We start from the raw sequence: 144179 nt of genomic DNA on the forward strand, positions 1-144179 counted from the left end.
GGGGCCTGGCCAAGACTCCTTGTCCCAAATTTCTATGGTGCGTTCCATACCTACAGCACTAATGGGTGCAGATCCTCAGCCGCTCCCTTTGGAAACTGGCTACCTAAATCTTCTTGTCTTTCCAACTGGTTTAAAAATTTGAAGCTCGTTAAAAGAAACAAGCAGAGAAGGAGAACTGGCACACTGCTCTAGCAAAGGCTCATCTCTGAGGAGCAAGCTTATCACTGCTGCTGCTTCCATCGAGCTCCAGCATAACCTCTATTTATTTACCCATGGCTCTCCACGACCCACAGAGACCTCAAGTGGCCAAAGAATCTAGTTGCATATACACAGAGACCACAGACTTGCTGAGAAAGGTTCAGGAGAAGAATGGGGCATCTGAGCTTAAGAAAATTTGGGCCATTCACAGCCCAGCAAGAAGTTTTCTCTCCGTCTCTTTACTGAACATTGTTGCTTTTTATTCTTCCTTTCCCTGTTTGGATTATAAGCCTAGTAAAAACAAGCCAAAAAAATACCAACAGAAAAGAAACTAAATGTTCCCTGAAAGACTGAATGTACCCTGTACTGAAAGTGCCCCTACAGAGTGTGTGACAAAGCCCCTCAACACGACTGGAGCCTGTGCTTAGACAAGAGACATCATAGTAAGTTTGTGCAAGTTCTACTTCCTGGAGGTTACCCTTTCTCTCCTTTTCCCAGATTAAAAAAAACACCAAACAACAAACAAACAAACAAAACACACCAAAACTAATTTACTTTATATTTGTTTGGCTTTTCCTTTTTTTTCCCCCTGAATCCCTGCTGTGAGGTTATCAGCAACACAATGTGGAATGGAAGAGAGCCTGAAAAAGCTGAAAATCATTTGCTATTGTCAGCACCACGGGGAAATGTCTTTCAGAGAGCTGAAAAAAAACATTTCAAAGCTAACCCTTGCTGAAAGCTGCCATCAGTTGCTCCTTTTTACACCTTCCCCTCTGATAATGAGGGATTGTGGCTTGGGAGCTCTGCAGCGAGCCCAGAAGCCCCAGAGGTTCTGGTAGGTGTCATCCCAAGCTGATAATGCTGTCAGAAGCCTGCCAGTACCTTTTGGGAATCAACTTACTAAATCTTGTATTAAGCAAGTTGATTCAGAGGGAGTTTCTCTCATACCAGAGGCTAAGAGGGTGAGGAATTACAGGATAAGTGTTGTCTGCAGACGTAAGAGGTGAAGGACAGTTACTGCTTTTGTGAGCCAGGCTTACAGGTTTCCTGAGCTTCAACTGTTAAACACCATGGCAGGGAGCAGTCCCAAACCTCACTGCTCCCTGCAGTGCTATTCCAAAAGACACCTTCTCTTTCCTACTCCCAAGCAATTCCTATCACAGTCTGCACAAGAGCTGAGAGCATGCTCTGGGGTTGTGCTCATGCCTCCAGGTCTGCAGCTTCCCATGGGATTGTCTTATTTATACACATGATCAGCCCCTCCTGCTTGGAACAACTAACTCTTCAAGTTTTCAAATTCCTAGAAGGCACAAGAAGGAAAAGTCCTGGGACAGAGACTATGAACACCTGAAGGGAGAGGCCAGGCTGAAGGCACGAAGAAATCTTGCCACAGAGCAGAGGAGAAACACCAGGAGACACCAAGGACATGGCTAGGTCAGCTCTCAGTCTTCCTGCTGCTATGAGTTTGCCACTATCAAAGGAAGCATGTGCAATGGGATACAGACAGGGATTGTTATAGAAAACCTGTATTAAACCTGCCAAGAGACCAGTGTTTTTGCATTGGGGTTCAGGCACCCACTTGAACCATCAGCTCTTGCTGAAATATTAAATCACGACAAATTTCCCCCCGAGACACATTTCTTTTCCTTCTCCTAGCATCCCACTGCTGCCTGTGGAGGTTCAATACCCAACTCAAATTCAGCTGCCAGAATTCTGGGGAGAATCATATATGAGTTTCTTCCTGAGCAGCAGAATATGCAAAGCCTATTTTCCTTCAGCAACCACAAGTGTGGATTCTCTAGGTGAGCACCCCCAAGTGTGAATTCCCTAGCTGAGCACCAATACTGAGGACGCCTCTGGCCAATTTCACTAAAGCTCACCTTCAGGTTCAAAGATTAGAGGAGTTTCAGCTCAAACCACAGGAAGACAAGCAAGGAAAAAGGTATATCCCAAAAGCATTTCCACACAGAAAAGTTTCCCCAGCTCAAACCAACACCTCCACAGTAGATAAACAATAACTGTGTTAGACAGAGCAAAGATTGTTTCACTGCACTTCAAAAGTCCTCCCCGGGAGACCAGCACTCCCCAGGGTTCTACACAGTGCCTTTTCATACACATTTGAAAAATAACATCAAGATAAACTCTTCCAGCTGGCTTTGTCTTTCCAACTCAGGTTTAAAAGCTGTGCAGATTATACAGCACTGACGTTGTTGCAGTTACTGGTGCATGAGGAAATTCCACTTTTAAAACACAAAGTTTGTTTGTCATTACTTTTGGTCCAGCACAAGTACTGGGAGTGTAGCTAGGATAGACATCACCCATGGGTGTTCCCCTTCCTGACAGTGGCACGTCTCTGAAAATGCCTTCTTCCTATTGTCATCATCTGCAAGTCAGGACAAAAACCCATATAGCTGCTCTAGCTCTATGGATATCAAAGAGACAGCTCTATTAAACCCAAAGGACAATTGTCCTCTCTGTATTTCAGATCAGTCTAAAATTGCTACAGGGGACAATTAATCTTCAAAATCAATTTTTTTGTCAGTAGGCTAAATTTCAACTGTCTCAGGAATGGTGATGCTGGTCTGGTAATTACTGTCTGATGAAGCAACCTCCAAATTCACTGCCCAAGAGAACACATTTTATTAATAACTTTTGTCACAAACCACAGGTTCCTTTTTTGACTTTGAGAAAACAAGTTACTTTATTTACTGTGTTAAGAACCTCAAGTTGTCAGGAGTCAGAAAATTTGCTTTAGGTTTTCATTGCATTGAGAGACAGAGAGTAGATCTTCTTTCCAGGAAGGCAAAGCAAAACCCCCAGTTTCTTCTAGAAGAAAAACAATAAAAATGGTATTTTTCCTTCCTTTGCATGTGTGGCCTTTTCCTTCATGCCCCACTCCCCAGTAATCTTGGCTCCCCTACATCTCCCTCCAGTTATTTATCCCCACAGTTGCTTGTTGTCTAGCTGCTGTATTTGGTTTCCAGGCTCACTGCTTGCCATCACTCAGAGGGTTCCCAGAAGATCCTTGGATTCCACAGAAGCAACAATTCTTTCCATATGCTCAAGGTGAGGCTGCCGCAGGACTGTGCATCCTGCAAGTGCCAAGCTTGGCTCCATACAGCAAGGATATTTCAGGATTTTATCTAATGACACTGTCAAATACCTAAATTACTGCAGAAGCAGGACTGATCTAGGATTGCTCTCTTTCTGAGGGACACCTAAGGCTCCCCCTTGAATCACTTCCCTTGGTCCTGGGAGCTCAGTTCATCAAAGAGGCAGCACAGCTTGAGCACCAGGGCCTGGAGAGCACAGTCTTATCAGACCAAATTTGTGTAGCCAGCACACTCTCCTGGCACAGTGGAGGCATGGCTGCATCTCAGTGAGCAGACAGAATAAACCCGAGGTTTTCAGCTTGCTAACCACCTACACTTTGGATGCAGAGAACTGCTACACTAGTGCAGTGGATGCTGCCTGGAGAGCGTCTGGGTCCCCTCAAGCCATGGAAGCTGATATCAGCCTGAACCAGGCACATTCCACACACACTGCATTTCCTGGTGAGGAGTCCAAAGTGTCTCAATATACTGATCTTTTAAATCATACTTCTGGAATCCCAGATTTCCCCAGGAGAGGTCTGGCGGTGGCAATGCATTTCATATACCTTGCTCAGCACCAGGCACCTCCTGCTGGTACCCTCAACCCATCAACACTGCACTTCCATTTAACTGGAATGTGATCCCAACTCTCCAGAGTCCCACTCTTCTATTTTCTGCTACAACTGTCCCTCACAGTAGAGGGATCTCTGGTGTTTCAGGAAATTGGGCTCTGCAGGAGCTACTTTTTACTAGCAAAGGGATACTAATGAATTGAATTGCCCATAAGTCCCTGCATGCTCTTTATTTCCAGCTCACCCAGCTTAAGCTCATTTGATTTGAAAGATAATCCAATAAGCATCAATTAATAAAATGAACTCTGCAAGGATTGGATTTTCCTAGTGCATGAGACAGCAAGTTTAAGGGACAGGCCAAAAGGGAAATAGAGTTGAAAGTTCTGTTATAAAAAAGGCATTTCTGTTAAATCCTGGACATTTTCATTTGTACAAATAAAGGTTCAAAGAATTCCTGCCCTGCAGAAGGTCAGGCCAGCACTGCCTGTGGGTGATTAGATCCCTCCCAGGCACTGAAACTGGCATTGCACAGGTCCTGAGAAACCGAGTTTGCCCAGGCCTGCAGGACCAGCCATGAGAAGCAGGAATGGTGCTGCAGAAGTGTTACAAGCAAGGCAGACATGCCAGGTCCCAGCTCACTATTGCAAGCTCTGCTGTCCCCCGATTCACTCTGAGTCCTGTCCAGTCCACATAGGCTGGAGCATCTCTATCATGGAAGGACAGAGTGGTTTTCCTAAGGAATGTGATACCTTGGAGTTTTGATGTTTTGATTTTTTTAATTTTTGTAGATCTTAGAAGTAGTTATGTAGTAAATGTAGATTTTAGAGTAGCAGCATATTATCCCTTTACCCTTAACCCTAAATTCCACAGCCTGTTTAGTCTCTTTTTCAAGGTAGAATTGTAGAAGAACACCCTAACCCTACGGAACAAGATACAGCCGTAGACCCAACAACCTTCAGGCCTAGAGTTCTGGAAGGTCTCCAAGGACATTACGTGCTCTGAGGAAGATGAAGAAGAGGGGGTCCCAAAACGCCCCCAGACCCAATTTCCAAGAGGCATGGCGGGAGTAGAATCTGGGTGGTGGCAGGACAGGGATTGGACCAAAATCATTATAAAAACTGTGGACATCTGTATTTCGGGAGCACGCGCGCGCGCTGAGGGTATTCCAGAAAGCCTGGGGGCTCATTAAAGCTTTTGTATCCTTATCTTATCTCCTACCTAATTTGGCTTGGAGTCTTTTTTTCCCCACAGCCATTTAGGCAACAAATGAAACAAAGAGAAAGAAGACCACAGAGGAGAAAAGAATATGCACATCATGCTTGGAAGTGAGTACAGCAGTGTCTAGAAGACCTATAACAGTGTTCCTTTGCATCATGTAATGTTTGTATTGCTATTTGTATTAGCTGATCACAGCTGGGAGAATTCATTCTCTGTTATTGAAGACCAAATTGAGCTTTGATAAAAGCTCTCTGCTGTCCAAAGATGCTGTTGAGTGGTTAGCATTAAATTAAGCTCTTTCATTTTTAACTACAGAACCATTCTCTTACACAAGCAGTGTACTTGTGAGACAGCTCACCTGTACCTGTCTAAAGGCAAAACACATTGCAAGGACTCTCCCAAGCTGCAGGAGTATTTTTGGAACGGGTAGCTTACAAGCACTGAAATGGGAGTGATCCCTTTAGTGACCCCAAATACATTCTCAAGCACAAAGCATACTTTGACACTTCAACTCATATATCATGAAAACAACATGTATGTCAAGGAAAAAAAAAAAGGAATGATAATCTTTGTTACAAGGAAATCCCATTAACCAACAGTCTGGGGTTGCTGCAAGACTGAGCTCAGCCCATGAAAAATTAAAGGCAACAGAGACCTCTAATGCATCACGTATCAGGAGAACCATTAAGTAATCAGTCAGCATCCAGTTTTATAGGGTATTTTGGGCATAATTCAATCTCCATTCATTTTAGATCATTTCCTTAATGAAGTAATGCACTGGACATAAATATTTCAATGCAACTTTCCAATGCTCTTTAAGTAGCAAGCAGCCTTCAGTAACACAGAACCCAATTAAGCTGTAAAGGATAAAGACTGACAGGAAAAAAAAAACCCTAGATGTAAAAATACTGATGTGCTTAGGTCCATGGGATTCAGGCATATAAATACAGCTGTGCTTCTGAAGCCTTTAAAGAAAATAAATGAGCTCAGTTCAGCAGAAAAAGCTGGGGTTAGTAAGATGCTATTCTATAGCTAGGCTCCTCTCCTGTGCATGTGCACCTCAAGCAACTTGGGGTAAAGATTGCTTAAGGATTCTGTTTCAGGTTTGTACAGCACCAAGGCATTGGGATGTAGATAATTCCTGCAAGGGAACTTCCTAATATCCTACACAGCAGTGATGCCTTTTCTGCCTTCACGCGCAGCAGAAATGGAATGATTTAGCAAGAAGTTTTCCTTAAGTGCTTTTTCTTGTCTTTCACAGCACTAAGTGGTAGTTTAGCTACAGAACATCTCTCTTCCACAGGTTATGGTGGCTCAGTAAGACACTTAAAATACTTGCCAGGTAGTGACTGCAGCAGCTTGGCTGCAGGGCCTGGGGCAGTGCTCTGTACCAGCCCATACCCCATCCAGATACTCCTGCACTGCAGAAGCCACCCACACCTGTCCCCTTTGGAAGATGGGCTGAAAGGTCAAGTTTTCAGACAGGTTGCTTGACACATGGGTATCCAGTACAGCTTTGTAGAGGTGCTACACACAAAGGCACTGAAAGCTTCTTTGGAAATCACCAGCCTCAGTTTTCTCTGGGATTCACACCATAGAATGACAATATTCTCCAAAACTCAAAGCACTGCAAACCCGAGAAAACCATTTACTGTATTTGAACTGCAGGTTGAAGTATTTCACACAAAAGTTACAAAAAACATGGGAGAGGTAAGCTAGGAATTAATTTTAGCATGAAAGAGTCAATTTTTAATCCTCTAAAGAGTAAAGCAAAACTCTCACAACAAAAGCAGAGAAAAGTTCAAATCCGTCAGAAGGATGGGAACAAGTGTCTTTCTAAGTGTGAAAAGGCCTTTTCCCAGGAGAGCAAGCTGGGAAGGGCTGGTGATAAAAGGGAGAGTCACTTGCTTTGGGGCATTAAGATGCTCATAGGAGAAAGTGGTGGAGACTCTGGCTCCAGGCTGGAGCTGGGTGTGGGTGGTTGTGTTATTCATCAAGCAGAACTCCCTGTTCTTTGGGGAGTTTTGACTTTGTCTTTACGTAATGCTTTAAAACTTGTCTGGCTTTTTTTTTTTTTTTTTTAATAATGTCCTAAAAGCTGATGTGTTGGATTGCTAGCAAATAGCATTCCTGTGGCTGCCACCCCTAGTCTGAGGTTGTGGCAACACTAATCACAGCTCAGCATGCAATGAGCTTGCCCTGGGCCTGAGTCAAGAGTCCAGGGAAAAATACTGTCCTGATACTCCTTTGATTATAATGCGTACTGGCAAATTAGCATTATCTCTGTTCTTTAAATTCTGCTATTTCCTAAGTTTTTGAGTGCCACATATTCAACATTATTAAAATCCATGATTTTGGCACACAATTACTATAATGAAATAAATATAAGATATGCAATACCGTAAACAAGAAAACTGCCCAAATACTACCCTTCAAGCAAGCAATAGTTTAGGTGGCAATGGCTATTACCAACTACATTGCCCAAGATATATAAAAAGCTTTTTAAAAATACAGGTCTTCAAAGATTGCTGGTCAGCCCAACAGAGGCATCCTGTGTGCTGTCAGTCTCCAGCTGCAGTATGCTGAAAGGAGCAAGGCAGAACTGGAGCTCTCAAACTGCGATCTGTTTGCAAACAATCCGATAGAGCTATAGAATGAATAACTGACCCCATCCAGATGTGTAAAGGGATGCTCAGGCCAGGGTGTGTTCTGATTTCTGGAGGGTTTCAAATGGCTTCATCCAATACAGCCCACTTGCACCTCTTTTACCTCGAGGACTTGGCAGAACTAAAGCACCATCGATACAGCTGTCTTGGGTTTGATTCCTCTCTCTGTACACCTCACAGGTAGGAGTTTGGCTGCATTTGCCTGTGCTCCAGAGGCCTGATCGGTCCACACAGGAAACACATGGCGAGAGGGGAGAGCACAGCTACCATGCTCTCCCTGCTGCGGAGTGTCAGCACCCAAAAATGCAGCCCCCTCGGAGCAGACGCAGCGCCACCAGTGAGCGGCTGTACAGTCTTTCCTTTCTAGAACCAACCACTAGAGAGAGCCCTGGGATAGAACGTGCTGCTGGAGCATCCTGAGCCCAGGCAAGCACTCGGATGAGCATGGGAGCAAAAGCAATCACTTAAAAGGAAAGTAAAGGATTTTTCTGCCTTCCTGACTTTTTATTTTTTCTCCCTAACATTATTATAATTTGTCTTTATTAATCCAAGTTAATTTTCAAGCCTTTGTTTTTAATTTGCTCTTCATTTCTTAAGGGATAGCTGGATTTTTAGGTAAATCTCCATGTTTTTCTCCCATCTCTTGTCAAGGATACTTGGGACAAAAAAAATTGTGACCAGAAAGAATTGGATTTCACACTGTGGCTGGCACTAAAACTGAATTCACTCTTGTGAGGAACATGAAAATGTTGATCATACACTCAGTAAGCATGGGATAGAGGTATCAACACATTTCTATGGGAGTTGGGAGCCCTTTCATAGTGCAGGTGTATCAGTGTAAGCTGTGAGGGAGTTTTATCTGAAAGCCAAAGGAGTTCAGTGGCACACAATATTTGAACGTTTGCCTTGCTGACGGGCTGAGCAGGAAAGCTCCAGCCCTGAGCTGTACTCACACAGCCAAACTACTCTGGGACTGAGTCAAAATCTGCACAGGGCAATGCTTTATTCACCTTAAGGTCACAGAGCAATTAACACAAACTTCAGCATATCCTGACTTCAAGCAGATATCTTCCCAAGACCAGCTACCCACAGATAAAAAAAAGCCACACTTTCTTGGCTTACCTGCTTCTGATGGGGGCCACCCCTGTCAGTTAGGACCCACAAGGGTCTCTTCTCAGCTAGATGTAGAAGACAGAGAACAGAAGGGATCAGCTGTTTCACTGTTCTTGTGGATGAGGTAAACTGGCACTGTCTTACATCTTTGCACAGCTGATTTAACTCCTTTTGTTTGCGGAGGAGCAAGCACCAAGGCAACTTGGCCTTCCATTGCTGTTGGAACATTCCAGTTTTCTCTAGCTAAGAGAGACCTGCCCACCCCAGTTGCCTGTGCTGCTGCTACTCGTCCCTCTTATGTCCTAAAGTTGTCAATAAGACACAGCTGCACTCAGGTCTGCAGATCTACAGTCATGACCAGACTTCAAGCAGCTGTGCCCCAGCTGCTGCAATAATGCATCCCACTTCTCCTGTGAGATGCTCTGCACCAACTCGCACAGGTTCCTTGTGGCAACAGTGGCAGTTCTGTCTGTGCACAGGACACACTTCCTATGGGTGAGGACTTTTCGAGTAGGACAAGCTGGCTGGGTTTGCTATCAGACCAGAGAATTCACCAAAAAACAGTTGTTCTTGATGTCTCCCTTTTTCTTTGGAGAGGGGACTGCAAGCAATCCCTTCCTCCAGACCTGCCTGCACACTATGGGAGGGATGTTCCTGGACATTAACATGCACCTTCAGGCTGGCCTTCAGTGTTTCATCAGTTGTGAGTAATTAACAAGTAATTAAAAATACTCAAGTGAAGTGCTTAAGTGGGGTTTATGTGTCCCCTGACAGGCTGAGCAGAACTTTTTGGGACAGCGAGCAGTGTGGCAGCGCAGCCAGTGCCAGTGGTGGGAATAAGCCCTGAGTAACTGGACATCATCCTCTCCCCAAACACCACCTTCTCTTGGTAAACCTCCAACTGTTGTACCAGCAACTGTTAACTACAAATCAGCTCTTTTCCAGCCTTGCTGGGACAAAACTCACATTCCACAAGTAACCTCTGTTTTCATGCACATGCATGGCAATGTCATCACCCTCTGGACACAGCCTGCACCTGAGGAGTATGAAGAGTCGAGGAAGGCAGCAGCGTAGAGCACTCTTGGGTAAGAATCTCTCCCAGCTCTTTGTTTATCCCAAGACTAGGATGCCGATGCACTCCTGCACTGCACTCCTGGGCATAAACCCTACTAGTGAGATGCACACGTGTTCCCCGACTCATAATTCAGTCTGCATATGTCAACCGTGTTTTCAGTAAAATATGAAAATGAGACACCATCCAAGTCTAAAATAGCCAGGAAAAAGGTTGTCCTGTGACGTGGCATTACGCTGTTTATACATAAATAGAAATCATGTGTAGCATGATTTCTAGCCCCCAGCACCAGCCAGGGGCTTGCTGTGCCTGTGTTTGAAGCCTGGCCTCAAAAGGCCACGAGGTGAGTCACCAAGGTGGAGCTAGAATGTCCATTTTGGGGGACAAGGGCAGGACAGGGCAGTTCTTACTAAGGCACAAGCAGTGGTAGGGGAAAGCAGACTTTGTGAAAATCGAGGTGTCACTACTCAGCTGCTGCTTACCAGCAGTAACATGAAACAGGAGCAGGTTTTGGCGGAGCTGCTTGGGTGCTTGTCTGGGGCTCTCTGGGGTCAGGGAAGCACAGATATTCAACAAATAGCCAGCTGCCAGACTCAAGTTCTGTGCTTGTTTTAAACTTGTTTTGCAGCCTGATCCCAGGTCTCATTTACTAAATCTAATTTTTGCCATCAACTGTGTCAGGAATTCTGACCAGGGTGAGTCAGAGTAAAATTGATGGGCTCAGAGTTCAAGGATCACTGTCTCTGCAAGAACAAATCATGATGATGGACACGTACATCTGAGATGTACATGACCTGAGACAACTGATTGGTGCCAGGAGCTGTCACTTGTTTGTCAGCAGGATGGTGCAAAGAATTGAGATACAGGGGCTAGTTTTGCTCAATATTGAAATTGAGACAGAATAGTTTCAGGAATAAACCAGGATTTCACATGGCAGAGGGGATGTTCTCCAACTCTAGGCCTACTGTAACACACCAGGTCTCTGGGAAATGAATGGGAAATAGTACATACATATGTACTACAGCATGTGTACTACAGTAATTTGTACCTCAGATACCTTACCTGGTTTAGGCTCTGGGTCACTCTGCAGCCATGATTTGCCTCCTGAACAAGAGGAGCATCAGTTCCAGGTAAGCCACCGACCATCAACTGCTCCCAGAGCAATGCATGAGTCAGCAAACCACAGCTCAGTTTGGCCCTGGCTGTCCACAAAAAGTTGTTTATTCACCAGCTGTGTGAGCATACCTAGCCCTGCAGTTCCTTCCACTGGTAGCCCATAGCTCAGGTTCAGCCCTCCCAAATCATGAGTAACACAAGAGTCTTTGTGGGCAAGAGCCCCTGGTTACACCGCATGGACCTGGATGGAAGATGAGAATCTTGACATGCACATGGGCAGGAGAATGCAGCTGCCACCTGCAACGCTTACCTTGAAGTGTAGGACAAAGCAGCCAAGTGGGCAGTCAGGCTGATGGGTATCTAGCAATGGTGACCTTTTGCCATCTCCACTGGCTTATCTTTTTCACAGATGGAAGATACCTGGGAAACCTTGATCTATCACCAACGGCACAATGGATCCACCCAAAATGGCCACCCACACCCACACAGTCTGAGAGCAGTGTGCAACTTGGAAACTCAGAGATCAGTGTCTTCTGCTACAGAAAAAGTCCCCAGGGGCTCCTCAGTGTTCTTTCTGTGGCTCTGACATCCAGTTCCCTGTGTGCACACTGCTGCAGCAGGTGAACAATGCTTCTCAGGGCTCCAGCTGGACCCCCTCCCACCACAGCCTCATGCTTCAACAAGTGCCAAGGCTGGCATGAAAGAAACCTTTCAAAGAAAACAGACCAACCCAGTCACTCCAGACAAGAGGCTGCAATAGGTTCTAAGTTGGCAGAGCTGTTGGCACTCCTCAGCGCCCTGTTTTTACAACACGGCTGCTGCACTGCCAGCCACGTCTGTTTTGCCGATTCCTACTACCACTCACTGCTAAGACCTAAAGGACTTCGAGATGGAACTGGTGGGAGATAAAGATGATGTAAAGACATTTGAAAGCACTGGGGTAGTGCTGTGACATGGACCTAATCTAGCCCAAAACAGCTGGAGTCAGCGCATTTACCCCTGCAACCCAAACTTCTAGGCCATGGAGGAACAGCCTGGCGCAGCCCTTGTTGGGGTGCCAAAGGGCTCTCTGTCCCCTCTGCAAGTGAGTAAATAAATATTTAACAAAGGTTTACAGTTTGGGTCCAAAATCCAGAGTTTGTATTTTGTAACCTCTCCTTTATTTTAGCATGTTCAGTGACAAACTGAGTTTGTGACATGACAGTGCCTTCAGATCACGTTTGAGCTGCTTGTGGCTGCATCCTCAGCCGATGCCTGTGAAGACAGCAGTCAGTCACAAGGTGTTTGCCATGTTTCCTTCTTGCCTTCCATTCCACCACTGTAGGTACAAGTTGTTTGTGGGAATCTTCAAGCAAGCTTTTTGCAAACTTAAAAGCTATGTTAATTAAATAGGAAAAAGCATCCTACCCTTACAAATAATTATACTGCTTTATTTTTCAGTATCACAGTCTCAGGAAATGACACAGTCCAGATCCCTTCCAAGATATTATATAGCCTTTTTTCCATCTGTCTGTCCATAAAATAATCAAATTAAATACAAATTTGTTTGTTTGCTACATCTATTACAGTGGAAGAACGTAATTATTGGTAGAAGCAGCTGAGCTTCAGAACAAAGCGTGGAACAAAGTGTTGTTTTCTCCTGCTTTTGTGTAACCCACTTCAGTGTTTCCAGAAAAGCACATGGAGGGACAGAAGGATGTGGTGGGTAACAAAATACAGCGGTTTATTGAACAAAATGGGGCAAGGCAATGTTCCCTTTACATTCAATGAGAATTCAGGAATATGAAGCAAAACATGCTATACACACGCACACACAGACATGATACTTTGGTTAAATGTCATTCAGAAGTTCTATGTCAAACCTGATAAAATTATAGAGTGAACAGTCAAAAATAAAAACAAGAATAGGCTTGCATAGATGGATTATTGTCAGTGCGCAATTTATATTTAAGGATTAGCTGTTACAACCCAGGGTACACTTGCAGCTCTGAGGAATTTAAGCCTTCTAGCTAATCCACCTCATCGCATGGCTAATATTTAGATTCAACAGACTGAAAGTTTACCCTGAAGAGCTAAATGAGACAACTGCAGTTATTTCTCTGAGGCAATTAACTATATTGCAGTGCACAGATGCAGCTGGAGACAGACCACGGAGTCTACTTAGAGTGAACACTGATACAGTGGAACTTGTTTACCATGAAGTAGAAAATACTCATTTGTGTGTGTCACTGTCCTCTCTGGAACTCTCCTGGAAGAGCCCAAACTGCACAGCTAAGCTTTGCCCTGTGCTACTGATGGGGAGGAGGTGGCTGATATACCTCCAGCCCAGATGCGGAGGTTAGGGCAGCTTTCTCAACACAAAACACATGTCCCACAGCCTGTTCTGGGCACAGCAGTCCAAGGGGCATACGTGTGCAGCAGAGCCAGTGCCTCCACAGCAGTGCTGCACAGCCACAAATGTGCTACAGCACATTTAAGGAGTACAGCAAACTGGGATCTCTATAGGTTTATGCCTGTCCTCTGCAACAAACATAAGTCAAGCTGCCTGTGGTATACTTCATATGAGGGACACCACTGTGCCTCAGCCCTGTGTCCCACACCCACCTCCCAAAGCAACTGCAAAACTAAGCCCTGAACATCTTGGGAGAGTGGGGCAAAACCAACTGTCCATCATCTGGAGATGGATACAGAGCAGAGTAAACCTCAAAGCAGCACCCTCCCTGGCATCACTGCCAGGAGCTGGATAGCACTGAGCTCAGCTGCCCATCAGTCCCTGCTATGAGCTGTGCTTTGGTTCCCATTGCATCTCATACAGTCTTGCAGTGACAGTGCTGCTGTGAGGGACAGAAGGAGCCATCTGCTCAGGGGGACAGACCCCCAGGAGATCGTGCTGTGCAAGAAGAAACGAGTATCATGGACTGGCTGTGCTAACTTACAAGAGTGTAAACTAAGTAGGGGAATCCTCACACTGTCTCCAAGTGCTCCCCTTTATATATATAAATTAGCAATCCACAGTTAGCTTGTATACAGGATAATATGAATTAAAATAAAAACCTTGATAATAAAAATATATAATATACACATTGATCCACAGCAATAAACTGAATGAAAATACTAGAATGTAACAGTGGGTGTAATTTGGCACAAAATAAACACAAAAATGTCTAGGACTGTAAAAATAACAATCCATTTTTTTCCCATAAGCAGAGAATGTAATCAATTCTGATTCAAATCCTGACAGGTGGGAATGCAGAGATATAAAAATACTGTACATACAAGATCCCTTTTATAGAGTGAAGCAGACTGCAGCATCTGTAACTTCTATCCTTCCTCCCCAAGAGGAGAAATTCAACGATGAGATTTCATTTATCCCCTAAGAGCTGATATTTTCTCACCCCACCAAGTTCAAAACCATTAAGTTCTTTTAAAAAAAAAGATGAAATTAACCTGTTGGATCTATCCACGTGACAACAACTGCTTCTTGCTGCAGGAAGCTGTACAGTCCAGATTAAGACAGTGTTTCATAGCTAGGCGACTCAGATCAGCCTGCTGAAGATATCGAGTATCCCTGCGGGTAAGGCACGATCCCTCCGCTTCACCCAACCCCTCTTCGGCAGACATTGTGCTTTGGACGGAGGCAAGGAGGTGGTGAGAGCTCTTGTGCCTGAGATGTGCCAGCTACGAAGATTAGGAAGTACCAGGATTTCATGGAGATGAATTTTCCATGTGGTGCCTGATACCTTGTTAATGCACAGAGTGAGAAAGGTATACAAGACCTGAACAATCCGGGCAGGGGTCCCAGCAGGGACTCCTACATCCTACTAAATCTGGAGCAAACCCATAGGCAAAGCTACTAAAACTTGGCAAGAGAAAATAAGGAAAAAACAGAGATACTGGAACACTTTTCTGTCATAGGAAGGAAATGTCGCTCTGTTTCTTTATAAAAAATCAGCTTCATTGTGCCTCTTTCCAGGGACCCATGTACCAGGTGCTGATTTTGCATCTCACCTACACCAGCTGCACCTTCTTGGCTCTCAGCAGAACAGTGGCTGCTGAGACCCAAGAGGAATTGGCTCCTTGTTTAACCATGATCTTAACTCTTTTTGACTTCAGTGGGACCATGGAATTCCCTTCCAAAAGGGGTCACTAAACACATAAGTCCTGTTGCAACCTTTGCCTCAAGAAGTCTCTAACCTGTATGACTGTATCAGAACCCCAATGTATATCAGATGAACAACTGTTCTGTTTATACCCCATTCACCATCTGCTTTCCTCAGCTACCATTTCTATCATTTCTCTCTCTCTACAGGTGTCAGCCCCTTCTAACAAAACCTTAGGGCCCCCCTTTCCACAAGGGCAATGGAAAAATAAGACAGGAGAAACACTTAAAAGGGACAGCACATGAATAAAGGTAGAGAGTAAGAATAAAAAGATATGGATGAAGGGAGGATACAGAGCAAAACAGCCCATAAAGCATTCAGCACTTCCTAAAGGCATCCAAGGAAGCAGTAGATGCTCCTTCCCTTGGGCTCTTTGTCTTTTGGTGCCATGGCTGGAGAGTTTGAGTGGCCCAAGGAGGCCGTTAAGAAGAGCCTGCAGCTCCACAGAGCAGGCACTGAGGTGTTCTTCAGACTCTACCCAGCTTCCAAACTAAATCAACCAGAGTTTTCTTTCACATCATTTCTACTCACTCCCATTGAAGTCAACAACTTGGATACTACCAAGCATCCCTTCTGAATTAACAGGTTTTTCAGGGGCTCAGAGTCTTCATGACTTTTCTAATTAGGGTAAGACAAGAGTTACATCAGCCAACTGCAGTGCAAGAGAGTCCATCATAGCCAGCTAGAGAGGCCCACAGAGGGCTGAATTCCTGGTTGGCAATTTCCCTTTACCTTTTGCAAGGGGTCACCCGTTTTCCACAAGCACAGCAAGTACAAAGCTCAACCACTTCCTGATTTGGCAGGACTTTTCCCCATCCAGTTGTCACAAGTGCACCAGGTGACACAAGTAGCAGTGCCTGTTTGTAGGAAGTGTTAATTCATAAAACTGTACCAGGCATTCATTCCAAAACAATAATTACTCTGATGGCAGTGGAAGGAAAAAGCCCACAGGAAAAAAAGAAATGGAATTTTCAGCAGCAGAAATTTTGACTGTTATATGAAATACAAAATAAATTTTTATAAAATAAAATCTCGGTAGATGAGTTTGCCACACTGGGCCAAGTTATAAAATAAACAAAAAAAAAAAAAGGAAAAACAGGATCTATGTTGTTATTTTTCTGGATCCTTTTAAACAATGTTATCACTTCTGAATGAACACAGACAGAACGAGAAGAGAAAACAAGGCAAGGACAGTAAAATCTAGCTGCTGGCTGGGATATTTCCTGAGAAGCAGCAGCAAGCAAGCAAGACCTTGCAAGTCACTTAAGAACTCAAGAAGGCGAGTAAGCTCTCAGTCTGGAAGCAAGGGTATGCAGGGAGCAGGATGCTGCTGATGCACAAAGTCCTATGTGACAAGGTTTTTGGATAGTGTCTACCTGGTCTATTGAGGTCATGTGGTTCTTCATAGATACTGAACTGCTGCCAACAGGCCAGTGGGGGTAAGAGATGGAAGTTTCTCAAGCTGTTGGTCAAGGGAAGACATGGGTTTGTGCTGTGGCATTAAACTTGCCCCTCCAACTTATGCAAAAAAAACCCTGGCCTGTCTTTCTAGAGATTTGGCCCAGTGACTATCCTACCAAGGACAACGGCCAAGGTTAAAGCCTTACAGCTGCCTTAGGACTTGAATTGTGCACTAGAGAAACAGTAGACAGCCATGCTCTCTTCCAGTTTCTTATGGGTCCAGAGAGCTGTCAAGGCTCTCTCCCCAGGCAGATCAGTGGTGAGGGCAAGTAAAGTCACAGCTCTGTCTCCCTTCCTCTGCAGAGTCAGCAGCAGAACTGCAGCTGCTGGCAGACAACAAAGAGCATGACAGGACAAGACTCAGTGCTGGGCCCTAAGGAGGATGGGCTGTAGGGGCAAGGCAGCCAAACTCACTGCTCTCTACTGGACTGGCACATGAACAACCCGCCTGTACCAGCTGAACAGACTCCAAAGCCAGTGTCCAAATGTTCAACTTTGTAGTTTAAAAATACACCAGAAAATAAAAGCAAAAAAATTATTAAAAAGACAAAAGAATTGAAATGAGAGGAGGCCAAAATAAAAGGCTGTGCAAGAGAAAAATGATTTTCAAAGAGAGGAAAGCCATCAAAGTGGAAGAGAGGAAGCACTGCATGGACAAATCTATATAGACAACAAACCTGTGAACCCTGCTAAGCCCTAGAGAGCAATAATTTTTTTATTCCTGACTGGAGTCTGCCTGAGGTGCTGAATGGAGCACTGTAGAAGGAAGGCGGTCAGCACAGGCATGGTGTGGACCATTCAAAACCAGCTCAAGTTATCTGTAACTGCAGATTTTAAATTCAATGCCCATGTGGCCCTCTTTCAGCCCCATGTTTCCAAGACATATGCAGGTTCAGTATACAAGCTAGTGTACTCAAGTGCATCAGCAACCAAGGTAGGAGTTACAGAAGACCCTACTTGGCTTAGGTGAAATTCCTTGGCTTCTACCACACTGAAGCTCAAAGTAGGTGACCACAGAGGTCCATTCAGACATATATGAGTTCCCAAACCAAAACTCACAGCTTCCTGAACTCCCTAGCATGCACACAAGGTCTAATCTCAGTTGAAACTGTCTTCCTTTTAACTGTTCTATCCTATATCTGGAGCTAAATGCCTAGTTACACACTCTATCCAGATTTTTGGAAACCCTAGAAAGAAATACAGCAGTTAAATTCTGTTCCATAGGCAATTTCTTTGTCACCAGTCCCAGAGTCAGGCCTTTGCTGGTGTACGTTTGAAGATGCACTCTCCTTCCTAGTATGACTGTCAGGTTAGGTCAGTTGTCTTATCCAACACAGGAACAAACACATTTCCTGTTACAACTCTTTTTGCTAAGCCATCTTAATACAGAAAGGACTTGTACTTCTGATGTTTCACTGCATTGCCATAACCCAACTCACTTCTTCAATTTTTTCTCCATTGTACATGCATCTCAATCTGTCCTATTTGTCAAAGCTCCAGCCAAAGATTAAAAATAAAAATAGAAGGAAAGCCTCAAAAGGATGTATGAAGGAGCTGTTAAGCCAGCTGGTTGATTTGCACAGCTCAGTGGCAGCTAGATTATACTGCACTGCTTCAGTCATCACACATGAGTAAGAAACTGAAACAAGTAATTTTCCTTAATATGATGACACTTAAAGAGATGATCCTGGAAGTGGAGAGTGGGCCTCCCATCGGGTCAGGAATCAAGGAAGTTGCCTGGCAATTCCAGTAACATTTGCTACAGAAGAGTCAGTACAAAAGCAAAGGCTAGCACAGTTTACTGCTTCCTACGGGAACCTGGAAAACAAAACAAAGAAAACTCTGTGAGGCTACATCCTGGTGAAGAAACTACTACCTGCAGTTCTATTTTACTTGTCCTGCTGTTGTATTGTACTTGTCCTGCCATCTTGTCCATCTGTCTGACTTCCCAGGGACTGGTAAAGTCAAAGGCCAAAATGGGAACCATATGTTTCATTTCCCAAGCAAAAGGAAGGATAGATCACAAGACAGGCAAACATTCATATTTCTTCTAGGGAGTGAATGGTGCTGCAGCCCCACTTCAGTCTCTTACTAAAGAAAACTGAATGAACACTGGGCTTACAGACTCATCTAAGCGCCATTAATTTTGCAGCTTACTTGATAGAAACAGAACACAACTTTCCCAAACTTTTAAATTTCAGAAAGGAAAGTGTCCACATGTAAGTCACAATAGTGGAGGCTCAACGAAACCTGAGAGACTGAGTTAAACTCTGACTGCCCTTTTCCTTCCCCAGAGACTCTACAGAAAAGTCTGAATGCCAATTGTGTGAGTTAAAAATCTCCAGGGGTGACCTTAACCACACTGCTCTGTGCCCAGTGATTTCAGGAAACAAGCCAACAAAGCAGTGCTGAGATGCCACAGGAACAAAATAAGCCTGCCCTCAGAACAGGCTGCTGTCTCATCATGCCATCCACCTGCCAGCCAGGTGATAATGCGAGATTGTCTTGTATTGGATTGTTTTGATACTAGTGAGTCACCTAAAATCCATCATGTCATTGTCTTAGTGGCATTTCTCCATCATTTGCTGCCTGGATTTACAGTCATTCATCATTAAGAGATCATGGAGCACATGCAGACAACAGTTTGATAAACTCCAGGCAAATCAATTGAGCTTTTTAGTCTCAGCCTGCAATGTGCTCAGCAAATACAGCCCAAACACTGACCAGCATTACCCCTGCCTGCTGGGGTAGTAATACCCATTGCTCTTTTCTATTAGCATCACTTTCCAATACTCTTTCCTGCAGGCTACTTGTTTGAGGAAAGCAGCTCACAACAACCCAAGTGCTGGGGCAGCCCTGGGATTGATTGATCTTACCTTTAGGAGAGTGTTCAGGTTTGGGTATCTGGCGCAAGGGGCTGGGCTGGCTTGTGTAATACCTAGAGTGTTCAAAGTCGTCCAGGAGAGGCTGTGACCTGCCAAGCACAGGGTAAAAGGAGTGATGGGAAATAGCTCAAAGGCATAACAGTGTGTCAAAAACAACATCTCAGCTGTCTGGTCTGTTGCTGTCAGTTTGATGCAAATTGTGCCGGGTCCACATTTCCCTCCTGCAGAGCAGCTCCTCTGAGCACAGCCCCTTACTGTTTCTGCAGTGAGAAATGCACAGCATTTACTGCTTCTCCTGGACCTCTTTCATTTAATAAAGGTTTCAAGTTGTCAGGAAATGAAGAATTTCCATCATAAAGACTGATGCAAACCTCACTCAAAAGAGTAATATTCTGAAGTGTTTAATGCTTGCCCAGTTTTAGCCCCACAGTATTTTAATACGATCTCTCTTCAATCTCCACCTGCACACCTTATTTACTGTTTCTTTTGCAAATTCAACAAGAATTTCTAAGCTCCTTCCTGGAACAAAAATCAAAGGCACTGGGGTCACTTCCAGGGCCCAGTCCCTCATGAGGGGCATTGAGACAGAGTATCAAGAGATTTAGAAGAAACAATGGGCTACAGCATGTTCCCAGTTTGGGATCAGGCACCCCAAAGCACTGCACTTGCTTGCAGGGGGTATCCACATGCAGCAGTGGGAGCTTTGTACAGGGCTTAACTGGAAGCAAAGATAGATCCAACAGAGCAGCTGTGCAAATGATGGCGATTACTCCTTCCTGCCCAGAGATGGCATTTGTTTTCACATCCCTAGAAGCCCTGTAACCCTCTCAGTGTTTCTCTGCCATTTAACAAATGTCATTGCACAGGCTCATCAATCTCTGTCAGTACAAGGCATGGAGACCAATATGGACAAATGCCATGAGCAGAGTGAGTGATGCATGTCACCAAACACCTCATGAGCTCTGTGCCCTCCCATCTCTTTTCAGTGCTAAAACCTCTACTCTCCACCAATTCCCTCGTGGGTGGGTCAGGCTGGTCATCCCACAACTTCTCCTTAAGATTCAGCTTCTCAGCAGCTTCCCACTTGCATTTCCCCATTTTTGCCAGCCAGTTCAAGCTCACCTTGAAGACCTGTCGCTTCTGTGTCGCTGAGTTTCAGGCCCTTCTCTTGACCTTGAGCGCGTGGACTCGCCTGCATCAGGCTGATGGGAAGGAAGGAGATCTGTTCATCTGTGTGCCTTGCAAGAAACTCACCAGTGCACTGAGGCTGACACAGTCCTTTCGTGCTTGGTTTGTACACACGATTAACTACAGCCAGACATGCAAATGGCAGTACTAGGACTAGTTTCCAGTAAACAAAACTAAGCCTCGCTGAGTCAAACTCAATTTTTGCACTAAATATGTGACAGCTCTGGGGGACTGTCCTGAAGCTGGGGTCAAACATAGTGTGTAATGACTGTGTACATGGCTGGGCTGAGCACGAGGGACCAGCTGCACACAGCTGTGCTCCTGCAACCACTTAAACATAGTAAGGAGGCTGCAAACATAAGAGCTACCTCCATCTGGCCCCAAGATTAATACAACATCCCCTTTAGCACCTTACCAGTGCAGACCATGAAATCTGTTTCCTATCCTCTCCCATGTTGGTTAGCCAAGCCTTTCTGGTATCACTCATGCAAAAACTTAGGCACAATAGACTCTGTACTTTCATTACACAGCTAATTTTATTATGAGGCAGAGTGACAACCGAAGTATCTGCATTGCCCTTATACAAACAGAACCAACTACTGCTTTTACTGCTACAGTCAGGATTCCAGCAGAGGGAAGGTCCTGCACCAGGAGGACTGAGAGTGCTTCAGGAAGGCCACAAAGTGCTGTGACACCTAGTGACAATCTCCCAGGCCAGATGCCAAAAGCATCTAACCAAGGAGGTGGTTTCAAAAGGCTTGGGAAGCAGTTGAATAATAGACAGCAAGACCCTTTGGGAATGGGAATAACATTATAGTACCTTATCTGTGGTGCCTCCTGAAGCTTGACATACCTTCCAATCTTGATCATGCCTCCTCTTTTCAAAGGAAGACTTTTCTCTCTCTTTCCTTAAAGCCTTTTTCTCCTCAGCCATCAAGAGTCGAGCAATTTCCTAGAAGGAAAAATACAGACAGTGCCTCAGACACTTTCATTGTTCTTGTGGGTTTGAATAACTTTTCCATGGACAGCTGCTAAATGGGAAGGGTGCAAATCCAGGATTTCACCTATCCGTGATCAGAAAGGAAGTGACAGGGCAAAATTAAGATAGACATCATGCAGCATGCCCAGCAGATCCCTGATTCGCCAGAACTGTGTTTGCAGAGCGTTTCTGCCCCCTATTCCTTTTCCTTAATGAGGGAGGTGGTTCATCTCACAGCATCTTGCATAGTCTCCCCTGGGGCTCAGAAAAGAAATGCTAGTACAGAACCATGAACTAACTTCCTTTGTCATGGCTGCAATAGGCAGTGGAACCCTCTGCTTGGCTGGCCTGAGCATATACATGAAACTCAGGTAGGAGCAAACCCACTAGAGCTCCAAGCTTCCCCTACAAGGAGAGAAATTAACAACTAGAGGATGAGAGGGAACAAGTGGTGTTTGGCAGCTTCCACAAGTAAAGGAATTCCACAAATATTTTACTTGTTGCTCACCTCATCTTGGGCTACTTGAGCTGCCTTCTGATCTGCCTCATTAGCCTGGGAAAAAAAAGATGGGGGAAGAAAAAAAAGAGACAAAAGAGTAACATCTCTGAATTAGTCATACTCATTAGTCTACTGGCAGGGCAAGTAGGTGCCCATACAAATACACAACCATCCTCTCCACGTATAGTTAACTACCTCAATACTTACAAACCAACACCAAACTGTCAGTTCAGCTTTTCAGCTGAATTTTGTCCTCATGTATCTGCTAAGGAACACTACAATGGATTTCCCACTCTGCTGCCCTCTCTTCTCAAAGATGGGCACTTCTGGGGTAGCCACACTGACTATAAGCCATCTTCACCTGCCTGGAAACATTCATTTAATATCACTCTGCTTCAAAAATTTAATTTTGGGGTGTTTATTTAAAAAATACATCTTTATTGGCTGTCACTCCATATGTGTGTATGGAAGACAAAGATAATTACCAGAAAGCACAGTAGCATTTTGGGTCTTAAAAGTCACTCTCATATATAAAAGCTTTACAAATTAAAGTTGTCATTGCTACCTACCTTAGTTCCTTCAAGTCGACTAATGCATCCCCTCTACTTACCAGGAGCTCTTCCTCCTGCAGCTTCCGAGCAATCTCTGCATCAGACAACTCCTGTTCCATTCGGGGTGCATCATACATGGCTTGTTTCATCCCCCTCAAATTAGTGCCTACAGAATTGCGAGAGAAAACAATCAACTCAACCATTCTCCACATGCTTTGATAAGGAGATATCCACATACTCTTCAGCTCCCCCTCAAGAGAACGAGAGACCACGACGACGTTGTACCTGCCATACAGATGGTTTGAGAGCACCTTTTGCTGAGGCACAGCACACACCTTAGGAAGGTTTCTCTGTGCACACAAAAATACCTGATACACCATGCCTTATAACAAATGCAACTATATGGCAGAAGAGACCATGTCCCTTGAAGTCTTTGATGACAGTGAGGCTAGCAAAGGAATTGTCACACTCTGCATTGATACAGATATACTGGCAAAACTGGGCAGCAGAGAGCAGCCCAACATCTGTTATGAGCATAGTCTGAACACACTGCTGGAGCAGCATGGGCTGCAAAGGTTGCCTGAGACAGGCTCACATGAGATTTCAGACTATGTCTTCCTTGGGATGACCAATGAATTCTAGAATTCAACAAGAAAACAGCCAAGTAAGCACACTTCATATAATATTCAGTTCTTGCTTTGAGTATAGAGTTTTGTTATTTTAAAGATAAACCTGATTAACATCTTCCACTTCCCCAAGGAAGGTTTTCATATTATGAGGAGGAAGAATAATTGTCCCAGTATCTCCAGAGACAGACACCCATTATCATCCTCACCTTATCTGTGGGAAGATCAGCTAGATGGCTTTAAGCATAAGTTTCCTCACGTTGTTACAGACAAGTCTCCTACTTTCACTAGGTCACCCCTACTTCCAGTGGTTTTAAAAGCAGAAAGATGGTTCTGGATCTCTAAAGCCCCCATTCCCCAAGTATTATTGAACAAGAACTATACAGGTACAAATTTCCCAGAAAACTCCACTTGTACAGAATTTGGCTAGAACCCCATTTTACAAACAGTTGGACACCCAGTGCCACTACTGAACTTTGCCCAAATTGAATTAAGTTGTCAGCAGGGTTTTCAATAAGAAGTGGATGAAAATTTCTGGTTTTTTTAGTGCTTTAGTAAAGTGTTTTCACTTAATAGTTCTGCATCTCAACAAAATACAACAACATAATCCTAACATTTGGGGTCTTGTTAGGTTTTTTTTTTTCCTTCTGTGCAACCAAACCACTGCACAAAATCATGAAAACAAAAGCTGGTGGTTGGTTACTTGGTTGATTTGGGTTTTTTCTAGGGGTGGAGGAGGGAGGAGGATTTTTTTCTTAAAACACAGGATACCAAGGGAACCATTCCCAACAATACCTTCTTACTCATCCTCTCCAATGCCATGGAACATCAGGACATAAACAGAGCAAGAACGTTTATGGATAATAAGAATCCCACTAAATCAGGGAGAAACCTGGACAGGATTAACTGTGTACACACTGCAGGTAGATATTGGAGACAAGCATCTTCAAAGGAAGCAAAATATACTTCAGATACCAGTATGGGGCACACACATACACTTTCTCCATCACTTGGTTACCTGAGTCTCGCTGGTAGCCTCCAGCCTTCCCCTGGGTCACAGCATGTGGGGAGGGGGAATGTGTCCTGTGTCCTGCCCTTCTGCAGTCTCTTGCCTCACCCCTTCTATGATCATCTCTAAATTCAGCATCATGGAGCTTCTCATCATGTGCCATCCTGTGTGACGAGAGACCCTGATGGCGAGATTTGTGTTTTTCAGGGCGCACCACCTGGCTGCTGCCCTGATGCCAGGTTTCCTGCTCAGCCTCCAGTTCCAACTCAAGAAGGGGAAGGTGCTTTTCTCTGTCTTGCCTTGGTGGCTTTCTCCTGTGCTGTGCCTCATCTGCAAATCTGCGCTCTGACTCCAGGTCAAGACTGAGAGGTCTCCTACCCTTCTCCCGGCCAGCTGTCCTCCTCTCCCGGAGCTCCCAGCTATGGCTGTGATCATAGGCACCATGGTCAGCCTCTCTTTCCAGATCAAGGCTAGGATGTCTCCGTGACCTTTCCTGGCTGGCTGTTTTTTGCTCCTGCTGATGGCCACTGCCGGTCTCTCTCAGGTAAGGAGACCTCCGACGATCCTCCGAGGTGGAGTGCCTGTGTTTGGAGGCACTGTCGGTCAAAGGTGAGGGAGGTCCTCTGTGCTCTCTCTGGTGGTGCCTGTGCCTGTCATGACTGTGTGCCCTGTGAGGCTCAGAAAACTGCTCTCTGAGGTCACGCCAGGGGTGCTCTGAGCAATGGGGGGACAAACAATGAGCGGGTTAGTGGTGCAGGGGTTAATGGTAGTTCTGAGGCCAGACTCGCAGCAGGCAGATGAGGGTGCTTGATATAAGAAGCCGAAAACGCAGGCAAAGCCTGATGGGATCAGAAAAAATAAGAAGGACAGACAATGCTTGCAGGCTACAACAGGAGGCAGAGTGAAATGGCAGCAGGGCAGCACAGGAGGCAACAAGGCTGGAGCAGAAAGCACAGATCCAGCCTGAAAGTATCTGAGCACCTCCTAGACAAGGACAAGCCAATATAGAGACAAATGACTTTTAACGATGCAACTGGGGCTGACAAACAGCCAAGAGAGCAGTTCATATCCTGATGACACATCACTGCTGCAGGATCCTGAAACCACCTGAGAAAGATTTGCAGAGAAGGGCACAAGATGCAGGTAGGGTTGGGAGGCAAGAGGGGGTGTAATGCCAGGAGGGACCAAGCAGAGGGGTCAGGTTGGATCCCGGTTTATAAGCACTGGTGCCCTGCCCTGGCTTCAGGCACAGTTTTTTTATTCGTTTCACCTAATGAGGGGAAGACCCATATAAAGCAGAAAAGGAGATGAGAGATAGGATTTTTTTTCTTTAAAAGCAAGAACAGGATGATGGATAGCTGCCGCATCCAAACATCTTCCACCACAGACAATCATATATATCTCTTGCAGACCCAGAAGTTTCAGGTCCTGTACTTCTATACTAAGTAAACATTTCAGCTCTGAATACAGAGAAGGTTATGGAAATTTAAGGGTAGTATAAGATTTCACAAAACACAGGCTCCTGACCTCAGCAATGTAGCTAGAAAAGCCGCTTACTTGGCAGTTTGGTGGGGTTGTTTCCTCTGTGCTTTCCAGAAAACAGGTAGAAATTTTCTTTGCTCTTAGTTACAGTAATAAACTTGAAACAGGTAGGAGGATGCAAGTCTACCTCTTTACAATCTACTAATTCATTTATTTTCCAATCAACCAATTTGCTAAGAAAAATTATTGCACTGAGTGAACTATTATCTCTCTACAGCAACTTTTCAAAATGAGAAAAGAGGCCTTAAAGCAGATAAACTCCCACCCAAAAAACAGACTAAAATCCTGCAGCAGCACTTTCCTCAACTGCCAAGATGTTTCTTTTATAGTATCTAAAAATATTTAAAATAGATTTCACTGCACATGAACTACATTCTGTTTTAATAAACAGCTCTACAGCCCTTACAATCCTTCTAGATTTCAGGGGAAGAAAAAACAAACCCCACACCAAAACTAAATGTTTCCTTCAAGTCATTCTACTCAGAAAAAACTTTTTCAGAGCCAGTAAAAATACAGCCTACAGAAAATCCACCTTGAAAACAAATCTGTATGACTTTTATCCAGAACAGGTGTATTTTTAGAAGTCCAAAAACTGTAACAGGAACTGCTGCGGTTGTTTTTTAACTGGTTGGTTTTTTTCCGTGCAGCGTTAGATCATTCATATGATTTACAAAAAAACAAATATCCAATAAAACAATCTGACTTACTGAACAACAGAGAACAGAGCCTGAAAGCAAGTTTTTGAACAATACTAACAAAGGTCTAAGAATTAATTCAATTTTGTCATTAAGGAAAGCTCAATAAATACAGCAGCAGAGAGCAGAAAACACAAAAGAGCAAGGTATGGCTACACTGGGAAAGGACTGCTGCAGGTAACACAATCATGCCAGACAACCCAAGCAAAAGACTAGTTTTTGGGGTATCTCAGGGTATATAACTCATCAGCAGGTGCTGGGTCCTGCAGCTTCCCAAGGGGTTGTGTAAACACTCTCTAGATCCTGCTGTTACTCTCTCGAGTAGCAAGTGACTGAGTGAATACAAAAATGTTTTTCATGGCACAGACACTTCTGGGAGGAACTCTGCCTTTTTTTCATGTTTAGTTTTCCACTTTTAAAGAGCTCAGATTGCTTTGGAGCAATAGCCCACGTGACTTCTGGATGTGGATAAATTTTTGTCAGCTGATTTGTCATAAAAATCCATCCTGTCTTACCATCTCTGTGTGGCAACAGTATTACCTACATTGTATTTTTTCAGAGACTTGTCCCATTTAATTCTGAAAACCTGAAGTGTGGGTTGGCCATAAGAATCCAAGATGCTTTTTTTCCCCAGCTCTGTACATGTAGCAGGTCTTGTGGTCCTGAAGTTTCCATATGGTTACTGCTTTGCACTTACTGCTTTGTATGTCCTTGTCTATCTTTGAATGTCTTCCAAATTGAAACTAACTTGTGTAAGTTCAAATGCAAGACTTGAAAACTGCCAATGGCATTAATGTTAAAATGAGAAGTAAGAGGTTTGATCTTCATCTTCACAATCTGTTAATCAATAGCAACCCATCCTTCCCACCACATTTTTGAAGGAAGAACACAGGAACCACCACCAGCACACAGCAAAGCCATCCCCAGATTGCTCCATAATTAAACACACCCCGATTGTCTCCTCACAGTTTAAAGAAGGTCTGTATTCAATCACAAAAGCTGACCAAGAGAAAGCACTGTGGTTCATATAATTTCCACAATGTACAGTCCCAGATGATAATCACAGCAGAGACACTCTGTGGAGATGACCTTGTTCTTCAGTAAGTCATTCAAATCGGTTGTGCTAATTTTACTGCTTGGATACGTACCTGCAAGGAGCTATTTTTGAAACGTGGTTCCATGAAGCAGCATTTATTCCTTTATGTGGCTGTGCCAGCATCACAAATGAGCACACAGAACTGTTTCTCTTCAAATGCAAGCATGGAATTGCATCGACATTCCTCCCCCACACACTGGGTTTTACACAGCAGTAACTGTGGAATATCAGCTACTGTCTTTTTCCACAAGCCCTTTTAAAACATACATGCATGGCTGTACTTGCACATGCACACACCACACACCCTACCCCTGTCCTCCAAGCCCTTTTCTAGGACAACAAAAATTATAAAACTGTCCTCTTTTTTTTTTTTTTAATTAAATATTTCCTAATTATAGAATACAATGATTCTGACCCTTGAAACTGATATAATGCTACAGCGCTCAATACAGGACTGTAGGATAAGAGTAAGTTCCTAGATGGAGTTGCCAGATCACCAGGTTCACCCTATACTGCCATGATCTTTTATCTAGTAGAAACCTACCTCCATTTTCTGCATAATAGCTCTCCTCATAGCCCTGGGACTCTGGGTAGTGCTTCTTGCGCCTCTTTTCTTCCTGCAGTTCTCTCTGTTGTAGGAGACGCGCAATGTCCTGCAGAGATGGAAGAAAACAGACACAAAATCACCACTAAAAATACCTCCAGATTCTTTTATTCAAATTCTTTATTTAATTATTAAAATCTCAATAATTTAATTTTTCAGACATGACAACAGCAGTTAATCAAATTCAACCTGTAAGTGGCATAGGGCTTTCAACTTCATGGACCCAGGCCCACCATGGAAATTCCAACCCCATGGCAGACTCACAAGTTCCTGTTCTCCCTGCACACAAGCCTGCAAAGCCCTAATGGCCAAAGCAGGGCAAAAGGGACTTTGTGTGCAACCTCAAGCTTTCAGCTAGGATTTGGAAGTCAGAGAAGTGCACACCCACTTACAGGAGTGGGCTGGATCTGCCCCCTGCACTCTGCCAGGGAAAAAAACCCAGAGGCTAAGGCTGTCTCCAGTTGAAGGCACTTCTGATTGGAAGGAGTTTCCAGAATAAGTCATGAACTCATTTCACACCAGTGGTAATTTGCAGGAACTGTAGGATGCCAGCCACGGAAATGTATCAGTTTGACAGACAGAGAGTGAAGGAAAAGAAAATCGAAGGGACATTAGGAAGAGTGAGCCAGGCACAAGGCAAGAGCTCAGTGGGGACTGCAGCCGTTTGTCTTCTGTCACGGTTTTGGTAGATACTCCAAAGAGACGAGCACTCCATTTTCCTAATTGGTTTTCCTTCGAGATGACTAATGGATCAACAAGGCCTAGGAACCGCAAACAGTCCCCTGGCGTTTGCTCATCTGGGGTCCAGAAGCTTGCAAATCAGTGGAGCCAGTCTGAAGCCAGGAAGCAAAGCTGGCAGATACCACCATGGCATGCTAGCCCTTTGGATGCTATTCATTTAAGCCTTCCTAATCCTCAGAACCTTTACAGAGCCATGCATGTAAAGCGGACACTGCAGGCAGGAAAGGCATCACTGAAATGCAAACTAAGAGTCAACACTCTCCAGAGCAAAGCCTGCACTGGAAGATATTGAATGGCTGTTCAAGTACAAACTATTATTTCAGGATTCAGGTAAGATCTGCTCCATAACCAGCTTTTTGGAGGACCTGGGGATGCCACAGACTCTTTAGGAAAAAAAAAAAAACAGCCAAACCAAAACCTCTTTCTCCTGACAAGGTTAACCTCTTCTAGCAAGTACAGTAAATCTATAAATATATACGCTTAAGCACATTATCTCCAGGACTGACACAGCTCAGGACTTGCAAATCCACACAAACCACTTCTTGCAAAAGGGATTCATAAGCAGGCAGGCTTAGACCTTCATTTGAAAACCCTGCAGTCTAGACAAGATCTGCCTCAGTCCACAGCTACATTTCAGCCACACTTGGGAACTTCCCATGTACCAACATGAAGAGAAAGAATATTTATGAGTTCTCATTGCTTTAATCCACAGTCATCTGAAGACTGCTCCCAACAGCACAAGATGGTCAGCAGGCTGACAAGTTGCCAGGACCTGTTGTCAGACCACTGACACCCCTGCTCTCTGCATAAAGCAGCAAGGAGAGCTGTAATTCCCAAAACTTACATTAGTTTTGCGTCTCCTTCACCTTTCTGATAAAAATAAGACATATTTGTCACCTTTACAGTACAAATTCTTTGACCTAAGTGTTCCTCTCACCCTGTTACCACAAGTTCCCCTAGGAAGCCAAGCCCTTCCACATATGTCTGGGCAGCCTTTCAGTACTTGCTTGGAATTAGTGGTTCAAGAATAAAATTAAGCCTTGCACAGGTAAACTGATGCATCTGTCAGGTAAGGACAGATTCTTACTTCAGGCTCTTTCAGGAAACACAGCTTTGTGTTTCCAAGCTCTTCCTATACAGAAAATGCCACCATCTTAAGACTACTCAGACTTCTCAGGAAACCATCTGTAATCAAGAAAGGGGGCACACTCAAGGCTCACACAGATGTTCCTCTACTCTGTGGGCTTCCTGAAAACCCAGTTTGACAGGCTTACCCAATAAGGTGATCAACAAGCCAAATCCTTTGAATACCATCAACAAACCACACTGCCCACTCTCAACAGCAGAAGAGAAATATTCTGAAATCACAAAAGGAATCTGCTAGCAAGAAACTACAACAGGGTGTTCAGGCTGTGAAAGACTAAACTGAAGAAGTGAGAAGCCAGAAGTGGATGGCTGGGCTAAGAGTCCTGAAATCTTTGCAAGAAAGACAAAGAAATCATGACCCAGGATTCTCCCAAAAGTAGTACCTATCTTCTTGCATTTGAGAAAGCAAGCAGGTCTCAGAGTGCATAAACAATTACAGCTTCCTACATCAGGGCAATGAACACCTCAACAAGACCCACCTACTACTTGCCCTCTTCATTAGCAAAGCCACTGGCACCAACAATCCTTGTGACCCTTGAGTGTGAGGACTGTGACTGTATCTTATTCCTGTAACAGGACTCCCTAAAAATTACTCTGCATACAGAGATCTGTGAGGATTGCCACCATGCAAGCCAACTCCTGTGGCTACTGGCCAAGATATGCCTGACCTGAAAGGACTGCTACAAATAGCCCTGCCATCCCTGCAGCTTTAAAGGTTACCTCATCTTTTTCCTCTTGCCTGCGGCGCTCCTCTGCTTCAAACGCGAGCTTTACTTGGATTTCCTGAGCGATCTCACAGTCCTGTCGTTCCCTAGAAGGTAAGGAGACAAGGATTATAGGCAGCTGAAGCCACAGGCATCCCTCAGCCTGGAGAAAGGGATAAAAGAGCTAAAAAAAAAAAAAAAAATCCATCTGATTTACACAAAAGAATTATTACTCAGTGTTAGTGCAGAGCCTATGAATCCTCACCAAGGACCAGGACTCCCTGTACCTACTGCTAACCAAATTTAGAAACTACTTTCCAGAACCATTAAAGAGTATAAAGTAAAAGAAAACAGATTCATTGGCAGTTTGCTAAGAAAGGAGGTAGGCACCACAAAATAAGGCAGGCCAAGGTAGCACCTAGGAGTCTGCAAACAGTTTAATTCGGCTGAGTTTCTGTATGTGTGGTATCAAAGGAGGGGTTCAGGGGTACAGTTAACACAGGTGTACCTGGGAAGTGGTTTTCAAGTGAAAGCCAAGAAGAAAAAAGTGCAGGAATGCAGTACATAGGCCAAGTGGAGGCTGGAGGTGGCAGCTCAGTAACGATGAGAAATGCAGCTGAGGTGGGATGAGACACAAAAGCAGAACCACTGCCAAGAGGCGAGGGAGCAACATGCGTCAGAATGAGGGGGGAGGGAGCCGTGGCCACCCTGCCAGTGCGGATGCAGGAACACAATATTGCATTAACTGGGGAAAGAGATACCAGAGTAAATGAGACAGGAGAGTTCCAGCTGTGCAGACAGACCTAAAAGGCTGTATTTCAGGGGTATCACACCAAAAGCATCTGCATGAACAGTGCAGTATGTTCTGATGTTCAGCAAACAGGCTGGAATGATGGCCAAAGATTCCTTAGGGCAACTCAGAAAAGGGTTGGGGGATTTGAGAAGAAAGATTAAAAGCTCTGTCTTTCAGCACTGTTGAAATTGAGCTAAAGAGCAGCTCCAAACAGGTCAGAAAAATCAATCCCTGCAACTGCAACTACTGAAAGGCAAGGCACAGAAGGAGACAAGAATGAGAACAGCAACCAGCAGAGCCTGCTTTATTACAATACAGTCTTTTGAAGAGCACACTGGCAATGATCAGATAGATGATGGGAAGACTACCAAGAGCATATTATGGAAGGCAAGCAAATAATTCAAGAGAAGGAGGTTGTGCTGTGTCAAAGTTGTGCTGTGTGGGATGGAGCAACTAGTTCTAGTTTGAGCAAGGATCTGGGCAGAAATGACCTAATGAACTTGGAGGTAAAGGACTGCAGGAGAGTCTAGAACATGAGCAGAGGAAATTAAAATAGTTTCAAGTGCAGACAAGCACTTTAGGTTCAAAAACCAAGAAACGTGGCATGGCTGGAGCAGTCAGTGGGACCACAGAGCCTTCTTTTACAGAAAGTGAGGAATGAGAGAAGCGGAAAAGGTGGATATGTGGCTTAGGGTGGGGAAGAAGGATATTGCAACAAGAGGGTTGAGAGGATAAATGTCACCAAGAAACAACTCATCTGTCATAAGGAACAAAAAGATACATGCAGTAGGAGTAGTAGCTTCTTTATTTCCATCAACTGCTCCTTGGAAGCAGACCTGCAATTGGGCTGGAACTATGAACAGGTCAAACATCTCAGGACAGCGGTTTCTTTCATCCAGGTAATGAAACCTGGTATTTTTTGCATGTGCCTGTGTGTGTTTCATTTGACTCTGGGGGTAGACCCGTTCAAAGGCACAAGAGTTCACACAGCAGCAACTCTAGTTCTCGAGCCTGCCTTTATATAAAGGGACCTTGGCAAACCTGGCACCCAGCAAAGAACCACAGTCCCCAGCAAAACAATAGATGAATAAGCAAATCCTAGGGGGCAGGCTGCCAGTAGGCCTGATAGTGAATCCCTTATGACCTCAGTCTCTGAGGACGTGAATCCAGGTAGAAAATAAGTTAGAAAGGTCAGACACATCAAGGCATTGCACGTCTCCAGTTCCCCTGGCACCTGTGAGCAGAGCTAAAGTGTCAAGTTCATCAGCACAAACTGACTTGCTAAATACTTAAAATACATCTTATTACAGACAAACAGGACAGAGAAACAGCTAATCATCTTTCAGAGCCAAGGCAGCAAGGTCATTGCCTCTCCATTTGCAGCAAAGAACACTAGAAGTAATGCTAATGCGGAAGCATTTTCTTATTCCTTATGACATACATCTTGGAATACATTGTATCAATTTCTTAGAACTGAACAGTAACAGAGGATTAAGTTTTGGGGTTAATTGCTCAGAGGTAAGTAAATACTGAGACTTGATTAGTTAATCAACATAAGCTAGTGTTTTAACTTGAGTGAGCATAAGAAAATAGTTAAACAACTTTGACAGCTCTTCTTGTCCTCCTGTTTCTTTAGGGTGAGTTCAAGTGACCATCAGACTCTGGATATCAGCCAGAGCAACATAAACATCGTCCTTCCTGAACATCCCACCTGTATCCCCTTCCTTCCTGGGTTGCAAGAGTGTTAAAAATCTAGAGAAAACTCTACATCAGTTTATTAAAAAAAAGAGGAAAAAAAACCCCAAAACTCTGTGTGATTTACACTGATTGTAGCTACTAGCTGTTGCCAGATGAGAAAAAAAAAAGGAAATGTTTAAGGGAATTGTTCAAAGGAACTAGCTTGTATTAATACAACAGAATCATCAGCACAGAGAGCAAAACAGGGAAAGGACACATTTTCACACTATTTTATTTTAGTCATCTTGCTACTACACTCAGCAGTGTGCAGGCTGCTCAGTTAGATGTGAGAGATGCTTTTAAAGAAGCATGAAAATAAGGTTTATGCTTCCCTGAATTCTTAAAAAGAAAAATGCTCTTCTATTCTCTCATTTATCTTCACAAAATCTTTGAGAGAATTTAGGATTTGACAGACAGAAGAAAGCCCACAAATTTGAAGAGCTTTTTTATGTTTCCTGTTTATAAAGACTCCCTAGTTCTGCTCCCCTACTTCTCCCATCACCTCGCAATGTCAAACTGATCTACACAATACACAAAGCATCAACAGCGAGGATTATTTTGTTGCCAGAATATGCTACTCTTGGACAAGGAGGAGCGGGAACATACAAAGAATTGAGGAAGAAAAAGATCCAATTACAAAAGGATGCCTCCATCTTCTTTTACTTTTCTTGTAGAAGAGTTCATGTTTCCAGCAGCAGAACTGCTGCTGACACAACATTTTGCATCAGCAGTTCTGCCTGTGCCTTGGCTCACAAAGTTCGTAAATCCCATTTTACAGAGTCCTACAAGAAGAAAATAATTTGCAGCTCACAGAAAGTAACAAATAGGAATCACCTCTGCCATACAAAATTAATTTTTATGTTGCCATTTACACTCACATCTCTAATTGGTAATAAAGACAAAGCTATTGGAAAAAAAACACAGACTTGAGAGATACATATGTATCTAACCAGAGCTGCCTCAGTGTGCTGGGAACATTGAAAACAATGGCTGATCTATTACGCCCCAGCTTCAAAGCTTTTATGAACCACGGTTTTGAAGCCAGTCCTGTATCCTGCACATCTGCAACACAGAGCTCTCCTGCTCCATCGCTGTCCCTGCCAGAGGAGCCACCCAGGCTTTGTGATCCACCACCATATGTACCTGGTGGGTGGCATCCCACAGCACAACACAAGCCTGGAGGCAGCACAGCTGCTGGGAGATGCATCCTGCCTTGCAGGCCCTGCATTTGCAGTGACCCCCATCCTGCCATCTCTCACCAGAAGGATCTGGCTGAGATCTGTCACACAAATCATTTGTTACATCTCATGTATTACAAGTCCACCCAGGATTGGAAAGTACAGTTTGTTTTGTGTTGCGCTGCCACGTTCCATTTCCACACCACCTCCACAGCTGAGAGTAATGGCACACAAGCCAAACCACGGGTCACAGGGTTCGATGTGCTGTGTGGGCACCAAGCAAACCTGCAGAGCAAACTGCATCACTCATTAAACACCTTCCCACAGCTGCTACAGAAGTCAGTGACTGCAAAAGAAGGCCTGTCCCCAACACCTATCCCCACCAAGTGACCCTGAGGCAGCAGTTTCCCCTTCCAGGTCACTTCGCACTGACTATCCACAAGCACAGCATGGGCTTTCAGCTTTCAGTGCAGCAGGACACCAAGGAGCATCATACCCAGCTCCTCCAAAGCACTCACCAGGCATCAGTGCAAGCACACCAATATCTGCAATTTACACAAGAGAGAGACTGCACTGTAATATTCTATTTTTATGGCATGGTTCCCTCTTTCTCAGACTTTAGCCAGGCACAAGGGCAACACAAGTGGTCAAGTTACTCCATTTTGCCAACAAGCAGTACAATGGGAAGGCCCCTTCTCATGGACAGGCAACAGAATACAAGCCAGGATGGGCCCCAGGACCATCACTTCCACCCCATTCTCATTACCCTGTGCCAGAGCCTATATTTTTACAGCAACAGACAGCCAAAGAGAAAAGGAAACAAAAGCAAAATCTGAACCCTTTGTACTGTCAAATCAAAGCAGCTGATTTCAGTGCGCTGACCAAATGGAACTAGCACTCCCATTTCAACAGCTTCATCACAAACTCACAAGTCTTTTTGGTGTTTCTGGATTTGAGCACGTGCTTTCTTATCCTCCTCTTCTTGCAGTTGCTTGGCCATCTGCAAGTCATGTTGCACCAGACGATTACGCTGAACATTTGTAGCCAAGTGATGCTCAACTGGAAACAAACACAGACAAGAATCCTCAAATCAGGCTGCAGAACTTCACTGTGAGAACAAGATACACCAAGTGGGAGGGAGATTCCAGGACAGAGAGGAAGACGGATCTTGGCAGGGGAACACCAGGCAATATCATTAAAGGTGGGAAAGTCCTGAACTGAAATTACACTAACAGCTTGGGACTGCCTTGTTTTAGCACTGCGGGGGCTGTATACGTGTCTCTGTTACCAAAATAAGATCTGCGTATCTTAACACATGCAGGTTTATAGAGAATGTTTTTTAGGATTTGAATTTCATTTTCTGACCATGGGAAATCACCTTAAGTGAATGAAGTGGGTCTGGAAAGGACCACCAGAGGCCAGTGAGGATGAGCTGAACCTAAAACACTTCTGATGGATGCTTCCCTAATTTGTTCTCAAGAACTTCTAGAGAAGGAAACTCCTCTCACTCCCAGCATAATTGGTTCCAAAAATCTCACTACCTTTATATTTAGCAACAGAGCAACTGAGTACTACAGTGAGTCCTTTACCATACATGGATATTGCCTGTAAGAAAAAATGGCTATGTGAGCTGCAGCAGAGAGTCGTCTTTAATTCAGTGATCTCAGGTTCCAGGGCACATGCAGCTGCACCCCCAGTGGAGGAGCTGGAATGTCATTTCCACCCAGTACTGGTAGACACCAAATTAGTGAGAAGCTGATTAGAGAGGCCATCACACCTGAAACTGCAATGTAAACATACTCAAAATAACAGATACGCATATAAAAAATAATTTAAAAAAAGGCACCAGTCATTTAGAAGTTCCCAGCTGCACTTCTTTTTCTCCTTTTTAAACCCTTCTAGGGTACAGCTGCCCTACCTCAAAATGTCTGAAAAGGAACCCTCCTTTCAAAAGGCAGACACAGGCAATTCTGAAATATGTAAACAAACAGACCTGATTGTACTACAGGTCAGCCTACAAAACTTGAAGCTTCCAAAATTGCTAGTCATTTCTAAAAACTTTGCACAGCAACAAAACCTCAAGTGCACTCCTACATACAACTTTATCACAAATAGCATAAACAAACTCAACTCTAAAGGTGAGCACAAAATTGAAACATGAAATGCAACTATCTCTAGGGTACAATGTGAGCTGGAGCAGAAGGCAGTGTAGTGTTACAGGATAGCCAAGACAGCAATAATAAACTGTATTCCATTAAAAAGAATAAAAATTGAATAAACACAGAAAGCATTTCTCTTAGTAAAATCAAATAAAGTCAGGTATCTGTTGGGACAAGTTTGTTTCAGTTTGTTCTAAACATCATTGCCACTTACTCTCTTGTTCCTGTAAGTTATGGGCCAAGGTATGATCTTCTAGAATAGCGAAGTCTCGACACACTGAACAGGGAAACAAAGTAAAGAGAATTAGTATCAGAAAAAAAAAATCCAAAAACGCATCAAAAGAGCTATAGGAGCAAGGGGAACATACATACAGACTTCTGACACACTTTCTGGACTTGTGTTTTTCCCCCCTCCTGCACTCATGTCTATTTTTGAATGCACGCACTTTTTTGTCCCTGTTGGCGTAAAAAGCCTTCTTCACTCTCCCCTCCAAGAACAGAACTGCCCGTGTCACCCTTGGATCAGATCTAGTGTACAAACCTGTATTCCATTCAAATTCATACCCATGCTGACTGTGTTCAACTTAAAACAAGGGCAAGCGTTTGTAATTACTGTGACTTTCTTTGCCAGATTAAGGAGTCTGGGAACAGTATTTTCACGGCACAAAGGGTACATGTACACTGCCACCCCTCCTGAGCTGAGCAGACTGAGCTCCATGGCTCTCCCTGCACGGCATTTCTACCAGTTCAGGCATCATTTTAAAAATGTTTCTTGTAAGCTTCAATGACTTTCTAAGTGCAGACACCGTATTTGTACCTAGGACCCAGATATGGGATCAACCACAATGCTACGGGCAGTAATAAGTACAGCTTCTTAAAAAGATGTTGAAAATGACCTAGAGACAAGAAAAATAGGAAAAGGACAAACTCCCTTTGGCGCCAGTCTGAAAGCAGTAGATTTTTGCCAATGCCTATCACTTCCACACTTGAACTTTTAAAAAGGAATGTTCTACCCACACTGCAGAAAAACACCAGTGTGTATTTTTAACTTATGATAGGTAGGGGGGCAACAAAACTCAAGTCACATACTGGGGCAGGGACAGAGACACAGCATCTGGTTCAGCCTTTTGGTGCTAGGTACACATCAGCTCCTCTGTCAGCCAAGGACAACCTGTGCCCCCAAACTGCAGGATGGGGTCCCATTTCGCACAGGGTTTCTTCCTGCTTTAAGGCAGCGGCACTGAAAAAATTTATACTGGAGGAGTCTGTCACTTGTTTTTCCCCTCAATATGACAAGCTAAGAAGCTTAACAGGACTTGAGAGGGGAATATCTCCCACTTGGAACACAGGTCACAAACCAGGATTAGAAGGTGCTTCTGAAGCCGCAGCGGGAAGTACAAACCCCTGCTTCTGTGCTCCATGGGCAAACCTCTGGGGAAGACCAAGGTTTCTCTTCAGCAGAGCACAGGCACAGTCTAGAAGATAAAATAACCCCAAAACCCCCAGAATGTATCAAAAGTACAAGGGGAATTTACGAGGATTCTGTTTAAGACAGAGTTTAGAGATAGAAAAGAGAAAATATTTCCATTACTGCAAAGGGTGGAAAAAACAAGGAAATGAGAAGGTAGCCACATTTTCCTGAACCACAAGCCTTCCCTCTTCTCACACACAAATATGTTCTGGTAGAAAAGCATTAAGACACTCCTCTGCACCCAGGCTTCTTCACAAAATATCATGAAGACTTTCGACTTGTGTGTACTAAGAGGTCAGATAAATGTTTTATCATATTCAATGGAATTTTTTGTTGAGTCTTTCTTTATTGAAGGGTGTTTTAGAGATGACAAGAGCTCCTAACAGCCAGAGTAGCGCTCCAGGGAAGAACAGTGACAAGCAGCATGGTGGAGATGAGGACAAAGATTACTGTTATATGATCCCAAAGTAGCTCACTTTAAGCATGTACAATTCTAGATTGTGTAATTAAGGTTTTGGTTTTGCCTCTTTTTTTTATTGCACTCTCTTTTAAAAAAGGAAAGACTATATGAAACACTAAATAGCACTGAAATGCTTCCAAGTGGGCGTTTGTGTACAAAGAAAGAAACATTGCCTTTCAGCAGATCTGGAGAAGCCACAGCTGTGTTGCAGGCAGTAGCTCTATTCAGGTGACAAACCCAGGGTGCTTGGCAGTCACAAACATATTTTTATGGGATAGGGCAAGGGAATCTTGGCCACAGAGACTTGATTTCTGTGGTCCCTAATACTACTTCAGCTTCCTAGAATGACTGTGGAACAACCACCTTCTGCTTACAAGAAGCATCATCTGGCCTACTGGAAAGGGATATCCAACCCGAAGGTTTGAGAACTACTATCAGATTGGAGTTAAGCAGACACTTCAACACAGAGCCACAGTCTGCCCAAATCTAGGGTTGTGCTATTACCATTAGGTATTCAGGAAGCAGCACTTGCTCTTGACTGTCAAAAAAAAAAAAAGAAAAAGAAAAATAACAAGAGAGAATGGGAGGGAAGTGTTATTTTTAACTGCAACAGGTCTCTGAGCAAGTCCACTGCACAGCTGCCCAAACAGCTGTACAATCAAGACAAGGTAGGTAGCACAGGAACAAGGATGAACATTTCAGAGCTATATTTTCTTTTGCATAAGGATCACTGCTGTAAAAAATACTTATAGAACTGCATCCTAGCCCTTTCTCAACTCCCTTCTGCACAGGCTTACACATTACCTTGATACCCTGTGGTATTCGAGAGCTCTGCCTTGTAATTCATGCTGCTGCTTGTGCTTGCAGACCTTTGCTCCATCCTCCCCAGAAAGGCACACGTGCACAGGAGTTCACGGTTTCTTTTTTAGTTTTTTTTTTTTTTTACTCCATTGTACCCACACCCATACACACACTCTGTTTGTTTGGGAAAGGCCATGTTGACAGAAACATGTCTAGAAAGTGGGAGGGCCGTGGTAGGACACTGCTGCTTGTCTTTTGACAAGTTTTGCACCAACCTCAGGAAAGTCTGATCTCTTCAGTGAGGTTTATTCTTACAATACAGCAAGGATTGTTTAACCCTTTTGGATTGATGGGCCACTAGAAACTTCCTAAAAAAAGCATGGACTCAAAATAATAGGGCCAAGTCCATATACTGTTGTGTTGCATAGATGGGCCTGCTTCTTCTAGCTGTTACTCCAGAGATCTGCTGAAAGTAGTCCATGGGTGTCCAAACAAAGAAGCAAAACAAACTCCTCAGATCCTCGATTCTTACAGAGTACAGCTGAAAGTTGCTGGATGTCAAGAGATGTAAAGCAGGGACCAAGGTTCCTGTTTAGGTTGTTTTGGAGCTCAGTGCCTGGGCCAGGAAGCACACACAGCCTCGGGTACCACCTTCCCTGGTGCAACTCCCAGCTCCTGACCCAAAGCCACCCAGTTCAGATCCAGTGCCAACGTAACCACACAGCATTCAGACCTGAGGCCATGTCCAGCCACCACCTGTCCTGTCTCCACACAGTGACAAAGCAAGTGGGGACAATGCCCTGGGATGAGCCCCCAAGTTGTAGGGCTTAGACATTATTACAGGGGTTGGTGTTTAAAACAGCAATATTAACCCATCAAGATCCAGTACAGGGAGAGAGGAAAGTTGGACAGTTATCAGTGATATGCATGCTGGAATGTCCCAAGTGTCTGGGTTCCCCAATGCCCCTATTTCACAGAGGACACAGTAAGGAGCAGACTGGTGGGGCAGCAGCAAGCCTTGAGTTTGCTCACACATTTTGGTTTTATTATGTACTGCTGAAGAAGCCACTTGGCTGCACACACACTCCCATTAAGCCACTCTTACAAACCCAAACAGACGGCTCAAGCACACAGCGCTCTCTTTGTGCTGCTGTAGCTGCTGGCAGGGCAGACAGCAAAAGAAGACCTTTCGTCACTGTCAGAAATTTGGCTGGGCTGGCTGACTCCAGCTCATCTGAGCACATTATTCCCAAGTCCCATCAGCCTGAGAACAATGTGCAAAGGAAGATGAGAACATCCCATTACGAACACAATGAAGCGATGCCAAACAGCCAAGTGGCAAGAGATGGGGGACACCTGCAACTCCCTAGCAAATCTGGGGGTGAAGGCAGTGCAGAGCACTCCCTCAAGACTAGACTCAGCACCCATGGCACCAAGTCAAGCATGACGGCAGCTGCAAGTGAGGCCAAGGAAACCAACACTCCTGTCCTTGAAGATGCACATCCAACAACGAGGCAACTATGAAATAATTGGAGATGTGGACCGGCCAGGCATGGTCTGAAATGAATTTCACCAGCACTAGTCCTCATCCCCTGCCCAGTCTCAGTGTGGTACCAGCACACTCATTACTAAGTATTATGTGCACTGGGTTTGTGCTCAGAAATAGGATGGTCCCAATGACAGAGTCTCACAATTCCTCCTCTCCAAGAGGCTTCATACTGAGGGAAAAGAAATCCATTTCATTACTCCCTAACTGTATGCCTACAAAATGAAAGGTAAGATTAAAGTTACCTTCACTGTTGCAAATCAACTTGACTTCCCATCCCTGGGACCTGGCTGGAAGCCATCAGGCAGTCAAACAAGCAGCAGGGGTGCAATCAGAGCAGCTACAATTGGCAAGTCCAATGAAGCATGAAACATTCACAACAGGTTTATCATAGTCTGATACAGCCAATCAGCCTTGGCACAGCAGGGAGTAGACCTGGAATACCCGCTTCTGGCACAGCTGTCCATAAAAGAAATGCCAGCCCAGAAATCCCAGCTGCTGCTACAACCAGAAGAGGCGCCAGCAGAGGAGGATGAGGGCAGAAGCATCATCCTTTGCAACAGTGGTGGAATCCAAAATTCATGCGGTGGCATGGAAGAGGGAGCTCACTTGCTTGAGGGATCCTCAAGAGCCTCTCTGCAAACTCCAAGCAAAGGTCTTCTCCTCTGGTAGTGCACCCCAAAAATACACCTTTCCATGCACCAGTGCATCTGAGGCTCTTGCAAGCTTGGCTGCAAGCCCTGCCTTTATCACAAAGATAAGGAAGTCCCTAGGTACAAAACTTGGTAAAATTACATAAAATAACCTTGTCCTTTTTATATTCTGCCACCTGCCTCACTAGCTTTCTCCAGCATTACCTCAACTCCATACCTCAGCTTTTTAAACAACAAACTGCTTCAAACAGAGTAAGGTAACCACAATAGAGGAGCAAAGACAGCTTTTTTCTTAGTGATACTCAGGTGTGTGACAAAGAGGTAGGTAACACCCAGGAATGGGTGGTGTGGAACATGCACTATCTCGACAAGAGGTTAAACCCCACTGCCTTCTCAAGCAAGGCTCACAGCAAAACACTCCCCTCAGTTCTGCCTGAAGTCTTAGACCATGTTTTGACATCCACTACAGGGCCCAAGGGCCCCCTTTGGTTCACGTGGCCCATAAAACATGCTCTGGGACATCAGCCAGTTCAATGACCCAGGGACCACAGATGTATGTTCCAAGCATTTCCTTTTGGGTCTTAAAAACACCTCTTGCTCCCCACTCCCTCCACTCCCAAGATTTTCCTGTCAGCATCGTGTGCTGGATAATTCACAAAATAAACTAGAAGGTGTGAGTCATGCTTAGTTTAGAGCATCTGCATTTTTTGAATCCTGATCTGAAGGTCAGGAGGGAGAGAAAAGAAAAAAGTAACAGGAAAACAACAGTTTCCTCACTAAAAAGATCACTCTTTAGGGCCTACAGAGCTGATAAATTATGTTGCAAGCAGCAAATTCAGCTTTTTACAAGCCAGCAGTCTCAGGAGTATGTTGTGTTATGAAGATTCCTGCAGATTAGAAGGTAAACTGGGACCTCTTAGAGACTCTTACCAGCAGGGACTGGCCAGGCCACTCCAAGCCAGGCAGCCTCCTTGAAACAATGCCAACATGACCAAGCAGCCACCCAGGTGGAGGCGAGGGGCTACCCTGAGGGAAGATTCCAAATAAAACATGCAACTGGGGCATTCCCTGCCCAGAAGCAGCAAAGCTGCTCTCTGAGATACACATCCCGACCTCGGCGTTTCCTGTTTCTGCCCTGCCTCTCCCGTTGCACCAGGAGACACCCGAGCTCCTGCTACCACACATGGGTGCTGACAGAGGCTGGCCAGGACACGTCTCCTCTGCTGCAGTTACACAGATGACATTCCTAGGACCTTATTCACCAGGCCACATCAGCGCCAAGGACATCAGAAAACTCACACAGGGAGAAGATGGATCCCAGACAGAGGGCAGGTCTGGGCAGCCTGAGAAAGGGAGCGATTTCTGCTTCTCAGCTACAGCACCAGAGCATCACACATAGCTGGGAGCTATTGAGGCAGCACAAGGAGACTGGATGACCCCATGGGGAACCAAACTGAGGGGTCTTGGCCCAATTCTTAAAAGTGTAAACACATAGAATTAAAAAAATAAATCACCAAACCACCATGGGTTTTTTTACTAGCAGCTTTGGCCTGGAAGCTAAGAACAGCTTGGGATTTGGGAAGGAGGTTATCCTCTCTCATCTAAGCTAAATGCTTTGAGGTCAAGGCCGTGAGATTTTTGTGCTCTGTCTACACTGTTCTCCAACAACAAGCTCTCACCTGCCCAACAATGCTTCAAAAAGGAAGATTGTATGCATTTAGGAAACAAATCCTCAGAATTTGATTCGTTTTATTTAACCTGCCTTGAAATAGAAATCATCAGGATACAAAAAATACCTTCTCTGAGGCTGCTAATTTGGCATTCTCACTTCTGCACACTGTACCACAGAGCAGTCCTCAAACAGAGAGCATCTGCTGGACACCTCAAAACAGGAGGTGATGTGCTTGCACAGTATAAACAGGAAGATGGAAATACTCAAGATAGTGAAAAAATACCACAAGGCACCTCAAAAGGTTATCCTAGGGCACGCCCCAGCCACAAAAATTGATAAAATTTATCATTCTACTTTTATAGAGAAGGCTGACATCTTTTTCATCACTGGATAATTCCACCCTACCAGCTTTCATCCGCAATGTTTCCAAATAAGAGCAACTCTTCTTATTCTCAAAGCTTAAAAACATAATCACAGAATCACAGAATTAACCAGATTGGAAAAGACCTCCAAAATCATAAAGTTCAACCCTTGATCCAACACTGCTATGGTTACTAGACCATGGCACTAAGTGACACATCCCGTCTCATTTCAAAAACCTCCAGGGATGGTGAATCCACCACCTCCCTGGGCAGCCCATTCCAATGTCTGATTTCTATCTCTGTAAAAAATTTCTTCCTCATATTAACCTTAACCTCCCCTGGCATAGTTTAAGACTGTGCCCTCTTGTCCTACTGGTGGTTGCCTGGGAGAAGGGACTGACGCCCACCTGGCTGCAACCTCCTTTCAGGTGGTTGTAAAGAGCAATAAAGTACCACACAAGCCTCCTCTTCTCCCACCTCCCTCAGCCGCTCCTCATAAGACTTGTGCTCCAGATCCTTCACCAGCTTTGCCGCACTTCTCTGGACACTCCAGCACCTCAACTGTCCTTCTTGTAGTGAGGGGTCCAAAGCTGAGGTATGGCCTCACCAATGCCGAGTACAGAGGGACAGTCACTGCCCTGGTCCCACTAACCACACTACTGCTGATACAAGCCAGGATACCATTTGCCTTCTTGGCCACCTGGGCACCCCTTGGCTCATATTTAGCTAGCTGCCAACCAGCACCCCCAGGTCCTTTTCAGCTGGGCAGGTTTCCAGCCACTCTGCCCCAAGGCTTTGTTCAAGACTGGACATACAGGCATACCTTAAAATGGCATTGAGCCCTAAGGAGTACTAGCACCCATGCTTTGAAAATTTGTCCTTCTCAGCCATGTCTTGTTGGGTTCCCAGATACAGAGTACTCTGATTCACAAGAACTCTCCAATACCCCTAAGTCCTATAGCCAACATTCCTCCTACAGCTTCTGTTTTCTACTCCAGAGGCCCAACACATACAGTACACTTTGCCACTTTAAAGCAGAGAGCAGACAGGTAAGACAATATATGTTAATGTCTGCAAGTCATTACCTGCCAAGCTCAGAACACTCATCCCTGTAGAAATTTCATGTCCCAGTGTCCATCACCCTGCACAGGACTGCCTACACACAAAAGATCACCAGTGAGCTCAGCCACTGTACTGTGGACCCACCAGTAACACCCAGGTGGGCAGGTACAAAAACCTCAAGGTAGATATACTTGTCAGGGATGGCTTGGCTAATTTGACACCACAGCCAAATAGTAGACTGCAGGTAAACACTTCACTCAACATCCAAGATGAACTGGATCTGTGTATGGAAAAAGTTAATCTCAACCATCAATGAGAACTAAAGTTGCTTTTGTAGTTCATTCTCTCCAGCATTTCACACAGCTTCAGTTGACTCAGCTAATACCACATGTGCAAAATGATCAACCAACAACAGAGACAGGGAGAAGCTTTCCTAGAAGTCAGTTTTAACCACTGCCTCCCAACCATGGACCACAGCAAAACAAACAACGCTTGCCTCCAACAGCTGTGTTTTATCCTCACTTTGCCCAAAGGCAAACTACCACATGTTATAAGTTACTTTTTCTCTGGAATTTTGAAGATGGCAAAAATACCTGCAGGACAAAGAAATATAGCAAGAGATTTTTACTGCAGTGCTGGGTACCCATTTCCAGTACTGGGTGCACCCCTGAATCATACAAAGAGCACACTGCTGTTTGAAAACCGTGCTTTTTGTACCCTTTGATATCAGTTGTTGAATATTCATTTTACTGTCCGCTTGTTGCCTTAAAAGGTAATTTCTCTGCTTTGGAAGTGGGTGTTATCTTTTGGCTGGTTGTAACATACCTCCCCTGGGCTCGTACAGGGGGGTCTTGCATCATCCCCACATTGTAAGGCATGGAGGGTCTCTCTGTGTATCCACATGGCACAGAGGAATACATTTTTATTCATAATTTGTTCCCTGTTCCCGGCCGCGAAAGATTCCCTGGTGAGAGGTCCAGATAGGACCCTTCACCTTACAGTCTCCACGGTATGCCTATAAGTTAGTAAATATACAGAAATAGTTCTTTTGTTAGTACCCTCTGTTCATTTTAATTTGCTTGGAATAAAATCAGTTCCTCAATTTTTCACACCACACACATCATTGGAGAGCAGGGCAGGAATTGCCTCCACCAAGAGAGGTAAAAATCCCTGGCTCTCACAGACATCCCCATGAACACCACTGTAGCTGTAAATCATGCCTTCAGCTGTGCCCCATGGATTGTACAACACTGTCTTTTTCTGGAGGATTTTTTTTGTTTCTTTTGCAGGATGATAGGACATGATGGCAGTTTTAGCTTTAAGCCCAACACCACTCATTTTTAAATTGGTTTAAGGGGGGGAGGAGGGGAAAGAAAAAGTTTTCTTTCATGCACAACTCAAAACCAACCACCCACTCAGAAAACTGCCCGGGCATGGAGCTTGCATCTCAAGAGATGAGCACTACATACAGTCACCCCACACCCATCTCCAACAATGATCAGTGTATTTTGCTTTGACTTGTTTAATTCAGCTTCTGTTTCAGCATTTTAGGCATTTTTACACTACCTAACTCTCAGAATGACACACTGAATTTCCCAGATAGGCAAAACTTCCGTTCTCTGATAAATGCACGCCTAAACTCCTTGTTCAGTTCAATAGTTTCTTCACAGAGAGCTAGCAGGTCCACTTTGTGGTTCAGGGCGGCTTTCAGGAGACATGGCACTCTGGGTCACATATTTCACCAGCATTTCTAAACCCTCAGTTTCAGTCTGTGGTGAATAACACCACAGCAGCTCTGGAGAAGCAGGCAGGCAGACGGGAGTGAAGATAATGCAAAGTGTCAGCTCTCCCAGGCTTCTCTTCCAGCTTAATCCTAAAAGATAATGTAGCAAAATACAAGGGAGACAGGACACAGAACAGGAGCTCTCAATACCCCTCAGGTACAACTTAATGCCCTGACTCAGTTTAGTGACTGCTTACAAAAGGCTGACTGATGGAAACCTCACACCAACACAGAGGGTGCCAAATGCCAAAAAAAGGTTCAAGTTCCTCTCAAAACCCCACAGTGTGGTTTTACACAACAGTGACCTGCATTTGCATGGAGGAACAAGAACCTCTGGAGAAAAAAAGCAAAAGAAAGCCTCCCTCAAAGACACCACTTTATTTTCAGCCTTTGGGTGACTAGAGCCAACCCTGACACCGTTCTGAGGCTTGTCACTGAAGCAGAGCTGCAGCTGGAAGGACAGACCGCAGTATCAGTGCACAAATGAACAAGCCAGATGAGATACCAAGAGAAGCAAAGCTCATGCAGGATGGGCCTCTGGGCAGCCTCCCAACCTTGCTGGAAACCCAGCCAGCTGCCACATTGGAAGCAGAAGGCACCTGAACTGATCTTGCAATCAGCTCCAATTCTTGCAGAGATTCCTAATCAGCTTTCTTTTCCCTAGAAAGGTGGCTGCTGGGATTTTAAGGAAGGACTCCTGTCTGTCACATGTTCAGTTGCTGGCAGCACTGCAAATCTGCTCTGCAAGAACAACTTTTCTCTACACAATCAACTGAGGATGCTCTACTTCGTTTCGAGACCCCTTTTCTTTGCTCCACCAGCTCCTCACGGGAACTCCCTCCTCTCCCCCACTACTTCCTGTGTTTAAGTTCTCCAGGTTTATTAGTCAGCTCTGGGGAACACAAAATACCAAAGCTGGCCCCAGATCAGTCAGAGCTCCACATCCATCTACAAAAGAGTCAGAAATCAGTAACACTGCAGCACTAACAATACAAGTCTACTTTCCTGTCACAGCCTTGTGTTGGCACATGACCATTAGGGCAACTACAGATTTAAAACAGTGGAATATGAAGGCAAGAATAAGTCCCTGGCATCTGAGGCCAGATGGACAGGGAGGCAGAGCTCCCAATGTAAACTGCTTTGTGGCATCTGAGCCCACAGATCACATGCATTGCAAAGTGTGAGGAAGAAGCAGGCTGGTAGCCTTTTCTCCTCTCCAAGAGCACCAAATCAGCCCCAGGTCAGCGAAAGTAAAGTTTTTTGCTTTGGGAACTATATTACCCTGAGGTGATATTGCATACTCGTGGCCTCTTAAAAAGAGAAGAAAAAAATAATAATAATAAACCAAATTAAAATCAGGACAAAACAAGTTCACCTTTACACAGCCAGAGCTGATGCTGTGGGCAATGCCCACCACCTGGAGAACTAGGTACTACTGAGCACTGAGCTGGAGACAAACCTGCTTTTTCCACCTTATTTCAGGTATGTGCAGAATCCAGGGAGGGCTGTGCAGCCCTAGCCAAGGACACAGTCCTTCCAGCACTGCAAATAAGGCCAGGAGAGCCCAGCCTCTCTTCCCAACACCGACTTCCTTCGGAAACCTGGCGCCGGCCAGATCGCCTGCAGGAGAGCACAGTCCTGTGAACAGCAATGCTCTCTGCCAGCCACAAAAACAGCCCACACCCTGGCAGCTTGGAAAATTCCCAGGCCTTTTCCCTGCTGTCCTCCACACTTCACCCCAGCCCCCAGCAGCGCTACCAAAGGCTCCAGAAGGCACTGGTGAATTTAGGACATAAATCCTCCCCATCACACCAGCTGTCACTCCGATAATAAAGCTAACATCAGAAGAGAGGGAGAAGGCATCTATTTACATCAGGATGCCACAAGTCACGTTTGCCATATCCGAAACAGACATATATGATAAGCTCAGGTGCTTTTGCAGTGCAAAGCCTTTCTGCTGTGCAGAGATGGGGAAGCTTTTCATCCACACCAGGGAAAGTTGCTCCAACCCAATCCAGCACTACCCCAACACATGTGTCAGGTGAGGGGCTACAGTTCCTCTGCAAAGAATGTTCCCAGTCGGGGCACACTCCAGCCTCTGGTCCCACCTGGATGTAAAGAGCCAGTGCTACACATATCATAACTTTTGGAGAGGTTTCTGTTGGAAGAAATTAAAACCCTCACTGCCAGTAAATATCCCTGTTTGCACTAACTTCTTTCCTCCTTTACATCCCATTACTTCTCAGGTCACTCCTGTCAATCTGTGTCTCAGTGCTTTCGGATATTTGCTCATTTACAACCTTTTCCCCTTTGTCATCACTTCTGAACAACTCGTACTGAGCCCACATAAAATTTCCTCTTAGAGCTGATTCCTCCAGCCACCAAGTTCTGGTTCAGCAAAAGGGCTTGGAAGTGAGTGAACGAAAATGCACACAGGAACTCCGTTTTACTGCACGCAGTTTGATACACCTCCTTTGAAAAGAGAAGTGAAGAAGTGTAACTCACTTACAAACCCACTTTGACTTTCTATCCTGAAGAGCACTTACCGCAGGGCAGAGCTACCAAGAGCAGACAGACCAAACCCCTACCAACCCAGGCCTGAGATAGAAAGACCTCACTATTTTTATTTGGCTGAAGGAGCATTGTGGCGGTGGCACTGTGGGATGGTGTGCAATTAAAATAATCATCAGTTGAGCTTCTGGAGCCTGACACAAAATCCTTGGGCAGAGGCAGCATGGCTGTGGCAGGCTCTGTGCAGGCTTTCATCTACACCTTTCTCCCCAGGGAAAGTAACACTTCTGGCAAGCTTAACTCACAGGGTGCCTGGGGTTACAGGGTAAATTTTACGAGCACCCAGACTTAAAATGATCTCCTTTGTTCAAGGTAAAGTTCACAACAGCCCTGCATTGCATCTCATACATACAGAATGGTGCTGCACTCTCCTGCTCTCTTTCCAGTCCTGCTAGAAGTGTCTCCAGCCATGGCTGCACAGCACTCACTCAGCCAGCTGTGTGATACCTTTTTAAATACTGAGAAAGAAAACAGCAGGAAGGCTCCAATTTCTGTTTTTTCGAAAGGAACTATAAATGAAGTGTCAAGGGACTTCCACAAAGTCCTGTATGCGTACCATGGAAAAGCCAGCACTGTAAGGTGAACAGAGAGTTCAGTGACACACGGGAGCCTGCAGGGAGACAATAGCTTTCCTGGAGGAAATGTCCAGCAAATATGCCCTTTACTCCCTGCAATGCAATCCACAGCAGCAGAATGGCAACTATATCACCTTTCTGGAGAACGACAAAAGGACAAACCAGCAGGGAGTGCCATGCCAGAAAATGGACCTAAAGTTTTAAGGTAGTTTTACCAACACACCAGCTTTCTTCCTCACTCCTTCAGCCTTCAAACCAGCACAAAGCAGGAAGAGCAGCAAGCAAGTGAGAAGCCAGCCATCTGGGGACACTCTGGGAAAGGGAACAAAGAAGCAGGCAGGGAACTTGTTGCTTTTTCCCATAAATCACCACATTCATGTGAACTGGATGACTCTGCACAAGAAAAAGAAACCTTATTTCAGCAAAACAGAAGTTTCACACATCCCCAACGCATAGCCCATTGTTTCTCCAAGCAGGCTTTTCCTTGTGCCAAAGGGAGCGCAATTGGCCTCTCCTGCTCCTTGCAGCAGCCATCTCCAACTCCTGCCTGGCACGTCCGCACCCTTTGGCCTTCCATGGCCACAGAAAATTAAAGATTAAACAGAGTCCCGCGGTCACCACAAACACACCACTCAGCTGGGATCACTACTCAGAGACCAGGAATGGGTGATGGATGATGCCCCAGTAGTACCACAAATGAGAGAAAAACCCCCACCTTGTATCCCCAGGAATTGGTGCAAAACAGGCTGTGCCTTCTCTTATCCCAGTCCAAAAATTTGTCAGGAGTTAAGAAAACATCTCTGCAAAAAGCATCAACAGGAGTCTGGAAGTTCTGCTCTGTCAAAGACTGCTTTTTGAGCAATCTTTTTGCCTCAGTATAGCCTCCACAGAAGCTTGCAGAAGACAACTGCTAAGGATTTAGGGATGGGAGGAGGCAGACCTGCTTGCTCAGTTGCCTTTCAGAGCCAAGAGCATGAAATATGCTAATGCTGCCCATCTCTGCCAAGCACTGCTGACCCAGAACCACCAAATGCATAATAAAATTTTCACCCAGCTTTAACCAGAAGTGAAATGAGTAGCAGAGCCTCAGCTACTGAATTCATGCATGCTGGAAAAACAGACTTCCTATTATCCAGAATAGTGGACATAAACCAGTGACCTGCATCTATGTTCCATCACTCTCCTCTTCCCCATTGCCCTCAAGCCATCCAGCTTGCCTGAATTTTTCAGAGCCCTTCTACAAGGAAGTCACAAAAGCAGAAAATCATGATTGTGCAAGGAAAAATCCCAGCTGGAGCCAAAGGGCATGGGGCAGGTGGCTTCACAATGACCTGGCTGACCCTCAGCTGCTCTCAAAATTGTTGCCCTGATTATACTAATCCAGTTAAAGGCCAATGCTTCCTTCACATGAATACAGCTGACAGCTCATCCCTCAAAACCATTCCCTGAAAAACCCTTAAGCAGAATCCCTCCTCATCAGACACCGTGCCAGCCATCAACACTTCCTGAACACCCTTCCACTTTTGACAGACATCAAATTTCTTTTGTCCACTGTCGTGTTGCTGAGCACAGACAGGCACCAAAGGCCTCAACATAAGCCAATAAGCTCAGTCTGTTCCATGAGAGCCTGACATGTTGCACTTGAGGGCTGATCCCCCTCCTCAGTCACTTGGAATGTCAGCAGCCAGGAGGTTTTTATTGCAGGAGTCTCAGCACAGGTCATGTTAAGCTGCAGAGGTCAGCAGGAAGGTCTGTAGTTGGGATGAAGAGAGACCAATGCTAACAGCAAACTTTTATTAAAGACAGCCAGGCAGGCTGCCTGCCCCGGAGAATGCCTTGCCAAGACAGAAAATATTCCAACCCTTCCTGTTTCCCCAAGGTCACAGTGAGAGCTGTATCTTTTACTACCACGTTTGGGAAACTGGCCTCTCGGGCAGCAGACTACAACCACCAGCATTTGAATGTACAGCTCTAGAGCTCCCAAAAGTCAAATCAGATGCTTAAAACAAAGATTAGAAACCATAGTAGGAGCATTATTGCCATGTCTCTCCAAGCACAGGTGTCACAATCAGCCTTTGTCAAGGCTGGAGCTCCAGACAGCAGCATGGCAGGGCCAGTTCTAATGACTGGCACAGATGTATTGCCTTTTATGTCTTTATAGCACTACTAAAAATAAAGTTCAATAAAAACACTTTAGCCACTGCAAATTTCCAGAGCACATTTTCCAGAGCTTCACACTGTTGGGGCAGAGTTCAGGGTCCTCCCCCCCCCATTTCTCCCCTCACAAAGGATTCAAACTGGCAGGAAGATTAGAAGCTCCTGGTGAGGATGCCAAACCCTGGGTTTTTCCTGCTGCTGCTAACAACTGATGGCTCTCAGAGATTGCAACGGATGAAGGTGGATGAAGGTCTAAGCCTCAGTCGTAGCAGACAGGTATCTCCTTCATGAAGCCATTGTCACAAACTTCAGCCCTTTGGAAAGGCAACAACAGCAGACATGACCACAGGTACATCCTCCAAAGGGGGCCAAGGTTGGCACAACTCCAAAAGACCTCCTCAGAAACATCTCCTGTGCAGCTCTGCTTGCCTGCATGCAGCCATGAATGCCACTCAGGTCCAAGAGCTCATTTACAACAAGCAGCCAATAAGAAGGTGTAGCCCTTCCCAAATGTAGCTGCTAGTAATGCATCAGATCACAAGAAATGTGAGACAGAGATCAACTAGAGTCCAAGATAGTTTCTTGTATTGGCTTTAGAAGTAAGCAATTAAAGTAATGTTTCTAGGAATTTTTTTATCACCAAAAGGCTCACAAATAAGACCTCTGGTAAAAAAGATCTATACACAGAGATGACCAATCTCTTGAGGCAGGTCAGAAGAGCAAACAGCAAAGGGTACTCTGGGTAAAGCAAAACTCTCTACGTCAGAGACACTCAGGAGGTGAACAGAAATGCAGGCAGAGAAATTCAGGCCACAGATTGCAACTACCACCAAAACCTTCAGCAAATAACTTACAAGAGCTTTACTGACCACAGTGGTCAGAACATCCACTTTACCACTCATGGAAAAATGGTTCTGTAACACCGGGCTGCAGCAGCAAGGTCTAGTTTATAGTAGGAAAAATGTGCTTTGAGAGTGTATTTTACACCCATAGACCCCTGTCCACAAAATAAACTGAACCAGCTGAAGCAGTTTTCACCAGCAAAATGCCATCTATATCAGGCCTTCAGCTGGTACAAATGCTTTCAGAGATAAGAAAGGAAAGTAAACATAAGAACCAAGACTTCCTGCAGCACCTAGCTACAGCTATCGGATTTTCACTACCATCGTTGCACTGAAATGATCTCACTTTTTTAGAAGAGTTTTTTGAGACCACTCCAGAAGAGGATGATGATGCTATTTTGCAGCAGTCCCAGCTACCTGTGGACAGGGAGAACCTGGACACAATACCTCCACTCCTGAAGGAGAGCTGGTGAAGAACAAAGTACTCAAACTGAAACGACGTTCTTCATTGTTAATGAATTACTAAGCTGACCTTTACCCCAAAAGAAGAAAGGGAATGTTCTTTGTCCAGAAGGATCAAGAATGATTTCTCTATCAGGAGCAATAAATATCTCCCTAGGTGTGGAAGGCAATGCATTTCTTTCCTTGGTTGGCATTAACCCAGAGCATGAAAAGACCTAATCCAAAGCATAGCTCAGTTTCAACACTTTCCAAAATAAAAACAACTGATGCCATTGAACCTCGTGACACATGCCTGAGACTTTGCAGAACATGGCTCAAACCTCCTCTACTTTGCACGCTGGAGCTGCTCTGGGATTCTACTTTAATCCCATTGCTATCATGTAACAACAAATTGTTGTAACAGGACACTCTTGAAGCTTAATCCACGCTATACCATAGGTGCAAATTTACCATGGACTAGTTGAGTTATATTGCAACCCTGTAAACATACTTCCATTCCTCATGTAGGCCACCTTAGCTTGGTCCACTTGGTTCACTTCAAAAATTAATAAAGACAAATCAAATCAAGGCTACCTAAATTCTGAATATGAACATCTACACAGGGATTTAATTCACTTTAATCAACCCACAGGAAAGGTTAACTGGATTCATTTTCTTGAGTAACCATGTGTGGACAGACCCTTAAGATGAGATGTTGATCACACTAAAATGACCAATAACAACTTTGCTAATGACTTAATAGGGACAACATTAACCCCTAAAACTTCAACTTTCCTTCCAGTAGCACTGAGTAAAGCACTGAAGGAAGACAAGAGGTCAAATGGAGCACACAGCTGCCTGCACAGACATATGTTTTCTACTCTTGACCAGCTGAATCATCAAATTCCAACTTGCCATTTTGTAAGAATTGAAATTAGGAAAAAAAAAATTTAAAAAAAAATACCAGTGGCAAGGGAAAAAAGTTCAAAGAATTTCGTTTTTTTTTAGGCAGGCACACAGTGCTCTCTATTACCAGAGCGTAAGTCCAAATTAACTTGATTATAACAGTGCTTCTACTGGTTTATATCACAAATCACTGTCAGAAAGAACAAACTATCTCGTACAAAGCTTTTTAAACTCCAAGCAGCTCCAGGGCACGTTTAATTGAGCTCAAAGGCACATGTGTGAGGCAGACACACTGCTAACAGGGAAGCCAAGGCCAGCCTAGCCCAAAGGAAGGTGAATCCGTGCTCTGAGCACAGGCCAAGCCAGCGGGACCCCCCGAAAGAGGGGGGCACTCCCTGCCCTGTGCTCTGGCAGGCACGGGGGGGTCTGCAGGGCGGGGTAGGAGCTACAGAGCTCAATGCAGGGCAATCTTCAATAAAAAACAGTGGGCTTAAGTATTTATAACCGGGAACTCAACATCACCAGTCTCTCTCAAATTTGTGGATATTCACAGTTCTGCTCCCATTTTTCCAACGCCCCGAGCGGAACCTCCAAACACAGCCGAGCCATAACTGCGAGGGACATCTCCGCAGGTCCGTCCCCCGCAGGGTGTCCCGGCTGTCTCGGCCCCGCGGGAGCGCAGCCCGGTGCCCCCATCCCGGCTGTCCGGGCGCGGCGGGGGGAGCGCGGCAGAGGCGCCGGTGGCGGCCTCGGCGCAGACAAAGGGCTGCGCCCTCCCCCAGCGCCGCTCCTCGCCTGCTCCCGGAGAAAAGCGGCACTCCCAACCCGCCCCCCGCCGCTCACCCCGGGAGGGGAGAGTCGGGAGCGGGGCCACGCTTTCAGTCCGGCGAGCGCTGCTGCCCCCGCCCCGGCCCCCGCTTTCCCTCCGCTCCCGCGACCCGCCCGGAGCTCCGGACATCCCGCCCGGGGCACCGGGACGTTCCCGCAAGCCCCGGGCAGCCCCGCGCAGCGGCCGGAGCGCCCCCGTCCCCTCCCGCTGACCCGGCGCCTCGGCACCACCCCGGCCCTGGGAAATTATCAAACAATAACACTGGGGGGAAAACAAAACAAACAAACAAAACCCCCAAACGTTTCTCCCTTAGTTTTTGCCCCAATTTCCCCCAAACCGCCCCGTCCCGTCTAGCGCCCCTGTGTCCCCCGGAGTGACCCGCACCTTCCTTGACTCCGGGCAGCTTGGAGTGGTCGATGCCGATGCCGGCCATGGCCTCGCCCCCGCCCGGCGAGGGCGGCGGAGCCCGCGCACCCCGCACCGCCAAGTTGTGAGCGGATGGAGCCGGCGCGGCCGGGTCGTACGGCGCGGGAGAGCGGACAGAAAGCGCCGGGCGGGGCGGAGCGGGGCCGCCTCACCGCCCCTCGACCCTTCCGGGGAGGCGGGCGGGGGCGTCCCGGGCGGCTTCCCCTTCCTCGGCGGGGCTCGAGGAGGAGCTCAGCGGGACTGGGAGGCTGCGAAGGCGTTTATTTATAGTTCACTTTTTTTTTTTTTCTTTTTGCTGCTTTGAGGAGGCGTCTGGAGATCCCCTCCTAGGCTGGGGCAGCTCGTCAAACCGCTAGGACAGCTCGGGTCCTCCGTGCTGGATCTGGTTGCCTCTGCCCCATCATCCCCATCTCAAAGCCATCCTGCGCTCTTGTTCGCTGCTGTCCCGCCGACCTGGGAAACGCAGACGTGTCCCTGTCGAGCCTCAGAGGAAACTGCTCAGCGGTGTCACAGCCCCTGCAACTCGTCTCTCAGGGCGAGGGAGTGGTCAGTTTTTGCGTTGGGACGGGCACCTCTCGATCAGGGCAACGCAGGCGACAGATTCCTCTTTAAGGAGCCCCTTGAGAGGCCTTTAACCCCACTAGTGCTCTGCCACGTGCAGGTTAGTACCAGCTTTCAGCACAGGACTCACAGCCGCAGCCCACCTCTGTTTGCCAGCAGCAGAGGAACAGCATGAGATGATGTCCCGTGGGCAAAGGAGATAAGAGGAAGAGGATTTGGGGTTTAGGGATGTCTGAGCTTCTCTGGGCTGTGTTCGGCAAAACCAGTCACTCCTTGTCAACTGTTCAGTGCTTTGATCATAATTGTGTAGCTGAGGACTGTGCAAGCTGAAGATGGTCAGTATTGCCACATTGGAAATGAGTGGCCTCCAGCTCCTATTCTAATGGCCCATTGCCCCTGGGGAGTAAGGGGATACAACGGGCAGAGCCCATTTTCTGCTCCACCTCTCAAACAGGCTCCAGGAAACTGTACCCTGGGCAACTGCAACCAGAGATGAGAGTGAGATAGAGTGGGATGTCAGATCTCAGAAAAAGACATCAAAGGCAATAATACTTCAATTTTATTAAAAAGCAAAACCATTAAAGAAATTGACTTTTTTAAAAATAAATATTTCCAGAGGATTAGCCTTGTGCTACTCCAGAATTTTCCAGTCCTGTTTTCTGAAACTTTGTCTGTCCTTAATTCTGTTCCTTTCAAATGATGCTTCAAAAACAGGTATGTATAGACTGTCTTTAATCTGACTGCCTTTACCTTCCCTTCAACCACTCAGCCTTCTCCAGAGAGAAAATCACTAAATTACAGAATCACAGAATACGCTGAGTTGGAAGGGACCCACAAGGATCATCGAGTCCAATTCCTGGCCCTTCGCAGGACCATCCACAAGAGTCACACCATGTGACCAAGAGTATCATCCAGATGCTTCTTGAACTCTGTCAGGCTTGGTGCTGTGACCACAGCCTTGTTGAGCCTCCTCCAGGACCCAACCACCCTCTGGGTGAGGAACCTTTCTCTAATATCCAAAATAAACCTCCCCTGACAACTTCAGGCCATTCCCTTGGGTCCTGTCACTGGTCAACAGAGAAGAGATGAGTGCCTGCCCCTCCTCTTCCCCTCACAAGGAAGTTGTAACTGCAGTGAGGTCTCCCCTGAGTCTCACCCACTGCACGATGTGTGCTGGACAGCTTGTCCAGAAGGATATGGTGAGAGACAGTATCGAAAGCTTTACTGAAATCCAAAAAGATTACATCTACTGGCTTCCTTTGATCAACTAGATGGGTTACCTTGTCATAAAAGGAAATCAGGTTTGGTAAGCAGGACTTTCCTCTCATGAAGTGTCCTTTCTCACGTACACACACCTAGCACACCTCTCCTCTGTACTGACACACTGAGAGCTGATGAGCCTTTCTGCCTAGAAGGCCAGAGTACTCACTCAATGAGACATGAACATGGATGACCCACACTACACAGATGGGGATTAGTCTCAGGGTCTTGCCCCTCCAAGGGGCAGCTCACACAGATTGTCCTGTCACAGTCCCAGCTCTGCCCTGTTCCTCCCTCTAATCCCTCTGCCATTCACACAAGCAATACAATTGGACTTCTTGCAAATAATCCCTGTGGTTACAGCCAGCTCTGTACTAAGGAAGGGTCTGAAAGTCCATTTCTAGCTTCTCCTAAATTAGAGTTTTTCTGAATTCAGTTTATTCCTCTGTATTCACCTTTTACTAATCAAGCTTTTTGCTCACTTAATAAGGTTTATTATTGTACAAAAATAAGGACTAAAGAAAAAGCTAAGAAACCAGGAATATACAGGAGAATTGGCACAGAATGTACTGACCTGACACAGGTCACAGCTTTCCAAATCTGGAATATGGTTTTCTCCTGCTTTTCTCTCCTGAATACTTCTCTCTGAAAATATTCAAAGCAAACCAATAGAAGCTGAAATCCTGGAGCATTCACATTTACACAGCAGCTTTAATGCAACAGAGCCACCTTTAAGACCCTGCATTTATGAACAAAGCTTTAAAACTGTCCATTGCAGTGATTGTGCACTTTACTCCATAAACACAGCTCTTTGCTTTAGTCTTCAGTAATGAATTTGTATCATATTAAGTTGTCTGTCTAGGGACAAAACCATCAACATAAATTAGTCATAATCTGCACTGCATTCAAGAAATACCACGTTGGACTGATGTGACTTTAGCTGCTGTTATGGGGCACACTGTGTTCCTGGCTGTATGTAGCTACACTAAAGCAAGATCTGGTACCTGATGCACAGAGTCACAGCAGAGTAGTTCCTGAGTTCAGGTTTCTACTACACAAATTATGGGCTCCTCATACCTTCCTGTAGCTCCCTTAATAATGCAAATGTATTTGTTCTTGCACGATGTGCTGAAGCTCAGTCATAGCTGCTGGATGGTGAGCTCTGCAAGGACATAAGGAAACAACGGGGAGTCAACATAAGTGACATTAAGTTCTTGGTGCTGGAAATGAGGGAAACATCTCTAGCTGTCAGAGCACAGAAATGATGGAACTGGCTTCGGGGAGGGGTAGCACAAGTTCAACTGTCAACACTGTTCCCTAAGCCAGTGTGCTACACACCAAAGTATCTTCTTTGCCTTCTTGACATCAGACTTCCCTCTCATCTTAGCTTGATTTTTGAGAGATGTACTCAGATGAAATCTCTGAGATTGGAAGAAGGCATAAATCACTTGAGGATTATAGAAGATCCAAAAATGACCACAGAAGGACTGAGGATGAGATGGAATCAAACAGAAACCAGGGAACAAGTTACTGATGTAATGCTAGTACTGCAGCAGCATCACATCTTATGCCCCCAAAGGTCTCCTCAGTGTGGCTGATCTCAAATCACCCTCCCAGCTCTCAATTGTGTCTATAAGCTGCTGCTTCTAGGCAAAAAGCATAGAAGGTGTTTGTTCTGCTGGACTGACATCAGCTTTTCCTGTACAGCTTGACAAATGGTACATGTTGCAGTAGGTAGGTGAATTCCAGCAGAGCTGGGAAGACCATCCGCTTTCTTTTATTTAAGGTAAGAAGACATTGACTCTTCAATCTTTTATAAAAGCAGGTACTTATTCTCACAGCTGCTTCTGTTGGAAGATAAGTCCATATAATTTCCCATGACAAATGCAGAATTTGAGCTGAAATGCATAGCAAACATCTTTAACTCTTCTCTCATGAAGTAACTTCACTTAGAAGACAATTTTCAGGACTCTAAACCTACCCCCTATTCAAAGCATGACTGGCCTCAAAATCTGATGAGTTTACTCAGTGCCTTGCTCAGGTGAGTTTTGAAAATCTCCAAGGCTAGAGATCACACCACTTCTCATTGTAATTTTTCTCTTTGTATCCAGGTGGACTTGTCCTTGCTGCAGACTGGGACCCTGGACTCTTGTCCTTGCACTGTGTGCCTTGTTTGGCTCTGTGCTTTCCAGCAACTGTCTCCATGACAGACCCCGTATACCAGGCACACCATGATCTGTGAGGAGTGTGCTCCACCAGACAGCTGTGGGCAGGGGCTCAGAGATGGCACTGCAGCTGGGACTGTGCCACCACACAAGTGTTAAACACCAGGGAGCTCCAGGACTGGGCACTTTCCCTATCTGCATCCAGGCATCTGATCCTGCCCCCAAACTGGAGTAAACCCAGATTCTAATGCTGGTGCATCACAGAACACTTCTCCAGCTTTCACAGCACTGAAAACACTCCTGAAAGAATGTGCAAAGTAGAGGCTGGAACTGTTAAAAACAGACAAAAGCAACACAGTCTGGATTGTGAAAAGCCACAGTGAGCTTTGAGGAGCAGGAGCTGCCAGGCAGAGCAGTAGGACTAGGAGCTAGGAGTGCTCTATGCTGCTAATCTGTTTCTCCACGCAGGGAGAGACAGTTTTGTTCTTGCTTCTTAAATAAACTGGGCACCTCTCCAAGTCTCCTGCTGTCATTTTAGGTCAACAGGATAACAACAATTGTGAAATAAATTAAGCCTCATCAAGATGTTCACTTTCAACAGAACAGTCTTTGTTAAAATTTCCTTAATGGTGGCAAAGCTGACTTCCAACTGATGAGGCTGCTGTCGGAATAGACACAGAGGATAATGACCGTGTGCATCCATTAATCCCAGGCGGGAACGTGTGCATCCATTAATGGTCAATGCAAAAGGATGGAAAAAAGTGGTTCTAGGTGTCTCTTGTTATCAGGTGCCACAAAAGCCCATGTCCATAACTGTAGATCAGCAGTGACTGACCTTCCTGGGAATATAGACCTTTGTTTTTCTCTCCAAAGTCAAATTCCTTGTATAAAACCAAGCACAGGACTCCATTCTATCTCCAGGAAGCCTAAAGGATAAAAGCACATTATTCTCCCATGTGATAAATAAAAATCAAGGTTTTGGGGCTCAAATAGGATTTACCCCCACCCTGGGGCAGGGATGCTTCAGGGCCTCCCAGGGAGGGAGGCAGGTGATGTAGGGATGCAGAGGAAAAACAGCTGGGGAAAAAGAATAACACTTCAGACATTAACCTCCCTGCATTTCTAAGCTAAAACACTTCAAGAGAGGTTTGAAGTCCTGTGCCAGAAGAGGTGGATGAGAGGAAGCAAACATTACAGCATTGGCAAAGAGCACCAAGAAGCAGGTGTGTAATTTCCATAGGTAGCTGAATGGTGCCTGTGGGAATTCAGGCTTCCTGAAGAACAAGGAGAGCAGAAACCTGCAAGGATTAAGGTATTATAAAGCTCACCAGGGGTAGTGAATGGGGTGATTGCAAAGAATGAGCGAAGAGGAAACTAAACTTGTGCTTATATGTAACATAATGGGGGGCACTAGGAAAATCATAAGCCATCCCTTTACAGATCAAGGGCTTTTGTTGACTGTCTAGTTGGAGAGTCAACCTTTGCAATCTGAAGTCAGGTATGCATTCCAAAAGTCTCCTTTAAAGAGAAGTAATATTAAAAGTGGTACATTTCCTATATTTTTCTTCCTCATTTTAATCCTTTCCTTATTCTTATGTCAAAAGAACAGAACCAACCCAAATAATGTTAGTCACTTGGTGCTCCACATCGAGCTGCTTGCAGGCCCACAAGAATCCTAACAATGCGGCAGGTAGTGGTGAAGCACCTGGGCCATTCTCAGCTAGTCAGTCACTACCACCTGGATGGAACCACAACACACTGATTTTGTAAGAGGGAGTTTGATGGGGCCTGAAGACACTACAGTTCTTGCCTAGCAGTGACTTTGCTATATTCCACTTTGAAAAATTTCTAGCTCTACCTAAACAAATCACCTTGTATGATTGCACCTGCCCATCCTTTTCTGGATTAAAAAAAACAAAAAACAAAAGAACCACACCAAAAATTCCTGTTACCACTTGTTCCACCTTTTTTTCCCAAGCTTCAGGGTGGTAAGCAGGCCAAAAGGTGAGGGAGGGATATGTCCTACGGCCTCAGTTGGAGTCCTTGTTTCAAGTCATGATTTTGTATATGCAAGTCTGCCCTCAAAAAGCAGTGGTGTTCACTCAACAAAACACTCTTTTGCATGTGCAGAAGTCTCACAGATTCTTAGCAGCTCGGGGTGCAAATGAAAAGTTAGGTAAAAAGACAGGCTCTCCAAAAGGCAAGGTTTGTCATTATCTGCACAAGTTTCACCAAAACACAACAGATCTATGTATCCTTCATGCCTCCCTGTAGTGATAGTTTTCTAGAAGAAATGGGCAACATTTCTCAATAAGCCAAAAAACCAGATGGTAACTGAGAAGAGGAAGAGTGAGAAAGGGGAACAACAGTGTGAAAGTTGGCACTATTAGCAGATAGAATTGACATCTACAACCTTAGAAGTGCCCCAACCAGCATTTTTAGCAGGCAATTACCCAGCCTTGTCTTTTTGGTGATGTTACTCAAAGTAATACAGGCACAAGCTACATTCATCATCCCAGATGAACTTAGGCCTTGCAGAAAGTGAGTCAGAACAGAGGGGGTTGAGCTCAGGGTAAATCTGATGGTATAACCAGGTCACTCCAGACCCCACCTCTTCAGGACACTGTCATGGCATGGGGGTCAGGTTAGTCCTTACACACCCACACCAATATTTACCATTCAGCATCACTAGAAATGTCTTTGACATCAGCAGGTCATGGCACATTTCAGAGCAGAAAAGGTTTCTATATTTCCTTCCTCTCCTCACCAGGAACCTCAGCTAAGTAACCCCACTCAGTAGGGACACAGTGCTGAATCTGGAGGAGGCACTTCAGTTCAGCATTATAAGGCAGAGGTGAGAATGGTACCACAACTTCCTCTGCTCCCTGCTTTTTCTTCACAGACTGCCTCTTCCCACATCCAACGCCTTTACATTCTTGATTTACTCTTTCAGTCCCTCCCTCCAGGAAGATATTTTGGAGCTGTCTTGCTCTCTGAGAAGTTGGATGGTTTCCTGACAGACCTCAATGTGGATTTGAAAGCCAGGCAAGGCAGCCCAGCTGCACTTCTTATCCTCCACTGCCTTGACCTTGAGGAACTGGTTCTCTGTAGTACAATGCCCATCTGATAGGAGCTGGTGATGCTTCCCTTTTTGTGGCCCTTGGTTGCCTGCAGTAAGGTGGAAGCTTGAGCTTCTCTACACTCTGCCTTGGACCTTTCCCTTTTCTTTCTCTAAGCAAAGACACAGTTAAACCACAGCAAATAATTTTATGTCAGTAACAGGCCAAGCAACAGCTGAGTCCCAAAGACAAGCACGTAGAAGGGGGAACAAATTGTATGAGTCAGACTAAAAGCTTCATAAATATTGACTGGTTTTAACAGTCCCCTAAGGAACAGAGAATCTCATTTTATAACAACATCTCCCTCCCTGTTATGCACTCTCTCCTTTCAGGGAGCTGTGAGGGGGACTACTCTCCTGGCTTATGAGCACAATATTTTAATTCTTTTCTGCAGTCAAGTTGCCCTGTCAGGGACTTTGCACCACACATCAGCAGAGTATCTGAACACCTTCCAGTGGTGCTTTAAATAACAGACTGGAGTGTGCTTTGTTCTCCCAAGTTTGCCCCAGGGTAGAGGTGACTCAGGCAGAGGAGAAATCAGACATTAAATATATAAGGGATGAAAGGTGAAGAGGACAGGCATTTCAATACCTTCTCCTCTGGTTCCTACCAGGTGAAGCACAGTTGGAGACTCAGAGGAGCAGATAGATGCCATAGGAATATAGACAGAAGAGACAAATGGGGAAAAGTCTACAATGGGGATACAAGCAAGGAAGGCAGACACTATGGAAGAGAGAAAGGACTTAGCCACAGAAGTAGGAAACAGCTTGTTGCATATGTAAATAGATAGAGGTGATCGGGGCATGTGGAGGGAGAGGGAGTACACTAAGTCATTGCCCAGGGCAGGGAGCAAGATGACTCCTGCCTTTCTGACATTGTGTAGGAAGTTCATTTCACCCCTGCTGTGCATGCAGCTGCCTTTTCTTGCCAACTGTAAAGCTCACCAACTTCCCCCTGATTTGATAGCACTTGCAAGCCCTCATTCTGTCTTTCCCTCTACAGGGCATGTCCACTCCCCATTTCCAAATCTAATTCCCCACCCTCATCTTATTATTAGGAACATTCTAGGCAAGAAAACAGATGCATGAAATCTCCCCATATGTACCACACAGTATGAAACCCTGTCTCTACCACCTGAGACTAACTAGTTACAGCCAAGTCCCATCTTTGGGGCAAAGGTTGAGTAATAGTTCATATGTACTTTCTCCCAGTCTTTAGTAAAGACACTTCCCTGACAGGCCCTCCCTCAGCAAGTTGTTTGCTTTGGGACAAAACAAGCTATGGTTAAGTGGAGACCATAAGACCATGACAAAGCCTGTGGATGCTGATGAGGCTCACCTGGAATACATGATGCATGTGGTAGTTTTGTGTGCCCTCAGGAGGCTCTGAAAAAGAAAAGAATATTCTCTCTCTCTTCCAAATCCCAAATGTGCAGCATACAAAGTGGTCTGGAAACCTGCCACTCCAAGCTGGCTCTGTAAAATAGCCTTTTTATTTTCCTTTTTCAGCAGCTCAACACTGCCTCCTACAAGTCACTCAAGTCCCACAATGAATTCCATCTGTCTGAGACTTGCTCTGAAACAGTGGGATTAAACTCAGGTTAGGTTATTTGGGGCTGCATCTCTTCTAGAGACAGCCCTAGTTTCATTAGAGCTAATGGCAAAGCTCAGAGTAACTTCAGAGAAACGGGGATTTTATATAACATACCTGAAAGCCTTTATCACTCCAAGATCCACCTGGCAGAAGAGTCTGTGCACAGAGAGAAGCTGAATTTTTTGAGGAAGATGATGTCAGAGGGAACAGGTAGCCAAGTGCAGTGGTGCTGACAGCAAGACAGGGACCCATCCCAAGAGGGACAAGCAGGGCAGGATCAAAGACTGCAGCCAGATTCAGTCAAGAGCCCCCCTCATCAGGGAAGCCCCTGATGATGAGCCAGGTCCCCGGGTCAAGATGGAAGTCAATACACTGGTGAGAATCAGGCCTGATGACACTAGTCAGGAACAAACAGGTCAGTGAATATCAGACAGTCCACAGAGATGGGGTATATCTGAGGTTAGGCCAGGAAGTCAACTTGCAGGTCTGGGTTCAGATCAGCAGGGACCATGTGCAGGCAAAGACAACTGAGCCCCAGACCAGCATAGCTCAGGGAAAAACAGAAGTGGACCAGGGCTGAGCTTAAATGGGGCTCCTGAGCTGATGGGCAGAGAGGGTGGTGAGGCCCCAGCTGAGGATGCTCAGGACTATTAACACCCTCTGGGCCCTGACATAGTTATTCATCTCTCTCATGCTCAGGGCTAGTGCAGCTGAATTTGTGGCATCTGCTTGGGCCAAGTTTTCTCCATTCCTGCCATCTGGACTGGTTGGCTTTGTCTGCACAGCTCCGTGGAAAGAGAAACTAATACATGGTGAGGCTAAAACAGAATAGGACCTTGGAAGGTGGAGATGGAACTCACATCTTCATGCTCTCATTATCCTTGAACTCCAGACACAAGTACTCAGTGGAGCATGTAGAAGACATTATCACTGAGTGAAGCAGTAGGAAGAATGTGGAGACTATGTTGTTTTCCTGTGGAGAATAAAATACGTAAGAACAAAGTATAATAGTATTTCCAGCATCTGGACAAATGGGCAGCGGAATTTTCCAGGTAGAAATCTTAGAGAAGTCCAACACTGCAAATCAACAACCTCATAACTTCAAAAAATGCAAAAATTCCACCAGTGCTTGGCAGCAGCTGCCAGACGTCTATTCACCAACCCATCCGATGAGAGCATCCACTCCTCACAGCATCCAGTAATCTTCCTTTTCATATGTAAATATAGCATGGCAGTTTCTCACCTTCACCAGAGCCCTCATTTGAAAGGTCTGGCACACTCTATACATGAGTTGCTTTGGGGGCTGAACATTGCAATGATCCAGGACTGAAGTTTCTCTGCAGTGAAAGAGGAAATCCCAGGAATAACTCATCTTCCTGAAAGAGCCTGCCAATAGCCCATGAGATCTTACAGCCAAGGGTAGGAAAAAACAGTCAGAGATCTGTGGATTCTTCACAAACTGGAAGAACCCACTGTGTATCAAGGCAAAGTCAATTTCACAGCAGATCTCAAGAGAAGCTGATAGGAAGCTGGAAAGGCACTTATCACCAAGTTCAAATGGACCTGACCTTCTCTTAGGAATTTAGTTTTGAGTCATAGCTACTATTGTCCATACTGGACTCCTGTGCAAGGTGCTGCTCATCAAGTTATGGCCTCTGCTTCATGGGGGCTACTCAACCCTGATCAGTTTGAAACAGGCAGCTTAGGGAGACAGAGGTGGCTGGAAAAGTGTTCTTAGTGGAACACAGGTATCCTTGAGTCCAAACAGAACTTTGTGAAGAAGGGAAGTACTTCAGCTAGCTGATCATTGTCTCACACAAATCTGAGGGAAAATACAAGTTTAATTTATTTGTACATATTATATCTGCAGGGAAAATTTTGGAATATTTTCTCAGTAGAGAAGTATTCATTAATAGAAGCATCACATTCATTATTATAGACATGTCTTGCAAAAACTCTAAGCCTCTTCCCCTATATTTTTATTTATAATACATCAAATAATAAAATAATACAAGGGTTATTAAAAGGCTAGTCATTCTATACATATCCAAGGCACAGAGCAAGTTGTAGGGAGAGCAGGGGACCAGAAGCCAAAAGCCCAAACATGGAAATGATACTAAGATGAAGTGCAGGTACCATTAGATGAAGCTATGTTGGGTAATCTGGCATGACGTGGTGTCAAAAAAGCACACACAGTGAGTCACTAGGAGTGTATGTACAAGTCAGAGCTTGGCCTGATCCTCTCCCCCATCCCACCACGGGGGGAGTAAGCCAGCGGCTGTCTTGTGCTTAGTTTCTGGCTGTGGTTAAACCATGGCAAGTGCAGATGATTCAGTTCTGCATGAAAAGCAGAAGTGAAGAACAAAATTTAGTGCTGTTACTATTACAACTTTTTTCTTGGTAAGATGGTAATAGAAAAGCTGTAGCAGGTCCCTGATCAGTAGTGATGGATAAGCAATGAATGGAAGTCAAACTAAAACATAGTCATGACCTGAGAGGACATGGAATATGTACAATATGCCTCTATAATTTGTTCTAAAATTATAAAATAAGGCTGTGTAGCCAGAACCAGCGTCTGACCTTCCACTTCTTTTTTTTCCCCCAAGAAAAAAACTGAAGACACTTGCCCATCCTTGACGTATTCCATATCACTGCCAAATCTGCACTCCCCCACTCAAAATAATCCCAAAATAGGGTGTGATGCCTTTCCCGTTGACAAAGCCGTAAGTCACAGTGAGCAAGACACACTCGACATCCTCCAATCAGTTAAATGAAAAGAGCTCTACCCCTCTGTTTCCCACCACTTCAGCACTCATTATATCTCACATTAATTAATATAGGAGCTAGGAAGTGAGATGATAAATTACAAAACCCCATTAGCCTGATTCTGTCCAAACTGGGAAAATATGGCAACTTGTACATTAGACAAATCTTCCTTGCTAACGTGGGAGTCCTCATGTCTGAACTCCATTAAAGCAGCAGCCCTGAAAAAATATTTTTAATGTACATATGTATGGAATGCATATCAACGTGCGTGAACAGTGCACGCCTGTGGGAACATCAGAATTCATTAGATCAGTCTGATATGAGATCTATTGAACAGGTTCCATCTGACATATGTTACTGGGTTGTTCTGTCCACTCCCAAAGGAGTGAATCATATTGACAGGTTGAATTATATCTCAAGAGATATTTTTCTCCCCTCCTCCAAAGGCCATTTGCAATCACGGCACATCCACTGCCTCTTAAAAGTGAGCTCATCTGGCGCTGGGTTGCATTGAAGTCCTCCACCGTGCCTGAAGGAAGAATGCTTCTGGGCAGTGGGAACGTGGACAAGATGTGGTCTGTCCAGCTGTGTCTTGGAGTGCTAACCATCCTGACCATGACTGTGTGTGTCCCATCCACACATGGAGAACCTTTTTTACTACAAGGTAAGCTGGAATACAGGCTACATGACACAGGTAGGTGGTTATGCTTTTGCTTTGCTGCTTGCCATGGCCAATGCAACACTCGCTTATCTGGGAAAGGAAACAAAATGAACCTCGGGCTATACTAAACAATCAATTAACATGGGTGCTAGTGAGAGACTTGTTCATATCAGCATGAGCTAAAGCTGTTCTTCTAATCTGCAGCTGGTTGCATGACACATTCTGCTAATGAGTGAAAATATCAGATCTGGAGAAATCTGTTAAGGGTAGCTCTTTCTCTCCAATAAAAAATCTCCAAAGAAAAACATTAAAATATCAGAGAGTAGCATTTCAAGTATGTACCATATGAGATTTGGCAGCTCATAAATGTCAGTAGTAGGGTGCTGCTGAACTTTTTTTCTTAAAAAAAAAAAAATATAAAAAGAACTTCTTTTTGTATGTTCTTCTCCCATAATTTAAATTAGTCTTAGCTTGAACTTATACTGCAGGGAAACGTCAATCATTAATGTTCTTTCTTAAAGAGACTTGGCAGTGGAAAAAAGAATGAGCAGCTAAATATAGCCTTGAAAATAACATTGCTTTTCAAATGTTTTTTCATCTTATATCACCTATTTATTTTTGTAATGACAACCAAAATATTCCCAAGGCCAAGCTATCTAAATACTGCTTGTGTTTAGCTTTTACTAGAGTGTTTATAGGGTGTTTTTTTTCCTGTAGCAAATCCCCTGAGCAAGTAAAAGTAGGTATTTTAAAATTATAACTGTCTTTCAGACTTAAGAACAAGGTTTATAGCACTCCATGCTAACTGCAAGTTTTACACAGCGTATAGCTTTGTTCACTCCCTTGGGTTTATTTCTAGAGATCACAGTCGGGGCCAGAGGCTTCAGCTGCAGCGTGAGGCAGGGTTGGGTCTGGCCAAATACCTGGAGCACCCCTTTGTCCAGCATCCCTCTGCTTCTGCAGATTTATGTGACTTCAGCTAACAGAGCTGATTCCCATATACTCTTGAGCATCCTTCAGGCTCACCTGGTATAATGCTTTGCCTCATGTTTATCAAAAATAATTGCATTCATCCCCTCAGAGCTCTGTAGGGCTGATGGCTATTCGAGACTGTTTTCTCCTTTCTTACCTCCCTGAAGCCATTGAGATGAAGTCCTAATGAAGAAGAGAAAATAACCCTTTCTGTATAATTTCTTAGTATTTTCCATGGATTCTGTAGGTATCTTCTAGGGCTTTGTAGGGTCTTGGTGTGCAGAAGGGGTGTTCAAACCAAAGATTTTGTGGAATGGTCACTCCACCTATAATGTCTGGCTCTTATTCTGTCATTATCAAAAATCAGTGCAACATTCTAGTCTCAGATGAGTCTGAAAATCTGTTGAGCAGAGCTGGGAGGGTCTCTTCAGGGCACTGATTAGTCCCGTCCTGTGTCTGTTGGTTTCTGCCAAACCCTTGACCTTAACAACCATTCATTTGAGGGCATAGCCACAACCACTAAAGTAAAACCACTGAGAAAGCTCCCTAAAGGGGCCTCCTAGAGATGTCCAAATTGCTTGGGGAAGTTTTTCCTGGAAAACAGAAAAACTCTGCATAGTCTTGCTTAAAGCTCCTCCACAGTTGGTTCAGGAGGAATCCTGCAGTATTGTTGGCAGTCAGATAGAGCAGGCTGTGTTAGTGCAAGAACGGGCTGTGGGGCTTCAGGGCTTGTCAGCTGTGGTACCCACATACCAGCCTCATGAGAAGTGAGTTCTCACCTCTATTGGCCCTGGGAGGTGCATGGTGTGAGTGGGGGGAACACCTGCAGTTTTGAGAAGAGAGGATCTGGTGGGTTGCTTGTCTGGCTTTGCAGAGGCATCCACTATATCCGCCTTGCAGAAGAGGGACTGTCTAAATGAAGGTGATGTCTCCAGCTCTCTGCAGCCAGCCATGCTGATGAAGCTGCATAGAAACTGGCCAGCAGCCCGGGGCTGGAAGGGAGGGCTCCACATCCCACACACCCTTTCACTGCACAGCCCTCACTGCCTGGACATTTTATTCTGTGCTCACACACCTTCTTTTTCCCCTGAGCTCCTTCTACCCTCATGAGTGCTGACAGGAGACATTTTCTTTCCACTCCTTACCCTGCTTAATGTGATTAAGAGATTAATTGAATCAATTAATTGATTCTTAATTTGATGAGATTGAGAAAGATGTGTTTTATGTGCTGCAGAGAACCGAGTGCTTCCAGAGAGAGAAGACACAAATCATGAGGACACACTGCTGAATCTACTTCTTAATAAGAAATTTGCATGGCGGAGGCCAGAAAATATTGGTAAGTAAAGGGGATGGGAGATCTCCACTTTCTGAATCTGTGTGTGCATGAATGCAAGGAACCTGATTCTCAGGTTCCTCAGAAATACCAGCTGCTCAGAAAGCAGAAGCACCCAGTATGGTGCCTACATGTCAGATGTTCTCCACCATGGGGCTCCAGGACCTGCTTTTGCAATGCCAAAAACCACATTTCCCACATCCTCAGACACTTAACATTGTGCTGGCAAGTGAGACTCTGTGTGTACATAAGTAATAACAAGAAGAGATTCTGCTGAGTTCCTGTGCACCTGATATCCCTGAGACATTGCGTTCAATGCCTGGGATACGGGCCAGCTTTGGGAGCCACCTCTCCACCCACACCCCACACAGCCCCATGGGCTTTTGAGAGACAGCTCAGCATCTTGCTGAAATCAGCAGCACCTTGTGAACACGTGGGGCAGTGGGGTGGCGACAAAACTTTACCGAGATTGTGTAGGTGAGATCCCTTGGGGTCAGGTGTAGGCTGGGACAAGAGCAGTGGGAGCTCCTGCCTGAGCCTAAGCCCCTGCTACTGCTGGAAGAGGTTGAGACAATGGGCTTTCCCCACACAGTGGAGACACCAAAGACAGACCATGGGGAAGTTTTCCTGTTTGTGCTCTGTGAACAGACACCAAATTTAAAGCCACCATGTGGCTAAACTCAAACCTGCTGAAGAGAAACTTGGGCTTTCCCTGACATTGGGCACCAAATCGATTACAGAGGTCAGCTATTCCCACGGCCACTGCACCCAGGGGAGGGTTGGAGCTGTATGTGGTGGTCTCAGAGCAGGAAGCTGCCCTTCCCTGTGAAAACAGCTGAGAGCAGGGCCCAGAAAACATTTTGTTATGAAAATCCATTCATCAAATTCACTCAGTGCTCTTCCCCAGATGCTTGTTAATGCAGCAAGGCAGTGGTTAAACAAGCCTGGGACAAATAAATAAACACAAATAAATCAAGTCCTTATACTAACAAAGGCATCTTCTTTCAAAGAGGATGCATTCAAGAAATAACATTTTTATGATAGGTTTATGGATTATTGCACTTATTACTCCTGGAGGAAAGGCTGCATTTTATGCCAGACAATTGAATATAATGAATCTCTGAGCAGAGCACAGACAGAGGATTTACAGCAGGCAGTTTCTCAAGGCTTCATCCATAAATTAACTTCCTTCTCCCTGCCTGAGATAATCTGTTCCAAATTTCGACCGCTGTTCATTTTCTATTCATCGCAGTCGCTGGCCAAACTTACAGTTTTCAGAAAGTCAAGCCAAAATAGGCACTTGAAACTCTGAAAGAGGTTAAAATGTCTATAATAATAACAACAACAACAACATCTCTTAAGTGGCACTTTTGACTTATAGATATGCCAGGATGTCTCTCTCTACCTTATGGATATGTAAAGAAATACTTGGGAGGAATATGATCGAGGTCGTTGCTGACAGTGCCAGGAACAGAGCCCACACCTCCTGACTCTCATCCCCATCCCCATCACATCTGTCAAACTGAGTCCCGATGTAATGGTTTTGCTTAGGGATTGCTGCTTTTACTGGCAGTTAAGTATCTGTCTGAAAATATTCTGGATTTTTCAACAAAATGGTTTCCTTCTTGAAGCAGAAACCAAGAAAGCAGTCAGCTCTTTCTTGAAACCCTCCTGCTCAGTCTCAAACACTAAAAAAAACCCCAAAACAAGTCTGGCAATGTGTTTGTGAGTTGAAGTCTTATCTGAAATGTGAAATCAAGGGGAATTATGTCCTAAATCCCTTTGACAATCCAGACCAATGCCTGGTGCCACATTAAGAGTAGACAAAAGAGGCAGCTACAGGGCTGTTTTTTGGCTTGCTTGTGGGGCCCAGCAGAGATATTCCTTAGGTCTTTCCTGGCTCTTCTGCTTATTTTAGTGCATTTTTCCCAAACTAGCACTTAAAACCAGGTGATCACTTTGGGTTCCACTCCCAGGAGGACTACTGCAGCCAATCACTCAGCTTTAACTGAGCTAATGTATCTTGTTCAAAAATTAAATGGTTTTGACAACAGTCTGAGTGTAGAATGAGGTACCTCAGTCCTCAAGAGCAGCGAGACTGAAACCCCCATCCCTGCAGCTTTCCCTATTGTTAGTCCAGGCCAGTCTCAATTCAGCTGGAGGTTTTAAAGCCTGTTTCCAGGCACCAAATTCTCTCCTCCTTCTGAACAGGATGTCTCAGGGCAGTTCATTCATCCACCTGCATAGTTTTTTTGACAGTAGTACAGTACTGATTAGCCTTGAGATCTCTAAGTCTGATCTATGAAGCTGGCCCCCAGGTCCTTGTGCTCCCTCAACATTTAGAGGTGTGGAATCCATGCACTCACTGCTATGTGCCTTTTCCTGTTGCTCCACTCTGCTAGCCCAGATCTTTGCTGACTTATAAAGCAGTAAGTTCTGTTAGGCTAACTTTGTGTGTTCTGACTTCTGCCTGCATGGGATGGGTGATGTGAGCATAAACAAGTCCTAAAGGAAGCCATGAAATTTCATATAAAGGCCAGTGGCAGAAAAGCCTGCATTAGAGGTTTGCTGTTTAGCAGGATAAAATTGAAAAGCAGCAAGGAAGTTCACCTGAGTTGGTGTCGCACAATAAGTGACCTCATCGGGCCAATTCCCCTATGGCCTGGTGAACAGCAAAGAAGCCTCCCTCATAATGGAGAATTAGGATAAAGTCCAATAGGATTCAGCAGAGAAGACCTACTTTTATGTCAGTTTCTGCTGTCATTCATTTGGAGATCACTAGTAGGAATTAAATGATAACTAGGTCTTTTCTTGTCAACCCCTGGAGAGGACAAATGAGAAAAGGTTTTTAATTTGAGCTTCAGGAGGCAATGCAGATACTGACATTACTCTCTCCCCTCTTGCAGACTGGGAGTTGGCAAAGAAATTTGAAGAGCTTGAACAGGTGAGAAAAGCAAATGCACTGACACATTGATGCATGCATGTATGAATGAAAAGGATTGTTTAAGCTGTCTTTATGCCATATTCTTCCATCTTTGCATCCTGCTGCCCTTCATCCTGATGATATGATGTAAGCATGTATTGCACAAAGAGAAAAGGAGAATCTGGGCTATAAAAGCATAACCTGGGCTAAACAACTGCACAAGCTGGAAAAGGTAGAAAGAGAGCAAGGTTATAGAAGAGTGCAATGAGAGCTGAGGCAGCTCCTGCCTCTGTCACCAATGAAATGCCAGTGAAGGCCGAGCCAGGAAAAAATTAAGCACCAATGGAAATCTCCATAAAAGAAAAGCAAGTGGGAAGAGGAGGTCATGCTTCCTTCCTAAGCATTGTATCAGCTGGCTACATTAAATAACAGGTTGAAGTTGGGAGGGATAGCCACTGCCCACTTAAAACAGAATTTTTTTCTGGACTCTTTGACAGTAAAGGTGGCCCTACCTAAGGCCAGAACCCTGCCGGGCTGATCAAAGTGCACACACACACACAGAGCATCCCCACCCTACACACAGTGCCCAGGAATAGGGAAAGGTCTGCAGCAATCTTGACACGGCTCCCACTCCCCAAACTCCATGAAAAGGGGAAGTGTTTTTTCTGTCCTTCTCAGGCCAGCTGTTTGCATGGATCCTGGAGGTCATGCTAGGTTCCACATGGCACTTTTCACCTGAGACTGAAAAATCATGGTGCATCATGCCAGAGGGGAGGCTACCAACTCCTATGCTAGCCCCTCGCTCCAGTGCTGAAGGATGTAAAACTCTGATTTTCTGGGGGCAAGTCTGCCAGAGCAGAAGTCGGGATGATGGCTGTAGATGTTCACAGTCTACTAGAAAATAGTAGCTATGGATGAAGAACCAATATGGTGGACTACCCACATTATAACCAGGGAAAGCTAGCGAGAACTGTGAGGGAGAGAGAGGAGGGACAATCCAGAGCAGTGGAAGAGCAATGCTCTCTGCTGCAGTGGCTAGATGCCTGGAGACCTGCCTCAGCCCTGTCTTGACTCTTAGCCCAGTATCCTACAGCCTCCTCTCTACAGGGGTTACAGCCAGTTTACATGTACCTCCTTTGCCCTGCACTTGCCAACACTCTGTGGAGCTCCTCATAATGGGCCTTTGTTTACTGCTGTGTTTCTGTTTAAATAGCTGGAGAAGTTGAAGGATCAGCTCTCAACTGAGGAAGGGTCAGAGGTGGCCTATGCCTTGGAAAGTCTCTCAGCATCCCAGCCCAAAAAACGCGGTAGGTTTTGCGTTAGAGCCTCACAGCCATCCTGTCCACTCTCATCTCTAGGGCTTCCTTTCTGCAGCAAAGACAGTGACAGTAAACATGCCCCAAATATGCTGAAAAACAGCTGGTTGGCAGCTTATCCAGCAGTCCTGGCCCTCTCTTGTTAATGGCTGGCTGATTTAGCAGCTGGTGAGAAGGACTGTGTACCCAACCCTGTCTGCTGTCGAGGCAGATACAACTGGGTCTGCACACCAGGACCTCATAGAGGCAGTTGGTGTCGCATCTCACTTTTCACAGAGGAACATGGGGTTATATGAGCAATGAGTGCGTGCCCTGGAGGGGGTGAGTTCTGTGTGAACACGTTCCCACAGTGCACCCATTGCTTTGCTCTGGGCACAAAGCTAGTGCTGAAGGCATAATGAGACGTGGACTGCACGCATTCCCCTCTGCCAAGGTCAATGCCTCCCTACAGAGAAAAAAGGAGCACTTGTTTCTGCTGCTGAGAAGCAGCTAAAAAGGATGTGGAAATCAACCAAGAACACAGGGAACTAAGGTCTGGTAGGTCTCCCAGTTGGTCTCCGAGCTCTGTCCAGTCCATAAGCAGTCACTCAGCAGCCTGTTGTACCAGTGCTCCTGCAAGGCTGCCCCCAACAAGCACAGGGACAACGCTGCTCAAAGTGTCTTTCTGTGGAGTCCTCCACAAAGCAGCAGCAACAGCTGTGAACCAGAAGTCACTGATGACAGATCTGGCCTAAAACAAAAGAGCTAGTTCTGCCCTTAGCCCACATGCTTTGTGCATGTGGAAGTTGACAACCTGCCAGACAGCCAAGAGAAAATTCCTTTGTGCAAGGCTTGCTTAAGTGCTTAGGTGATCCTTAGGCAATATGCAATTTATAAGCAACCCTGGAGGCTGTCATTAATTTGGCTAATGTAATTCATGCCCTCACCAGTCCTGGAAGTTTTAAACATAGATAAAACTTCTTCCCCTTGCCAGGTTTAAATCAGATTCTGACAGAAATTAAAACAGAGAATCTTTGTCTTCATCTAAAGTACTTCCAGTCTGGGAGGAGCTCGTGTCTCAGCATGAGCACTGCTGATTCAGTAGAAGCTTCCTTCCAAGATTCTGCTTTCAAAAACAAGGTAGAAATCTCTTCTCATACTTGATAATAGGAGACCCACATGGGATTCATGGATTCGTGCTGGTGATACAGCTATTTATTTTTTCCAAAACCAAAATATGCATCCTTCCCTAATCTAGTCTTCTTAGAAGATCCCACAGAGATCAGTGTTGTTTGGAGGATGGTTAGTAGCAGAGTGATAGTGACTGGGTTTTAAAAAAATTAAACAAGGATCAGATCCAGTCTCTCCAAGTCAGGATCCTGCTCGTCCAGTCAGCCACAGGTGAAAAACCCCGCACACACCTCTGAGGCAGAAAAACTGCTGGCCCGTAGACAAGAAGTAAAAAGGTGGTTCCTGACATTGCTGAAGTAGAGCAAAAGGAACCCTTTTAAATCAAGCAATATGGAAACAACATTTAGATCCCATGTTCACACTACGAACAACTAAAGGAAACACCTTCTACAACTGTTATATGAAGTCAAAGCTGATAATTGAGATGTGCCCAGAAACCACACTGCTGCCTTCACACCTCAGCTCTCTCAATACATGAGTCTTTTGAAACCCTCTTCCAGAGTGGGAAGCTGGAAAAAGTCTCTTGGATGCTAACATCCTTCTCTTGCATCCCTTTCCAGCCTGCTTTTGGAAATACTGCATCTGAAGGCTCATCAGGACTGGAGGATGAAGATGAGCCCTTTCCCAAACTGCCTTGCTGGGTATTAATGTGTTAAGAATTCGTTCTGTTCTCTCATCATGCTGCTAATTTGGATGTCATCCTCCATGACCACACCACAGCCAAGTCTAACAGGGACTGTGACAGGAGCTGGTAGCCCACTGCCACTTTCTGCTGTTCCTTCCTTCCGGGTTTAACCTACCATGGTCTTCTACTTGGAAGATGCTTCCCAACTTTCTGTGCTGTCCTGTGTGTGCCATTCAGGCTGTTGCCACTGTACACTCTCCCCTTCTCACCAGGTCCCCTGGGACACCAAGCACTAACTCAGCTTCCCTGGGCTTGGGCCTCTGCCCACCCCTGCAGATGTTGCTCACAGTGGAGTCTGGGTTTCCTGTTGCCTCCTACAAACAGGTCTGTGGTGACCTAATGGCTGCTGTTGGGACAGGAAGGCAGGATGGGTGTGATGTGAAGGGCACAGGGCTCAGGTTGCCTGCCTCAGCTTGCTGAGCCAGGGCTGCTCCTCACTGTGTCCTGTCAGTGTGCACAGGGGAGGGCAAGCACAGAAATCTGGATCCTTTGGATATCATTCCAATAAATATTTTTCTGTTGCACAGAAGCATGTGGTGCTTTCTTTCTCAGCCCCTGCAGAGGCCCAAGGGGCAGCACATTTCCCTTGATGTAGGCTCTTGTTACCTTAATGGTTCATGTGAAGTTTACGATGGAAATAAGGTTCCCATTAAACACCTAGGGTTATAATGTGCCTGAGAGACAGACCCTTCCTTTTGATCAGGATCAGGAATGAGAGTTGGGTCTTCCTTATAGATATGTGTGGGATGTTGTCCTCATAGGATCAGACCAGAACCACTGGCTTCTACCTACTCACACCAAAGAGATGGTTTCAGCAGAGATTTTGGGCTCATCTGGCTGGTCAGTGCACATACTAGCAAAAGGAAGAGACCACAATCCATCAGTGATTCCTACATATATAAATCTTAAGTCACATTATGACATTTGTTTGCAAAAACAAATGACCTCGTTCCTGAAGGTGTAGATTCAGAATAAATCCTAATGTTAACTTTGAAGTTTCAACAGTATAAACGAGAGCAGGATCTGATAGCCACTGTGAATATGTTGAATGGTTTTGGCTAGCATTGAACTTTCTCTCCAGGTCTTTTGAGCCATGTGATTTAATTGTATCTTGCATACTACATAGTCTTCAAAATGTTACCTCTCCCGAAGCTGTAATTACCATCCTACACTCATTGCCTTGGGCTCTGGCAAGAAGAACACGCTTACCACAGCAGTACCTTGCATGTACTTCATTAACAGGAGATCTATTCATTCTATTATAGGCCAAAGCCAACATCTATGGAATAAAACCAGTTTCATTATATCAATGACGTCTAATGACATGCAAAATACAGTTTCCTGTTACCATTAATTATTTGTTATTTCCTTGGTAGTGATTCAGAACTTATTTCCCATTTTCTGTTGCTTTTGTGCAAGCAAAAAGGAATGTGGGAGCACACTTTCACATACCCTCACATAAGCACCAAGTCCAGGAAAAAATTACACCCTATGGACAAGAGAAGGGTCTCTCTTTCTTTAAGAGTTTGGTGCTCCAGCTGAAAGGGAAGTGTGTTCCAAGAACTGAACTGAATACCCAAAGTGGTATTGAGCTCAGATGACTTCAGATGATTTCAGCTTGCAGGAAATCCCAGTGCAATGAAAGGTCAGTGCAGCAGGCTCCATCTGTCACCTGCTTGCTGTAGCCATGCCTTCCTGACCCAGTGTGACAACTCATCAGCAAGCCAGGAAAAGGAATACAGTGTCTGTGGATATTTAACAGCTTGCTCTGATCCTAGAGACAGGAATTCCCTGGAGTGCAATGCTTCCTGCTGTGTAGCAGTGATTTTGTTCTACATCCCATCAATGCAGTTATTTAAGTGCTCATGGCACCCAAACTACACAACTGTTTTCTCACAGGCACTACATGCTGCTGTATTAGATGCTTCTGCTGCAGTGATGAGTATGTGTTGAATGCAATTAATTGACTAATTAGAAGCAGAGGTGGTGATGTTTCCCCTAGGCTTACCCTCTACATGTCACTGTGGGGGTCATGTCCTTTCCCCTAAACACACAGAACAGAAACCCTTCTCTTCCTCAGATGTCACCTCCACATAGTGCCTGCTCATACCTTACCCATGCTTGGGCAGTCACTCTTGCTAAAGTTAATGACCCACAGGCAATAATTAAAGGATTTCCCTGGAACATTCTAGCCAATCGTGTTGATTTATTAGAAGAAAATCCTCACAGGCCTCTGAATGGATTTGCAAATCCAGGCAGCACAGGACAAATCTAGTGTGTAATGGATGCTGCAGTATATCCTCATTTCACATTTGTTGATCTCCACGCTATGCACAGTGGCTGAAGCCATCCAATATTGTCTACAAAAACAAATTGTGGTGCTCAGCCTTTCAGATGTCACCATATTTTAAATAGCGCTTGCCAAGTTATGGATTTTAAAGATGCTTTTTGAGCCACAGGAGGTCTCAGGGTGCTCTGTGGTAGATGGGGCAGAGGAATGGAAAGACTATTGCTTTCTCCCAAGTAATCCATACAGTGAGGTGGGAGCAGCACTGAAGCTTCCAGCTCCCAGTTGCACCAACACCACCACAGACAACTCTGTCCTGCTTTGCTTTCACATTACCCTTCAGATGAAGGGCACTTCTGCACACAACTTTCAGGGTTTAAAACTCCCCCTTTTCTGGAAGCCCAGGCTAATATCTGCCAACTGTTAAATACTTTTATGACCCACCAGTGTCTTTGAAAACCTGCTGTGTTAGCCCTGGATTCCTCTGCTCTCAGTCTCCCAAAATGTGTCACGCAATGACTCTGTCCATGTTGCTTCTGACTGAGAGATGTTTGGGTGGTCAGGTCATCACTTCCATAATCTGACCGTGCCCCTCCGTATGGCTGCCTTGCAAGCAGATAATCTGCAGACTGTCTGGATGAGCTCAGTGCAAGAAGATAAATGTTCCCTAAATCACAGGGCAGGCTCAGGATGGGTGGTGGCAGTGCACTGCAGAGGACAGGGTCTGGGCTTGCCTGGGACTGCATTTGCAGACTTGTTCCTAGCATAGACTGAATTGCTGGGGCAACTGGTTGGCTAGGCACCAGGCTGATGGCCAGGTGCTTTGTGCCTCATATAAGATTTAGGAAATTAACTCTTAATTCTCTGCCTAACACAGGGTGTTTGGCAAGAATAATTTTTTTCTTAATCCTGAAAAATCCCTTTCTCAATGGATCTTCTTTTGCAATGCTAAAGAGGGTTTATACCCAAGAACGGCAATCTGAGGAATTTAGCTGACATGGACCAAAGTCCAAGAAGGAAAATGTGATGTTTAGAAAACATCAGCTAGGAATCTGAGCACTGAGATATCAGCAAACAGCTCTTCTGAGCTATATTTTATAATCTGGAAAGGAGTGAAAAGCATGAAACAGGATTTGAGATAAACTGTATTACTCTGAAATGAAGTGGAGAGGATATGTTTACATTTTACCAGAATGATAACTACTTGAACTTTTAGAGTTGGATGTCTGATTATGCCCTGTGCACACATCAAGAGGCTAAAATAAGGCATATGATGGAGATGGGCTAGGAAGTAGATGACATCATATTTGGACACTATCCTGTGTTACACATAGGGAGGAGTGAAATGTATTCATCAGCTTAGAGAAGGAAACTAAAAGTCTCGCCACATTTCAGGATCTGCTATACGATGAAAACATGTCTAAATATGGTGCAGAGATAAGAGAAAGACTACTCAAAACATCAGGACAAACACTAAGGCATCATCTCAGTTCTTACTAAGACTAACTCCTAGTAAAGCAAAAGACATCATTCTCTCAAACAGCAGTTCAGATAAATTCTGCCTTTGTCCCATAACGGTTAAACCCTCCCTTCATCTAACAAACAACTCCCCTCTTGAAAGAAATGTGCAAAGCAAACTGTCTGCTTTTCATGGACTGCTGTTGGCATCTCTGGAAATTTTATTTTCAGTCCAAGAAATCTATCAGTCCTGGCTAGGATAATAAACTTCTGCAAGTTTAACAGATAAATGCCATGCAATAAAATATATACATATTCTCTGTTCCCTCCTATCAGTGACATTGTGCACAGCTGTGAAAGCATTCTGACCTGATGAACTGAATTTGTTATTACTATAAATGCAACATTTGTAAAACACAATGTGAAATAGATTTTGCAGGAGGTCAATTCCTTGAGTGTTGTATCATTAGTCAGTGACAGGACATGCTGTGATGCATCTTCCGTATCTCTGTAATGTTTCCAATACAGCATCAATCATTAAGAATAGAAGTACCTGTAGGCAAAAAAAGCAGTAAACATTACATTTTCCAATGTCAGAAATGCAAGGCTTGGAAAAACAGACTGTAAGGTGGTCCAGAAGAGATGAAAATATTAGGAATACTTGCTTTGTTGTAGAGAGGTACTCAGTGATAAATTAGGGCATTCCATGTTATAAGAAGCCATCATTTCCTAAGCTACTCTTTTGGAGTCTACTGGTATGACTTGAGTACCTCCAAGTAATTGAGAACAGGTGGGTTCTCTGAGCCTGCCCACACCTGGAATACTTTGGCTCACTTGCAGGAACTGCTAACCCTTGGTGTTGCCGAGGCGGCTCACTCCAATCCGGTCAAGAGGAACTCCAAACCGTCTCTTGGGTAGCTCAAGCACTTTCCTGCATGAAAAAGAGCAAAGAAGAAGGGGAATGAAATGGGAAAAGGCACCCTATGAATAATCGAATGTTACTACATGTTTGATTCCTCCATTCATCCCACTAACACAGTTCAGACAGAACTGCCACGCAGAAGCAGCCAAAGATGTGAGTGTTTAAAAATAAGATGCTGCATTTGTCTTACAAAATACTAGGCAGAAGTTGCAGGTTTTCTACAGACTGTCTGAGCTTGATCCACTATCCCTGTTTTTATTTGGCAGCAAACAAATAATTTCACAGGTTAACTGCTCTTCATAAATGAAAGGCAATACACTGCTTTTATAAAGGGGAACTGTTTCATGCACAGTATTATATACTGCAGGTGACCCATTAGACTGGATCTTCGAAGTCTCCAGGGCCACCTGGGGCTAAGATAATCAAGGAGATAGAAAGTATTGCACACTAATAGAGGTGAAAAGTTAAAAAGGTCCTAGCAGGATTTTCTTATGGGGTCTCTGGCTATACACTGTTCATCAAAATTGTATACTAGCAATCCTTTGATGAGGCTGAAAATGGGAAGATTTTGCTGGTTTTCTTCTTCCATGTGGTAAGTTTCCTGACAATTTGATGAATTAGGGCATGAGGAAAGTGTGAAATAATTTCTATGCAGAAATATTTTTCATGGTTCTTTTCATATACAATAATAAGTTTTCCCATCTTAATTCAACATTTTTAGAGCATTTTTTCCACCAGCAGAAGTTTTCTTTTAATTAATTGTGGAAATGGCAAGATTTCATCAGCTGAGAATAACATCAACTTTTCCTTTAGAAATACTGTCAGTGAAATGCAGATCCAAGAGAAGCCCTGGAAGATTAATTCTTTATCAGGCGTTGTTAAGGACTTGTTCAGTAAGTTACCAGCTGGAGAGTAACTAGCAGGAGAGCATGCTCTGGTGCTCTCAAGTCTAACTCTGTCAGCACTGCTCCCTCACACTGGGGCTTCAGAGCTCTGCACGCCCCACCCAGAATTGTGTAGTCCATGGTCTTATCCAAGCAGGCTCCTCTTCTCATACCTCTTAGGCATGGACCAAAGAGGAGACCCATCATTCCAGGATCTGCAGCCCCACTTGCTCTTTCTTAGCTGCTTTTCAGACTGGGTCACAAAGTGGGAATTGCTGGTGTATGTTGTATGCAAGGAGCACCACACTGGTTATGCTGGAGCAGCTCCAGAACATTGCAAATGAAGGGGAGCCATTTGTATGGCCCTCCCTGTCCCTTCCTAAGGCACCAGCATTGTTACACTAAGCCATAGGGAAAGCAAAGGGAAGGGAAGTCAAGGGCTGATCCTCAGCCTCTTGCCTCAAGGATAACACTGTTTTCCCCCCAGGTGTAGGCACAAACTTAAGTGGGGGGGTGGGCAAAGCCATACTGAGCCTGCCTGGATAAAAGGGGAATTAATTCTCCACATTGGAATTGGATGGTGGGGGTGAGGAGGGGGTGGTGTTTCTGCACCATTAGCTGTAACACTGTCATGCTCTGTACTTAAATAGATAAGGAAATTGTGAAGTGATGCCTACGAGAGAGGCAGCGCAGCGGAGCGTCCCCTCTTGTGGCCACCCTGCGTCAGAGCAGCACAGCCACCGCTCCACCCTGCAACCACGCTGTCCCTCTTCCATCGCTTACTAGCGACAAAGTGACATTTCCTCCTTAAAACATCCTTGTCTACGATTCCCGCAGTCTTTTTCTCTCCCCCTGCCTATGGATCTTTTTACTTCTCCTGAAAATTTCCACCTTCCTGCATGCTTTTCCCATGCTTTTAGAGCGTTATGTTGATGTTGATGTGCAAGACCAGAATCTGGGCTCTCGTCTAACCAGGGTGTGCCAGAACAATCTGTTAAGTGGACTTAGATTTGATCTGCTCTTTTCCAAAAGTTTCTCTTTTGTGTTAGGCACTACACACACTGACTGTTGATTCAGGGGGCTCAATCTGTTTATCAGCTTTCAAGTAATTTCCTGGTCTCTAAAGGTAACTGTCTCAGCTCATATAGAAATGAGCTGTTCTCTTCTGGGTGAGCAACAGTGATGGGGTAATCAGTCCTCTGTTTTACTCTTTTAAGTGCAGCAGCCTCAAAAGGTAGAGCCTTATTATTGTTTCATAGCACCCACCTGGTATGTGTTCCATGCTGATGGTAGTACCAGACCATCAATACAATGATCAAAGCAGCTCAGATGGTTCTCATATATAACTCAACCCCAAACTTAAAAGCTAATCAGCTCCCCCAGGGTGATAATCCCAATGCAAACCTGCAAACTGTGCTGATGATGCTGGAAAGGGTGGAATTTTGTGCAATGTGACACTCATTTGCATGAGCTTGTTATTCAGAGACAAGCTGCTAGAAAACTTGGACAATTTTCACCACAATTTCCCTTTTTGTGTGTGTGTTTGTTTTGGTTTGTTTTCCCCTTGTATTGCACGTAGAATGAAAGAAGATTTCCATCCAAAAAGTGTGAGACAAATTGGGAATACCATGTACCTTTGCAAAAAAGTACAGCAGCTTCAAAAATGACCTTCTATTTCTTCCCCCGAAAAGGGAAAACATGCTAAAAAGCAAACAAAGAGTGAGCTGATTTTGATCTTTTAAAGAGACACATGGAACAGAATAGTTCTACTCAAGGTTTGAAAAATTTCGTATTTTATCGCTTTTGGCTGCAGTCAGTCGCAGTGGCAGACTGGGTGGATAAATGGAAAAACAACAAGAAATTATTGCAAAACTTTGCTTGAAAAAAAATACTTGTAATATTGACTGGCTCTTGTGAATACTTTCCATTTCCAGATTAAGCTTTAAGCATGTTATTAAATACTTTGTGGCATTAGGGATTCCATCCAAAAGAAGACAGTTACCAGAAGAACAGAACAAGACAGCTAAGCTCTTTCAGATACAGCAAAGAGCCCCTTGAGCTTTGCCCCACAGTCACTGTCTCTCCCCATCTGTATTGAGACCATCGTTGCTTAGCCCTGTTATAAACATGCTTATCTTCAAACACATGCCGTGAAGGTATTGCTGCATTGATTAAACCCTTACTTATCCAAAGCTGGGCAAGGTCTTGAAGCTCATTCTACTGCCTGTGCCCATTTTCATGAAGTGTTCTTCATGTTGCTATTTAAAACATGCACACCACCATACGTTCTTTCCACCCCAGCCTCAGGACCACCTAGTCCTACCCCTCAGGCATATTTTTGCTTTAAATAAGCTCACAATCAAAAAAGTAGTTTTAAACTGAGGTTTAGTTCACATCAGTGGAAAGAAGTGTACTGAAAAATCACATATTTGTGAATGTTCTCTGGCAGCCGTATAGTACTGCAGGAATAAATAAACTAGTTCATGTGTTATACAGTACAGCTGAAGGATTATGGACAGTGCAACCAGAATGGTTCCTAATCAGAGGTACCTCACAACTGGCAGCAGACCTGTTGGTGGCTAAAGCCGACCCATCAGTATCCAGAGCACCTACCAAATGCCTTCTGCAAACTTTATCACCGGTAAGAGCATCTAAGAATTTACCTCTGTTTGCTTTTAGCATCCACAGAGGTCGAAGAAATTCTGTCAATTGGAGAGCCAAATCCTGGGAAGCTTCTTTTCTTCTTGGTCTCAGTCACCTCATTCTCCAGAGACACCAAGTCATCAAGAAGGAACAATTTGTCTGCCAGGCTGGTGGCTGATTTCTCTTCACTAGCAATGGGAGGTGCTCCCATGCCCAGAGCAGCAGAAGGCTTCAAAGGCTACAAAAGAAATCAATAAAGTTTTCTGGTTGCTTGGATTCCAGAAAAACCATCTCAACCAGTGTCACAGCAGCAGTCCTGTAAATACATAACCACTGGGACACTGAAATTGGGACCTTCTGTGAAATGTGGCCATTTTCCACTGAAAGGATTTTGCCATCAAGGTCTGCAAATTTATTTTTTTATAAATTGAACTTGCTTTCATCATTATTCCAGGAAATATCAAAATTTATTGTTTCACAAAGCCTCTTTTTGCAGTTTATCCCACTATCCCTATCTCAGCACTGTGATTAGTATAACTTATAGTATGAAATGAGTAATTTAATACTTCTAAAAAATGCAATCACCATTATCCAACTCCAACATTTATCCTGGTAGTTTTCAGGAAACTGATTTTTGTTTTTTTAAATGAATGCTAATAAGTAGCAATGAAAACGTATACAGAATTTTCCATCCAAATATGGCAAATTAATTAACAGTTTTGCAAAACATATCCCAAAATAAACCTGCTCAGCACTAATATTTAAAGAACTTATGCAGAAACACTACATGGGCACAAGGAAAGGAAAGAACAGTATGTTGAGTGGACGCAACAGTTTGAACCTTAGTTACGACATTAGGCTTAACACTATTTCAAAACCAAACTCTACTTTGTTATCAGAATAGCTGAGAATATTGGGGTCTATCAAGAGAGAAATTAAACAAACCAAAGTTAAATATTTGCTTTGCATATAACAGAAAAATACAGTGCAGCAGCTAGTCTGCAAAAGCAAGCTCAAATCATTCTCTCTTCAGATGAAATGTTTGCCTTCTTGCTCCACTTGATCTTTACAGAATTAGATAAAAAAATCATAAGTTATGCCTTGAAACAGGTTTTATTCTATCTTTAGAAGCACACCATTATCCTTCTTATTCATACACAGTGGTTTTAGTGCAAATGTAACGGAAGGCATCACATGGATGATGCAATGTGCCTGTCTACTGTGGTCCACACCGTAGCTCTGGTGGGGATGTTTCCCACCACTTGATGGGTGGCATAAACAGTGATGGAGTGTATGAAACTGTGACCTTTATATGAGAAGATGACCACAACGATCACGCAAATGATGTAGCACTGTTGATACTTTTGTAAAGGATCTCACATTATCCTCTGACTCCACTTTTTATGAGCCCCAAGTACACAGAGCAATCCTTGCTGTTTTTCTTTCAGGGTTATAAAACTTTTATATAAACTTGCAACAAAATCATGTCTTCAAAAAAGACTCAACTCTTCCTTCCAGTTAGTGGGAATGACTATCTAGAATAAGACTTGAAATTAGAAGGTCAAAAATAGCCTCTGCTCTTGAGTACTTTGCAGTCCCACTTACTTTGTTTTAAAAAGATATAATAGAATTGTAAGAAGTAAAGAGATAGTTAAAACAGTCATCAGAAGTAGAAAACACTTTTCCTATGGTGAACCACTGAACCAAATACAATTTCACAGATAAGCAGAGATGAGAGTGGGGTGCAGAGATACAGTGGATTTATAAAGTTATGAGCAGCAACGAGGTGAATAAAGACTGGTAAATTTTTCCTCAAGAAAAAGAGCTCCTCAGTCCACCCAGTGAAGTCATCAGATTGTGGATTTAAAATAAATATAAGGAGTTACTTTTTAAACACAGCCTGTAGATGAAGGGGAATGCATTGCCAAAGGAAGTCATAGAATCTGAGATTTTAAACTCTTTCGAAGAGAAATTCTGGCCCATCAGCACCTAAAACATGCCCTGGTTCAGTGCAAGCCTCTAGATCAAGAAACCTCCAAACCTCTTATATTCTTTTCACAAAAATCTACCACTGATATAGACAGGATACCAGGTCTCTGTGGCACCAGAACAGCAGCTGCTGCAGTGCTTTTGTATGGTCAGGACATGCTTGTGTGAAGACAGAGAGTATGGTAGAAGGATCCAGCAGTATTCTTCAGTATCCATCTAACTTTTAAACCTATATAAAGACTCTACAGCCAAACAGTGCTACTTTGATTAAACTTTTAGGTACTTGATTTTTTTTTTTATGGCATTACATAAATATCTTTCCTGCCAAATCTGGCATATGTCAAGTTGACTAAAAATAGAGAATGCAGTAGAAGTATTTTCAGGTGCAACCCCTGCGTGTCATCTTGGATGAAACATGAGAAAACTCTCCCATTTCATCTGCTGCTTTCCTTCGCAAGCTCAGGCAAGTGACTTGCCATCTTCCTCCTAGTCTATTCTGTCTCCTTTAATTTGTAACTTTTGTGCAGGTGATCTCCTCTCAGGGATCTCCTTATGGCTTCTGAGAGCTGCAGCCTTCTCATGCTATTGTCTTTAAGAAGAATTAAACTTCTCCTTCAGTGTTAGAGGAGTTTACTTTCCCCCTTGCCATCACCTTCCCCTCTGCAGGAAGTTCTCTGTCCACTAGACAATGTTTTAACACACGGGAGATCCCATGGTGTTTCGGGAGAGGTTGTGAGAATTTGGATGGGACTTCATTCTGTCTGTCCTCCCAGAGCCATGCAATTTGCACCTTTCTTCACTAGGCTCCTCCTCTGCCCTTGCAGAGCCAATATTCTCCAACACTGTTTGGATACCTTGGTGTCTTACACACTTTGTGGCCAAAAACACCCAAGGAAGAGCAGTTACATGTCAACCACCAGAAACATTTACTTACCTCCGGGGCTGCCTCTGCAAGGAGCACTGAGCTAGAGTGCCACCACAGCAGGGAAATCACAAGGGCCAAATGCACCACCACAAACTGTAACTGCAGCATCTGCAAAGAAGAACAGTCTGTTAATGACTCCACACCTATGTTCCCTGAGGAATCTTGCTCCAAAGGTCTTAAAAAAGTAAAAACAAAGGGAGACTCTCTTGCTATGACTATTAATGTGTTTTATCCAACAGTCACAGCATAAACCTCAGCAACCAGATAGTGTCAGCTGAATGCTCTTCACTTTTTCGCACAGAATCAGCTCCCTCTTCTGCTCCTTTACAGACCTTCAAATCTTTTGATTCCTTTCTGCACAGTAGGGCAGTCCTTGCAGCGACAGCCATGATGAATGCAAACTTGGGTTAAAACCAGGTGACCTAGCCTATCCTAGCCAAGCAGGGATACTTCAGCTGGTAGGTTGACCCTGACATGCCCACATGCTGGAGACGTGCTTAAAGCTGTGACAGAAATCATATATCTCTCCAGCAGCATTTTGAAAGCAAAGTTGCATTTCACTAGTCCTTTAACATGACCTAACGGTAGCCACAACTTCCAGGGGAATCCTGGAATAAAACTGTCCAGTTCACACACCTGGGAAAAGCTTGCATGCGAATATGTTGCTCAGACTGGTGTGACCATGTCCTACAGCTGCAGAACCGCAGATGCCTACCAAGGAGGGACAAGTTTTGGGAGGCTCAGGATTGTGAAGCTGCCTGCTCCAGGGAGTTATCTTGTATTTAGCCTACATTGTTTAGGCTCCTGTTTGGATCTAGCTCTTAAAACCTGATGCGCCTCCAACTGACTCAGGTGGGAATATTTTAGCTAATGTTAATAAGAACTAGGCTGGAGCCTCTAGTTCTACAAGCATCTGTTAATTTCCTGATTTCCCTGTTTCCAGGTCCTGTCCCAGAGTATAATTCAAGTCTGATTCTGCCATTCTTTGCTGAATCTCCACTTTGCAAAAACAGAAATGGAAAGGGTGTATAAATACATTTATATGATGCATAATGGTTGTTTTATCCTTTGCGTAGAAAACGTCTCATTAGATCAGGCAGCAAACACATGGTAAAAAACTGGGTTTTACTTTTTCCACACACTGCAAAAGAGTAAAACCTCAAAAGCATTTGGAGTCCAGTTTTAAAAAGATATAACACTTGCAGCAAATTCAAAACTCTGTTTCGTGCTTAGCTTCTTCAAAACATTTTACACATGCTTCTGTTATTTGGTTACCCTATATTTTATATATAGATATATATATTTTTTCATGTTGTACATGAGGGATCAGCAGTTAGGAAGAAAGGGGATGATTACTCTGTAGGGGTGAGGCAGACTTAGTTCACTGGAATCAAAGGATAAAGTGGAAGGAGTAAATCAGGCAGTACTACAAACTGTTTCTCAGTTTGATAGCAACAGACAATGCCTGACATAAACACAAGGGTCTGACTGGGTGTTTCTAAAGTTCTAACCCTCTATAATGTATATTTTTGTATGTGGGTGTGCATTGAAATTTGAAGTAGCAGTCTACTACCTTCACAGGTAACCACATCCTGATTATTTGGATACAGAGATGTAAAAATAAATGGCAAGGTTAAAAATACATGTTTATTATGATTTAAGATCTGTGCTGGTATTCATTCAACCCAAAGACCAAAGAGCTAAAAATAGCAACTGGTACACTAATCAAAATAAACATTAAGGCACCTGCAACACAAAAGACATTTGATTAACGGGTCACAACTTGCTGCCAGTGAAATTAGAAGCAGAGGAAATTGTAAGGACTTAAAGTTTGGCTCTAGTTCTTATGGGAGGGAGCAGCTAAGAGGCTGAAAAGGGAGCAAAACTTCAGTCCAGCAAGACCCTGTTTTACTGATTTTCATACAGCAATGGGACCACAGCAGGAGAAGGAAGCAGGGTTGTTGTAAGGGAGCAGTTTAGTTTTAGAAAAACATTTACAAAACCAATGGTGCAATGAAGATTATGTAAATATAATTAAAATCACACTTTCTTCTCCAAGTGCGGGACTTAGCTTTCCACCTCCAGCCAGTTGTTAGGTTTTTTCTCCTTGAGCTCATCTGTTGTAATTGGGTAAGCAGAGCCCTCATGCTGAAATGGGGCTTTCCCAGCCATGCACTGGCTACTGCTTCACCTCCTCCATATTTTACCTTGACACATTCCAAGAGAGAACTTAGGAGAGGCTTTACAGTATTTGTTACTGAATGAGAATAAGCAAAGCTCTGACAAGCCTTTGCAAGACATGCCCCTTGCTATATGTACTGAATTTACATCCTTCCAGAAAATTCTTTACAACAAATTTCACAGAGCTAGGTCAGGGGATTGGGGTATAATTCCATGTCTTTATTATCTCAGGGTCTGGTGTTATCTGACTTAAAATATGGTTTACCCTTCCCTAAATGTAATTGCAAGTCTGAAATTCAGACATCTTTATGTGTCTTAGTGATATTTTAGCTTGAAATGTGTCAAAACTAAAATTCCTCGTGTAATTAGGTATCTTTGTTGCAGGTCCAATTAAAATAAAATTAAAGATAAAAGAGAGAACATTATTCTACCTTATCAAAGCAGGATAAACATACAAAACTTTTACTTAGGAATCTGTAGAGAGCCATTTTCCAAGAAAAGATCACAAGAAAGCAAAACACTTTACCAAACAGAAACTGTTAAGTCTCCAACATCCAACCAAAGGACTTAATGGATGTTTTTCTTTTAAAGAAAAAAACAAAAACCAAAATGACATCCTGAAGATAAGTGGGCTGAACAAACTGCAGACAGAATGCAATTCATCACCAAGCTCCAAACCCATTGCCTGTCAAAAATGGTAACAGCTATCATTGTTCTTACCCATTTGAACTATCATATTTCACATTACTGTGGAGATTACTCTGCGAGCATAAATTACAAGGGCCTTATTTTTCTTACTGGCCTGTTAGCAAGAGAACCGAGGCAAGACATCATGCCTTGCACTGTAATCTTTCACTTCAGCTGCCACTATATTGATGACTCTGCTCTGCTTGTTGCTGCAGCACCAGCACGGGATGTGCCCAAGCTCACCTACAAACGAGGACCTTGCTCTTGCAATGAGCACCTTGTGGCTGAACACAGAAGCCCTTGAGGTTTGGTCCTGGACACTCCCAAACTGACCTGATGAAGAGCCAAAGCATGACTGTCCCATAGGCATCAGGAAGCTCCTCTTAGGAGCAGTGCCTCTTAGGCCTCCAGTCCTTCTCTTATATGAACACTGGACTAGTACTGGTAAGCCTTAATCAGCTGTTAGTCACGAAGATCTTTCATATCATGTAGATTCCATCCAGCTGGGGGAATCACAGCTGTGTCTGCAAGCGAGTAACTGGGGTATTTTGTTGCTGCTCTAGTGCCACAAATTAGAACATTAACTTCTGCTACCTGATTTAATCAAATGTACCACTGAGTACTAACATAGGCCTCATCAGCCTCAGAGTGCGTACTGACTGGAATATACCTTGCCCAAAAAAATTAAGATGGATGATTATCTTACCAAAAGAACAACCTGAATGTGGATTGTGTGAAGATCTAAGAATAAGTCTGCTATTGCTGGGACAAATTTGCATTACTTTCAAAAGTTGTAGGGTGATCCTCTGATCATATATTTTACCACAAAGCCAAAAATGTGTCCACATCAGCAGTCCTAGTGATTTCAGAAACTGCTAAGGGCCCCTGTGTATCTCAGGTGCAATTTCATAGTCATGTAAATGTCAAGGAAAAGGGAGAAAAATCAAAATAAATCCCACCCTCAGAAAAAAACCAAAAACAAAAAACAAAACAACAAACAAGCAAACAAAAACACACACACACACACACAAAAAACAGAGTCCAAAACTAGGTTAGAGTGGTGTTTTTGTTGTCATTCCACAGATGAGATATGGAGCACCTCTCACCTCTTTCTAAAAGATACTGAAGCAAGACATTGAAGCATGGGACTTGCATGGCAAAATGAAATGTAAGCTGCCAGTGTCAGGCCCTTAATGTTATTAATAATGTGTTTCTTGGAGTAGGTATAGATTTTTAAACAATGCCGTATATTTTATTAGCTTTATGGCACAGACATTGCTACAATATAATTTCCCTCCGATTTCAGTTTCCTGAATATGTAGATAAACAGATGCAGGTAGTTGTCATCTGATGGAACAAGAGAGAATTTAAAATTCATAAAATTATGCAAGAGGTGTATGACTAGTTATTTTGAGATAAAGCCTAGGTATTTTTGTGTCCCAAATAAAACTTCTGGTCACACAGTGTTTCAAGGCCAAGGATGTTCCATTTTCTGAAAATGAAGTTCCTTAAAGGTTTCTCAAGAAGGCACTCAAGATTAGTCATTGATTTTCATAGTCTTCATTTTAACGATTGCATTCCCTGTAACACGATTTCTAGCGTTGGGTCCTGACATATTTTCATATCACCATTCAGTCACTTTTGCCTGTTTGATAACTGTGCTTTTGCTCAGAGGATGCTCAAGCACACAATTGTTCCTACCATTTGTACTCTGATAAAACAGATTCAGTCACGGTTTAGTCCCTGCAGGGTTTGACTGGACTCTGCACTGACCCTGCCCACACCAGACGCAACATTTGTGGGAGCAGCACACGCATCACACGGCTCATGTGGAGAAAGGATGGAAAGATGCCCTCTAATTTCCACGTGGAGTTCAAGAAGTGTCTAAATTAATAAAGCCATGTAAGAGTACCTTTGCTTAACAGACACAGGCATGATTCAGGAAAATTTAATTGACAAAGATGGACAAACACTTGTGGAAGACCAGTCAGTCATGGTACTCATCTCTCCCTGTGAATAAAGGGCATGAAACCAAATAGCCATACAGAACAGAGGATGCTTTTCTTTAGAATGGGCAGGAAGGACACAAGCTGGACATCTTTCTAAGCTGAATACACTGTGCAATAAATCAATTTCTAGCAACGGATTTTAGACATTAAAACCCCCAAATTCACATAAATACCATAAAAGTAGGAGATCATGGAGCAGGACACAAACAGAGGTGATAAAGTCCATCTAGAAGCTGAGGGACTATTAAATAAGAAGGATGCTATGCTGTATAAGAAAATACCTCTTAATGGAAAAAACCTATTTGCACCTTTCCTCAGTAAGATAACTGAGTGAGCTGGTATGTACAATGGAAAACAAATTAGGCTATTCTTCATTGCCAACAAAGTTTCAACCCTACACTATTTATACATGCCAGCTCTTTATAACATTTCTAACGTGACATTCAGCTTTCTTCCTTCATCTTTAGCACAAGAACCAAAAGCTATTCATTGTTATAGTGCCATCTTCAGCATTTAAAGCAAAAATAAGAAAACTTTCTATCAATAAAAATCAAGAAATAGACCATGTTTTTCTATATGAGAAAAATTATCTTCTTTCCTAAAAGTATTGAAGTGATAAGAAGTCATCCTTCTTACCTGATATAAAGAGTATGTTAGCAAAATATAATAACTTAGACTATTTAATGTCTGGTAAAAAAATATCCTTCAAGATAAGCTCTTAAGAAAAAAGAATGGCATTGGAATTCTGAATGAGATTCAAACACTCATGCTGATTTACTAGACAAACAAATTCTGATCAAGGGTCCTATTTGAGGAAGAAAAGTCTCAGGGAAGATGCATTGCAAATGAAAATTAGAGTAACCTTTTTCTCTGAGTTGACTAAGAAGAAAAGCTGCAATTACTTGCAAACTTTGCCAGAGAGCTCTTACAACTGTTGTATGGTTCAATTTTTTTAATTTGCTGTGTAAGAAGCCAGAAGACCCATTTGTCATTCATACAGTGAGTGAAAGCAAAGCCCTCATCTGCTGAAATCAGTGTGGCAGGTATTTATAAATGCTGAGGAATGCTTGGTCCAACCAGATATATTTTGCAGTTTTCCCATCATTTGCACCATGGGTCTGTTTTGTTTGAGCTGGGAATTTTTGCCTGTTTTTCCTCATGATGTTCAAAGTATTTTACAAGGCAAGTAGGTTCAGTTGCATTTTGAATACAGGTGAGCAGAGACAGATAAATGCAATAATGGGCTTCCTGAGTGAATCAGTGGGCAGGGGCACAAAACATCCTCTCAGCTTTCAGTGTAATCCCCCTTGAGAGGGCAATAATTTCAAACTGAAAAAGCCAGTAAGGAAAGATAAAGGCACTGCATGCTTGTACTTCAAAAAGTAGTGTATTCTGAACTTTACTGTAGCCTCTGGACATCTAAACTAAATATTATTCACATGTATTTACTTGTACAACTTCAGTGTGGGAGGAAAAAAACCCCACTGTAATAGTTTTGAACTCAGAATGGAGAAATTACAATGGCTATCACAGAATCAGAGTCTACCTTCATTTACAATGGTACAAAACTGAAGTAGTCAGATCACTGGATAATGATAATTAGTCTGCTAGTGTAGGAATGTTTTTGCAGTTATTCTATTTTTGCTGAAATGCAGCAGAATCTGGATCAACATTTATCTAGTATGGGATTTAATAAAACTCTTTAGCAGATTCATAAATTAAGGACTTTTCCTGAATAATTTATCTGCTATTTTACAATATATTACATGCAGCAAACTTGTCAACCACATATGATATTCAGTAATGTGAAAGAATTGTTCTGTCATAGCTCTTCATTTTATTTGACAGTAACATATACAAAGGAAAATTAGTAACAATAAACAGACAGCAGTTTACTGTAAAGCACAGCAAGAGCATGAAAGTAACTAGTCACTGTTGTAAAATGCACTGACACATTCTATTTGAGTATTGGCTGATTAACTGAAAAGAAATAAGTTTCCACTGAATATTATTAGTTCTGTTTTATTACAAAAAATACTAGGTGATAGGTACTTTATTATCTAAATCCCAAAATGGAAAAAGTAGTTGTGTTTTTCCCATCAGGCATAGGCATCTTTATATCTTGTGAATGTTTGTTAATACAAAAAAAGTTGAAAAAAAAATTAAGAGGAAGAAAGCACAGAAGGGAAGAAAACTTCTGCAAACAGAGTAGAAGACATAAAACACCCCAAACCCATCTCTGCCTTCACTTACCTTGCACTGGATGCAAGCAATTCCAACCTTAATGGTCCTGCTATGTTCTTCCCTCTAACTTATCCCTAATGTTCAGCTTTCTTTCAGAGTTTTTATAGTCTCTGCTGTAGGCTACAAACTCCAATCCCTGCCTTTGCTTTCTCTTACATCATTTCTAAAGATTTTCCACTGATCCTTGCCCTAAACCTTTCTCTGTCCTGTACTCTCACACACATACTTGCCTCACATTTGTTATATTTTTTTGCTGTGACCAGGATGATTAGATTATAATTAAAGGTCTAGTGTTTTGTTGTGGATTTTTTCCTTTTTTTAATTTTATTTCAAGATTCAGAAAGCCAAGGGAGTAGAAAGATTTTTAGCAGCATCACCATTCCTCTAAACTCTCACTTTTGTAAACTGCAGCACAGAAGCCTGATGTCCTGATTATTACTTTTTCTTTTGATTTTATTTTTTTATATATATTTTATTTCTTGAGGACATCAGGGGGACTGCATTAACTTCAGGAAGAAATTAGTGTATTTTTAGTTGACCAATACTACTGTAAGGTAAGCATTAGAAAGGGAGTGTGTTTTGTAAACACAGTCACAAGGACTTAAGTCTTTCAGATGCTAATTTCAATTATTGAAATGTTAAGTTATTGAAATGTAAAGTGTGAGCTATGAAGTTGCCTATCTTACCTAGGCAGTACAAGAGGACGTATTTCTTTCCCTCTTTGCCTTACTAGAATAAGTCTATGTTCTTTTTTGCCCCTTTTCTAAAATCTGAGTTTTTAATTGATTTATGCAGCATCTATAGATCTGTTTTGGGGCTTAAAATTCTAACACATGCAGACTCTAAGTTAATTCACAGTACCTTTATTCCCCAAATAGATAGGCCCAGTACTTTCAAAATAGCTTTTACTCCTACAAGCAATGGACAGTAAAAGGAAATTTCAAATGCAGCTTTGCAATATGTGGGAAAAAATTGCCAACAAGAGAGCAAAAGTTTTGATTTCATCATCTGTCTTGATCAGAGTGATTAGAGAAAAACAAAAGTTTAGTCATATTGAGGCAAAGCAAGTACTTCCATTCCATCCCTGGAAGTGTTCAAGGCCAGGCTGGATGGGGCTCTGAGTAACCTGGTCTAAAGGAAGGTGTCCCTGCCCATGGCATGGGGACTAGAACAAGATGATCTTTAATGTTCCTTCCAACCCAACGTATTCTGTTTCAGTACAGGCAGATATGGGAATATGGCTTAGAGCAAAGCTGCACAAATGTTTTTGCCACATAAGCACCCACACCAGTATCAGGCTGGAGCAGGAAGGTTGAGACTGTTTTCTACTGCAGGGAGTAAGAGAGCAGTGGTTACTTCCAGTGGCAGCTGCAGAAGTCCAAATGGGCTCTGTGGATGCCAGAGTAGCACAGAATCAAAAGGGAAGAGCCAAACAACACCAGGCTGCTGAAACACAGCTAAAAACGGTGTTGCAGGAAGAGAACTGGACCATGGTCTGTTTTATAGTGCTACCTGCATTTAGATGGTGACTTATGGCTAGAAGTCCAAGGACACAACAGTGTATAAATAATGTGTGTAAAACAAGTGAGCAGGATCTCAGGGGAAAAAAAACCAACAACAAAAAAAGAGAGAACCAGGATCTAACCACCAGGTATTATTAGATTTATGGAGTACCTCAGTGACATATACCCATGAGGTGCTGATGACGAGTTACTGCAGTTCTAGGCACTGTTTCCTCTTATTTTTTCTGTTGCAAAGACACAAGGTGGCACTCACCAGCACTTACTCCTCTTGGGAGTTTTTACAGGTCCTATCTTCAGCTCTTTAAGCAGGATCTCTGTAGGACTCCATTCTGTCACCGTGTTTGGGGCTGGTAGGAGACACTGGCTGTGTCACTGTGAGTAAGCTGACAACAACTGAGAGCTGGTGGCAGAGGCATTTCAGTATTTCACAACACAGGGTGAAGTCTGGAGTCTCAGCTATCTAGAACTTAGCACCTCATGAGAGCGAGTGGGAGAGTGGGCTGCAGAAAAAGCAAAAGAAATTTAGCCATATTGTAATCTCCTATGGCTCCAAGAGGACGTTTAAGACCTGACATTAAAATTTTCTTTTACGCTCTCTTCTGATCAGTGATGTTATAGAAAAGCTCCAGCCCCCTTTGTTCCACCTTCTGGACCTACTGTGAGGCTGAGGTTCTTCCTTTTAGATAAGCACTACCCACTATTACCACTATTTCAAAAATATACCCCTGTATTCTTCCTACAGAATCTAAGGGATTTCCAAAATGGTTGCTGATACACACAACTATCATCAACTCTGACTGGGAGATATGAAAAACTCTGATCTGGGTAATTATTCATTTTCATGGGCTGCTACTGGCCTTTGAATATGTTACCAGCAATCAAAACAAAAGAAGAAACACTACTAATAAAAAAGATTAGTGTGTTAGAGTATTAACATCTAATTTCCTGCTCTAAATTGACTTAGATTTAGCAAAAACTTACAGATACCTTTTTGACAGCTTCTAGTGAAGACTGCCAAGGAAGCCTTCCAGACAATGAAAAAGGTATCTGGTGGTTACTGTGCTGGCAGAGCATCCAAGGAACAGATATCCTCAACACTACTGTGGTGTAATTATACTTACAGTATAATTAAGTTAGAGCAGCCGAGTGTTTGGAAGAAACATTCATTGTCTTAACCATGAATGAATAAACAAACATAATGTGATTTTTCTCAACAATGAAAAAAAAAAAAAAGAAAAGAAAGAAAATTGGAGAAGGTAAGGACACAAGACATGAAGCTCTATTTGTTACTATCCAAGAGAAAGATCAACTTGCCTCCCTACTGCCCTCCTGGTCCCACAGGTAATTTCTGTAAATCTTTCAACACTGGTTTGCAAATCAGTTGAGCTGGCTCAGTGTTTTTCCTAAGTAGACAAGTTCTGATTCAGAGAGAAGGAGGTAGCAAGGGTTCAATTGTGTAAGTGTTGAGCAATTTTGTTCTTCATTACCCTTGGAATACCCCTGTGGAAACTATATTTGGGGTTGTCAGACCTTGTCTTTGAAGTCTTACTAATTGCACATAAATACAAATGCTTGCTAGTTTTGCACTTTTAATCTTTTCCTTCTCCCACTGAAACATGTAGCAGTTCTGTTACATCCCTGTGGTCTAAGTCACAGAAGTCTCCTCATCGTGTCACTAAGTTGTGCCATGAGAACTCTGCCTTACAGCCTCTTCAAATTATGTAACCCTTTCTACTGACCATTGATTCTCCTCCCAGCGTCATGCATCTGTCACTTATAAATCAACATGAACCCTGCAGGGTCCAGCAGGTGTCATGGTCAAAGCACTGGGCCTGTCCTCAGGAATTTTTGATTGAGCTGGCATGGAGTAAAGGCTTAGGACTTGAGACAAGTTCTGATTTCTGGGATGTGAATACTAGACAGTGAGTGTGTCATCAGAAATAGTCCATTTCTGAGTTTAGCATGGGAAAAAACACCACACTGAAGTTATAAAAAGTGAACACTTATCTCAGTTTTGAAGGGTTTTTCCCAAAATTCTAAGAAATAATCCAAGAGCTTTTTTCTTCTCATATAAAAAACTATACTTTTTAAAATAAAGAGCTGATCTTCACAAGTCAGGTGCTCAGCTGATACTGATTCAGATGGCTCTGAGATAAACAACTGAGTTATTCCAAATTATGGTGTTTTCAATTTATTTTTATTTCTTGAGACAATAAACTCTTCAGATAAAATTGGCCCAATTCTGACACCAGTGTAAAAGGGGACTATCATTCCACCATATTAATCAACACCCAGCATTTTATAGCTACATCACTGGTACAGGGAGAACATCCAACATTACTTTTGCTGAATTTATGTGCATACCTTGTCTAGAGAAGGGGAAACATTTTAAAATAACCACCCCAGATTTCCAGTCAATAGAGAAGAGAGAAATTCAGAAACCATGATTCCTAACTATTTGCACGTAGATATACAGAGTGAGAGAGTAAATGATTCACTGTAAGACAAACTATGGAGAAGAGACCCTGTATTAACAATTTGCATGCCTGTTTGCCAATAGAAGGTACATTCTACCTTGGAAGGAAAAACTATGTTAAGACAGCTATTTTTAAAACTGCAAGCTATCAAAGTAGGTTTTGCTGTGTCACTTCCATTTAAAATGACTCCTTGCAGCTAGGTAGAGTGAGAGAAGCAAAACCCACAAAGTGAAGGTAGCATGTAACACTGAAGGCAGTAGCAGTAACATTCTTCAGGAACGTTAGGCTTCCGACTTGCAGTTTCTATATATGTACTTTTTAAAAGTCCTTTGTGCTGGAATTATGTGGTTGTGATAGGTGCTGTGTCATGACATATGAATCCATAAAAAGCTCTCACAAAACAAAGGAAAAGTCCCAAAAAGGACAAGTTTTTTCCATAGCAGGCATGCTATGATGCAGAAGGATGTGTCTGGAAATAAAAGACAGTTTATCTCTGGTGCCCATGCCATTGGCTCCCAGCCCAAGATGGACGTGAGGAATGAAGAAGGCCAAGAAAAGCTACAGGACCTTTTGTGCTACAGACACAGTGGACCATGAGCTAATGGACGAGAGGTAACAAAAACATACACAGATGTCTGAAGTACCAAGCAAATGGTAATAATTCTGGGCCAATATCAGCCTGGTACTGACTCAACTGGCAACACAGAAATGAAAATGAGTAGACTATGTTTCCATCCCCTCTAGCTACGATCCTTGGAGCCAGTGCTAAATATAAAGGTAACAAACTGGGAACAAGCCCCATACTTCTGTGCTAAGAGGGAAGAAGAGTGGGAGCAGTGCTGATGTTTCCACACTGTCTCTCTTTTCAAAGATATGTGTGCTGATGTCACCTGTCACTAAAGTAAACTCTTTGTGGCCCATGAACCCTCGTGGCACAGTACACAAAGCACAGAGCAGCAAAGTGGGCACCTTGGCTGCAGAGCACACAATTCAGCTCCAGAGCCAAGTACAAATGTGGCCATGTAACACACTACTAAAGGTATAGCAGCACCTCAAATTTAGACATGCTCACAAAAAGAAAAAAAACACATCTGCCCTGAAACTCTGTCATCACCTTAAAACTTTTTCCCACAACTGTCCACTATTTTCTGTGCAGAGCTGAGAATTACAGTGGAGTTCAGTTTATTTTGCATCACGAGAAAGGATACAGAAGAATTAAAGAAAACAGATAAATGATGACAACAGTCTGGGGAAAAAGGGAAGGTGAGTGATATTCTTCAGTCAGATCCAGAGGCATGGAAGCTGGGCAGTGCCACACCACTCACAACATCACAGGATGCTGCAGGAAATCTCTCTGCCAGTTTCTTTACCTGGCATGCAGGTAAAGTAAGATGAAGTCACATGAAAGGTGGGGCTGGGAAACTGTTTCTCCCCGCAAAAAAAATCCAGGATCAAATCATGTTAATAGGGAAGGTTCTGTTCCCTCATTCCTGGTAAGCTCATCCCTGGAATGGTGGCTTGCACAGCAGCATTGATCTGTGCTGGAAGCAAAACAGAGCAAGCTGTTAGTGTAAACCTGGGAGTTCAGAGCAATTTGTGCTGGCTGATTGGATTTTTCCTGTTTTGCTCTGGTTTACATGTACTTTTGGATAGCTTCCTTCAAGGGACAGCACAAACCAATACTGTTATAGAAATTATGGTCTCTGTTTTTTCTAAGAGCTAAAGATCTTACAACAGTTTGTAAGTTCGTTCTAAAGCTTGAGACAAATTCTGGTACGTTACTTGTCCACTTCAACTCCTCTGTCACTTCAACTGGACACACACCTGTCGCTGCTAGACTCTGCACCTTTCTGCAGTGAAGCTGCAATTTGCTAAACAGCTGCAGCATCACAAATGGATTCATCCAGGATAATCCAGTAATCATCCTGAATTACAGCACGAACATTAATCAGTCAATCACCGCCCTCTAGAGGTGGCCACATTGTGCGTGGAGCTGATTTGGGTTTGCTGCAAGTGAGCCATGACAGCCCGAATCCTTCTGTTTGCTGGTTCGAGTGGATCCATGTACTGCTACAGGTACAAAGGACTGACCACTGATTGCCAGCTCCTCTCTCACATGGGAGGTCACCCAACTTACAGCATTTTAGGTTCGTGTATTCTGTAGTCGTGATACTGCAGAGAGGAGTGGAACATGTAGTTACAAATAATGGTATGACACAACTATAATAAAAAGCAGTACAGTAACCCCGACTAAACTTTCTTTGTTACAGCTTGTTTTTTCACAAGCAATGTGCATAAACTAAACCAGTTGCACAACTGCATGAATTGATTGTGGCCACACGAACTGGATGTGCTGGTATGAGAAAAGCATCAAGCCTTTATGTACAGCTACACACTCTCGTTTCTTTCCCTTGATGGGAACAGCAAGGAAATTTTAAAGGGAAGAATATGAAGAGTGATGAATAGTAAGTAACCTACCACATAATCAAGTGATGAATATACTGTTCCTGGTGTGCTAAGACCTTGTTTGAATAGGTATTTATTTAAGGAGAAACTGTTCTGTACAGAGACTTAGCACAAGATCCTGGAGCAGGAACAGCACATGGCCAGGTTTCCCCAGACATGTCCTTCCCTTTTTTTTCCAGCTGGAAATTCTGTCTAGGTGGAATTTAGCAATTTTTCACATTTTCTTCTGGCAGGCTGGCTAGATGTGGTGGCTTGCCTGCATATGGAGGGATTCTCCAGGTATCCATACATATGTACAGACCACCTGCGCATGAACATGTACTGAACATACACTTCTGTTGGCAAGATTTAATCAAAATAGAGCAGATGCCCAAGGTCCTCGTAACCATTTCATTTCAAACATTACTCTGGGATTCAGGAGAGCTGTGTTCTGTTACAAAAACACAGCATGGTGGAGCTTGGAAGAGACCTCTGGAGACTGATTATTCTAACACCCCTCCTCAAAGCAGGATCAACTAAAGCAACTTTGCCAGGGCTTTGAATACCTCCAAAGATGGAGACTCCACAACCTCTCTAGGCAGCCTGTTCATTCTTCAGTCACTGCCACGGTTACAAAAAATCTGATGTTTAAATGTAATTTCCTGTATTCAGTTTGTGCCCATTGCCTCTTACACTTCTACTGCACACCACTGAAAAGACTCCGGCTCTGTCTCTCACTTCCCCATTGGGTGTTTATATGCTTCTGACCTCCTTTGTAAAGCACTTTCAAACTTTGGTTATCTGAGGAAGGTGTCATTTCATTTGTCCTTCATAGGTAAATATCATCCTGTCACCATGTGGCTGCTTATACTGACAATATTCACTTCCATGTGGGCTTTTATAGCAGTTGCTGTCCTGCTGCCCAGGTGTCTCAGATTTGGTTTATTTTATCCTTTCTTTAAGAATTTACACACACATTATTCTACTACACTACAGGTCTAGAAACTAAGACAGAATACTGAGCACTGTATAATATCCTATGGCCAGGGGCTATAAAGTTCTGTTCAGAACATTATGACATGAAAAATGACCTTTCATCTTACCAGTGGTGGGTTTTTTCCCCTCTGTGACTGTTGTAGTCTAACCTAGCCAAAAAGCAGTTTTGATCCCATAGGGAACACAGGGCAGTGAACATTATCCAGTCCCTTCTGCACAGAACTGAACAATTTGTCCTTGATTAGAACTGAGAAACTGACAACTTCAGAAGACTCGAGGTCTCAACATTACCTGCTTATTCTTACTGTGTGTTTTTTTGTCCATCTCTGCATCATGCCCACCACACGGCCAGACCCTTCCCCTCTGCAGGCCAAGGTTTGTCTTTTATGAGGATCGCTGCTCCAAAGCAAAATGGATTTCTTCATGGGTTTCTCTACCCCATTAGAAGTTACAGTGTCCAAGTGCTTTGGAAATAAACAGTGATTCATATATTTTCACAACACCTTCAGGGGCAAAGAAGCACAATGATGCCCTGCCAAATTTCGAAGTCTAGCTCTAGAAGTGCAGGTTTGTCACAACTTCTCACCATAACTCTTTCATATGCAGCAGAAAGCAGGCCTGTGCCATGCAGCAGTAAGTCACTATAACTATAGACATTGCTGCTGGCACAATAATGAGCTGCATAAATCATCACTGATTCAAGTGAGCAATATAATCCTCTGGGCTGCAGTTACTCACACCAAGCTGGGCTATGTCCAAAAGCCACATACTGCCCTCCCTGCAATGTGGCAGCTCTCCGAAGCCTGTTCAGTACCTCTCCCTACCTGTCCCCTTGTCTTCACCTCCATGTGGGCCTCTATATTTTACACAAGGACCTTAGTAGAAGGGACAAAACCACCCTCCTTGCACTTGCTTGGCCCATTTACCCCAGGTGCGAATCAATGGGGTCGCATGTGGGAGGAGGTTGGCCCTCTACCTCCATAAAGGGCAGACATACTGCATTTGTGCTTACTTTACAATTAAACTTGGAACCACAGAGCAAGAACATAATATCGTTTCTTATGTAACCATATATTTATTTTGGTTACGTGCGGCTTCGAGACAAATCTAAAATGGTGCTGGACCGTGCTACTGCCCTCAAAAGGAGTTTGTCAGCAGAGTAACAATAACGTTCTGCTTCTGAAAATGATGTGCTGGGCTTTATGGTCAGCTTTTAGGTTTGAATGCCTTTTTTTTTTCCACTTTGATATTTGAGCCCTCCCCTCAAAGCAAATCCTTCGAGCATGCACATGGCTCTCCAAGCAATGGTCACAGGAGGACATAGACAAGCGCAAAAAAAAAAGATGCTGACGGCATCTGAAAATGATTTGCAATCTCTGAGCCGCATGAGCTCAGTCACATTAACACTGTGATTTAAATACTGTAGACAGCTTTTCTGATGTTCTTGTAGAAATTTCTTATTGGAATTATTAGGTATCCAAAATACATTTGAAACCGACCAACCAGAGGAATGAAACAGAGCAGATTACACTGACTAAGCACTCCAAGTCCTATCTTGCAGCCCCAAATCAAGCACATAGCCATCAAGCACACAACTCCAGTGAGCAGTCAGAGAGGATCTGGAACTGGGCTACTGAACTCCATCGGGTCACAGAAGCTGGGATGTTGCATCATAAGATCCTTCTGGAGTCTGAAGAATCTACACTCTCTACAGGCCAGCTGTGCCACACCAACCCACTGGTTGTCTTTGGGGAAAAAAATGGAATTGTGAGGTTTTTGGTGCCTCACACATCAGATGTGCTTAAGGTAAACACAGAAGAAGTGGCTGATTTTTTTTACAAATGTTGCAATAAAAATAAAACTAATAAAAGTACAAGATAAATAACACAATGAGAATTTTAAACACAAAAAAAGAGGTGGGCTACTAAGGCTGCTGCTGAAAAGGGAACAGACCCAGCATATTGCCAAATATAACTTGTCTCTGCTCATCCAGTGGGGCAGAAACCCTGCCCCGGGTGATGCCATGCCTTGTCTGTCTGCCCACAGACATTACTGGGCACACAGCAATGCCACTGGTGTAAGGCCTGCTCCTTCAAAATGCTCAGAGGGCTCTGATGCTGTAAGGAGCAGATAGTGCCCATTTCACAGAGAGAAATTTGGTTCTTACTAGATCAAGTAAAGACTCAACAGCCAGAAAAAAGCCAGCTACCAGGCATTCCTGTTTCTTCCCATCTGGTTGCTATTCAGCCAGGTTATAAGTGGCATAACTGATCTCAAGTCAATACTTTGATAGTAGTGAGTGCTGTGAGTGCTTTGATAGTAGTGAGCTATCTGTGATTGACACCAGTACAAACAAGACCAAAGCCTGGCTGCATAGACTGAACAGAGAGAAACGTCAGACCCTTTTTCTTCAAGGTATTTATCACTCACAGCCACTACACAAATCACCTCAATACTACGTTTCTTCCATCCCTTTTTTCCAACTGGTCCTGTAAGTTCCTTGGACCAAAGGCTGTCTTTTATTATCTAGTGATTTCCCACCCTCACCTCCATTTCAAGCAGGTCCCTCACCCTTCTGCCACACGATGTAACCAGGCAGCATCACCCCTGGGAGCAGCCACAGTTAATGAATGGAAACCTCTCCCTGGACGGGCTGTCTGCCCAGGCTCTCGAGCCTTCAGGCAGCTGAGCACACCAACCAGAGACTCCCCAAGTTGTTCTTTGGGCACTGTGGTAAACACCCTGTGTCAGAAAGAGTCATCTGAGGTGTACCAGCCACACGGTTAGAAAGGAGAAACCTCATCCTGGAGCTGACAGTGACTGATGACTGTAGGGGCTGCGAGTATTTGCTGCTCCTCACATTACCCAAATGTCAGGGTTTTAAAGTGATGTTATTAAAGTGACACAGGAGCACAAAGATCTGTGTGAACTGAGAGGATAATCACCATACAGGCAGAGCAGAAGTTCTTCGACTGTGGTGAAATTGTGTTCCTTGGTAGCCCTCTCATTTGTCACATGACTTGATACACTAAAAAAATCCCATATTGTGTTTTTACATTCTAGGTCCATGACAATTGCTTTTCCTGCAGCAGACAATGATTTGTAAAGTGACTTTTCTTATTCCCAAACCACCTAAAATTTTGCAAATTGTTTTCCACGAATTAGAAGTGGGTTAGAAATAACTTTGGCTCAGGGACTGGCTCTGTTATGGGGCTTTTGCTGCCATGACAGCTAGCTGGGGGAAGACAATTATTGCTAAATTGCTCTATTTTTACAATAAAATTTCCTTTAGAGTAAAACAGCAGTAGAAGCAGTATTATTTCCACTGCATACTCTAAAATAGGACTGGTTCCTGGGAACCAAAACTTATCATTTGATCATAGGCATCCCTCTTCATTTCATATGGAAGTATATCCACAGCCCCCCTAGTGCCAAGCACTGGGCTCACTGTGGGGGTGCAGGGAGCAACTCCTTTCCTCCTCTGTGCTGGGAACTGCCATCAGGAATACATATCACACTTTACAGCAGACAGCCTTGCATGGCCAAAATGCTAAAGCCTAATATCACAGAGTGGTTTGGGTTGAAATAGACCTTAAAGATCACGTAACTCTAAGCTTCCTGACATGGGCAGAGGAAAGGGAACCCATAATTGGTAGGCTCAAATCTCAACTTTTCAGTTATCAGCCAAACGTGCAATGGATTGCACCATAGAGACTCCCTAGTTACAATTATCTTCATAATAAAAAATAACTTTCCTTTCTAAAATAAAATTACCTTCCTAAAAACATTGATTCCAGTCAATCACATAGACCAAGGTGGCCTTTATTATGATATTAATGATGGTTCAAAATTATAAGACCATGAGTTCTCATTTCCCAGGAACCCATCAGCTGACTATGAAACAGTGAACACCACTGTTCCCCTTAGGGGTTGATTTGGGGTTTGATTTGAATTCACAATATAGTTTCAAATTGCAATACTTGACTCACATACCCAAGTCAGGAGCACTGATACTCAAACCACATGTGCTCAGGCTCAGAGGGGCTGAAAAGCTTCTTAATATGAAGCACTACAACACAGGTAAATCCAGAACTGTCCTGTCCCTGCCCAGTTCTCTTCAGCCACATTCTGTTTGGAATGGGGCACAAATCCTGAACAGAAACATCCAAAGGAAGGTAAGCTCAGCCACTATCAGGGTCCCTTTGCTCCACTTCTTACCTTTTCACTGCTCATCAGCTCCTACACTCAGGGCTTGACTTTGCAGCACACTAGTGGTGGCAGCAACAGAGAAAGGAGGGAGATGCTACCCACCCTGTACCAACACAGCACTAAATGCCGGGCACTTCCCCATCTGCAAACTGACCACCTTAGATTGAAAACTATGAGATGTCTCAGTTAAGGATTAGATCCCATGTTTTCAAAGCTCTTGTTCCAGTAGCAAGGACCAAAATTTGGTGTCTTCCGAGTGCACTGAAGACCCAAGCACTAATATGCCTCAGTCATTTCACTGGGCTCTTCAGGAGACCAAATGTGCAAGTTTAATGTTTCCAGAGAAACTGAAGAAGTGACTTAATGGCTCACTTAAAAATTTTACAGTATTTATCATGAAAAGAGGAATCCAACAGCTTATTGAGGGGGGAGAAGGAAGAGGGGGAAAAATAAACAAATGAGGAGAGGCGTAAGACTAAATTGTATTCCATGCCTACACAGTGGAAAATGCAGGTCAGTGCCAGCAGCCTAATAATCCAAACTCTCTTTTTATATACTGACCTCTTCTGAGAAAAAGAAAGAATTTAAAGAACCATAAATGATAACTGTACACAATTTGGAAGCAAACCTAAAAGTGCTGCCAGGAAAAATCACCCTTCTCGTTACAGAGTCATTAACACATTCCCTTCCCCTTCCAAAGGGGCAGCAGAGGTCACACCTACAGAGGGAGGGCAGAATGTTCCTTACCTGCAATGCACAGTCATTCCTCAGCACAGCAAAAGGACCAATGTTAAATCTGAGAGACAAAGATGGATTTCAGGATTGGCAGAATGGATGTGGATTGCTGGGAAAAGCCACTGTAACATTCTGAGTGTTGGCACCCAGATAGGCACAGGAGAGCACGTGAGAGCACGTAGAAGCTTTGTGGAGAGCATGTAAGGGAAGCAAGCACTACACCTAGGGTGGAGTTCCCAGCAAACCAGGTGCAGGTCATTTGCTGCTTCCCCTCCCACAATGAAGGACAAGCACTGCTCTGGGTACTGCCCTCCAAAGAGCTGGGAACTAAAATAAACTGTCCTAAATGTTATTTTTAAAAATCACAATCTTCACCCCTTTTGCATGCTCCAGATGGCTGGGATAGCAACAAGAATTCACCAAAATACCAGCAGCTAGATCCACTGATAACATAGTTCTGTGCAGGATTTATTTTTCCTTATTCTTCATGCAACTAAGTCTTCACACACAGACTCTGCATTATACTTCTCCTTTCATTCTGTTCACTTACCTCTCCTTGGCCCCAGTAAAACAAAATTCCTGTTCATTTTGCACACCCACTTTACACCAGCTTTGTTTAGATACTTTTTCTGGCCAGCTTATACACTGATTGGGTCTAAATTGTATAGACAAACAGTATTGCAAAATCTGTCCCCAAAATTTCCAATAGAGGATATTCTTACCTACCCCAACTTTGCATTTGGCCCATCTGCCATAGTCATTGCAGAGCTAAGGTAGTGTCAGTATTATGAGCAATGAACTAAATGTTCTTTAGTGCAGATGAAAATCCTGAGAAATTCACTAAAATCAATTGAGATATTCCAGATGAGGGAGGTATATGGCTCAACAGAAACAATGAAGCAGAAAACACCCACAGATGCAGGAGATGTTGTCCAGACCATTAAGCAAGCCTAGAGTCTGCCAGGAGCACATCCCTTAACACCCGTGCAAAAACCTTTTGTGCTGCAGCTTTAGCCCAGGACACTTATCTCCCCTCACTGGCCCAAAACCACTGACTTGTGGTTCACGCTGACTGTCAAGGGGAGAAAGCTTGACCACTGATATTACCTGAGGAACTTGTGGGGGGAAGTTCAGGAGGGGTATCCCGAGTACCCCTGCAAGTCACTCCAGAGCAAACCCTCTTGCTGTCTCAGAGGACTGACTGCCGTGGGGAGGCTTGGGGCAGGAACACTGGCACTGATCCCACTGGACACAGTGAAGGACACATGAGGAACATAAGCACAAGGTAAAGCATAAACTAGCAAATAAGTAAAAGGTTTCTTGTATCTCACAGTACTATTTTGTGTTATAGCTTCTCCATCCTCAGTAGCATTTACTGTGATGTAACTGAAATGAAAATATGGCTCAGGAGAACTGGAGGACTGTGAGACCAGCTGAAATCAGAGAAAACACTACTTTGTTCCACCAGCTTAAGCAGCTTTTCCAGTGGGGCAAGTAAGCACAAATATCCTGAAAGTGGAAACAAATCTCTGTGCAGAGCTGCACAGATTTTCACAATGGGTTTAAGTCAACCAAACTTTCCAACAGCTGAGAATTTGGACAATAAACCTGGCTAGAGCTGAGCTGACCTGTGTTAGTCTGGGATCCTGCCCTACAGCAAATTCCTGAACACAGTGCTAGACCCACCTGTGCTGTGACAGGTAAGCTGTTGAGGGGACAGAGGCTGAAATCAAGCCAATAGCTCCAAAGGGAAAACAGAGATTTAGCTGCAGCTGCAAAGGAAAAGATACACAAAGTAGGGCATTTAGCCATCATCCCTCTTTGGACAAGTGCACCTGGATTGGAGAGTTTAGTGGTGGGCTCTCACATTTCCTCAGGAACAAACACCTGCAATTAATGTACACACTTTGCTCACATTTGTCTATGAGAACATTAATCCAGCACAATGAAAAAAAGAAAAAAGCCCAGCTGTGTGCTGGTGAAACCAGGCCCTTTGGCTACTTCAGGGAGTTTACTAGGTGTGTAGAAATAAACATGGAAGACTCCAATACTACAGCAGTTTAACAAAGTGCTAGAATCCCTTCTGAAATCTTTATAAGGTGAAAATTAGCAAGCAACCTCTGCAAAACCAACCGATTTTTTCAATTTGTGAGGCTCACAATGCTATTATTTTACATGAAGATTTAAATTTAAAAACTGCCTTTCTGAGCTATGCTGAGATGGGAAGGCTGCTGAGATTCCAGGCCAACATCCCAGGAACCGCAGTAGATTGCCTGGTATTCACAGTCCAGTTTTCTAATAAAGCAGTGTGCATTTCCAGAATGTCACTGCACAAGTGGCCACTGGTGGAGTTATTTTAAGGCAACGGTTCAGGAAGGCGCTTAGACTTCTTGTGCCTGTTCCTGAATCGACAGACATGCATTCCTTGAACTTTCTTAAGACCCTGCTGTGAAGAGAAACTTTAATGGGAAAGACAGCTTCAGGATCACTTACTGGAAGAGATTTTTATCACTTGATTTTCTTCTCTTTGTAGTGGTGTCAATTAGAAAAGAAAATTTAAAAAAAAATCAAACTGAAATTCAAGGAGTTAGTCCTGGTTAAAAGCAGACACACAGGTTTGGTGGTGTCATGAATAGTGTTTATACTTCCAGTCAGTGATCTGAAAGGCATGCCCAAATAATCTCTTCTGGTCATTTCTCTGAGGCTCTGAAAGGCACATACCTTCATTCCACCATCCCTGACATCCTCTTTCTGTGAATCTGACTCATTTCCTTGTTTTTTGCCTTTATCTCTGTTCCCTGAACATTTTTAAAGTTAGACTTAATGCTCATGGAAGTTGCTACTGGGTAGGATTGATTTCCTTTTCCCTACTGGAACTGTGCAAGACAGAAATGCTCATGAAGGTCAGAACATTTATGTTCTCTAAGTACAAGATAGAAAAGCCAAGGAACCTTGAGATAACTATTGTTGTCCCTTAAGACACATTGGAAAGACCATTACTCTGTATTTTATCATTCCTTCCTAACCACTCAACTTCTGTAAGAACATTTTGTGATGGACTTTGTCATAGCACTAAGGGTGTTGTAAACAAATCCGATCAGCTAGGCCTCCTTTAAATATTGTTTTCTAGCACAGAAAAGGCAAATCATTGTCACTTACGGGAGAGAGTACTTTAAAATTTTTTCTGATGCCTTTCTCATCTGTGTAAGTGTAAGCCATAACTGCCTTCTACTATGGAAAACAAAAAATAACCAGAAACAGTTAAATCATACCTCATTGCATATTCTCATTGAAATGACTACAGGAGATACACTTTGGAGAATGAAGATCTGTGGCCCACCCACACTTAAATGCTACATGTACAGAGCCACAATTGTTATGGAAAGGACACAGCAGCAGAGGAGCAGAACTCCTTGTGTATGAGGAGAGTGTGAGGGAGATCCTCACACTCCCTGCCCATGCCTTGCCACCAAACACATTTCTTCTTGGATAATTTAAATTTTACCTTTTTTGTCCCACATAAAAGGAGCTTCCTTTTCCCTTTTCCATTTTTCTACTGCATTTCAGTGAAATTTGGCTTTCTTCTATTCCCCCAGGAAATTTAACAGAGGAATCTGGAGAGCGGGAAGCAAAATTAACACAGTGGAAGGCAAAATAATTGCATCGGGGACCATGAAAAGGGAGACATTAGGACTAATTCCATTCCTTTTCTACTAACTGAAATCTTCTACTTCTGTTATTATTTTCTTCTATGCTGGGGAAAAACTATCATGTGAAAGACAAGTGCCTTCAAAATTCCCTCTTACTGGCAGATTAAGATTAAAAAGTCCCTGTGAAAGCTGCTAAGAGCTGACAGATGCCCTCTTCAAAACTTCTGAGCATCCCATCTTTAACAAAAATATTCACTACCTCTACAGCTGGAAAGGTTAATCCGACTCAAACAAAGGAGTCATCATTCTGGAACAGATTTAACAATGGGTCGAAGAATAGGAGGCTTGGGAGTCCCCGGTTTCATCACTGGTGCTTCACCTCACGGCAAGGTGGTGGGTGTGTTGCCATGCAGTGCCTTCTCCTCCATTCAGGTATTTCTGTATCTGCCTGACAATCCTACACAGACAAGCCAAGTTCCACAGAAGCCACTAGGACACTTTAATGAAGAACTATCCGGAAAAAGGAATTTCTGATCTGGGGGAAGTTCCAACATTCTGAAATTTGTTTTTCTTCCACATACAAATGAGAAGCCAAAATTCCATGGTCTGTGTGGAATGGATCTCTTGGAGAGAAACAGGGGGAAAGAATGGATAAGATTAGGAAACTTCATTTTGAAAGAAAAAAAATTAAAATAAAATCCTGTTGATACTGTTTTGGTGAACTTTGCCACATATTAATGTTGGTGGGCACTAAACCAGACTCCAGAGAAGACCCTTAAAGTCTTCAGCTCACAGAGAATCTGGGAGAGATGCATAAAAAGATGTAAACAAATAATGATCAGTCAAGGTTGATAGTCAGAAGCCCACTGATAAAGAAGTTATTTTCAATTTGGTCATACATTTCAAACAATTCACGTATATTCAATATTCACAGACAGCTTATCAACTCCTCAAAGGGTCCAGCAAAGGTTTTAGGTATTGTTTTCAACTTCACAATATGTATTCCCACTGAAAATATTTACTCAAGCATGTACAGGTAAAGGTTCATTTAATTGATTTCCTGGGATAGTTCCTATTCATTCTTAACTCAAGAAAATTATGTTTATATTTTATACAACACTCTACTGATTTCTAAACAAGTTTCACTCTCAGTGTCAGTCAGCTTTGGGTCTGCTATTTAATTCTTTAGCCGAAATCTGTTGATCCTTGGTATCTCAAGCCAGCCCTTTAAAGTTACATAAATATACTTATCTTTCAATGAAACAGAACATCTGCAGTTCCCTTAATCATTGCTGTCAAGAATCTGCAGCATTTCCTTTCACAATGCTCATGAAGTTTTGGGACGCTCATGGGCGTAGCAATATGGATGTTCCTGACAGTCCTGACTCACACCTTCCTCTTTTCTATCACGGGAAGTGGCAAGAGCTGCTCAAAGAAAACTCTTAAAACTTTTAACTTGAGAAAAATAAGCTTTATGCAATGATCTAGAAAAGACAGACAGTAGTTAGAAGACAGTTTGCTACCAATAGTTAGGTATTCCAAGGTAGGAAGGAAGGATTATGGAAAATTTCAGATGAAGGTGACAAGATGGCCAGAAAATGGGCAGATGACATTGAGTGTCAATAAACATGAAGTGATGCACACAGGAAGAAACAATCTTAAATACTTCTTTTCCTGCATAGCAAAGGGCTTTAAACTGATTGTTTCTGTTCCAAAATGAGGACCAAGAGGGGGTTTGGCAGAGGCTGGCCTTCAAGATGTTACATTGGCTTCCAATGTAACAGCTTGGGATTTTCAATTGAAAATGGCAGGAAATGGGCTCAAAAATCAGAAAGGACCTCTTTTCAACCCGTGTATATTTTAACAGTGGAACTCCTCACCAAATTGTATTCTAGATGCCAAAAGCTTACACAGATTCAAAAATAAAGTCACCAAAGAAAATCCCTCAAGGACTATTAAGTACAAAATATTGTGTCTGGTTCTAAAATCCCTCAGCCACAAATTGTTGGAGACTGGGAGAATATTTGAAGGAAGTGTCAGATATGTTTGAAGTACCGGCCACTGTCAGAGAGAGTATCCTGAGCTAGACAGACGTCTGGTCTGACCTGGTATGACTGGTTTTGCACTTTTATATAACATTTTCCTGTTTCCTCGTTCTCAGAAAAACTTAAAATAAAATCAAAATCACTGAAATGATCAGTTACATCCATACACATCCCATATTTTTTTCAATAGATGGAGCTGGCATAGAATATTTCAACTCAAAGACTTAAAGCTCAGTAAATTCATAAGCAACTAAAATAGGGAAACGCTAAATGTTTACAACTTAAATAAGAGGCAGAGCTCTCATCCTGACCTTTAATTCAAAAAAATTATTTGAAGTTTAAGTAGGAAGTACGTATCAGCAATTTAGGGTAATATACAATACAGTGATTATGTAACTACCCGTGAAGTGAGCTTTGTGTAGTCAAGAAATTCAGAGCTAATCTTAAAGTTTAAAGAAACTCAAATATGCTGAGATATGAAAATACGTACATATTATGCATTACAATAGTGTGATAACATTCACAATGTTTCCCAGAGTTTAAAAGACTCTAGTGGTTTTAGAGATATTCTTTACAGTTAAAATAAAGAATCTAGTAAACCTGATTATATTCACCAGTTTGGTTGGAATTGCTGGTATGCACACATACACGCAATATCTTTGTTTCAGAGGCTGACGTCAACTAAATTCAACTGCTTCTCCTGTGGACTTAAATCAAGGCTGGATACTAAAAAACATATTACTATATGTAGTCTGTTTATAAGTAATTCTTCTTTAGCAGTTGTGCATTTTCCATGTAGTTTAGAATAGAAGCTGTCCTTGTTCTCTAGCACAACCTCTACCATGAAAACATCAGAAGAAAGTATTACACTAGTAGGCACCACCCTTGTTTAATGGTGTAAAAATATCCTGGTGCCAGTCCTATGCTTGGCATACGGGCAAAGGTTAAATACATTAAACATCTGCAGCCCAACTTAATGGCCAGTCTTCGCGAGCGAAGATCCGGGGAAGGTCTTTACACCTTCCAGCCTGCGCATTGGATTTTTTAGGTGAGACACAGTGTGCGCGGAACTGAGCCCACCCTTTAATCCTAAGGTTCATCTGCCGGGGCCAAGCGAGCTTGGACGGTGGCAGCGAGGTCCTTAGGACGTAGGTGGGTTGCCTTTAAGAGCTAACGAGCCCCACCTGCCCGGGTGCAGCCCAACTAAACACCAGTGAAATGCTAGAGTGCATATGATAACCATAGACAAGTATGGAAGAAATGGAAACACTAGTCGTGGAAGAGCACTGTTTAGGATAATTTCTAGTCACAGAACAATGCTTTAAAAGTAAGTGCAGGGAAAATGATGCTGGAAATATTTCCTAATGGGGAAAACCTAACAGGCTGTGGAATAATCACCCAAGGGACGTGAAGGAAGTCCTTTTGACTGAGTCATTTCTTTCTGGACTGGGAAAAGTATTAAGCACAGTACAGGGAAAAAATGTACTGGCAGTACCAGGACTACTGCTCAGAAGCCTAAGGCATTTCTGTTCTCTACAGTAGCAGTTTTATTCAAAACAAAACCAAACTCACAAAAACTTTTTTAATTGTGCATGAAAAGGTGAGTGACTTCTGTAGTCTCTCTCTTCTTTTTCTCAAATTTAATTTATTTACATGTATTACATGGCTTCTTCTTAAGCTGCATTTCCAGAAGGGAGTTTCCCTGTGGTGTGTTCCCAGGGCTGCAGTCACTCACTGCCTTTGTCCATCCTATGCTGAGTGCCAAGAACAGATGCAGCTTTATCAGAGATTTGTCCTGATTAGGTCACGCCAAGCATGACTAGTTTAATGTGACAGATTATAGAATGAAAGGAGAGTGAAAAGGGAGGAATAACAAGTGCCATTGAAAGATTAGATTCTCCCCACATTTCTGCATTTATTGACCTTTTCTTCTTTGATATACCATTAGTTACCCAGATTTACAGCTCAAGATGGCAGGCAAGGTGTCAGGTGCACTGCTTAGGTTATCAGTGATGTTATGAACTCTACTGGAAACTGATTTCATTAAACAAAAGTATGTGGCTTGACATTTGATATAGCAAACATCTAACTGACATTTTAAATTGCTCTTTGTAAAGCTCCTTGGTAATTATTGAGGTCTTTTTAATAACTTGTTAGGGTCTTAAAAATTAAGACATCCCTGGAAAATTGCACGTGGGGTACCAACATCTGGTATATAGCCTCTATCCCCAATGGAATGTCAGTGTATGTGAGTGTAGTTTGGCACTAGTGTACATAAATCTATAGACCAATCTGCAGAGAAGCAATATTTTATACTGAAGTTTCTTGAAGGCTAACTTGGATGGTTTTCTTTCAGCACTCTCTACATCAAGTATTCTCTCATAAATTGGACTTAAGTTGCAATTTATTCATGAAGAAAATACCACCTCTTGGACTTGATCCAGAGAGAAAGCAAAGAACCTAACTACTGCTGGCCAGCAGAAACAGTTCAACATTCAGGACACCCGTCTGAAATGATGCAATTGTCTACAATAGTGCAAGCAAGATTTCATGACCTTTAGACCACATTTCTGAGGGCAAAATGTATACAATGCTTAAAGCATCTGGAGGTCTGTATCTTTATTGCAAGGCCTGAACCCAGGCTGTCACTGTGCATTCACTTTACTCATTCCTGTTATGGTTTAACCCAGACAGCAACTAAGTACCTCACAGTCACTCTCTTACTCCCTGCCCCCAGTGGAATGGGGAAGGGAGTTGGAGGAGTAAAAGTGAAAAAATTGGTGATCTAAGATCAGTTTAATAATTGAAATAAAATAATAAATTCCAATGAAAAGGAAAATAACAAAATGAGATAAATAAGTCCCAGGAAAGCCAAGTTATGCAAATGAAAAACAACTGCTTACTATCAATGGACCGATGCCCAGCCAGTCACCAAGCAGCTGCCCCCAACCCACCTTCTCCACTGTTTATTGCTGAGCATGATGTCATATGGTATGGAATATCCTTCGGGTCAGTTGAGGTCAGCTGTCCTGGCTGTGTTCCCTCACACCTTTTTGTGCACTCCCAGCCTCCTCACTGCTGGGGTAGGGTGAGACTCAGAAAAGGCCTTGACTCCATTGAAGTGCTGTTCAGCAATAACTAAAACAACCCTGAATTTTCAACACTTTCCAGCACAGATACAAAACATAGCCCCATACCAGCTACAGTAAAGAAAATTAACTCTTCCTTAGCCAAAACCAGCTCAATTACATTAGTTGAAGCAATGTAATTTCACTGATACACAAGATCCCCACCACTGGATCTGGGTAAGAATTTGATCATAGTTAAACTGTGGCATATTGGAACCGTCCACACATTCATCTTGATAAAACACTTTCATGCTACAGGACAACTCCTAAGAAACTCCTCTTACCACTTGGTAATGCTTTACAAAGGCAAGCACTTGGAGGAAAACAATTGCTGTGCCTGTTCATAGCATAAATCCAGCATGCAGTGTCACGTGCAAACAGAGAACAATACTGTGAGAATCAATACCACCGTTTTGACTGAGGTAAACCTAATCTGAATGAGATCAGAGTAGCCTGGTTTATCTCCCTTCTGTCAGCAAGACTCAAAGACCTTGGTAGGTGTAAAATCCAACCTGGTCCCTGATTCCACTGGAACAGGGACTCATCCCAAGAGAAAATGGGTATTGGAAGGCTGCCCCTCTTCACACTGACTTAGTGGTTCAGTGCAACTACAGCTGTAGAGAAACATCATCAATCAGTGCTGCAAATGGTTGTCTTCACCAGTCAGGCTTGTCCCTGGAAGGGATTCCTAGTTGGTGTCATCTATGCTCTAGTAAGAAAGGTGCAAGTGTCATTCATGATCTTCAAAGAGTTAAATGCAATACCAGCCACTAGCTCTGCACTCAGGTCTGTGTAATCTCCGCATCTGTGTAATGTGGCCTGTCATCTGTTTAAGCACCATGAGAAGAGTTGAGTCTAAGCTCTAGGACTCTTGCTGCTGATGACAGTTCCATGCAGCTCATTTTCCTCACACCACAAGACCTGGCTGGCTTTGGCACATCCTGTCTAAATGCTGCTGAGTGATGAGGAAATATTTGCCTTGAGCTGGAGCACTAAACACCTCCTCTGTGGTTAGGAGAGATGTAGCTTTCTCCACAGTGGGGGGATGATTAGATCGAACCATTACCTCCATTTTCCACCTTCGCTACAGTAATTGCTTTCCCTTGTGCCCCTCACTGGACAAACAAGCTAAGGAAATATTCTGGGAACAGCGAGGACTTTTGAACACTGGGTAACGTGAGCACACTGGCTTTTCAAAAAGGGGTTGGCTCTGCAGAGGTGTGAGTGGGGGAAGTCTGCTATTCCACCCTGAGGCAAGAAATGAATTGCTCTGACTGTCCTCTCTTTGCCATGTATTCGGCCCTAGCCCATGGCCACCATGTGGGGTCAATATCCAGTTCTGGGCTTCCTTATGCCTTAGTACTTCACAGCCATGCTCCTGTACTTCACAGGAATTTTACTTGTGGAGCGGAATAGGTCCCTCTGCCTCTACTAAAGGACAAGGACTTGAATGGGCAGCATAAGTTTTACTTATTGTGCAGAAAGCTGAAGATGACAAGCCAATACTGCTTACATGATGGACGTAGAAGAGCAACAAGAAACTAAGCTCATTCAAAACAGGTCCCAGCCCTGCCATGTCAAGAAGCTGTATAAACAGAGCAGAAAGATTAGACATCGCCCATGTGGCAGAAAGCAAGCAGAAAGCCAAAGAAGTGTCAGAAAGTGGTGTGCTGACTGCCACCTTGTTTAGGAGCAGCAAAGACATGACTTGGGCTCCCTGGTTACCAGAGTCTGAGCCTCACCAGTTCCAGGACCGGTTCCAGGCTGAAAAGCTGCTGTGATGACTTGTCTTTTCTGCCTGGCAAAGAGACAGCATGTCCTTGAAGGAGACAAGGCCCCTGAAGAAAGGAAGAAGAAGCTGAATTCCTTTTTTTTAGGGACAGAAGTAACCAATCTGCATGATTCATCTGGATCCAGAAGACACAGCATGGCATTTGAGTAAAGAGTTCTGTGAACTACAGCACCCACTTGACAGAAGAACTGAGCTGCCCATATCTTTTTACAGTAATGTATGTGCCTTCCAATTGACGGCTCTCTTGCCACATTACATGGAAAAGACCTCTGATTTAAGGTTTCTGCTGAATGCCGTGCAACTTTGAGTTTGCTCAGATCTTCAGCCAGTATGAATCAGCATAGGTCTACTAACGCCTGATTCATCAACACAGGATCTCTTACCTTCAGAGAAGAAAGCTGATACTTGGTATATAAGGAAGCCAATGGCAGAAAAAGACATCTTTTTATATTTAGAACACAGTCAAATAAATGATTTTAAAGAGAGTTACTATATGTCTTAGTTGGCACAAATCCTTCAAGTATGGTGCTCCCCTGGTGATGAGCTCCAAAATGTTTACTTGATGTTATAGAAAGAAATGCTGCAATCTTCATATACAATGGGAGCGATATAAAAGTAAAGCCTAAGATAATTAGTTCAAGAATGAAGGAATGCTTAAAGCAACTAAAAGGAAAAAGTAAATTGGAGCTTAGAGTTGGAATCTTCTGTGTCAGGCAAATATTTCTATCATGGAAAAGGCTCACAGGATTTTTTGTAGTTTAATAATTTTGATAACTTTCTCAAAAGTTTTCTGCAATGATTTAAAATACTCCTTACCTTTCTCAGTGAAAACAAACTTATTTTCACATTAACCAGCTTTAAGATTTCAGAAATTTAACCCAGCTCTTACTGTATTTAATTTTCATACATCACCCAAAGAAAGGACCCACATAAACCCATCAAATTACGCCTACGGAAATCTCACAACAGCATCTGCTTGAATGGCAATAAAAAACTGCTCATACTTTACTTAAGGTGGAAAGAAACTTCTGAAGACTTAATAGACTCCTGGAGCGTCAGACCCTAAGCTGATCACAGATGTTTACATTTTGCTGAGCCATCATCAGTTAACTTGCGTTAAGCTTAAAGCAGAGGCATCCACTTGGAATATATAAACATAAATAGAGATAATAGAGCACATTTCTTGCTAGATAACCAAATAAATTGTAAGAAATCTACTTTGTGCAGCTACAATAACAATCTCCCATCAGAGTCAGTAAGTATGTGACTTACATGACTTGCAGAGTTGCCTTTTTGTAACCAGATGGCAAGAAAGAGCTCATTTTCCATCAAGCTGCAGCAGAAGACCAGAGTTTTAGTTTCTGGTTTTCAGGGTTCCTTCCTTCCTCATGAGAGGCCTGACCCAAGAGAATATTTGTCATGAACTCCAGGACTTCAGATGGCCCACAGATGGAAAACCCTTCATCTCAGTTAACATTAACTGTCTAGTCTAAGCTTGTCCAGGTTCTGAGGGCAGCTCATCCAGATGGGCACCAGAGTGCACATTATGTATCACTGATGATAAGCACCATTTTCAGGGAGAGGGGAACAGACAGGGAATGGAAGAGAGGAAGATAGCAAATCCACACTGAAAAATTCTCCCCCTTTTTTGAAGCAAAAGGGGGGGGGGGAAGTGCAGGAGACAGCACATAACATCTACAGAGGGAGTTAATACAGTCAGAGGGGGAGTGTAAACTGCCCTAGACTTGAGCAGCTGTCATCTTGTTTGGAGGAAGAGAGTTTCTGCCTGCTGAGAGAGAAGAAGATGTAAATGGTAGAAATTGCAAAAATATTAGGAAGCAGAGAAAGAGGGGACTTCTGAGTCTCAAGGCTGGGTGGAACTACTCAGGTTAATACAGACCTTTGAAGTAGGAATATCTCCGTAGTCAAACAGCCACAGAATGCTTCTTCAATGGAGATGGAGGAGAGGAATATAACATCTCCTGCCACTCACACACACATAGAAAAACACCTTCAATCACTAAAACATTGTTAGAACAAGAGGTAAGAAGCTCCAAACATAGGTAACATAAGGATTTCTAGGCAGAGTTCAGGTTGGCTTAAAATTGTTCTTTTTGTCTGGATATCACTGAACTTTCAATAAATCTGCCAGAGCTATGAAGAGAAAATATAACTTTCAGTACCAGAGAAGTTTCATTCTCTGAGTTGTCTTCCAGGAGCTGAAGAGCTGTGATTTTATTAGAATATTGCTGTTGCAAAACCACAGAGTAATACGCTGACATTTTGAGCTCCATTTAAGCCTAACATATATTTTTAAAACTACGTTTATGTTCTGTCATAAACTAGCACTGGACAGAACAAGTCATTATTGCCTCTGTGACTGCACTTGAACTACAAATGGAAAATACTCTACTATGTGGAGTGTTGGAAAAAGCCCTTTTTCTGTGTCAGGGTCTATCTAGGGGTTTGCAGCAGTGCCAGTCTCTCTAGTTTCTGACCATCTCCCTCTTAATTAGACTACAAAGCAAGTTGCCAATGGGGCTTCTGGAAGCTTCAGCCTCTTTCCTTTCCCCAGTTACAGGAACTAGTGGATTCTCTAGTTACAGAGAAAGGATACACAACACCAGGGGACTGCAGCGCTGGGAGAAACCCAGCCATTGTTCAGATGTCTTGTCAAAAAAAGAAACTCCCGCTGCATTTCATAAGGATGATCAGACTCTCTCTTGGCCTTGTATAGAAGTTCTCCTGCCCTGAGAGTACTTAATCTTGTTTCCTTTGCTCTGTCTCACCTGTCCCATCTTCAGCTGACAGGGCAGTCTGGTGGTGTGGTACCCAATGGGAGCTTCACATGGTCAGAAGAAAGAATGGGGAAAAAATATTTGGTAGGAATGAGATTGTGCAGAACTGAGAAGACTTTGTATTTCTGGTCTTGAACAGCCACAGAGACAACTTCTTTTTTCTTTGCTGCTTATTTCAGGGTACCTTTAACCTGCTTCCTCACATGTGGATTTCAAGGTGCGTCTTCTTAGAGATCTAACTTATTTATACTGCACTGAAAACATGACAACTAAGCCAAAAATCACACTCACTCTCTTAAGTTCTCTCCACACACACACACAAAAAATTTGTTGATGCCCAAAGCAGCCTGCACTGTTCCATGCACTCACTTTGGGGAAAATGCACAGTTCAGGCTGGTAAGAGTCCTCCCTCCCTTTCTGTAGAGTCACACAGGTACATCATCTCCTGCATCAGAAACTTCTTCAGGTTGTGCAACTTGAGATCTTGACTGACAAGTAGGATTCTGGGACAATCCAGCAATTGAGTACAATAAATAAATGCTAGATGCTCAAGCCACTGGAACAATTATGTATTAAAAAAAAAAAAAAAAAGCTTATCATCTTGTAAGGCTTCCTATACCCTATTGTTTAGTCAGTCATCCTGAAGTGATAAAGTATGTCTCCTAACTGAGACATAAAAATAATATAAAATGCATGGTCACTTCCATCATATGCAGAAAGGAACAAAATCACAAACTTAGAAGAGGGCTGAAAGCCAGATCTGAGTACTATTTCTGAAGAAATTGGAGTTAATCTCAGGATTGCTGTCATTCCTATTAATATTTTTTGACATTCATATATCAGTACTCCCAACAGTTTTGGACAGGGAACAGGGTTGCACTGAACAATGTGTACACACACCTATCAAAGCAAGATAGTCCCTGGACATCAACATTATCCTCTTGACAAAGTATTTACTGCAGCTAAGTGCTTCCTCACTGCACCTGCCAAGGAAGACAAATAATATACTATCCATCACAAAGTCAAAGAGATGACAAAAAAAAAAAGCTTTCAATCCATCTATCTATCTACCTATCTATCTACCTACCTATCTATCTATCTTATAGCATAAGCCTCAAAAAGGAAGAAACTTCACATGGGACAAAAGAATCATACAGCTGATACAGGACCTAATAGAAGAACAGATTTGTCACATGAGTATATGTAGTGTGTTCCAAAAAAATACCAGTTTAATACTTAGAAAAGAGCAATATCCTCTTCATGGCTCACTGGTACTCTCTGAGGAATTTTGGAAAACATTCTAGTAAGACATGCTTTAGCTGATAATATCATTGGTTTGCTGGGATTTGATTTGATGTTTTCATTCTTTTTTCTTTTTGGTTTCTCATTATTTTGATTTGTGAGACTGAACACTTGTCTCAAAAACAGGATCTTGGTTACTGAGGAATCTGTTTATTTCAGGCCCTTTTTCCTAACTTGGTATCAGTTGGAACCACTCACTGCTCTTGGTATTTTAGGGGTCTAATTTTAGGCCCTGGTTTTTCAGTTGTTGGCCAGAGGCCCCACTCGGTCTCTACACAGAACAAGTACATTGGAAGATTGGGTTTTTTCTCTGGTGAGGATCCAAAGCTTTTGAAGACATATGGATTTTTTTTCCACTGAGTTCAACAGCTCCAGGTCTGGCCTCCTACTTGTGATACCAGTTAATCTGAACATCTGTGAGGGACATGAGATGGACATGTGATCCTGGATCCAGCTCATTTATAGGCACTTGTTAAGTGGAGAGCTGCCCCTGGTCAGCTGTAATAAATCCAGTGTCCATGGCTGCATAAGCAGGTGGAATTTCTTCATGGAAAGAGTTGTTGAACATTGGAATGGACTGCCCAGGGAGGTCACCATTCCCGGAGGTGTTCAAGAAACAACTGGATGTGGCTCTTAGTGCTATGGTCTAGCTGACATGCTGGTGCTTGGTCAAAGGTTGGACTTGATCTCAGAAGCCTGCTTCAATCCAAATGATCCTGTAAAAGGCAATTCTACTGCCACTGGGTCCCAGGATCCAGACACCTACACAATACTAAGAGCCAACACAGCACAAGGAGAAGGAATGAGCCTGATTCTAATCTTCTCCTGACAGACTTGGTGTGAAGTCCTCGACAGTTCTCTGCATCCTGATTTAGCTCATACCACCACTGGTGCAAGTGCAGCAAGAAATAAATCTCCTAGGGATGAGTTTTGCAGAAAAGGGTCTGCTTTTTGACAAGAAGAACAAAACTTTCCCACAATAAGCAGATAGCATCTTAGATATCAATGCAAAGTCTCAATCTAAGGAAAAAGATAACAAGGTTGACTTCTCATCCCCCCAAACCCCCCATATGTCCCCAAGACACTGATATTCTGCTGGAATTTCTCTACTGTTTCACCTCCATGCTGTATTTTAAGCTACACAGCAGCACAGGTCAGTCCCCTCAGACATGGCTGTGCTTTCTCCTCTCACCCATCAACTCAACATGTCACAAGACTGAAGACAGGTCTCTGGAGCAAGCTGTGAGTCTCTCAGGGCTTTCCCCATGCACTAACAGCACTCACTGGAGAGGGTTGGGCTTGGTTCATGTTTGTCACACAAAAGCTGAGAGCTGTTGACAAGCTTAATAATCTCCTCATTCAGAGGCATGAAAATGCTGAATGTGGGACTGCACTAGGGCAAGAAAAAAAGACATTTGGAATGCAAGTGTGTTCTAACTAATTTAACTGCTGCTATTTTCCTTTTTTATCACAAACATCATATTTCTGACACATCCTTTGTCAGGTTGCTTATATGCCATAACTAACTTTTCCCCCCAAACAAGAGGTGAAGAGGCATGCAGACCTCTGATAATCAGCAAGTGCTGGGAAGAAAAATATTTAAGGATCCTCCTATAACCAGAGAAAAAGCGATGGTAGAGAGGATTATTTGCAGAGAATTCAGCTTGGGTTTTCAAACCTGTATTTATAGGTTTGGAAAGAGGCAAGAACAAAAACTTTAAAATAGTTATTAAGGGTTTTATGGAAACTAGATGAATGCATGGTTTCAATGGGAAGCCAAATAAATATAAAAAAAAAGATAATTGAAGCCTGGCAGGCGACCTCAGGATCTTGAAATAATAAAGTTACAAAAAATAAAGGAAAATAAAACTTTTGAAGTGTGACACAAAGCTTCTGGAGTCCAGAAAAAAAAACCCTTCTAGCTTAGCAGTAGAGATGCTGTGCTTGAATCAAGGGAAAACAATTATTAACATACTACCCTATTATTAATTAACACCAACTATGCTGTATTGCACTCTAACCACAGTAATGCAGTCAGATAAAGCATTCACTAAGCACAAAGATGGCATTTGAGAGGGAAGCTGAAATCAGCCAAAAATAACACTAAGTTATATCCACCCAGTGGCTTCTCTCACTTTGCTTTATCTAGAAAGCCATGCATATGGATTTAAGTCCTTAGATGGTCACAATGGTGCCTGCACTAACCACAGCAATATCCCTGCAGTGGTGACCTCGTCTAATTTGGAGCTGTGGCTGCAGAGCTTCTGTAGCTGGACACCTCTCAAAACCAACCTACAATCTGTGGAGGAAATCAAAAGCTCCTTGCTCTGATCCCTTTTCTAGAAAATCAGACACTTATATAAAGTAGTGACTGCAGCTTCTTTGTACCTGAATATCTACAGTATAAATGATGCCAAGGTCTTTTTGTAGACACAACAGTCAGGAATAAGCAGGGACAGCCAAACTCTTGACAGAGATGATAATCCTTACAATACAAACAGGTTTTATGCCAGCAAAATTGCATCCCTAGCGGAGTTTCAAAAGATTTTTACAAAAATGGTAGTAGATACTGTTGGGGAGCCCAGCTGGTTCTGGGCTCTCAGTAAGCTGAAATCCTGAAGATGGAACTTCTTACACCTGGCAGAGGGTTAACCACGGACAGTAGGACTGTAACACAGAGTGGGTTTCCTGTTAGGAATGTCAGCCTATTGTGTTTGGACATGTGGCTGTGTGTCCAATCATGAGTTGGTATGAAGTGCTAAACCAATGCTGTGTGTACATGTGTCACCCCAGAACTGTATAAAGGTAGATGGACTGTTGCAATAAAAAAGCTGCTGGTATCCTCAAACCCATGTCGCATCCCGCCTCGACAGTGACAGATACAAAATTAGTTTTATTATTCTAATTAAATTAATAATTAGGTGAGACATCCTCAGCCTATCATGCACTGATAAATAGAGGAAACTGAGGGAGAGAACAGTGAAGAAATCCAAGCAAAAAGGGGGAACATCGGGAATCACCCCAGAAATTCTGACTTGTGCTTGTGTTCATTTGGCTAATGCTCCTTTCACATAAGCCAAATTCTGGTTCTGTTCTGATTGAAGCCGATGCTAAAACATCCATGTATGTGAACAGAACAAAGATTTGAGACTTCAGTCTGTCATCTGCACTTTATAGGTTTGTGCCTTTATAGATGGGGCAGATATTTCATTCTGCTCTGTGGTTCAGCCAGCTGGACAGTGCTATGTATATTTAGGGCACAATGAGAAAAATGAATAGCAATTAAAAACAAAAAAATCAACCCTTTCTTCCATACGAAAGATTTTAGTATTTTTAATAGTAAAATTACTCTTCCTCACTTATGGCACTTCCATAGAGAGAGCAGTTGCTTGTAACCATGAGCAGCAGCAAAAGCTGAATTGGTTCTCCCAGAGGTCCGATAGAGCAGCCTGGCAACTCTCCATGGCTACAGGAGTCAATGGCTTGTGCCCATCTGTACCACCCATGAGGGACAGTGCTGGGGTTCCCAGTGTTCATCTTTGCTGCCTGTTCCACAACCTGCTCTGAGATTGAACCAGATGTCATGTGCCAGTGATATGTAACACCTAAGGCACTGGTCTGAGAGCCTTAATTCTCTGGAGCAGGGAGCATGGCCTCCCTGCAGGAAGGGTTATGACTGTTCACTCTCCTCCCTGCTCTTTGACATCTGAGGATTGCTCCCAGTGAATGAGATTGCAGATTTGGCCATCTCCCCTTCAGGGAGTAGAGAAACAGGGAACTTGGACTCAGGCTGTATTCCGCAAGACTCAGCTTTACTTCGGCTTTTGTCAGCAATTACATACTTTAAGCCTTTCTTGAACCATCAGCAGGTGACCACTCTTGCTACTGTCCTTGGGAAAAATAAGAAAAAAAGGAACAAGAAAGTTTTAAAGCTCTTACAAGCATAAGATGAAAGAACTAGCGATCTGGTCCCATCTAAACATAGCCTGAAATAGAGGAAAGAAAGAGAAACCACAGATTTCATAAAACTCACCTCTTCTCCAGTCTCTTCGTTCTGTCAGTGCAGAAGCACTGCTGGATCAGTCAGGGATTGGCTGCAGAAGGCTCTACACCTTCCCAATGAAAGCTCACCACTTTATTCCAGCATATACATCAGTGACCACCACCACCACTTGGCCATGGAACATGGAGAATAAAGGGTTCATTGTGAGCAAACTCTGGTAAGAGTGGAAAGTGATGCCCATTGTAATAATCCTGCTTTGTGATGCTTAATTCTGAAATTTTTCTTTTTTAGAGTAGAAATTTTCTGTACCTTGTCCCTCCTCAGAGATGGTTTCTGTCTCCTTTTATTTGAAAAGACCCCTTTGAAAATTCTCCTTATTCAGTTTTGGGAGGTTGAGCAAGGCATGAGGTTTCACCAAGTGATAAGAAAGCAATTGTTACAAAATTTGGGGAAAAAAAACTATAATAAATTTTACATTTTAAGAAAACTGAACTGAGACTTCTTAACTGAATTCACATTAGTCAGCATCTCTAACAGTTACGTTAGTTCAAAAGAATTAGCTGTATCTGCTCTACTCCCAAGTGCCTTTCCAGGCAAGCCAAAGAGATAATTGCTGAACTAGACATACTATTCCTGAACAATAGAGGGGGGCCCGGGTTTGGAATACTTTGTCTGAAATCATCATTAGAAAGTCTGTAGCCAAACAAAAGAAGGGAATTATCTCCCTGACATGGGAGGGAAGGGAAGTATGGTTTTGCCTTCTATCATCATCTTTCTGCATACTTAACATACACCACCCTAAACTTGAATCAGGTAAGGTTACAATGAGCCACCTTCAACTCAGTTGCTTTAGAGTCAATCCTTGGAATAAATGCAACAATCACAACAGCACACAGAGCAAAAACCATTTTATTTCACTGTGTTGGGCAGTCCTGCATCTCCCAGACAAAGAGAAGGGACTTGCTACTTGCTCATCAGTCCATTCCACGCACCTTCTGGAAACCCAAAAGTGAGGGCAAATCCAGTGCAACTGCTTCCCCCAACCATTCTGGAATGAAAGAGGTGGCAGAGGCAAGACTGAGTAAGGAATGCCACAGAATAGACCATATAAATGATACTATTGAACATGCTGTCTCCTGGTTTTACAGGTGAGGCTCCAGTCAGCATATTGCCAAGGTTTGCTCCAAAAGTTAGGTCGCATACAAACATAACTCTCCCTGTTACCTTTCTGCTCCCATGCACATTTGAGGAAACCACAAGCAACTTCATTTGGGTCAAAGTGATTGTGTCACCATGTAATGAGTACAGTACATGTTTTATTCACCCCTGCAAAGGAACCAAGGCCTTGCAGGTCAGCAGGGTGGAGCTGGCACAAAGCAAGGGGAGGGACTTGCTACCTTAAAGGTTCTTCTGCAAAAAGTGCCTTATCACCCCACCAGTTCCCAGATTCTCAGAATGAGATGCAGGTGGGAATACCCTCCTTCTGCCCCAGGGCAGATGGTTTCAGTCATTCAACAGCTCAGGCTTCAACAAAACTGGGTGCATATGTGCAAACACACTCACACAACACTAACCTCCAAATAATCCCAAACCCAGATGACATCAAGATTTTCTTTAATTGTTGTATTTTTAAACCCTTGATTTTCTTGTGGTGGGGGCCTCAGAACCATTGGAGACCTTGGTGGGTGGAGGGATGCCAAAGAAAATTGTGGCCTGGAAATATTTGCCAGCTGGACTATGAAATTTATTTTTCATTCTCAATTTTTTTTTTTCTTGTTCTCCTTGCAGGACCTGCTTTTCTGGGGTCTGCAAATTCACAGACTTAGAAACTGCAAACCTGGACTGCATTGGTGCATCAGTTCCTGCAGCTGAGAGGGATAATGCAACAGTGAGTAGCAACCTGAGATACCAGGAAGCCTTCCTTTAACAGACTGCACTCACTAGCCACAATTCCCACTGAACTTTGAAGGCCCAGCTTTGCTCCTGTTTGCACCCTTTCAGCTTTAACAGCTACTTCTGATTTATATGAGGAATACAGTTCGGAATCTGGTTTTCATTTCTTACTCTAAAGAAGGGGGGGAAAAAAAAAGAAAAAGCACAGTTTGAATCCATCTATCTTGCAGGTTGAAATTCAGTTCTGCACATTTTCCTTTTAATGCCGCAGCCTCCTCTACTCCTTTTGCCTACTTTCAATTTTCAGATGAACTGCTGAGATGCTGAAATTCAAACTACCTGAACACACATCATATATAACAATCACAAAGACTATGTTAGTGCAAATCTCTGGTTGCCTGACACAGTGAAGTCTATATTGCAAGTATGATTGGAATTCTGCCCAGAAGAGAGGAAGTGCTGCAGAAGATAGTTCTTGAGTCTGCTGCCCACCATGAAGATGTGCAAGAGTGTCTGGAACTCAATCCCCAGCTGATGTGGCAGCACAAAGCACCAAGATCATCCTTTGAAAAAGATACAGGGTGTGATGTGAAAGATCTTGATCTTCTCCACTGGGCAGAGAGGCAGCACTATCTACCAGCTGCATACAGAAAGGGGAGCTGGAAGAGTATTTTGGATCCCACAGGCCTCTACAATGGAGAAAGGCTGAGAACAAAACTCTTTTACGTAATAATCTTGAGGCACTGTCAGCAGCCTGAGGGGAATGACTAAAGCAGGAAGAGGACATTACAGAGGCTGATACGTAGTAATGACAGAAAGATTTGGGAGAAACTGTGGTTGAAGATGAGCTCCTACATGGAATCTCATTACCACAAGTTACATTACCAGGGACTGAAGGGTCACACACAGCTCTCACACTCTCAGAGCAAGACATGAGATATCATAGGTGGACAGTCTGAAAATTCCCATATCCTGCAACTCTTGTGAAAGGCTCTCCATGGCCATTTTCTAATCAGCTACTTGCCATCTCCTTTCTTAGCTCCTTCACTTTTTCCTCATGAGTCAGCTCCTGCAGTACCTGACGCAAAATAGATCCACCATTCAGATAGGAGAAAACTTGTCGTATGCACTGGTTTTATCTTCAGCAACCAGAGCCAGCAAGATAGCTAAAAACCAGATGGGTTTTCACAATCTTGTTAAGAGAGCAAGAAAGTAAAGACTTACTGGAAGGCAAAGCCTAGATGTGCACAGCATGTCACAGCATGGACATCCTTCCTCCACCACCTGTTGTCCCCAACAACTTTTCAGGGCTTGATCTATTAACAGGACAGAGTATGCAAAACACTCGGAACCCATGGTCTTATTTGGAGACTTTGTCTTACTCTCACCCAAACTAAATTATTCTTCTGTGAGCCTTATAGACAGGTTTCACAGCACTTCAGTCACTGCTTGCAGAAAGTAGGAAAATACTCTTCCATCTGGATATGCCACAAACATCAGACAAGAAACAGCTTGCATGAACAAAAGTAGAAGCACGCTTTACATGTGCTTGTCCAAATTATTTGGCAAATAAAAAGTATACTAGGAAAGATGAGCGCAAAACAGAGCAGTTGTTTCCTCATTAATATTATTCTTAATAAATAAGTCAACTCGCTTTTCTAACAATAATTTGACTGGAACATGGTACTTAGTTTAAAACTTTAATTTTTCAGTTGCTCTTCATGCACAGCTTCTGTGAGAATTTGATTTATTTGATTGGGGGACCAAAATTACACCCCAGCATTGCACTATTAAGCAGCGAACTTCCCTTTTGTTCACTGTTCCTCTTGTGAGACTCCTCTCTGTTTTAGACTTCTTCACTACGTAAGCAATGTATTTCTGTCCATGAAGAAACCCTAAAATTCAACTCAAAGGTAAGGTATAAAATACCCTACATGGCTAATCAGGACATAGACAATCACGGCAGGAGTTTCTTGCTAACCTCCTACCATTCACCATCATAACTAAATTCAAGAAGACACTTCCTTCCCCTCATTTCTCCTTTTTTCCCCAGCCTATACAGCTTCAAGGTACACAATTTTATTTGCAGAAGTTTTTAGCTCATCCATCTGGGTCACATATCTACCAGAACAAGATTTAATATCCTAGAAAGAATTGAGGAGGGAGGGAGTTGCACTGCATTCCCCTCCAGAGCAAAGCTCCTGATGGCAAGCCTAGGCTTAAGCGCATGAGCAGAATCTGGACCTGCAGGCTCCATCAGCAGCCAGACACCCTGCATAGAAAGCAGACTTCCTTGCCATCTTCTGAGGCTTTTTCTTTTCCTCCTGAGGTCTGTTGTTAGAGGAAGGGAGTTCAGAGCTTCTTTCTCTCCACCAGTGGGTCAGTTTCACTCTGCTACATTGATGGGAATTGCAGGTGCCCTTCAGCCCAAACCTTAACTTCTTCAAACAGCAGACAAAAGGCTACAAGCACTTGGGGAGAAAGAATATCCATCCATTTGTGCAATCTTAGCTTCCAAGGGGAAATGTGCAGTGGAAAAAGAAGGAATGATAGGGGAAATTAAATTAAAATGCAGGAAAAAGAATATTAGTAACAGAAGGGAACTTTTACCTGTTGTGCCTGCCAAAATGCTTTCATGATGCTCAGTGAGAATACACAGGTGTACAGGAAGCCCAGCAGACTATCCAAATACGATGCTGAGTTGCCAGGTTCCAGGAAATTGTCCCGTTTCTATAGCCTAAGACAACTGAGCAGCTCAATCCAGCTCTGATCTCTGTGGCTTTCTAGTCCCGTGTTTCTCCGGGTTGGCAGAAGCTCATTGGAGAGCCTGGCAGGGCAGCCCTTTGGGCATTCCTACAATCTCTCTCGGTTCTCCTGCCAAATGGTCTGTGGCACGTTCAAAGGCACCGCAGGTGAAGAGGGGACACAGGGCAGCACTCAATGACATGGCATGAGTGTGTTCTGGTAAGATTTTCTAGGCACTTTGTGACAAAGAACATAGGAGGTTGTTTCTATTTATGGTCCAAGTTGCTTGCTCAGACCTACAGAACTGCCCAAATACTGCCAGCCAGCACTCAAATAATTTCCAGAGCCTTACTACCATGCACTGCAATTCCATTTCCAGATATTTTACCAGTTCCTTGTACAGTCGCATGAAAACATCCCTATCTCCACAGGTCACCTGCCTAATACACATGGATTGGACTTACACTGGCAAAGAACAGCCTCCCTATGTCCACCAGTATTTGAACATCAAAGGCTGCACCTCTGGTCTTTCACTTATTTAAAAAAAAAAAAGAAGAACTTGCTAAAAACCCAACCACACATAAACGACTGCACAAAAATTACTTTTCTACCCTTTTCCACTCCTTCCCATAAGTTCACGAGAGTGGCAAGGTTTCTGATATGGACACCACCCCTATGAATAAAACTTGGCAGGTTTCACATCACTCATTTAATGCAGCACAGAGCTGCATGACATTAACAGCTTCCAGCCATACCATTGACAAGGGGAAAATAATTCCTTCTGTTAGCAGTGACCTTCCAAGGTAATGTACTTGCAAAGCATACCAAGTGCTGACAGCCTTTCTTTCCTTCATTGATTTTCCCAACTCATTTTCAGAATTTCATTAGTCTCACAATGAAGAGATGATTAATATATCCACCAAGAAGAAACCATAATGAGCTACAAAGAACATGAGAACACAAAACTGGTGTGATGTAAATGATAGATCAGCCTGGGACACAGGTGGTGCTGTCCAGTGTTGCTCTCCCCTCTGTGCTGCTATAAACTGGGATGAAATCAGGCTCACTCCTATCTGACCTAACTGACCAAAGCCCAGTCTGATCATGGACACCACTCATTTCTGGGTTCTTGAAGATCTTGAAGAAGTTTTACCACCTAGCTCTACACAGTTCAGCTCACCAAATGCTGTTGACTTTCACTCAAACAAGCTCAGTTACTTGCATTGCCCACACTCATCTCTGCTGGCGAGAACTGTCTCTACTGCTATGCATTCATATTGGAGAGAAAAGTGCTCTAGCATGTTGAGGGCACTTCCATGTAGGGCTGACACAATTCTACCGTACATGCCCCTGAATGTGGAATAGCACATCAGCTCCAGGCTCTGTGTGACACTGTGCTGTATGATACAGGTGCAGCAGTTTGTTCAGAGCTAGCTCAGGTCTTTCTAATTTGCTACTCAGCATGGTACACACTAGCCCATCCAGCTCCTTGGTAGCATCCTCCAGTACTTGGGGGTGTTTTAATTAGGATTTTTTATGGGAGTGATCTGTTTTGTCCTAAATTCCCTATGTGGTTAAGTTTGCTCTCTCTTTCTGTTTCTAGGTAATGACCTTGAAATGGATAGAAATGCAACTTAAAACTTGCCAGCCTTGGCATTATCTGAAGTCACTATTTTACCATTTTTGTCAACTCCATGTCATGCTTCCCATACCTAAGTGGCTATTCCAGCAGTAATGTCTCTTGATCATGATACTTGCTTAGAATGCAAAGCAATAAAAAGGTCATGTTCATTGAAAGTATGTCTTATATTCTCAAGTAAAGAGTGGAAACTTTAAATAAAGTTTACCATCATCAACAACAAAAATTTGATAAAACTTTTACTGTAATAACAATTGCTCATATCACTGTATTGAGCCTCTTGAAGACTTACACCAGCCCCATCTAACCATGCTTTAATTCCCGTATATTTCTCTTTGCACTCAATTTCATCTACATCCTACTGGACTGTGGAGTTTCAAAGGTGCTATTTTTCCATTTCTCTTACATGAATGCAGAGAACACAAATCACAACAAGCTCCCCTGTTTATCTCAAAATCTCGAGGACACAGGAGTATGCTTAGAGTAAGAGGCCCCAGGCTAAGGGGATTCAGTGGTAGCTGGACCATCTGTGCTACTCTCTTCACAGGGTCACGTTTAATGCTTTTCTGAAACTACACCTGCGTGCCAAACTGGACAGATTCATATCCTCCTGATCGGAGAAAAGCAGATTTAACACTCTCATGCAATCTTCTTTGGCTTGCTTTTGCTATTTGTAGAATCACTAAGGAAACTAAATGTGAGACTGGTAATCTTTATTCAACATGTGCCTTACCCAGACATGATCTCAGCTAACTTCTGTATCACTTAAGCCCAGCCCATTCTTTTCCGTACAAATGCCTATGAAATCAGGTTGAACTGGGAGGTAAGCAATGATAGCTGTGACCAAGTAATTTTTATGTCCAGTCCATGAAGAGCTCCAGGCCTTTGGAACTGGAGCACCTATGATGCTAAGCAGAGTGCATGGTATGTTTGCTATAAAGACAATAATAACACCCGGCTCTGGCTGGAAAGTCTCATTGCACTTCACAACAGTGAGATGTAATTACCTACCAGAAATGGAGGCAGAGTGATGTGATCTAAGATCATCTACCTGGTCTGGAACAGCCACTAAGGAAACAGTTCAGGACTTCTGTGTCCCAACTCAGTGCCTTCTCCAAGGAAGCCTGACAATAAACACACCAAACTAGATACAAATACAGCCAATTCTTTCTAAATTCAGGTTCTGCTCTACCCTGCCCTGGCAGCCGGCACTCTCTTTTTAAAGCATTCACCTTCATTTCTGAATAAAATGATCACTCTGTGCCAGTCGATGGTGTTGGTCAGTGTCTGTAGAAAACCAGAGTGTTAGTTAAGTAAAATCAGGGGAGAAAATAAAAAACAAACAAAACCACAACAAAACAAAACACCAACCTCTCCTGCAAAAAAACCAAATAAATAATAAATTTTAAAAAAAGCCCAGAACTCTACCTTTTATTCAAATTCCTCCTGGAGTGATTCTGACCTGCTTCTTAGCCTGTGAGCCAACAATGGATATGGGACGGGTTTTTCACAGCAAGATCAGAGTTTGATTAACAGTTCTATGAGCTTGTTGTTTTAAGCACTTATCATCACAACTCATATAGTTGCTGGGGAAATGTGACCTTTCCCAGTTCAGAGGTGGAAAACCGAGGAAACTGAGGAAAGGATTCCCACTCAAGGCCAAGCTGTGTGATTACCTACACAGGTACAACTCACTCTCCATGTAGTCTGAAGTTCAACTGATTCCCACAGACAGAGAAACACAAGCCATACAGGGAAAACCCTTGGCTTATGTCCAGACTGGCCCTCCTGCATCTGCCTCCTGCCATGTAGTGTGGCAAATGTGAAATTATGCTCAAAGTGCTTTTCACACAGAGAGACCAGAGGCACCAGTAAGATACCATCCACCCAATCTGGACCAGCCACCTCTTTGAAGGCTCTCACCTCTCTGCAAGTGAAAGCAGTCAGACTTAGCTTAGCATGCAATAAAGGAAGTTCCACTAAGGCAACATGACCTTACACGAAGAGAGAGCTGAGCACCTGCATCGAGACAGTGGTCATGACTCAATGACAGGCAGTAATTTGTTGAGTCACAGCAATGCGAGCATTTATCCAAATCCAAGAAATTTCCCAATAGTTACAAAAGAAGCCCAAAGCACAACAGAGTAAAAAATATACCGGTTTCCCAGAATCTCAGATACCAAGCCCACATTCCCCTCCCTCACTTGATAATGAAAAATAACATTCAGGTGTATCCTTTTATTAGAAAACCAGTATTTCTCTAATTGCTCCTCCATAAGAGTTTTTAAAGTATCATTCATTTAAACAGCTCCTGGAAGCATTGAATCTGTACTAATGATGATTAATAGCAGATTTGCAATAACAAAACTTGGAAAGGATTCCTTTAGAAATTAACATCTTACCAAAAATAATTTTCATCTGTGCATAACTAATTCCATGGTTGTTCACTGCAGGGTTTCTGGGACTTCAGAAAGAAATATATTACAGGCTGTGGTGTACAGAGTAGATAGGACCTCTGTCTGGTAATTCCTGTGCAAGCAAAAACTTGCCAGTGACAGGATTTTCCATGGTATCAAAACACTTATGCAATCTCTTGAAAGAGAAATACGAGAGTTTTACACAACTGAGAATCATTATTCCACCTTGCAGCATAAAGCTGTTCTGCACAGGTAAGTGATCAATGGGAAGAAATTAATTCTGAGATTTCTAGTGGCATTCTGGTTCACAATGCTCATTTCATAGCACATGCACATCTAAGCAGGAGTGAGTTTGAGCTCTATGTCAAGCACGAAGAGAACTGTGAATTGTATCAGAAGTCAGATGCTTTCATCACAACACAAAGTTATGTGAGGCCATTAATTATCTGGTGCCACTCTAAATGCTATTCTATGCCTCGCTATTTCTGCATATTCCTTAGCAGTCCCAGCAACTTAGCACCCAAGAGCTTCCAGCGAAATCCAGCCCTACTCCACAGAAAAAAAATATTGCCATCACTGAGTTGAGTTTTCTAGAAACCTGAACCTAAAAGTTTCCAAAAATCTTGCAGAAAAATAAAAACAGCAAGGGTAGGATTCCCAGCAGCTGCCAGTTCCAGCATCCCCCCTATAACGCTCTCCAGTTTGCTCAAGCCCAGCAAACACCTGCACAGTGCAGACTGGTTTGAGTCAGTCCTCAGCCTTTGCTAGGAAGGGGCAGCAATACTGACAGAATAACATTCTGCTGGCAGCATCAGAACATGCTTTAGGTAAAGATTTGATCTTACTTTGACCATAGGCAAAGCTGGTGGGTCTTGCAGCAAACTGTTACCCTGAGCAGTAGGCACGGAGTGACTGTAAGGACAGGGTGGAATTGGTGTAAGTTTCTGCAGAATACTTCTCTGTCCACACAGTTTTCTGTGTGCCTGGGTATGGCATTTTTTAATCCCCAGGAAGCTCTGCCATACAGTTTACAGTAGTAAATCCTGAGAAAGGACCCATGTCTGTAAAAGCACATGAACACTACTTTTGCAGAAGGGGGATAAGAAGCTTTACTTCAACTGCAGCAGAAGGCAATGGGGCAACTTGGCTAAGTACCTCTTCCACTTCTGCACACCTTCTGCGTGCCCAGAGCACCTACTACACCTGATTCTGTGGCCAAAGAGTCAAAGACAACACTTAGAGAAGCCTACCACTGGGTTTCAAGTGTGTTCTAATTGCAGAGATCCCACTAAATTTACCCTTTCAGGTATTCTGCCAAAGGTACAGGTTATGGGACATGGCCTAGAAAAACAAAGAACCTCTAGATATTAAAGTGGAAGCTGATTTCCCTCTGTTTCTTCTGTTAGAGAGGACAACTACATCTTATTTCTCTCACATCTTGTTCTTGGTCAGGCTGATACTTGCATCATTTGTATCACCTGCAGCCAGAGGGGAGCATCAAACTGGCAATCTTCCATGACTGTCAAGAGACATACAATCAGTGAGGTTGACTACATGCCCTCAGTAACTTTTGGTTTATGTGTGAGTTGACAGCACTCTGACACTTTCAGGAGGTATTAAATACCTCATAGAATTGGGCCAATAGCCAGTGCATAGATCTGGCACATGGAAAATAATAAGTAGAGTATCTCCTTGTAACCACAGCAACTTGAAAAACACAGCAAAAACAGTGCATATCCCTGCAGAATTACTGAGGATGAACAGACATCCATTTGTGAAATATTGAAACAAATAATGTAACGATGCTCCTGAATTGCAGAATAAATCTGACTTCTTGCAGACATGTCAGAAAGCCAGATGTTGTCTATTGATACTAAAACTTCCTATAATCCTGTAAAATCTGTTGGATAACATTTAGGGAACTGATTGTACCAAAGCTGAAAGGAACAAGAACAGCCCTGACAATTGCACAACTAAGCACAGGGCAATACTGATTGTATTTCAGATATTATTCTTAATCAAACTTTCATGCTTTTTTTTAACATGTATATTTATTTACGCCCACAGATTGTGTGGTAGAGACCTCATCCACATTGCTAGAGTTTACATCAAGACAAACCTGGCGTTGTGATATAATACCAAGACAGAAACATAGCTGAGTGTCTTAAGATAGAAGCTCTGATGCAGAAAATGTGAAATTATTATGCACTCCAGCAATTTCATCACAATGACTACAAAACAGAAACGATAAACTAACTCTTGGACTAAAAAAAAGTAACCATCATTTAAAAATACAGTAAGAACAAGAGAGTCTGTGGTCAGAACCAAAGTGACAACGGGTAGTGGAAGACTCTCTTGAGTCTTGCTGAGTTACAACCTTCTCATGTTGTCTCTGTCTAGTGATGAGGCCAACTTTAATTATCTTCTGGATCAATCAGATGCTATAGCAATAATGAGTTTAGTCTACCAAAAGTTCTCCACTGGTTTTCTTGTCAAAGTCAGGGTGGGGGGCACATTCAATCGAAAAGAGTATGCACATGAATCTTTACCCAAAACTTGAATGAAAGCTTTGGGAATTCATTGGCTGTTCATTAATATTTTCTTCCGTAATGACTAAAATTGCTGCTTGCATTTCACTAATTTCAGGTATTTTATTATTAAATGTAGATATTATCACCAGGATATGAATAGTATTAAGCTGCGAAGAAGCTTGTAGCAGTACAGAGTTCTTAAGTCTGTGGCTTTACCCAGTGACTGAAAGAAGTCTCAAATAAGCGTAAAAAGCTAATGATGGTAAATAACCTGTGATGGGTTCAATTTACAAGGAGAAAGCCCAGTATTTCAAGGCAATTCATCTATGAACTGTTCCACGGTAATGGTAAAAAAAACCCTGAGGGCATGGCATCATTATGCTTATCGCTATTTGTCTTTGTTTCACAGAAACCAAGATTAAACAAGGGCCAGGAGGAATCCTAGGAGGTCAACCCCATCCAGACAAATGCCTCCAGTGCTGCAGATCTCAGACCCCTCTTAGCCAATTTATACCTGAGCTTTGTTGCCTTTCCATAGGAAACGTTTGCTGGGAATTGCAGACATAAGGCAGCTATTTGCACATACACTTTGCTGTTTCACACTGAAGAATTCACTCCAGCCTCACTAGATCCTTCCAGAGGCTAAGAAAGAGAACAGAGATTCCTGCTTTATGGAAAATGGCCCATTGAGAGACCAGCTGAGATGCCCAAAAGAAAACACACAGCCTGCAGCAGAGCCAGAAAAAGAGTCATTGAAACAATGTGTTGCCAGGTGCTTACTGAAAAACTGCAGTTGTGTTTCTCACTGGAGAGCTTCTGATCCTAAACCAGTGATCTAAGGGGAACATAAATGCCACATGCTGTTAACAAGGTCTGTTCCCATCATAAACGTACATTTATCTAATCACCCTCACTCTCAGACCTGGATTTTTTCACTGTAAGTCACCAACATGTCACAACAATTACCTGAATTGATGCCAAAGAAACGGGTGCTTGTGATTGCTTTGAATAGCTCAAAGCTCTGCCTTGCTTTTTTGTTTGTTGTGTTTGGTTTTTTTAAACACCCTTTACCTGGTAGCTTTTTCCCTAGACTTGGCAGTTCAGTAAGAAAATAGACTCAAAAGGGATTCTTCTAAGATATTAAAGTCTTTTTAGTTTAAATATAGTGATTCTTTAAGCAAAATAGCTGAGAAAAAAAATCGGTGTGTTTTTTTGGTTGTTGGTTGGTGGGTTTTTTTTGTTTGTTTGTTTGTTTTTTGATAGATGAAAACTGTGGTGACAGTCAAACATGTCAGGGGAGTAACTCTGAGGCAGGTCTCATTTTCTGCATAAATGCCTATGCTTGGAATGGGAAGTACCTGCTCTCAATGTCCTTTTACCACCTCCATGGGAAGAAAGCCAAACACGGGACTTCATTCTGAACTTCCAGCAAGACTCCACTTTTTTCCACTGGTATTGAAGGAAGTTCTAGGCCTCCAAGACACTGGCCTTGCTGCAGCCAGGGATCTTGGGAGCACAGCATTGCCCCCACCTCAGATCATCAGAGCTTCCTCACCAGCAGGTGAGAGCCACTAGAGCTCTGCCATGAATTAACCCAACCATGACAGCACAGGAAATGCCCTACACAAGAACCAAAGGAAATAAAGGAAATGGAGAACAATGAGGGATTATTGTGACCAATAGGAAGAGTTTAAATTGACACAACAGGCACAAGAAGAAGCTTCATGTGATGGAGAATAACAGAGTGTTTCCCAAAACAGTGATAAATGAGCAGCCTCTGGAGCCAGATGCAGCCAACCTGAGTCTCACAGTGGAGTCCCTGAGCACCTTGCTTAGAAAGGGAATGCTTAGTTTTGGGCTGCACATCAAAGGGATAAGATCCGGTAACTGGTAATGAACCAGCTCAGGCCAGCACTAACTCCAGCTCCTCCAGTGAAGAAATGTGCTAACTGAAAAAAGGGGCTGTGAACACTGTACGGGGAATCAGAGCTAAGAACTGAATCCCACAGAGCGGTAGCCAAATGGAGTCATAGGAAATCTTCAGTGCTTTACATCTACAGGTCTTGCCATGTTTTGCACACACTCATTAACCCTCCAGGCTGCTGGGCTATTCACTTGCAGGTACTTGTTCCCTGTGAAATCCAGGGATAAGGACCCTGCTGCAGGTGGTGCAGAGCAAATCACTGGCAGAGCCCAGGAGACAGAACAGCAATTCATCTCTGTCTTGACCAGACACATAGACACATTTTACCTTTCATCATATCACAAGTAGAACACAGTTTACCATTACCTGGAAAAGAAGCAAGAAAGGGTTCCAGTGCCTCTGCTGTCTTGAGAAATGCAAATGCAAAGGGCTGGTAGATGTGACATGCACCGGGCAGTGTGCAGGTGTAGTTAATAGCAAAAATACATCCCTACTTATGGAGAGGGAAAAGGCCAAGGACTGTGTTCAAACATTTCAGGAACAGTTAACAGAGTTTCTGTTTCCATTTACTTTTTTCTTTTTTTCTGGCTTGTCTCATTTTAGACTGCAAACTTGTGAGGCAAGGACCAAATTAAGTCAAACTGAGGAATTCAGTTTATCAAGGGGAAAAACAGTGCATAAGATAGTCCCACACAACAGCTCATTTATATTCTAGACAAATGATACTACAAACTTAGCAATGACTATCCAGTAATTTAGAATAAAACACATCAGCGAGGCATGGTAATTGGTCACCTTATCAGGTGCTAAAACAACAGAGAAAGAGTGATGTAGTGATTCAGCTGAAAAGATCTACCACATGGAAAGCTGACAATGGTCAGGTTGGAAGAAAATGTCCCTAAAGATACCTCTGGTCCAACATTAATTCAAACAGCAACAGAATTGTCATTTTTCCTTTTACTGCTGGTGTCATAAAAAAGGCTTGTGGACCAAAGGGGAACTGATTAGTCAAATTTGGAAATGAAATTGTGTTGAGGCAAGTAAACCACAGAGATGGCAAAGACTCCGTGAAGGAAAAAAAAAAAAGGAAAAAAGGTTTATAGTTATACACCTCCAAACTAAAGTATATGATTTTTCATGTTGACAGCATCTGCTGTTAACCAAAGGTTTGGAGAAGTGTTATTTGGCCCTATTAAGTCACTATTATGAAGACTAGCCCCATTTTTTGGGGGTTATTTGGTGTACGTGACAGCACAGATGTGATTTTTGCAAGGCTGGCTCTGTCTCTCTAATTAATTCTGCTCTCTCCGGTGCAGAGCTGACATCTACCAGTGCCAGTCTTCCTTCACTTTGGTCAAACCCATCTCAGAGCTGATGTTGGCAAGCAGCAAATTCTCAACTTGCTGTTCCCCCTCAAAGACATTCACCTTTCACCTACAAGCAGAGGAGGAAATCTAAACCGTTCAGGTGCTAATCTTGCTGATCTGATGAAGTGCTCCATCACTCTCAATCACCAGCAGATCTCATAAGCAAAGAAATGCGAATGCTCCGGGGTGATAGTAACCCTTTCCACAGAAACATTTTCCAAGACTGATTTTTCCATTAGGCTCTTGATCCTTTTGAGATGCATTGTTCTGACTTTATTAAATGAAATCTGAAGCACACTGCCTCTTAAGGAAGAAAAAGATTTCGCGTGCAACACAAAGTATTACTATTGCAAAGTGGCAGGGTGCACATGCACCACTTCCTTCTGACCAAAGGTAGTAAGAGCATCCAGCAAGAAGCTATACATCAGAGATCCCAAAGCAGCAAAGAGAAATATCCAAGCTATCTAAACACTTTCTGAAGCTGAAGAACCTGTTTCACTATCCCTTCAAAGATTTAGGTGTTACAGCTGCACGCGCAGATGTGCAGAAGCAAAGGTACATTTTGCAGCCTGAGTGGCAGCTTTGGGAGGAAGCTCATGAAGGACTGTCCCAGCTTTCTGCACGGTGGGACAGGATGGTGATCTGGGAGCCCTCAAGTGCATTCCTGCTATCTCTGTGTGGTGGGGAAGGAGTTGCAACCAGAGCTGAGAACACAAGGACAATTAATTACTTTGTGTTGGCACCTTCCGGTAAGGAAAGCAAGAACTGCCAGATCTGATCAGTTCAACAGCTAATTCCAACCATGACTAGCAGGCTGGAATAGAGGCCTCTGTTGTGGACAGTGAATCACTAACCAGCCCAGAGACATTTTCTTCCATTAGTCAAAGGAAAGCCTGAAGAACAAGAGTTTATTCCACTTCTGTTTTTAATTTTCACTTTGTGGTTAGCCTGGAAAAACTAATAAACATTTAGCATGTCTACCACATAATTCTATGTTTGCCTGCATGTATGGGAGCTGTAGGGAGCAAACACTATCACTCATAATAACAGACCTTAAATCAAACCGACGGTCATTTGTCTGCATCAAAGAAATCATATTTTTTCTTCCTGTGATAGTTTTTCAACCCGTAATAAATTTGAAATCAATCACATAAACCTGAAAACAGAACAGAAGAATAAATGTTTGTTAAAATATATGTGTGTGCTTATGTGTGCAGATTCAATACAGGTTGAAAATCTTCTCACAATTAATTCATTGTAGATGTTTTCCAGTTTTCGAGAGTGCCCCACATCCTCTCTTCCTGCAGACAGCTCAGCCACACAGTGGAAGGCTCCTGGAATTACATCAGTCTATTTCTGATCACTTCCCATGTATTGATACTGAAACTCTCTTAAATTATTAAGATGCTGCTATTTTTAAGTAGCCTATAGATCTAACCCAGCCTCACAGCCTGCCATTCAAATGATATATGCTTAAGCCCATTAACAGCCAAAAGCCCAGGACATGGTTTCCCTCAGCTTAATACCCTTTCCCATTTCAGATCTTCTCTTCCTCCATCACTCATGAGCCTAAATAATACACGACAGTTCACATTAAGCTGCCTTGTGACAGTTCTGAGGCGATTCCTCAAAGAGCTGCAACTCTCTTTGTGCAGCAGGTTCTTAATGAGCTTTAGGAAGGGCTTTATAACCTCTGAGAATCAATCTGAGCCCTTATAAACACTCCTCAGTGACTTGCTTTTCAAATAAATGCTTGTGCCTTTTTAGCTAGGAAGGCACAGAGCTGTGTTGGTTGTCTAAGCAGCTTTTGCAGTGAAAGAGGAAGGAATATAAACACTGTCTCAGCCTGAGCCGGCAGCTGGGCTTCCCAAAGGGAGCACCAGGAAAACTGCAGAGCGTGGTAGAGAGGGGTCTACAGGATACAGAAACCTGAGCAAGGACAGAGCCAGCACACAAGCACACGAAGGGGTGTCCCTTAGACAAGGTGTTGCCATCATCTCCAGTTTCCAGCAAGGGCGTGCGGTGTCTGGACAGGTTGCGGAAGATCCCGAGGTTCTGCCACGTGCTGCACAGGGAGAGGGGCTGGCGTAGGAGGCGAGTAATGGGATACAGAACAGCTTGTTCTTGAGTTCTGGTTTGTGTCCATCGCATCTCGTTAGGGGCTTTGGGTGAAATCACTGCCTCGCTGACGTCAATGGCAAAACTCCCACTATTGTTCATCTGGGCCAGAATTTCCCCACAAGTGTTTCTGACACATGAGAAAAACTTCATAGCCACACAGGTGGGTCTTCCCTGTGATCTGCAACAGACTGTCCTACCCGGGGTGACAGAACCCTCTGCTATCTGCTGTATGTGTGAGAGGCTGAGGTGTGAGGCTAAACTACAAAATGGTGCATCAGAGGAGACAGAACCTGGTAAAGCACATGTATACACACACAGGAATGCACTGTTGCTGCTGCTGTGGGGATGGCATTCTTTGGAGCTGACTAGGGCAGAAATATGAACAAAGTCCAGTACCAGCTTTAAAGAAATAGCACCAAAATATCTTGGTAAATAAGCATGGAATGAGCATCAGAATTTAGTTAAACATATAGGAAAGACTTTGTTTCAAAAAAGCCAACCAAACAAAAAACAAAACAGAAAACAAACCAAAAGAACCTGACACTACCAAAACCAAACCCCCAAAACCAGAATTTGTTGTTTTATGAACTCCAAAGAACTTTCATCCAAATACTTCCTCAATAAAGGAGTTGCACACTCATTTCTAACTTGACCGTGTCTGTAGTAAGTCACTGTAACAACCTACTTATAATTACAGCAATAGAAGAACACTAGTTGCAACAGTAATGTGCTGCACATTCATGAACTAAACATGCAACAAAGCATCTGCATCCAGTCCCAGCACTCATAGCCCATCATTCACTGGAGTTGGATGGAGGAAAAGTCTTTATTATGGTGTTAGATTAGAAGGTCTGCAGGTGCATAACATGCCAAGAAAGGATTATGCTTTGCGTCACTGAATCTGAGAGAAGTCATACACATTACAATAGACTATTACCATGCAAAGAAAAGGCCAAGTTACTCACAGCTATAACTACTATTTCACTCTGGAGCAGACTGTCTAAGAAGGCAGCAGGAAAACAGGGATTGATATTTAACCAGTCCCCAATTAGATGTATTTATAGAGGTCCAAAATGTTGCTTGCAGTGTTAAAGCCACAGTGTCCTTCCCAAAGGACACTTCCAATGCTGACTGTTGCTCTGCCTTAACGAACAATGCTTGTGTGCTCCTACTTCAGTCCCTCTTATGTGAGCTGGCTATTATCTTGTTATAGATAACTGTGTATGTACTAAATTACTGCCTGATTTTTGTGCAGGATTTTACACTGACTGTGTATGAAGGCTGCTTCTGAAAATGGTCCCCAAAACAAAGGTGTGTGTTTACACTGACCCCAGTTCCTTGCTGCCTGGAATTTTGCTTCAGCACCTGTATGGAATTAAAATGAAGATAATTCTAGCACATATTTTGGGAAGAGTTGTAAAACTCTGATAAATTCTGATCCATATTTTAACATTAGTCAGTCTTGCAGTTATGTAAATGTAAAGCAGAATGATGCCTGAAGTATGTTTTTTCTACACGAAAGTTAGGAGAACAGTGATTCAGGTCTGAGTACCAATAACACCTTACACAATTTAAATTTATATTTAGCCCAGGCAGCTCTCAGCAGACAGCAGAGCACTGTAAGCCACATACAATTCTCTCTTCACCCAGTTCATGTTCATATACTCCACCATGGAACTGCACAGAATTTTTTATCCCCTGGATTTCCACTTTCAGAGTTATAATCTGAGATCACTTTAGAAAAATATATAGAGGAATTAAACTCTAGACTTGATGAGTGGCTACAGAAATATCCTTTCCCAACAGCCTCCTGTGAAGCAATTGAAAACCCAGGATAACTGAGTCTTCTATTGTCACACTAGGATGTGCTGCATTTAAGTGTTACAGCACATGGTGCCATCAGCTGGGAGATGGTGATTCAGGGGCTCTCAGTTTGACTTTTGATGGACAAGTGCACCTGAACTTCTGCTAACAGCAAACTTTCTACAACCTCTTTGAGATTACATGGCTCCTGCAGTACTGATTCCCAAATGACATCAGTTAGAAATACATGGTACTTACAGTGAAGAGTTAGAATCAGAAGGAACACAGCAGCGGCTGGTGAGAGCAGGGGAGTCTACCTTCCATCAGACAGCTCTCCCACTAAACAGATCTCTTGTCCCACTACAGCTCTGACACTTTCAGAGAGACCAGGTGATGTGGTAAAATGTAGTCAAAAGTAATTTAAAAGAACAGGAAAAAATTAATGTAATAAGCATGCTTGACTGATAGCACACTGAGGTGAGAACAGCAGGAAACAGGGACTACATCAATTACACTCCCAGCTTTC

At 43.3% G+C, this 144179-nt stretch overlaps 3 protein-coding genes across 4 annotated transcripts; 1 reads left to right on the top strand and 2 right to left on the bottom strand.

Annotated features, from left to right (window-relative positions):
- Positions 1-12455: 12455 nt before the first annotated feature.
- On the bottom strand, positions 12456-55831 carry CCDC50 (coiled-coil domain containing 50). 2 transcript variants are annotated; one of them, XM_050307955.1, is made up of 12 exons: positions 55316-55831; positions 37015-37077; positions 35571-35700; positions 30950-31040; positions 28283-28391; positions 24415-25119; positions 22830-22936; positions 22229-22273; positions 21595-21693; positions 20676-20755; positions 19545-19642; positions 12456-18486 (listed from the first exon to the last, which is right to left on the bottom strand). In XM_050307955.1, the coding sequence occupies exons 1-12, from the start codon at positions 55362-55364 to the stop codon at positions 18467-18469; spliced, it is 1596 nt and encodes a 531-aa protein (XP_050163912.1). In that variant the 5' UTR covers positions 55365-55831; the 3' UTR covers positions 12456-18466. The 2 variants fall into 2 exon arrangements, with proteins under 2 accessions (XP_050163912.1, XP_050163914.1); XM_050307957.1 differs by lacking the exon at positions 24415-25119 and having other exon boundaries at positions 55316-55790.
- Positions 55832-67281: 11450 nt separating this feature from the next.
- UTS2B (urotensin 2B) lies at positions 67282-76242 on the top strand. Its single transcript, XM_050307958.1, has 5 exons — positions 67282-67485; positions 69689-69790; positions 72694-72731; positions 73924-74017; positions 75757-76242. The coding sequence occupies exons 1-5, from the start codon at positions 67362-67364 to the stop codon at positions 75780-75782; spliced, it is 384 nt and encodes a 127-aa protein (XP_050163915.1). The 5' UTR covers positions 67282-67361; the 3' UTR covers positions 75783-76242.
- A 2874-nt stretch (positions 76243-79116) lies between these two features.
- OSTN (osteocrin) lies at positions 79117-106596 on the bottom strand. The gene is made up of 5 exons (XM_050307959.1): positions 106508-106596; positions 86999-87097; positions 84096-84313; positions 80478-80557; positions 79117-80179 (listed from the first exon to the last, which is right to left on the bottom strand). Exons 2-5 carry the CDS (start codon positions 87095-87097, stop codon positions 80157-80159), a joined length of 420 nt encoding a protein of 139 aa, XP_050163916.1. The 5' UTR covers positions 106508-106596; the 3' UTR covers positions 79117-80156.
- Positions 106597-144179: the final 37583 nt, after the last annotated feature.

This window comes from Myiozetetes cayanensis, unplaced genomic scaffold, assembly GCF_022539395.1.
Source record: "Myiozetetes cayanensis isolate MyiCay16 unplaced genomic scaffold, myiCay2020 scf13, whole genome shotgun sequence".
NCBI lineage: Eukaryota > Metazoa > Chordata > Aves > Passeriformes > Tyrannidae > Myiozetetes > Myiozetetes cayanensis.

Excerpts from the sequence above, each read along its gene's own strand:
- UTS2B (XM_050307958.1), top strand. The coding sequence starts at position 67,362 with ATGCTTCTGGGCAGTGGGAACGTGGACAAGATGTGGTCTGTCCAGCTG. Across the intron at positions 67,486-69,688 it reads AGAACCTTTTTTACTACAAG|AGAACCGAGTGCTTCCAGAG; the intron begins GTAAGCTGGAAT and ends TATGTGCTGCAG. Across the intron at positions 74,018-75,756 it reads ATCCCAGCCCAAAAAACGCG|CCTGCTTTTGGAAATACTGC; the intron begins GTAGGTTTTGCG and ends ATCCCTTTCCAG.
- OSTN (XM_050307959.1), bottom strand. The coding sequence starts at position 87,097 with ATGCTGCAGTTACAGTTTGTGGTGGTGCATTTGGCCCTTGTGATTTCC. Across the intron at positions 84,314-86,998 it reads TTGCAGAGGCAGCCCCGGAG|CCTTTGAAGCCTTCTGCTGC; the intron begins GTAAGTAAATGT and ends TTTCTTTTGTAG. Across the intron at positions 80,558-84,095 it reads GATGCTAAAAGCAAACAGAG|GAAAGTGCTTGAGCTACCCA; the intron begins GTAAATTCTTAG and ends TTTTTCATGCAG.
- CCDC50 (XM_050307955.1), bottom strand. The coding sequence starts at position 55,364 with ATGGCCGGCATCGGCATCGACCACTCCAAGCTGCCCGGAGTCAAGGAA. Across the intron at positions 22,274-22,829 it reads TGCAGGAGGAAGAGCTCCTG|GCTAATGAGGCAGATCAGAA; the intron begins GTAAGTAGAGGG and ends TTTTTTTCCCAG. Across the intron at positions 18,487-19,544 it reads ACCTGAACACTCTCCTAAAG|GTTCCCGTAGGAAGCAGTAA; the intron begins GTAAGATCAATC and ends TTTGTTTTCCAG.